The sequence below is a fragment of the Marmota flaviventris genome, chromosome 1 (genome assembly GCF_047511675.1).
Source record: "Marmota flaviventris isolate mMarFla1 chromosome 1, mMarFla1.hap1, whole genome shotgun sequence".
NCBI lineage: Eukaryota > Metazoa > Chordata > Mammalia > Rodentia > Sciuridae > Marmota > Marmota flaviventris.
The window spans coordinates 203,084,852-203,225,725 of record NC_092498.1 but is presented as its reverse complement, the minus strand read 5'-3'; the positions used below and the strand labels follow the sequence as shown (position 1 = coordinate 203,225,725).

Genomic DNA, 140,874 nt, shown 5'->3' with positions numbered 1-140,874 from the left:
GGGGCACAGGCAGGAGCCCGGGAAGCGACACAAGACTAGCTGCCAGCACTGTTCTGCTGCTCTCTTCTTTTTCAGGTGGGGGTTACAGACCCCAGGAAGAGTCCCCAGTGACCCTGGCAGGCTCAGAGGCCCCAGCTTCTTCCAGACACCTGAAAATCCCAAAGATTCCACATCCTGCTGTAGCTACAGCCCCAGCAGGGGCTCCAGGATCTGGGGCTACTTCAGAGCCCACAGTGGGACCATTCTTGAAATCCAATGGGGATTCTAATCCATTTCCAGATGTGCTTCCTTCAGGTAGCTTCTGGTTCCAGGGTTCATCAGGCCTGCCTGGGAGTTGAAAGGGAACACAGCCAAAGGCTCCTGTCCTGTCCCAGTTGTGCTGATCCCTTACTCCTAAATTGTGTTTCTTTAGTTCACCCAATGATTCTTCGTGAAACTGAACAAAAGATACTTTCCCAGAAGATTTGTATAAAAAGGTATGAGGACTATTTTGGAGTACCTAAATACACAGTCCGAGAAGGCATGATCTGTGGCTATCATGATGTGCAACGACGTAGTCCTTGCTGGGTCAGTATGTGGCCCCTTTCTGCCTATGTGTTGAGTGTCCACTGAAAAGTTTCTTATTCTTAGGAGAAAGTTATTCACTCCTAGTTGAGCTAAGGAGGTGCACAGGGAGTGACCCCCTAGATTCTCTTAGCTGGTATGGCCTGTTCCTTCAAAAGGGAGCAGCCCTGGCTGTCTGGGGCACTGCTAGGGTGCTGAAGGTGGGCTGGGTGATGTTCACATTGTGTTTCACTAGTTGAGCTCTCCTGTACAGCACTCACCCCACCAGTGTGAGCGCTAGTCCAAATGATCCCAGTTAACCCACATCACGACCCAGCAACACAGACACAGTGCCTACTATCCATATGGGGAAGGGGAGATCCAAGGACATCAATTCAAGGATGTCCAGGCCCATGTTCTTTCCTCTCCACCAAGCTTTGTCCCTGAGGAGGAGGAATTTGGGCCTAGTCTTATCAGATGCATATTTGCATGTTTTGGAAAGAATTTCATTGTTGGAATGAACAAAGAAGAAGTTCCAAGAACCCTGAATATTTTGATTATCACCTGTGCAGAGAGAGGGCCAAAGTCTTTACCTCTACTGGATGATTTTTCCCTGCTGTGAACCCATGTACCCAACCCCATCTATCCATCAGCTCTGCTACCTTCAAAACTCTGAAACATTCCAAGAGTAACTTAGCCTGGCTTTTCCCAAACCTACTCCACTGTCCCCACTACCAGTCACTTCTGTGAGAGGCCCAGAGTCTTCATGTAGGGAGAGGGCTCAGCATGTACAGTGTCCCAGAGGTCTGGGGGCAGATCTTCAGTTGAAGGATGATTTAAACATGTAGAGCAATGGGGTAGCAGATGTGGCCAGAGAGGTGAGTGGGTGGGGTGGGGAGGTAGAGTGAGTCTGGGTGCAGGGCCAAGTTCTAGTCAAAGGCAGGACTGGGAGGGAGCCTGGGTGAGTGTGATCAGATTTTCCTTTTAAGTCAGTGACTTTCTTGGTTGTGTGGTGCCTAGACTGCAGTCTAAGAGCAGTTTTCATCATCTAGGGATCACCATTGGATCCCAAGCAGGGTATGGGGCAACAAGGAGCCATAGGACATGTGTTTGAGGTGGAATGGTGAAGATCATAGGGCACTGGTGTTGAGGGAGGGGCTGAGGAAGACCCTGGGTTTCTCTGGAGGTGACTGGTGGTGGGGTTAGTGGAGCAGGTTTGGGAAAGTACATGCCGAGTTTCACTTGAAGATCAGGGTCTGGATATTTCCCAGTCTGGAAGGTAGTGGAGCTGATGAACAGAGGGAGTTGGACAGGTGAGTTTGATCAGGGAAAAATGGGGGGGGGGGGGTAAGAGATGAGAATTTTGGTACTTTTTATGCAGAGGTGATCCTCAAAATATTTAAGGTTCCTTTAAGGACTGACTGATAGGCATTTATATTGGCCAGAAGCTGTAGTGGGCTCTGCCTCCTGTCTTCTCTGTCAAGGGTTCTCCTGTAGCTGCAAGCTCATGGGTGGTTTTGGCAAGGGTCATGAGGAAGGGGTCAGCAGCAGTGGAAGAGTAGGGCACCCAAAGTGAGTCAGTTTACTGCAGGTGTAATAGGCCCTGCTGGCTTTGTGTCCCGTGTCCTCTTCCCTGGTCACCAGGAAAGAGTAGCACTTCTCAGAGGATGTTCAACTTCCCACACCAACCTCCTTCTGTCAAATCTCATATTCCCCTGAGAATATGAGAACCTGAGCCTGGCAGTGCCTTTGGGGATCCTGGGGAAGGAAGCCCTGTGCATGTCTTTCTCCCCAGAACCTCGGGTGGTGTGCTGCCTGGTCGGATGAGGACCCTCTTCTATCCCTGCAGTTTGTTTGTTTTTCTTTCTCCAGGGAGATTCTGGGGGCCCTCTTGCCTGTGAAGTTAACAACACATGGATCCAGATAGGTGTCGTGAGCTGGGGCTACATGTGCGGTTGTGATCTCCTACCTGCTATTTACACAGAGGTTATCTATTTTAAGAAGTGGTTGAACCTCACTGTAAATCAGGCTTCTCATATATATCACATGGGAGTCTATATGCTACTCATATGTCTTCTGCTACCTGAGGCCATCCTGGTGACCATGTGATCCCTCGGGCCCACTCCCCTTCTTTTTGTGGGTCTCCCACTAGGCCTCTCCTCCAACCTCTCTTTCCTTCTCAATGTCCTTTCTTCAAACTCTGGTTGGGATCCTTCACCCTTGGGTTGCCCCACAGTGGAGACTGGCAGGAAGACTGTGGCCTGCAAATTGTCCCAGCCTGGTGCTGTGCTCACCTGCCTTGGCACCTCTGTGCCTGGGCTGTGTTCTGTGTGACGGAAAGAAAGGTGAACGGATTCCAGATAGAGAGCCAGCAGGCCTGCCACGGGGAGCATGATGACTCAGGGACACCTGGGAGAACATCTGCCAAAGGAGAGACATCATCACTGTGAAACTAACACCAGGCTTGGCCCTGGTTTCAGGGTCTTCCTGAGACTGTGTCACACCAGCCTGTGGGATAAAAGTCAGAAGGAATGAAGGAGGTGCTGCCAGGTCCCTACAGAAGGGTGAGGCCTGAGACTGCACATCTGGCTCAACTGTCTGAGGCTGGTGTAGGTTGCCCTGTACCCCAGTGAAGATCTGTGAGTGGGCCTCATTGTACACCCCTGTCTGCATCCTGTCCTCTGTACCCTAGTGGCCTCATCGGGGACCCCCCAAGTTGTGTTGAGACAGTTTTGAATTTGGTGATTTCAGATGTGAACTGAATAAATGTTTGGCATGTGCTATGTGTATTCTGAAGCTCTATTCACTTGAGGTGTTTGATTATCTATCGCCTCTGTGGAAAACTGGGTCACCATTTAGGTAAATATGAAATTCTTGGTTTCCATTAAATTCTGAAAGAGCCAGTGAGGAGGATTTTGTCTTCCCCCATTGAAATCTTATGGAAGGTGACAGCCAGGGTGGTCTGTGGTCCTGATTCTGACATCATCATCTATTATGGTTTGTATCTGAATTATCCCCCAAAGACTTGAAGACTCAGATGAGGAGGGCTTTGTCCCCATGCAACAATATATAGAAGGGGAGCTTTTGGGAAATGATTGGATCATCAGAGATCTGACAACATCAATGTATTGATAACTTGAAGGCGTTATCGGGAACTGGAGGAGTTGGGAGCTTGTTGGGGGAAGGAGTTCACTAGGGTTGTGCCCTTGGGAGCTATTTCTTATCCCTGGCCCCTTTCTCTCTGTCTCCTTTGTGGCTGCCACGAGCTGAGCAGCTTTCCTTCCTCTGTGTTGTTCTGTCTCATCACAGGCCCAAAGCAATGGAGTCAGCTGACCATGGACTGAAACCTCTAAAACCATCAGCCAAAATAAATCTTTCTTCCTCTAAGCTGTTCTCATCAAGTATTTTAATCCTAGCAGTAAAACTGATTAAAATATCATTTCTTTAGGCTGGAGTTTCATCATTGAAATTAGCAGATCTTTAGTCAGGAGTAGGGTAGCATGAGGGACAGAGGCTGGCATGTGGCACACTCACACACCCTGGGACCTCTCCTTTCTGCCTGTCCCAGGGGTACCCTACAGAGACAGGATGGCCTTTGGGCTGGGCCTTACATGTAGAGGACCCACAGGAAGGAGGCTAGGAAGGAGGGGCTCACTGTGTGTGTACACTTGCCTGTGAGTGTGAGTGTGAGAGTGTATGTGTGTGTGTGTCTGTGTGTGTGTGTGTGTCTGTGTGAGAGAGAGAGAGAGAGAGAGAGAGAGAGAGAAGAGCAAGAGCATGCACAGGCTCTTCTCAATTGCCAGGCTACTGTCCCAGTGAGCTTTGTGGCTGGCTGCTGATCATTCTCCAGCCTTTGCCTCCTCCCACCCTTTGTCCATTGCTAGAGCCCCCACTTACCAGAGGGTGTCAATGGGCAGCTTACAAGGGCCCCACCTGCTACCTTAGGCAGGCTGGAACTGGAAAAGTCTGTCTGCAAATGCCACCTGGTTACATCTCTACCCAGTAAGTCTTAGGTCATGGTCAGAGGTATTTGGGTCTATTCTTTGTTGTTCCCTGTGCTGGGGATGCCAGTATGGCTTCTTGTTCCCTCCTTTCTTTCTCTTCCTTGGTTAAGACTCAATATAAGGATTGCCTTTTGCACTGGGCTGTGTAACGAAGCTTGCTTTCTTCTGGGCTCCCCAGACTTTGAAAGGCCCCTGTTCCTTTCTCTGTCTCCACCACCAAATATCCAACATTTCAAGGTCGGGGGCCTCTGGCTAGTCATGCTCTACTTTCCATCCTGTAGCTCCAGGCCTAGAACAGATTGTGTGTTCAAGAATTATTTGGTGGATGGATGAATGAATGGATACAAGAATATTTACATAGCTTCTTTTTTCTTTATTTTTTTTCAGTTTTAATGTTTTTATTAGTGCATTAGAGTTATACATAACATATGGGTTCATTTTGACACAATCATACATGCATGGAAGATAATTTGCTCCATTTTCATCCCTATTATTTCTGTTTCCCTCACCACCATTCTCCGCCCCTGGTCTCCTTCCTGTATTGTACTGGAATTCCTTCTATTCACTTATTGTTTTTTAGAAATTGGTGCTTTATAGGTATACTTAAATGTGGAATTCACTGTGGTATATTCATACGTGTTTGTAGCATACTTTGGTCAATTTCACTCTCCATTTCCTGCCTTTTACCATCCCTCTTCCTTCCCCCTGTATCCTCTTCCTCTACTCCATTTAGCTCCCTTTGATGTTCATGATTCCTTCCCCTCCATCTCCACCCCCTTAGTTTGTTCTAGCTTCTGCATATGATAGAAAATATTCAACCCTTGGCAATATTTTTGGGTGCATTATAGTTGGAAATATTGATAGAATTATCACATATTTGTTCATGCACATAATATAACAATGTAATTTTTGCCAATATCACTCTTTTAAAAATTTATAATAAAAAGAAATTTCTTTATTTTTACTTATTTATTTTTTGGTCAATATCACTCTTTAGCATTCCCCTCCTCCCCGCTGCCTCCCACTCCTTGGTCCTTTTTCTCTGTTGATCTTCCCTTGATTTTTAGGAAATCCACCTCCACCATTGTTTTCCTTTCTTCTCTCTAGGCTCCACATATGAGAGAAAACTTTTGATCCTAAACTTTTTGAGTTTGACTTATTTCATATAACATGATTGTTGCTATTTCCATCCATTTTCCTGCAAATGACATAATTTCATTCTTTATGGCTGAGTAAAATTCCATGTGTATATATACCATATTTTATTTATCCACTCATCTATTGATGGACACCTAGGTTGGTCCCATAGTTTGTCTATTGTGAATTGTGCAGCTATAAACATAGGTATGCATGTGTCACTATAGAAAGATGATTTTATTTTTTCAGGGTAAATACTGAGAAATGTTGTACCTGGGTCATATAGAGGTTCCATGCCTAGTTTTTGAAGAGCCTCCATACTAATTTCCATAGCGGTTGTACTAATTTATAGTCTCACCAATAATGTAAAAGTATTCCTTTTTCTCTACATCCTCTCCAGCATTTATTATTATTTGTATTCTTGAAGGCTACCATTGTGACTGATGTGAGATGAAATCTCAGTGTAGTTTTGATTTGCATTTCCCTAATTGCTAATGATATTGAACATTTTTTCATGCATTTGTTGGCCTTTTGAATTTCTTTTTTTTTTTTTTGAGAAGTGTCTCTTTATTTTATTTGCCCATTATTAATTGGGTTACTTGATTTTTTGATGTAAAGATTTTTGAGCCCTTTATATATATTCTAGATATTAATCCTCTGTCAGAAGAGTAGCTAGCAAAGATTTTCTCCCATTCTAAACTTTTAAATTTAATGCTGACCCATTTATTAACTCTTTTTTTGAGAATTTTAATATTTATTTTTTAGTTTTCGGTGGACACAACATCTTTGTTTGTATTTGGTGCTGAGGATCGAACCCGGGCCACACACATGCCAGGCGAGCGCGCTACCGCTTGAGCCACATCCCCAGCCCCATTTATTAACTCTTGATATTATTTTCTGAGCTTTAGGGGTCCTTTTGAGAAAGTCATTGCCTGTGCCTAAAAGCTGGAGTGTTGACCCTACATTTTCTTCTAGGAGTTGCATACTTTCTGGTCCAATTCCAAGGTCATTGATCCACTTGGAGTTGATTTTTGTGCAGGGTGAGAGATAAGGGTCTAGTTTCATTCTTCTAAATATAAATGATCACTTGTCCCAGCTCCATTGGTTTAAAAGGCTGTTGTTTTCTCCAGTGTATGTGTTTGGCACCTTCATCAAGGATCAGATAACTGTATTTGTATGGGTTTGCCTCTGTGTCTTCTATTCTGTTCCTTTGGTCTATGTGTCCATTTTTATGCCAATACCAACCAGTTTTTGGTTATTATATCTCTGTAGTATAGTTTGAAGTCAGGTGTTGTGATGCCTCTTTTGGCTTAAAATTACATTGGCTATGCTGGGTCTTTTATTCTTCCAAATGAATTTTAGGATTATTTTTCTAGTTATGTAAAGAATATCATTGGTATTTCAATGGGGATTGCACTGTATTTATATATTGCAATATTTAACAATATTAATTCTGCTTATCCATGAATATGGAAGGTCTTTTCATCTTCTGAGATCTTCAATTTCTTAGTTCAATTTTTATAGTTTTCATTGTAGAAGTCTTTCACCTCCTTGATTAGATTTATTCCTAGGTATTTCAACCCTTAACTTTGTAAATCTGGTTTATTTCCCTTAGCTTCATGTTCTCTGGTTTCATCCATTTACCAGCAAATGCCACAACTTCATTTTAAAAATTTATGGCTGAGTAAACTCTATTGTGTATATATGCCACATTTTCTTTATCCATTCATTAGTTGATAGACACCTGCATTGGTTCCATAACAACTTGGATATTGTGAATTGCAGTGCTAAAAACATTGATGTGCCTGTATCACTATAGAATGATGATTTTAGTTATTTTGGATAAATACCAAGGAGTGGGATAGTTGGGTCATACAGTGGTTCCATTCCTAGACCTTTGAGGAATCTGTATACTGCTTTCCAAAGTGGTTGTATTAATTGAGGTTGACCAACAATATGTGAGTATACTATTTTTCTCACATCATCACCTGCATATATTATTTGTATTCTTGATTGCCATTCTAAATGGAGAGAGATGGAATCTCAATATAGTTTTAATTTTCATTTTTCTGAGCTAGAGATGTTGAACATATTTTTTGGCTATTTGCATTTCTTCTTTCGAGAAATTTTTGTTTAGTTCTTTGGCCCATTTCTTGATTGGGTCATTTGGGTTTTATGGGAGTTAGGTTTTTTTAATTCCTTATACATCGTTGGAATAGTAGCTGGCAAAGATTTTCTCCCATTCTGTAGGCTGTCTCTTTACAGTCTTACTTGTTTCCTTTGCTGTAAAGATTTTTGAGCCCTTTATATATTCTAAATATTAATACTCTGACAGAAGAGTAGCTAGCAAAGATTTTCTTTAAAAATTAAACTTTTAAATTTTATTCCATCCCACTTTATTTCTTGAGCTTTAGGCATTTTGTTAAGGAAGTTGGTATCTATGCCAATATGTTGGAGTGTTAACTCATGTTTTCTTCTAGCAGTAGGAAAGTTCTGGTCTATGTACTAGTTGTCTGATCCACTTTGAGGTGACTTTTGTTCAGGTTAAAAGACAAGGATCTAGTTTAATTCTTCTACATATTGGATACCCAGCTTTCCCAGCACCATTTGTTTAAAGACTGTCTTACCCCTGAGCTAACATATGTTTTACACCTTTGTCAAGTATCAGAGGACTGTATCTATGTGGGTTTTTCTCTGTCTTCTATTCTATTCTATCAGGATTCATGTCTGTTTTGATGCTAATACCATGCTATTTTTGGTATTATAACTCTGTAGGATAACTTTACACCACATATTGTGATGCCTCCTGCATCACTCAATATTGCTTTGGCTACTCTGGGTCTTTTATTCGTTCACATAAATTTTAGGACTGTATTTTCTAGTTCTGTGAAGAATGTCATTAGTATATTGATGGTGATTGCATTGAACCTGTATAAAGCTTTTGGTAATGCAGTCATTTTGGCAATATTGATTCTGCCTATCTAAGAACCTGGAAGTTCTTTCCATTTTCTAATGTCTTTAATTTCTTTCCTCAGTGATCTATAGTTTTCACTGTAGAGGTCTTTCACCTTCTCAGATTTATTCCCAAGTAGTTTGTTGAGGTTATTGTGCATGGGATAGTTTTCCTGATTTCTTTCTCAGCAGATTCATTATTAGAATATAGGAAAGCTATTGATTTTTGTCTGTTGGTCTTGTATCCTGCTACTTTGCTAAATTTATTAGTCTAAAAGTCTTCTGTAAAGTGATGGAGTTTTTTTGGGGTCATCTAGATATAGGATCATGTCATCAGCAAACAGAGATTATTTGACTTCTTCATTTTCTATTTGTATCACTTTAATCTCCTTCTCTTGCCTGATTGCTCTGGCTAGGGTTTCAAAAACTATATTGACTAAGAGTAGTAAGAGTGGATATCCTTGCCTTGTTTCAGTTTTAAAGAAAAAGCTTTTAATTTTTCTTTATTCAGTATAATTTTGGCTTTGGGTTTGTCAGAGACAGCCTTAATAATGTTGAGGTAAGTTCCTTTTTAAAAAAAATTTTTTTAGTTGTAGATGGACACAATACCTTTATTTTGTTGATTTATTTTTTTATGTGGTGTTGAGGATCGAACGTAGTGCCTTACACATGCTAGGTGAGTGTTCTATCTCTGAGCCACAATCCCAGCCCAGGTAAGTTCCTTTTATTTTATTTTATTTTATTTATACATGAATGAGTGCTAGATTTTGTCAAAGAATTTTTCTGCATCTATTGAGATAACCATGTGATTTTTTTGAAGAATTTAACCTTTATTTTATTTATTTGTTTTTTCTTTTTATGTGGTACTGAGGATGGAGCCCAGGGCCTCACCCATGCTAGGCAAGCACTTTACCACTGAGCTATGACCCCAGCCTGATCATGTGATTCTTGTCCATAATTTATTTATGTGATGAATTATATCTATTGATTTGCGTATGTTGAACCAACCTTGCATTCCTGATATAAAACCCAGTTGATAGTATACTATCTTCTTGATGTGGTCTTTAATGTGGTTTGCTAATATTTCATTAAGGATTTTTTGCTAACATTTCATTAAAGATTTTTACATCTATGTTCCTCAGGGATATTGGTCCATGGTTGTGATTCCTTGATGTATCTTTGTCTTATTTTGGTATCAGAATGATTCTGGCTTCATAGAATAAATTTGGGAGTGTTCCTTCCGTTTCTATTTCATGGGACAATTTGTGGATGATTGGCATTAAAAGTTTGGTAGAACTGGGCTGAGAATTTATCTGGCCTAGATTTTTTCTTTGTTGAAAGGTTTTAATTTCGGTTTAAATCGTCATAGTTTGGTATTGTTCTGTTAAGGTTTTCTGTATCCTCGTGGTTCCATATGGGCAGGTTATGTATGTCAGTCTAGAAATTTGTCAATATCTTCTAGGTTTTCCTATTTATTGGAATATAAATTTTCAAAATAGTTTCTGATGATTCTTTGGATTTCAGAAATGTTTGTGTTGATATCTTCTCTTTCATCTTGAATTTTGTTGATTTGGTTCTTTTCTCTTTCTTCTGGTTACTTTGGCTAAGGGGTTTTCAATCTTGTTTATCTTTTCAATGAGCCAATTTTTCATTTGCTGCATTGATCTTTCATACTATTTTTTCCTTATCCTAAATTTTATTAATTTCACCTCTGATATAAACTATTTCCCATCTTTTCCTGATTTTGGAATTAGTTTATTCTTTCTTTGCTAGGGCCTTGGAGTGTAACACTATATTATTTATTTCAGATTTTCCTATTTATTTTAATGTAGGTACTCAGTGCTATAAACTTCCCTCTTGGAATCATCTTCATACTGTCCCAAAGATTTTAATATGTTGTATATCTGTTCACATTTGTTCTTTTAATTTAATTTCTTCAGAATTTTTTAATTCCTCCTTGATATCTTCAATGACCCATTTCTCATTCAAAAGTATATTATTTAATCTCCAGGTGTGAAAATAATTCTGCTTTTTATCTTGTTATTGATTTCTAGTTTCATTCAATTCTGATCTGATAGGATTCAAGGAATTATGTCTATTTTTTGGTACTTGCTAAGACTTGCTTTGTGTCCTAAAAAGTGGTCTGTTTTAGAGAATGTTCCTTGTGCCACTGAGAACAAAGTGAATTCACTTGTTATGGATGAAATATTCTGTAGATGTCTGTTAGATCCATTTGACTAATAGCAGTTTTTAGTCTTTTAAAAAATATTTATTTTTTAGTTGTAGATGGACAAAATAACTTTATTTATTTTTATGTGGTGCTGAAGATTGAACTCAGAGCCTCGCGTGTGCTAGGGGAGCACTCTACCGCTGAGCCACAACCCCAGCCCCAGTTTTTAGTTTTGAGGTGGTTTCACTTAGTTTATGTCTGCATGACCTATGTATTGGTAAGAGAGATGTGTTGAAATCTTTGAGTATTTTTGTGTTGGGGTCATTTTAATTCTTTATATTGAGTAAGATTTGTTTCATGTAGTAAGTACACCATTGTTGGGTGCATAAATATTTATAATTAGTTTGAAGTGACTTTCTTTGTTTCTTCAGATTAATTTTGTCTTGGAATCTATTTTTCAGCTATGAGAGTAGCAACTCCTGCTTGCTTTTGGTCTCCATTTGCATGCCATACCTTTTCTCATCGTTTCACTTTCAGCCTGTGGCTATCTTTGTCTGTAAGGTGAATCACTTGTAAACATATAATTGTGTATTGTTGTTGGATCCATTCTGTAAACATATATCTTTTTTTTTTTTTAGATATTCTATTTTGGTTTGAGTTTTACTTTTTCAGCAAAAATGTTATCATTTTCTTCACAGGGTATAAAAGAAGGATTGTGTTTATTAAAGTTGTTTTATGAAAGATGAAAAAAATACTTTTGCATTATATTGTATACCTTAAAATAGGACTCTTATATTCAATGAAGTTCAAATAAATCGTTATTGGAGAACGTGTTTAAATCTGTGCATAAATAGTTCAAATTTCAGAAACACATTCAGACATCCAAATGCAGTAGTCAGTCAATATAATACAAAAACACTAGGCAGATAATGATATTTTCATTCAACAAAGATTTACTGACAATCTACTGTATCTGAGGTATTCTTCTACAATTGATATCTTTTGATTGAAGGGGTTAGACCATTTACATTCATTGTTAGTGTAGAGAGATTTTTTAAAATTTCCTGTAATTTTGATTTGTTTCTGATGCTTCATTCAGACTTCATTATCCTTCCATTGGCTATTCTAGTAAGAGTCATCAATACACTAGCTACGATTTTTATATTTAATTTCTTCTGTGTGAAATAACTCATTGAATAACATTGATAGTGCTGGTTTAGTAGTTATGATTCTTTTAGTTTCTGCTTATCATGGAAAGTTTTTATTTTCATATTCAATTTGGAAGGATAGTTTTTTTTTCTGTTGTTATTGTTACAACAACCCTGATTGGAACCTGTTGTCTTTAAGGGTTTGGTATATATTATTTCAAGCCCTCCTGGCTTTGGGGGTCTGGGGTTAGAAATCAGTAGAAATTCTAATTGCTTACCTCTAAATGTGACCTGTCATTTTTCTCTTATGGCTTTGGAATTCTATCCTTGTTCTGCATATTAGGCATTTTAATTATAATGGGTCTTCTAGAGGATCTTTTAAAAATATTGTCCACTTGGAGTTCTAAATATCTCTTGTGTTTGGATTTCTATCTTATTGCTGAAGTTTGGAATATATTCTGACATCATTTCATTGAATATCTTGTGTATTCCTTTAGTTTGTATTTGAGTGCCTTCATCTATGCCAATGATACTTATATTTGGTCTCTTAATGGTATCCTTGATTTCTTGAATACTCTGGCCATGATCACTAAACATCTTTTCCATATTACTGACTTCTTTTTCAAGATGATATAGTTTGTCTTCAAGGCCTGAGAATATCTCTTCAGAGTGGTCTAATCTATTGGTGATACTTTCAACTGAACTTTTAATTTGATTTATTGAATCACTTCAGGATTTGTTTGGTTTTACTTCATAATCTCCATCTCTTTATTGAATTGTTCTTTTACTTCTTATATAGTTCTAGTTCATTCCTTAGACCACCTTATATTTCCGTGAGCAGTTTATCTATCTTAATTAACTATTCTAAATTCTTTTACTGGCATTTCCTTCTCTTGATATCAGTGGGGTCAGTTGTGTTGTGAGCTATTTGGGGTGGCTCATTCCCTTGATTTTTCACATGGTTGGTATTTCTACCCATTTTCTGGGATAATTATTTCTTCTGCATTGACATAAGGGAATTTTAATGGGGCTGCATTTTCTTTACTTTGTGCTGGGTTGGGTAAATGTCTTTACAAGATGAAATAAAAACCTTCCATGATAACCACAAGTTAAAATAATTCACAATTAGAAAGCCTGCATTACAGAACATTCTCAGCAAAATATTCCATGAGGAGGAAAATGAAAAAAAAAAAAAAGAAAACCAGCAAAGGGAAGACCTACACTAAAGAAAAGGTCAATCAGAGGAGAAACTAATAGTAAAGAAGTTGGGGTATGAGGGCATAAGGAAGTTTGAAATATTCAAAAGGTGAGGAGAGGGAATGGGGTTGTAGCTCAGTGTTAGAGAGCTTGCCTAGCACTTTCGAGGCACTAGGTTCGATCCTTAGCACCACATAAAAATAAATAAAGGTATTATTTACAACTAAAAACTATTAAAAATAAAAAAGGTGAGAGGAGATAAAGTGAAAGCAAGATCCTGCATGAAGGTCCTCCAGAGGAGGAAGTGAAGAAGTAGAAAAGAGAGAGAGAGATTAGGGGCATAGGTGAGGATAAGAGTAATTAAACATCTCAGCTACATCAACCCTCATCAAACAACAAAACAAAAAAATTAAAAATAAACAGTCTCCCCCAAAAACATGTGTATATATTTGTACATGAGCCAATCATCAAATATAGCAATTATTTTTAATTAAAGAACTAAAACATATTAACCCAAATATGAATATTCAAGTGTCCGACTCTGAATGTAATTACCCACCTGATGAGTTTCCCCTGATCCTTTTCAGCTGGTCATTTGTGTTACCACAAAAAAGAAATTGGTTGCACTCTCCTATCTCCAGGGTATTCACACCCACCTGGCCAGTTTCCCCTATCGATTTATGCACACCACAGGGCTTGGAGGGAGAGCAGATTACACCCCCCTCTGCTTCCTTTAATGAATCCACCTGATCCACTTTTTTTTTTTTTTAACAACTGTTTGGTGATCCTGATTTGCCAGATGCACTTTAGGTCACACAGTAAGCACCGACTGAGACCAAGTGAAAATATTTGCTAAGGTTCCTCTAGGAACAAGATTTAGCATAAAATCTCTTTGAGCTGAATCTCCACCTCAGGTCTTTGCTTAGAAGCTGAGGAACACGGAGCATATTTTGTGTGCCAAATTTGTCCATGTTCTCTTTGTGTTGCCCCTTTCGGGTGGCACAGCACCCTTTTGTCTGCCAGGTTCCATTGCATTTCCTTATATTCTGCATTCATTATACCAGAGTCTCTGGGCTTCTCCAAATTTCTGATGGATAAATAATGGTTGAAAATGGGTTTGTTTAGACACCTACCTTGTTATGAAGCCATATTCCTGTTGTTCAAATTCCTAACAGCAGAGCAAGTGGGAGGTGACTCTTTCCCCTACTCTGCCATTTTGTGATCCCTGCTTACCTCCCTCTGCCACCCTACTCCTTTCTCTCTGCCCTCTCACCTCATTGCTCTGACCCCCTTTTCCTATCAACGTTACTTCACTGGAGGGGGAAAAGCACAAGTATGTAGGCAAGTGTAACATCCCCTGCCACAGAATAAAGTCCCTGACTCTGGAAAGTTTATGTCTCCATGTGGGGTACACTGTGTCTGCAAATATAAGGGGTTTCTTGATGTAGGGGACAGGAATTTTGTATAAGCATATTTGTTACCAAGAAAAAGACAGGCATGGTCCTTGGATGAACAGAATGCCAAGTGTGAAGTTATCATTTGTCAGGAGCTGCCCTGGATGCAGAAGCCTTGAAGTCCTGATACACTGGGTTCTGACCAATTATTGCCTTCAGTCTGGCATGGCAGAGCCAGGTCCTGGTAACTTGGGTGTTACCCGCTCAGACAATGAAGAGTGGCTCCAGGTGTAGGTGTCACCCGTGGGGGTTGAGTTACACTCACCTGTTCCTTTGTAACCCTGACCCCTTACCTCATCTGAATGGCTTCTCCCCAATAAAAGGGTTCAGCGTGTGCTCCTCACTCTTTCTTGCCTATCTTGCCCGCCTTGTGGGAGCTGCCCCTGAGGAGCAGTTACTGAACCCAAAGAAAAGGTACTTTCTGTGCTGTGTCTTTATTTATTCCCCAGATTCACTTAGAGTGACCCTGATTGGTTCAGTTGTGTTTTGCAATGACAATCATTAACATTTTTACTCTTTCCTACAAAAATGTGGATTACTCTATAATTAAGCAATGACGTTGGGTCACACATAACATGTAAATCACAGGTGGGAATAGAGGTGGTCATTACAAGAACACTGAGTTAAGGGGATGGATGCCTGGGTGCAACTTCCCTGTGAAAGAGAGAAATTGGGAAGAACTGAATTGGGAGGATGAGAACATTCCTGGTCTCCCTCTGTGTGTGTATCTCTGTCCTCTGTATTGTGCATTTGAGCAATGGGGGTGTCTTCACAGAGGAACCCGTGATACAAGGCTAGTCAGTGAGAACATTTTGAGCAGAGGCTCAGAGTAACCCAAGGCCTGTGTTGCTGCTGGCAGCAACGGATCAGTATTCGCTCATCCAGTGTCATGATGGCTTTGTAGAACTTCACTCCTGTGAGTAGCAGGATTCAACAGTACTTCTCACAGTATCATAGGTTGGTTAGGCCATTCTGCCTGTCTAGTCTGAGCTCATTCCTAAGGCTACATCCATGAGGCAGCTTTATTAGAGTCCAGGATATCCCAGATGGCCTTCCAACATGAGGGGTTACCTGGTATATGGGTAGGGGTGCCTCAGTTTTCTTCCAAAGACCTTTTATCTTTCCCTAGGCTGAGCAGGTGCCCTCAGGTCAGTGTCCAGGTAGGGGAAAGCAGAAGCTACCAGGATGTTTAGCACCTGAGTTCAGGAGGTGCCCAGCTTCCCTTCTATCACATTCTGTTGTCCAAAGCAAGTCACAAGGCCAGCTCAGATTCATTGAGGGTGGGGAAGAGAATTCCATTTGTAGGTGGGCAGAGATGTAAAAGATTGCAGCTGTGTTTTTAATCAAACAATAATGATTTACACGCTGAGATTCACTCCCATGTGAAGGATGTTGCAGGGTTGCGGGGCCAGTGAGCCGAGCCTGGCCTGGCCTTGGGACCCAGGGGTCTGCGCACGCGGTCCGCGCATGGGAATGAGTGCGACACCGCGCGGGGGCACAACAGAGGGCTGACAGGTCCATGGCGTTCCTGAGCAACCGCAGTAGCGGCAACGCCTTCTCCGGCCTCCTGTTTTGGCTTCAGCTCCTGGGGCCTCTGCTCAGTGAGGCCTCAGTGGGTGCGGCCAGGCCGTGATGTCCCGGTGGGTGCGGGTGGTGGTTGGGTGATGGGGGACTGGCCAGCACTGTCTTGCTGCTCTCTTCTTCCTCAGGTAGGGGTTACAGACCCCAGGAAGAGTCCCCAGTGACCCTGGCAGGCTCAGAGGCCCCAGCTCCTCCCAGACACCTGAAACTCCCAAAGAGTCCACATCCTGCTGTAGCTCCAGCCCCAGCAGGGACTCCAAGATCTGGGGCTACTTCAGAGCCCACAGTGTCACCATTCTTACAATCCAATGGGGATTCTAATCCATTTCCAGTTGTGCTTCCTTCAGGTAGCTTCTGGTGCCAGGGTTATACAGGCCTGCCTGGGAGTTGAAAGGGAACACAACCAGACTAGGGAGGATGGAGCCAGATCTTGTCTTGAAAATGGGAGTGGGGGCTGGGATATAGCTCAGTTAATAGAGTACTTGCCTCGCATGCACAAGGCCCTGGGTTCAATCCCCAGCACCACCACCAGGAAAAAAAAAAAAAAAAAAAAAAGAAAATGGGAGGGAGAGGACATCCACCTGTCACACAAGGCAACACCTAGGCAACCTGTGTGTCGTGGTCATGGGGTTGGGGGACAATGGCTTCACTTCTAGTACCTTCTTTCCTGAATCATCCAGTATGTGGGCAAAGAAGTATGAGGATATTTGGTGGAAGTGAAGCCCCACGGAGGAAGTGGCCCTGGCAGGTGAGCCTGCAGTCCTATAATAGACATGTATGTGGAGGTTCCCTCATCACCAACCGGTTAGTGCTCACTGCTGCCCACTGTGTCTTTGGTAGGTGAGTATTTGGGTCTTTGGGTTTTGGCCCCTGATCAGGCTGTGTCCTGTCCCCATCTCTGAGGTTTCCTCCTCATCAGAAAATGAGGATGACAGCCTCAGGGTTTTTATTTAATCTGGGATGAGACCTGATCATTTGATTTTTTCTCAAACATTGGTAACTTTTACTTCAAAGTTTGTATAGTAAATAAACAGATACATCTGGGCTGTCAAACAATATACAACAAAGAGTGTACATCTTACTTAGCAACAACACTGTAAGATATCAATGTATTCTCTTTAACTTTTACCTGTTGTAATCCATTACAGGGTTTCCAAAACTTCTGCACCTTGTGCTTTTCATATCAAATTTTTAATTAAAGATCTTAGCTATTTTCCAAATGAATATATTTTTTGGGGTTTTCCCGGTTATCAATGAAATTTCTTTTTATATCTATAATTAAAAATGACACTCTGTGGGACTGTACAAATTTAGGTCAAAATAAAAATATATATATTTCGTGGCTTCATAAAACATCATTTACTGAATCTTTAAGGAAATTAGAAGTAACAGTGATATATGTAAAAGAAATGATTTAATGACTATAAGCAAGACAAAGCAGAACTGTGGTTCTTTTGCAGACTGAGGACAATGAAATGTTTAGCTATAATTTTCCATACAAACATGAAACAATATTCACATAGAATAAACACTCTCAGAAATAAGTGATGGGTGATAAACAAACACCAAGTTCCACCAAAAAAAAAAAAATAACAACAACAACAACAACAAAAATCAACTGAAAAGTATTGGGGTTGTTCATGTTTTTAGTTTAACATGTTTGCTCTACTTAAAAAATATCTGTAGAAGCTCATAATAAATTGCTCCTATTTCCAGACATTACAGAGAAGACATATTCCATTGTTAACTGTTGGTAAAGCAATATTTCAGTTTGAAATTATTTTTATGATACATATTAAAATAACTTTAGATGAAATGCCTTCTAATAGCAATTAGCTGGTTTATTTAAAATTTTGTTTTAGAATTAGTGATAAATATGAACTTTTAATTTTTTTTTATCAATTTTCCAGGTGATACTGGCCTGGGGAACCACTCTTGGAGAATCTCTGGCCACAGTGGTTGGGTGTGGGAGGGGATAAGGTTTGTAGAGAGGGAGTGGTTGACAGCTTGCCGAGGGAGTTGGGTTCAGGCTGGGAACTACCTGGAATGTGTAGATGGGGAGTGTAGACCCTCTGGATCTCTGTGAAGACAATGTCCTCTCCCCACAGACAAAGGGAATACACGGTGATGCTGGGACACAATAATTTGTTTGAGTTTGATGACAACGCAGTTGTGATTCCAGTTAAAGACATTGTTCTTCATCAATATTATAATGTTCGACTACTGACTAATGACATTGCCATTGCTCTGTTGGATGTTCCTGTGAATTATTCCTCGTACATCCAGCCTATATGCCTGCCTGAGAGGCCTTTCACAGTGAATGCTGAGACATTGTGTTGGGTGACCGGATGGGGCCGCATGGAAATGAATGGTGAGCCTTTCACCAGGATGCAGAGCCTGGTGGTTTGGGGTTGGTATGCAAGCTCCAGGGAGGGTTAGGGAAGTGATTCTCTATGGGTGGATTAGGGAGGAGGGTGAAGAATAGACAGACAGTGAATACTTTACAACTGTTTTAGGAATTTTGATTGGTATGTCAAGACCTGGGGGCATGGGTGACAGGTATGGTGGGTTCTTTCCAGGGTACGTTTGAGTTTAGAGTCAAGAGCTCCCTAGGCAATTTGAGCAGTTTTTAAAGGACTTTACCTAGTGGGTTGAGCTTCTTGTTCCCAGGGAGATAGGCCAAGCCAGAGCAACCCCATCAATGAGGGTACAGGATATCCTATCTTTAGGATGAGACTGGACTTGTTATCTTTCTGAACTGCTTGTCTGAGAGTCTTAGATCCTGCCCTAGAAGGTAAAGTAGTGGTACAGGACACCTGTCACCATTACCACTGATACTCAGAGTGATGGAGCCATGGTTGTCATTTCTCAGGCTGATAAAGCCTTGCCTCTCTATTTCCTTGACTCATCTTTGCTTTTCTATCTCAGTTTGGCCTCTTCCCTCTTCCTCTCAGTGCTCAAACTGGGCCCAAGTTCCCTACTGTGTCCAAGGGCACATTATTTCTGCTCTTTTTTTTGAAGGGTAACTGATGAGCACCCAGAGTGTATACCAAAGGCTCCTGTCCTATCCCAGTCATGCTGATCCACTTGCTCCTATATTGTGTTTCTTTAGCGCGGCCAAAAAAGCTTCGTGGAGCTGAACAAAAGATTCTTTCCCAGAAGATTTGTAATGAGAAGTATCAGAGATATTTCAGAACATCAGTCACCATGGTGCGACAAGGCATGATCTGTGGCTATTATGACGTGCAGCGTAGTCCTTGCTGGGTCAGTATGTGGCCCCTTTCTGCCTGTTTTTGAGTGTCCCTTGAAAGATAAGGAGGTGCACAGGGAGTGACTCCCTAGATTCCCTTAGCTGGTATGGCCTGTTCCTTCAAAAGGGAGCAGCCCTGACTGTCTGGGGCACTGCTAGGGTGCTGAAGGTAGGCTGGGTGATGTTCACATTGTGTTTCACTAGTTGAGCTCTCCTATGCAGCACTAACCCTGCCAGTGTGAGCCTAGTCCAAATGATCCCAGTTAACCCACATCACGACCCAGCAATACAGACTCAGTGCCTACTATCCACATAGGGAAGGGGAGATCCAAGGACATCAATTCAAGGTTGTCCTGAGAGTACCTCTATGATTCCCAGGCCCATGTTCTTCCCTCTCCACCAAACTTTGTTCCTGAGGAGAGGGCTTTTGGGCCTAGTCTTATCAGATGCATATTTGCATGTATTGGAAAGAGCTTTATTGTTGGAATGAATAAAGAAGCAGTTCCAAGAACCCTGAATAATTTCATTATCACCTGTGCAGAGAGAGAGCCAAAGTCTTTACCTTTTCTGGATGACTTCTCCCTGCTGTGAACCCATGTATCCAACCCCATCCATCCAGCTCTGCTATCTTCAAGACTCTGAAACATCCCAAACTGCCCCTTCAAGTAAAAGTTCACATGTCTTTTCCCAAACCTACTCCACTGTCCCCACTATCAGTCACTTCTGTGAGAGGCCCAGAGTCTTCATGTAGGGAGAGGGCTCAGCATGTACAGTGTCCCAGAGGTCTGGGGGCAGATCTTCAGTTGAAGGATGATTTAAACATGTAGAGCAATGGGGTAGCAGATGTGGCCAGAGAGGTGAGTGGGTGGGGTGGGGAGGTAGAGTGAGCCTGGGTGCAGGGCCAAGTTCTAGTCTGGCTCAGGCAGGACTGGGAGGGTGCCTGGGTGAGTGTGATCAGATTTTCCTTTTAAGTCAATGACTTTCTTGGTTATATGGTGCCTAGACTGAAATCTAAGAGCAGTTTTCATCATGTAGGGATCACCATTGGATTCTAAGCAGGGCATGGGGAAGCAAGGAACCATAGAACATGTGTTTGAGGTGGAATGGTGAAGATCATAGGGCACTGGTGTTGAGGGAGGGGCTGAGGAAGACCCTGGGTTTCTCCTGGAGGTGACTGGTGGTGGGGTTAGTGGAGCAGGTTTGGGAAAGTACATGCCGAATTTCACTTGAAAAGCAGGGTCTGGATATTTCCCAGTCTGGAAGGTAGTGGAGCTGATGAACAGAGGGGGTTGGACAGGTGAGTTTGATCAGGGAAAAATGGGGGGGGGGGTAAGAGATGAGAATTTTGGTTCTTTTTATGCAGAGGTGATCCTCAAAATATTTAAGGTTCCTTTAAGGACTGACTGATAGGCAACGATATTGGCCAGAAACTGTAGTGGGCTCTGCCTGCTGTCTTCTCCGTCAGGGGTTCTCCTGTAGCTGCAAGCTCATGGGTGGTTTTGGCAAGGGTCATGAGGAAGGGGTCAGCAGCAGTGGAAGAGTAGGGGCACCCAAAGTGAGTCAGTTTACTGCAGGTGTAGTAGGCCCTGCTGGCTTTGTGTCTCGTGTCCTCTTCCCTGGTCATCAGGAAAGAGTAGCACTTCTCAGAGGATGTTCAACTTCCCACATCAACCTCCTTCTGTCAGATCTCATATTCCCCTGAGAATATGAGAACCTGAGCCTGGCAGTGCCTTTGGGGATCCTGGGGAAGGAAGCCCAGTGCATGTCTGTCTCCTCAGAACCTCAGGTGGCGTGCTGCCTGGTCGGATGAGGACCCTCTTCTATCCCTGCAGTTTGTTTGTTTTTCTTTCTCCAGGGAGATTCTGGGGGCCCTCTTGCCTGTGAAGTTAACAACACGTGGATCCAGATAGGTGTCGTGAGCTGGGGTTACAAATGCGGTGTCCTTCCTTCTGTTTATACAGAGATCATCCAGTTTAAGAAGTGGATCAATGATATTTTAAATCAGGCTTCTGGTATATATTCCATGGGAGTCTGTATGCTGCTCATATGTCTTCTGCTTTCCGGAGCAATCCTGGTGACCATATGATCACCCGGGCCCACTCCCCTCCTATTTGTGGGGTCTCCCACTAGGCCTCTCCTCTAACCTCCCTTTCCTTCTCAATGTCCTTTCTTCAAATCTGGCGAGACTCTTTGACCCTCGAGAGACCCACAGTTTAACATGCCTGGGCCATGCTCTCCCTGTTGGAAAGGAAGGCTCGAATGCCTGCAGTCCTGTCATGGGTAGCATGATGACTTGGGACACTTTGGAGAATATGTGCCAAAGGATAGAAGTCATCACGGTGAAACCCTGGTTTCAGGGTCTTCTTGAGACTGTGTCTCACCAGAGATGTCAGGAGGAAGAGAGACGGTTGGGGGGGATAGGGAGATGCTCCTAAGTAGCAGAGCACAAAGAGCACTTGTATGTATTTGCTAATTAACTTACAAAAAAGCTGTTTTTAAATCAGGACCTACGTGACAGGGGTCCGTGCCCCTCCAAAGAAGGAAAAATGCCTGATTGATATTTTGATTGGACTAAAGCCTGTATAAATACCTTGTGGACACGAATGTCTTATCCAGGATTGGGCAGGGGGCTAACTTCCTTAAAACTACATATCTATATAAACCCCTAGACAATAGTCACCCTTTGTTATCCCTCTTTGGGATTCCTCTCTCTTTGGGAACTCTACTTTTTCTTTTCTATTACTCTAATAAAGCCTGTTACTTTACTCTCACCCTGTGTCTGTGGGTTTTATTCTTCGAATTCATGAGACAAAGAACCCAATCCCACGTTCCTTGCTACGCCAGCTAGAGCGGTCATTGTCAGATGGCATGCAAGAGGTGTTGCCTGGTCCCTGAAGAGGGTCAGGCCTGGGACTTCCACATCTGGCTCAATTGCCTGTGGCTGGCCGGCTCCGGTGTGGATCCATCTATGACTGAGTAGCCTGTGGAACTGGCCTTTCGTTGGGTATCCTAATACAGCACTCCTTCCTCTGTGCCCTAGTGGCTGCATTAGGGGCATCCTGAATTGTGTTGAGACAGTTTTGAGTGTGGAGATTTTAAATGTGAACTGAATAAATGTTTGGATAGTGTCCTGTGTGTTCTGAAGCTCCGCTCACTTGGGTTGTTTGGTTATATATAACCTCCTCTGTGGAGAGCTGTGCCCCCATGTAGCTAAGGAAGTTCTTTTTCTTAACCATAGAAGATGTAAGGCAGTACCTGCTCTGAGGTGCATCTTATGGGTGATTTTGCTGAGCAGATCCTGGTCCCTTATGTCATTTCCAGCATCTCTGCAGTAACCTCTAGAATTGAGTCACACGGATTCTGCTAGGGGCAGGTGATCAGGAGAGAATGGAACAGGGAGCCCGAGTGAAGTCGGAGCATAACAAATATTCCTCCTTTTTCCGTTCTTCCCCTTGCTGCTCATCCGAGTTTGTTTCCAGAAAAATTATTTCCCACATGAAGTAGGGTGAGAGATTCAAAACATTGTACCCAGGTTTGGTGACCTCATATAAGGTCTGGTGTCTCCCATTTTCTCTGTTGATCTGCTGACCAGCTTTGTCCTGATCTTCTGCCTTTTGTCCTTCCAGGGGTCCATGTCTCACCCCCAGATTTCAATGGGCAGTCTGTGGCAGTTCCAATTGTTGCCAGAGGAAGGATGGGACTGGGAGATCAGGCCTAAACATCAAACACTGTCTCTTAATGATTATAGTACCAATTCCCAACAAACCACTGGATATTCGTGGGTTAGCAAAATAAATTTAACTTCTTTTTACCAGAACAATCCAGTTTTCTTGGTCAGCAGGTAGCTTTTCTCCATTGTATGGTCCCACTCTGAGTGTTATGGTTCATTTTTTATCTGTGTGATTTTTTTTTTTTTACTTTAAGTTGATTTATTTCAGGTATTTTGTCATAGGAACAGAGAAGACTGAAAATTGACTAATACTGCTATACTACAGAAAACCACAGATGGAATTAATTTACAAACAACAGGAATTTACTTTTCATAGTTCTGGAGGCTGGGCAGTTCAGGATCAAGTTACAAGCAGGTTTGGTATCTAGTAAAGGCTCTTTTCTTATAGATGACATATCTAGACGTCCTTACATGCCAAATAGGATTGGGGCAAAGGGGGACCAACTGCTGTATCTTTGCCTGGTAGAAGAACAGATTAACAAACACACTCAACCCTCCACCCCCAAAATAACTTTGTGGGGAGAATCTAAGCTATTTCACCAATTTTTGTATCTGCTTCCAACTTAAGACCAATCAGAGAAAGTGAAATATCTTTAAGGAATCACGCAAGATGCACCACTTCTAGTTAGCCTGCCTACAGCTTCCATGCTTACAACCTCTAACCAGGGCACATTTGAAGACTCTTTTTTTTCCCCTGCAATATAGCCTTCCTGCTCTTCTGTTTTCAACTCTCTGCCAAAATGCAAGGGATCTAGATGACTCCTTTCCTACAGCAAGATTAGAATAAATAGTCTTTGCTCTCACCCCCACCCCCCATTGAGTATTGAACCCACAGGTGCTCTACCACTTAGCCACACCCCCAAGGTGTTTTTTTTATTTTGGGACAGGGTCTATGTTGATGAGGCTAGCCTCAAACTTGCAATCCTCCTGCCTCAGCCTCACAAGTCTCTGTGATTATAGAGGTGTGCCATTATGCCCAGTTGCTTTTCTTATCTAGTTGGTCAACATTTATTCATAGATCCTTCAATATAGAATTGACGAAGACTCCCTCCTTGACCAAACTTTAATCAGTTTCCTCTGAGCCCTCCTCTAGTTTTAGCAAAGAATCCTGCTGAGCCTGTTTAGCAAGAATTCTCTACTCTTCATATCTAAGCAAGTTTCTTTTGGTAATTTCCCATCTACTGACTCCTTAGCGCTGCCTCTTGGCTAAAAATTTTTCAGCAGATCATTCTGTATTTGGTATTGAACTTGGTTCCAAGCTGAAGTCTTTCTTCCCTAATGCAATGTATGGAATAAATCCAATTGTGTATGTTTTCAGTACTGGCAATTGTATGCAAGTGTGCTCTTACCACTGAGCTACATCCTCAGTCCTTTATATTTTTTTATTTTGAGACAGGGTTGTTGAGGCTGTTCTCTCCTGCCTTGGGCTCCCTGTGTGCCACTCTGTCTGGCTCAAACTGATATTTTTGAACACTACTTGAAAGCATAAAATCTTGGAGTTGGTTTCTGTGGGGTTCTGGGATTTTTTCTAATTAAAAAATAGAAATACTGGCTAAGCATAGTGGCATGAGCCTACAATCCCAGCAGCTCAGAAGGCTGAGGCAGCCTCAGCAACTTAGTGAGTCCCTAAGCAACTGAGTGAGACCCTGTCTCAAAATAAAAATATAAAAAGTGGCTGGTGATGTGACTTGGTGGTTAAGTGCCCCTCGTTCAATCCCTGGTATCTTAGCTAAGGAATACAAGATAGAAAGGAGAACCATTGATAATTGAAAAATACTGTAACAAAAGTAAAAAAAATCCAATGAAGAGTCCCAAGTTCAGAATAGCTCAAAAGGAAAAACTATCAGTAAACAGTAAGATGGAGAAGAGAAATTGTATAATCTAAAAGCTGAAAAATAGATTGGAGGAGAATAATGCACAGAATCTTGAGGACCTATGAAAGAATGTAAAAAGGTCTAACGTTCATGTTACCAAAGTGTGAAAGAAAGAAAGAGGATAACACTGAATCAATAGCCAAACAAATAAATGAACAATTTGGCAAGAAACAGAAACGTACAGGTTTGAGATGTTGGACAAACACAAACGGAATTTAAAAAAACTTAAAGAATTTTATGACAAGATACATGGCAATCCAACTTTTAAAAATTAAAGAAACTACCTACAAAGAAGGATAACAAATTACCTACAGGGTGAACTAATTCAGATGACGGTGGAGTTCTCATCGGAAAACACGGAGACAGAATTAAGTGGCACAGTGTTTCAAGTACCGAAGAAACAAGGGTCAAGCCACGTTCCTCCACAGCGACAAGCAGCTTGTAGCAATTAAACGGAAATCAGAAGAGTCTCAGATTGAGGAAACCCAAGGGAACTTGTCACCTACAATTCTACCATAAAAGAATACCATAAACTCAGGAGCTCTCTAAACAGAAAAGAAAGAATAAAAGGAAATTTGAGACATCAGAAAGAAAGGGGGGAATAATCAAAATAACATTTCCTTCTCTTGAGTTCTCTAAATTACGTTTGGTGGTTTAAGAAAACTCATACACTGTTTGACATGGTTCTACATTGATGTAAAGGAAGTGTTTAAAATAATGACTTTACAAACAGAGAAGTATAAAGAGATATAAAAGGCAAATAAGTTTTCTGTAGCTCACTTGAACTGGTAAAATAATGACACTGATGTACTACTGTCTCTATATATATTGGCAGAAACCTAAACATCTATATAAAGCAATCTTATCAAAAACACTATGGATTCAGCAATGTGTAATTATCTGTGTGGATTTTAACTCCGAAGGCTTGTTAAAATATTGATTTCTGTTTCCTCTCTGCATGTTTTCAATTTTGTAGGTAGAGCCCACACCTGAGAATGTACATTTGGAACATGTTCTCAGGTGGCAAGCGCTGTGGCTCTAGAGACCTTTGAGAATCAATGCTCTGGGGTAACAAGAGTGAGAAAAGGCAACTTTCTCTTGGTTGTTGATATGGAAGTAGCATATATCACCTCACCTGTGTGGAAACACTTAGGTGCCAGGCTGGGTTATGGGGAAAGAACAGTCTTGGTGGTCATCTCCCAATCCCTGCCATGTCTAGCAGACCAAAAGACATCATATTTCTGCAAAAAGCCCTATTATAAGGTCTGGCAAAACCACCACCTCTTTCAGTGACACTGATCTTATTGGTGGTGTGTAAAGGAGGAAAAATGCCTTTCTTTTCTCAGGTTTCTCCCAGGACTCCTTGATTTAGGACCACCTTATGTATCACTTTCTTAAAAGGATGGTCCCTAATTCCCTAGTCATACTATTTTTTCTCCCATCTTGTACTTTTAACATCTTTCCAGATGCTCACATCAATAGTGATTGTGGAACTCTCTAGTGTAGGCAGAGGTGCCAAGGATCTGGTCGGGGCCTTCAGCAGACAGGTTCTGTGGGCACTGTCATACCCTCAGAGCCACTTGGGATGCTTGCATGGGCCCGGCCACCCTGGGATCCGAGGTTGTCTTTGGAGCCGTTGGCTGCGCGCGTGCGGAAGCGCCACCACAAGTCAGAGACGCATCACAGCACGCGCCAGAGACGCTGTCCTGAGCCAGCCCGCCCGAGCCAACCCCGCAGGCGTTAGGTGGCCCCGGGACTCATGGCCGCCGGTCGAGGATCCTTGAGGTCCCGGTTCCTGAGTTGCCACCTGCTGCTGCTGCTTCTGCTACCGCCAAACTCAGGTAAGGCAACGCCTTCTGGGCCATCCTCCGCCCCTCCGCCCCTCTCGCCCCTGTCCTGCCAGGGTGGCTGTCTATTCTGGCATCTGGGACTCTCTGTCCCCATACCACCCCAGTGGCCACTTCTGCTCTATTAGCCCTCCCAGGATCTCTGCAGGGGCTCCCAGTGACCTGAAACCCCTGTCCTCTCTGGCCTCCTCCCTGGGTCCGCACCTGCCCTCCAGCCTCCCGGGACCGCCAGTGCGGAGCACCCCTGTCTTGTGACTCCTCCGCATCCTGCCGCTTCCGCGCCCCCCCCCCCCCCGTCCCGCCCCGCCCCTGCCAGCCTGGACTCTGTGACTAATGTCCTGACCTCCCTGGCGCCCTCTCCCCAGCACCTTTGGAGCCTCACACTCTCCTCCTGCTCCCCATCCTCTGCTCTTCCCCAGTAGCTAGTCCAACTGAAGACCCCACCGATTCTGCTGGTTTGGCTCAGGCATGTTCCTGAACAGCTCAAAGGAGTATTCTAAAATTCACTTTCTTCCCAGATCTCGTGTTCCAACCCAGTGTGCCTTACCAGCAGCTGCTTCATTTTCTCAGAAAAGAGACCGTCAGGTTCCCTCTTTGCCTTGGGCTCCCTCCATCCGCCTCCTGTCGCCCATCCTCCTCTCCCCTTCTCTTTGCTGTGTTTCTTCCTCCATCCCCAGCCCCTCTGGCTGTTAGGCTTCATGCTTCCATCCCACCTAATCCTTAGCCCATTGCTTTGTCTTTATTGACCTGACCTTTTTACTGCTCCCTTCATTTTCTTTATTTTGGCTTCCTGATTCTCCTCTACCTCAGGACTAACCCTCTACCTCCTCAGCCTCTGCCCCAGGCCCCCTCCAGCTCTGCTCACCCCTGACATAGGGGTATCCCCTAAGGCTCTCTCTAGTTCCCTGCTCCTCCCCTGTTTACTGCTCACTGGGTGAACTAACTCACCCTGGGCTCTAAGCTGACATTTTATGTGATAATGCTTTCTAAAACAATGTGCCACTTGCTGAAGTCTCCACTCAAATGACCTAGAAACATCTCGACTCTTGGGGTTCAAAGCAGCCTCACCTTACAAACTAGCTTCTCTTACTCTATAGTCCCAAATCTCCCATCCAGCTCTCCATGTCTGGTCTCACACCAACTTCCTCGTCCAGAGCTGCTCCTCTCTTGTCTGGTTCTGCAGTATCTCCAGTGGGATCTCAGAGCTTTCAGTCCTTTACCTTCCTGGCTATGTTACGAGCCTGGCACTGCCACACCTTTATTGGCGTCCCAGAGGGTCTTAACCAGCTTCTTGGCCAGGTGCTCAAGGACCTCTGTGGTTGGCTCCTGTGCTCCTTTCCTGGTATCATCTGTCTCTAGCTATCACAGGTCTTGTTTTCATCCTCTGGCGTCTGCAGCATACACCACAATGTTTCTTCTGCCAGGAATGTCATCTCTTTTTCATTTCTGCTGTGCCTTGTCATCTTTAAGACCAGCCCCAGTAACCCCTCCTCTCAGAAGTCTCTTTTGTCCACCGCCTCTTCAGGGGCTCACCTGACACCTGGGGTCTGTCACTCTGATCTCACATGAGTGATTGTGTACTTAGGTCTGCCTCCTGTGCTGGGCATTGTGTTCCTGGAGGGCCGGCTCTATGTGACACATGGGTTCCCCACCGTCTACCTCCAAGCTAGGCTCATACAGGAGATGAGGGAATATTTGGAGAATACATGAGTGAACTAATTAATGAAAACATGCACATCTTGGCTGTCATCATGCCACCAGCTTTTGCTTCATCTCTGGCCATCTTTTCTCCTTCAGGTTTCACAGATGACAGAACTACACCAGGTGAGTTCAGTGGGCCCCTGCCATAGGAAAAGCTTCAGGTCTTTGGGGGATGTGTTCGGAAGGGCATCACATTGATAGCATTTCTGGGTTGGTAGGAACCAGGAATATTCTAGCAGGGCTACTTTTCAAAGAACAACCTGAGACTACCAGGATATATGGACTTAAAAATCCAGGGGAAAAATCTACAGGGACTCCATGGGAATGCAGACTTTCTTTGAATTCAGACCAGGCTGCATCCTCTCTGGGGACATGTCCAGGAGGCTATACTTTTCCATGTGTTTTGGGGTTCTAAACTGTGCAGTTGCAGCTGGAGCCTCCTGGGCCCTGGGGCCCTGGGGCATTGTCTGCAGAGCCTGGCTCTTGGGTTTCCTATCTTTTTCCTTATATATCAGGGGCAAAGGCTTGGGTTTCTCCTGTCCTTTGGATTCACGAACCTCTATTGTCTCAGGTCTTGCCAGGCTCTACTCTGATTCATTATTGGTTGCTTGGTTGATTGATTAAATTGCTCTGCCCATTCGCCACTCCTATTCCCTTTCTCCCCACCTTCTCCAACTTTTTTCTGATATGTTCCATGTGCTCTTTGTGTGTTCTTATAACAATACATATCGCTGTCATGTGTATTTTTTGTTTATTATTCGTTTATTTTTATGTGGTATCGGGGATCGAATCCAGTGCCTCAGGCATTCTAGGCAAGTGCTCCACCCCTGAGCTACAACCCCGGCCCCATGTTTCCTCCTGTTTTCATTTAAAAATGTCTTCATTTGGAAATAAGCAATGTATTGCCCCAGACCTACCACTCTTTTTTAAAAATATATTTTTAGTTGTAATAGACACAATAATTTTATTTTATTTACTTTTTTTCATGTGGTGCTGAGGATCAAACCCAGTACCTCACACCTGCTAGGCAAGCACTCTACCATTGAGCCACAACCCCAGCCCTCAAACTTGATTTTGATGTAATCAAGTTAGTTTTATGTTTTATGGTTTGTGGAGTGTGTGTGTGTGTGTGTGTGGCGGGGGGGTAACCAGGGATTGAACCCAGGGGTGCTTTACCATGAAGCTACATCCCTACTTCTTTTTATTTTATTTTTATTTTGAAACGGAATATTGCTAAATTGCCCAGGCTGGCTTTGAACTTGCAATCCTCTTGCTCAGCCTCCCAGTTAGCAGGGAGACAGGTGTGCACCAGTAGCCCAGCATGGTTTGTATTTTTGGGCTTTAAGGACTCTTTCCCACCCATGGCACACAGTCTGTTAATTTCACAGTTTTACCTTTAGGTCTTCAAGCACTATTAATGAGGAATCTTTTCTTAGTTCATTCATAGTAAGCTAGTTTTCACACCACCTACTCAGTGGTTCTTTATGCATTGATTATGGTGACCTGTTCATTTACATCAAGTTCCTGAGTTGGTCCACCTGTCTGTCCATGTGTCAGCACTATACCATTCCTGTTATTTTGGCTTTCATGTGGGTCTTAATATCTGCCAGCACAGAGGCCCTTCTTTACTGGGATTTTTCAATGATCGAACTCTTTCCAGACCTTTGTTTTTCTATGTCAATTTTAGAACAAGTTTATCAAGTGTCTTAACAATTCTAACTTGGAAAATGAATTATAGATTAATTCTGGGAAAATTATATCTAAAATACTTAGTCATTCTCTTTCACAGAAAGGACCGTCTCTCCATTTATGTTGATTATTTTCTGTGTCCTTTATTAGAGTTTTTAATTTATCACTGCACAAGTCTTATGTGGTATTAGGTTAATTTCTATGTACTTGTAATTTTTTTGCTACTGAAAATGTATTTTGAGTATATTTTCTTGGTGGTGGTGCTGGCGTAAAGAAATAGCAGTGAATGTGTAACTGATGTGATTCTGCAATCTGTGTATGGGGTGAAGGTGGGAGTTCATAACCCACTTGAATCAAAGTGTGGAATATGATATGTCAAGAAATTTGTAATGTTTTGAACAACCAACAATAAAAAATTAAAAAAATAAAAATAAAAAAAAGAAATAGCAGTGATTTTAAAAGTAAATGATTTCATGCAAGGTATTATGTACATACAATAAAATGCACAAAGTGTGACTGGATCTAGGAATTATCACCATGAACACACCTGTGACCTCAACCAGCCAAGTTAAAAGGTAGAACAGGACATCCCCTTTAGGCTCTCAAAAATTACTTCCTCTGCCCCTTCTCACAGAGTCTCCTTATCCTGGCTTCTGATAATGTAGATTTTTTTTTTTTTTTTGGTCTGTTCTTCAACAGTATACGATGTTGATGTTTCCTATAGGTATTTGACATATCAAAAGTTACAGATTTCCTTTGTTTTTCTTTTTTTTTCAAGTCATAAGTACACATTGAATGTTTAAACACCCCCCCTTTTTTTTTGTCTCTTGAGAAAAGCACAAAATCTCTCTCCCTCCAGATCATTAGAATTGTTCATGTGGAGAAAGCATTGGAACTCTTCCAAGGGTGGGACCACCCTTGCACTCCTGGGACAATCCCTATGTGATCAAGGAGTGTTGTTTTTCAAAATATGATGTTGGCTAATATTTTATTTAGAATTCCTGCATCTGTGTTCGTTCAAACATTCATTCACACAGTCGTACATCTTGGCTGATTAAACTAGTGTGTGAACTGTGAGTGGGGACCTCCGTGGGCTCCAGGCTGCTTGGTGTAAAGACTGCAGCAAACATTGTAGATTTTCAGGATATGCATTTCTCTGCTTAGGATTCCTTCTCTGCTTCTCCCTTGTTTTGAAGTCCTGCGCTGGTTGCTCTCATGAATCTCAGTATGTCTCTCCTGCTGTGAACTCTCTATGTCCCTTTCTTGATGCTTGTATCTGTCATTGTCACTTTGTCTAGCTTACTGCCTTTGGGCAGGCCACTTGCCTCTCACCCTCAATCTCCCTCTCTGAAATGGGAAGAAGCCCCTGACTTTACAGCATTATGCAAATTGGCCTTGGAGAGCTTCTTGGTTCTGGTCATTCTTATCCTCCTCTATGTGGTCACTGTGTCTCTCTGATATGCTAGTTTCTGAACTTTGTGGTGAGCCCTGGTGGACACAGGATTCGGACCAGCCCCGCCATTGGCCCTGGGAGGTGAGCCTCCGGATAGACAGTGAGCATGTGTGTGGAGGGTCCCTCATTGACTCCAAATGGGTGGTGACTGCCGCCCATTGCATCAAAGGGTGAGTGTTGTCTATGGGTCCAGGGCCTGGAGATTCAGAGCTACAATGGACCCAGCCCAGTTTCCTTATTTCTTTGTGGAAGGAGACGGGTGGGGAAGAGTGGGAAGTGGTGGCCAGCACAGGAATGTGTCATACTCAGGATCTGAGAGGCAGCCAGGGACTGACTGGGGCAGGAATCTCAAGCAACAAAGATTGTATTCTTAGCTGGGAAGTAGGAAAACCCAGAACCCCCCTCCCACGGGAATACATTTGTGTGCATCTATACCCACAAACCTGCAGCATGCCACAGAGAACAGGCCATCTTCAGTCAACTTGAATAAAGAAGGACGAGACAGGCAGATCCCTCTCTCTCTGAGACCTCCAGGGTAGATTAGGCAAGGTGGAGTGAGCACAGCAAATCAGACAGGACTTCTGATAAGGGAGAGGGTCCTTGGAAGAGGTAGGGGCATACTTGTCTGGGAAACTGATATCTGCCAGGCGGGGCTCTGTATCTCCTGCAGCTCCAAAAACTACACAGTGGTACTTGGTACTTCCAAGCTGAACCCAATGAGATACGAAAAGGTCATCTGGATCCCTGTGAGGGACATCATTATGCACCCCAAGTTCTGGGGTCGAACATTTGTCGTGGGTGATATCGCCCTTCTCCAACTCCTCACTCCTGTCACCTTCAGCAAGTATGTTCAGCCCATCTGTCTCCCAGAACCCAACTTTAACCTGAAGATTGGCACACAGTGCTGGGTGACTGGCTGGGGCCAGGTCAAACAGCGCTTTTTAGGTGAGCGGGATGGAGTGGGGTGGGGGCATGAGGTCAAAGTGACTGTCACCTCTGGTCCTTAGTTCTTTAAATGGGTTAGGACCATGTCTCCCGTGGTGACCATTGTCATGGTTTCCACGGCCACTTCATTCTGGTTACACTCTCTAGACTGGGTGTAATCATCTGCCTCTTACAGAAACTCAGGGTCAGGGGTTCATAAGTTCACTCCCTCCCTCGTTCACTCACTTGGCACACTTTGGGCATCTGACACACACCCAGCCCCTGCCATTGAAAATGCATGCCCTGCCCGGAAGGGAGTCACAGCAGTATGTGGTGTGCATGGTGTGTGGCGATGGAATCGGGGAGAGCAGGCTGACAAAAACCTGGGGAGATCTGGGCTGAGCTCTGGGCAGAGGGACTGCTTGAGACGTCTGAAGGAGGAGCAAGTGTTAGTCAGGGGACAGAGGGAATAGCCGGTACAAACCTATCAGCCTGGAGAGAAATGGCACATGGTTGGGGTCTCAACTGATAAGGGGCCACCCTGGAACTTGATGAGTACTGGCTTGATTCAGCAGCTAAAGCTCCCCAGAGAAGAGGATCCCTAACCAAAGTCTGAGAAGGTAAGGGGTCTACATTTAGGGTAGACACTGCAAGGGGAAGGACCGAGTGAAGTAGGGGATGGAAATGTGACAGGGCATGGCTTGACTGAGCCTCAAGATTGGAGGTGACAACATCCTGGGCAGAGGTCAAGGTTGAGTGATGTGAAGGGTTGTTGCTCACCCAACTGAGCTCCTCCACAGCCAACTCCACGCTGACCTCAGAGCTGCAGGAGGCCGAGGTGTTCATCATGGACAACAAGAGATGTAACAAGATTTATCGCAAGCTTTCCGTTATCCCCCGAATTACCCGCCTTGTCCAGGGAGATCTGGTCTGTGCCACCAACTATGGAGATAACTTGTGCTCTGTGAGTTTGGGAGGTGCAGATTCTGGCAGCTCTCCTGCTAGTAACTCCTGGGTGGGGGCCAGTTCCCTGGGGCAGGGCTTGCTTAGCTCCCTCTCAGTTACTAACAGGATCTATTCTCACCTTCCTTCACCTGGAACTTTGACATTGGCTGCTATTATGAGTTGGGTCTCTAACTGAGGAGCCCAAGGAGGCCCCAATTAGCAAGAACGGCTCTCAAATAGAACTCAGAGGGCAGGTACTCGGGGTCTCCTGGGGCTCAGGAGCCTCCTTCACTCCTCTCTTCTCTACAGGGAGATTCTGGGGGACCATTGGCTTGCGAAGTCGATGGCCGATGGGTCCTGGCTGGGGTGTTGTCCTGGGAGAAGGCCTGCACCCAAACACGGAATCCAGGAGTGTTCGCTCGCATCACCAAATATAGCCAATGGATCAAGAAGCAACTGAGCCATGGAACTCTGACTGGTCCTTGCAGCTCCTCCTGGCTCCTATTCCTGTCCTGGCTGCTGTGGCCTCTGATGGGCCCCTGACTTCACCCCTTCCTCTGTCTGCTTTGCCTCTGCTGGATGGCAACAGATGGGGGGTTGGACCAAGGTCACATGTCCATATTCAAGGGTAGGGAAAGAGTGGCCCCTGGGAAACTGGGTCCTGCTTTGGCATCCCAGCAGGGAGGGGTGTGGTGAATGACTAAGCCCTGGGTGAGAAAAAGGGGGAGTATGATCCAGAGGGTTCTGGAATCTGGGACAAAGATAGTAGGGTTTAAATTTAATGCAAAGTGAGCTGGTTCTTTTTTCTGTTCTCTGGAGCATCCCTGGGGGTTGGGAGTAGGTGGGAGGTCAGGGCCTCCTGGAATTAATTCTGCCAGGGAGCTCCCAAATGGGAAGCTCTCTCTCTCCAGTGTTGGAGCATAGGAAAAGGACCTGGACCTGCAGCCTCCGTTCTTTCATCTGTACAGTGGGTATATTACTGTAAGGGAGGAGTCAAAACATGCCTTATAGGCTGACAGTAGGAATGATCCACAGAGAGTACACTGAACATAGCTTCCTGTTTTCTTTAAACTAATTGTAAAAGTATTATATGTTCATCATAGAAAGCTAGTAAATACAGTGAAGCCCAGAGAAAGGAAACCTTCCCCAGTCCCACCACACAGAGTTACACACTCTTCTCGTTTTGATGTATTTCCTTCTATGTTCTTTTCTTATTAAAAAAAAAACATTTCAAGCAATATATAAATACATTCTTGTTGTGATTTATTTTTAAAATTCAGAGATTGTATATAAAGATTCCTCTTTTCTCATCTGGTCCCCACTGGTTCTGTTTTCTGTCCCCAGAAGTAATCATAGTAATCATAGAATTTCTTTTTCTATATGGTGTGAGGCAGGGACCTAACTCTGTTTCTAACCCAAGAACTGATTTTGTTGTCACCATTTTTTTTTTTTTTGTATAGTCCATCCTTTTCCTGCTGATTTGAATTTCCACACTTATAATGAAATCCCAATATATTTATGCATTCATTTTTGAACTCTTATTATTTTCCCACTGACCTTTATGCCCCTGGACTAATACTGTACTGTTTCCATCACTTTGTTATATTTTCTTAAATTGTAGCAACAATTCTCCTCTTTTAAATAAAATATTACCTATTTTTCCCATATAAACTCTAGAATCAGCTTGCCAACATCCATTAAAAATATTAATGGCTGGGAAAACTGATTATATGTGGAAGAATGAAAATAGACCCTTATCTCTCACCCTACACACAAAAAAATCCAACTCAAAATGGATCAAAGACCTAGAAATTAGGTCAGAAACTATGCAATTCCTAGAAGAAAATGTAGGGTCAATATTCCAGCATGTAGGCACAGGCAACAACTCTCTCAGTAGAACCCGTAAACCTCAGGAAACAATGCCAAGAGTTAATAAATGGGATGGCATCAAATTAAAAACTTCTCCACAGCAATGTTAACAGTTGGGAAGAAAGAACCTACAGAATGGGAGAAAATCTTCACTAGCTATTCTTCTGATAGAATATTAATATCTAGATGAAATAAAGAACTCAAAAAACTTTACATGAAAAAATCAACCCAATTAATAAATGGACAAATGAATTAGATACTTCTCAAAGGAAGAAATACAAAAGGTCAACAAAAATATGAAAAAGTGTTTGACATCATTCAAATTAGGCAAATGCAAATCAAAACTACACTGAGATTTCATTTCATCTCTCACTAGTCAGAATGGCAGTCACCACGAATTCGAATAATAAATGCTAGAGAGGATGTGGAGAAAAAGGTACACTTTTACATTGTAGGTGGGATTATATAAATTAGCACAATCTCTATGGAAATCAGTATGAAGTCTCCTCAAAAGAGTAGGCATTGAACTACCCTATGACACAGCTAAACCACTCCTCAGTATTTATCCTAAAGAATTCAAGTCATCGTACTACAGTGACACATGCATATCCATGTTTATAGTGGCACAATTCAGAATACCCTATAAAACTATGAAACCAGACTAGGTGTTCATGGACAGATAAATGGATAAAGAAAATGTGGTACATATACACAATGAAGTTTTATTTAATCATAAAGAAAAATGAAATTAAGTCATTTGCAAGCACTAAAGACCATTACAACAAGCAAAATAAATGAAACTGAGAAGGTCAAGGTTCATGTTTTCTCTCATATGTACATACTTAGGAAAAAGGAAAAGAAAGATAGGGAGATGTCATGAAAATCAAAGGGACCAAGGTGTGGGAGGTGGGGAATATAGCAGAGGAAGTGCTGGGGGATAATACTGGCCAAGTTATATCACTGTAGCATGTGCATGCATGAATATGTAACAACAAATCCCATCAATATGTACAATCATAATGTGCCAATTTTAAAAAGGTGGAGAAAAATGAAATTGCAGAACACTTCTCAAAAATATGCTATTGGTATTTGTTTGGAATTAAATATACATAGTATTTTGGGGAGAACTCTCATTTCTACAGAGATATATGTATCATTTCTAACCAGAGATATATTTCTCCATTAGTTCAGCTCTTCTTTATCTTTTCAGCAGTTTTATAGTTTTATTCATGGATGTCTGGGTAAGTATTAAGTTTACTTCTAAGTACATTGCAAATTTTGGTTGTATTGTAAATGATATCTCTTCTCATTACCTTTTGCACAATTCTACATGTCAGGTATTATAAAGCTATTGATGGATTTTTAGAGATAGTGATCTTGATTTCTGGTTGACTTGCAGAACTGTTTTGTTTATTTATCTTTTTGCAGTGCTGGTGGGCAAGCAATGGTCTCACGCATGATAACTCTGCATGTGTCTACCGCTGAGTTATATCCCCAATCCTTAAAACTATCTTTTCTTTATATATATATATATATTTTTAAATTTATTTTTTTAGTTGTAGTTGGACACAATATCTTTAATTATTTTTATGTGGTGCTGAGGATCGAACCTGGGGCCTTGCAGGTGCTAGGCGAGTGCTCTACCACTGAGCCACAAACCCAGCCCCTAAAACTATCTTTTCAATTCAGTAGTTTTTTTAGTTGGTATCTCTCTATCCAGGTGACCAGCACCCCAACAAAGAAGGTTTCTGCCCAGGAGATGTGAGCTGCCTGGGAAAATAAAAAATCTGAAATAAACAGGAAGAAATAAAGGCAGAGGTAGAAATTAGATTTAAAACAGAGCGCCAGTCCTGGTAGGAGCTGCAAGTGAACAACTGAAAAAGGCTCCAATTATTTAAGGGGGAGCACATCAAAGGCAGGGGTAAGGTTTCAGTGGAAGGAGTCCTGTTTCGGTGCTTGCTTCTCGGTGTGGTCTTATAGTAGACAGGTTGATTGGCATTTTGGCAAGCCACACCCATCTCCAGGAGCTATTAGAACTTGAGCAGTGAGCTTGGTAGGACGCCACAGGAACCAGGCTTTCTCAAGGCAGCTGTTTCCTATTGGGAGCTCCTGATACCAAGCTTTCCTACCTAATGGCTCCAACCTTGCTCGGTTTACCCACAGCTTGCAGATGGCTCCCAGCAGTTCTCTTCACTTATTTGGGAGTAATCAAATCACCTCAAATGGTAACAGGTTCCATTTGTCCTTTCTGAAAATCAAACTATTCATTTCTTTTTTGTAATGTTATTGCCTGAAATTCCAGCACAATACAAAATAGTAGTGATAATAGTGGGAGTACATAGGATGGCCTTTACTTCATTTGTTCGTCCAGCCCCCAGATATTTATTCAAGAATCTTCTTTGTGCCAGAGACTATCTTGGGTCCTGCTGATGCAACAGTGGACTACTAACTTGATTTTATGGTTCTTATTTATTCACATACTGAATTACACTACTAGGTCAATGGTAATCCTAGGTAAATTTGAATGCCTAAAATCCTAGGCATACAATTTGTTGCCATTTTGCTTAGAATCTTTTTTTTTTTTTGTGGTGCTGAGGATTGAACCCAGGGCCTTGTGCATGCGAGGCAAGCACTCCACCAACTGAACTATATCTCCAGCCCCCTGACAAATTGCATAGGTGACCAATCTTTGACTTTGACTATTTTAAATTTTCTTTTATTTTTATTGCTTTAGTCTGGTTTCCCACCTCTTGGCCCAACTCGTCTTTAGATTAATTATGTCCAGAAAATTTGCATGACATTAAAAAAAAATGAGCTATTTTCCCCAACATTATAGTAGAATACAAAGAAAGTTTTTTAAAAAAATCCCGGGAAACCAACCATTACCAGAAATTATAGACCTTATCTTCTGACATATGTCCTTGTAACATCATTCTTTTCTGATGCAACCAGTTTTGCACAAAAAGAGGGGAGTTGGTTTGCATTTCAAAGAGCTCGCTCTGTGAGCAGGATTGTAGGAAAGAAGGTCAATGAGGACACTTTGGAGGCCTACCAGGGCTTAAGTAGGAAGCTACTGAGAGTAATGGTCAGAGAGTTGCAGGATAATTCTAAAGGAAAAGGAAGAGGCGAGCAAGGTCTTGAGCTTGGGCCCCAGTAGAGAGCTCTTTCCCAGGTATTGTCAAGGCCAAGGCTGGGCAGGAGGGTCATACTGAGAGCTGAGTTAGGGCTCTGTCTGGGCTCAGTGCTGGGCATCAGCAGTACCATTCCAGGAAGGTTCCTGACAGCAACATCACCTCATGGCCCTGGTAGGGCCTTGCTGTGACCATCCAGTCTCCTTCTCAGAGTCTCGCTGCTACTGCAGCTGGATAAGCCCAACCTTGGGGCAGAAACCCATGTTCTGCTGTCCTGAATAAACCATGAATTCTAGAATCCTCACACAATGGAGATGCCCCGCCTTCCTTGTCCCCACTTTCCATCAAAAGAAACAGTAAGGGCCAAACATCGGCTTGCCATGGCATGTGGGCCAGGGAATCTCCGGGGTTATATCAGACCTGCATTGTTCTCTGGCCGACTTGAGAATCTGCCCTTTGTGGAAGGTAGGACTTCAGGGTGTGGATGGAGGCCGAAGGGGTCTGTCTGCCTGGGCACCTACGTCAGTTGTCCTCGTGCCTGGAGGGCCTCGCTAGGTTTATATCCTGAGGTGTACATCCTCAGCAGACTGAGAGGATGGGTGTGGGCTATGACCTCATGGGGACCTGCCATATGATATGATGTTGGGCCAGTTCCTACTTTTAGGGTGACCATGAGCACATGAGGGAACAAAAATGGAGGAAGAGATTAATACCCATGGAACAGATGAGCTTGTTTGGGAGGACCAGGACCTGTGACAATGGCAGTGTGCCAAGGGAGTGTCCACTCACTCTAGATCGGCACTGGTGAGATGGCTCATAAGGCAGTACCCGTGTCCTGGGGACACCATTCCACAGAAGGGAACCCAGGCCCAGAGAGAGACCTTTGTGGCTTGAGAGTGGCGGAGCCAGGATTCAATACCAGGATTCAGGTGACACCGGAATTCAAAAGATTCTTTGGAAGTGAAAAGTTTGACCACAAGTGACAGAAGATCTCTGGGCTCTTATCCTAAGAGACTACCACTTTAGTCTGCTGGCTGACTTTATGGAGATGGAGGTGACAAGGCCAATACATACCCTCTGTTGACCAGTGTGAGTGTGAGAAATGACATAGTCCTGCTTAAAAGTGACCTTGCTCTTTCTGACTCTGGGCCTCCAAGGAGAGGTGGAGGACAAGGTTTGCAATGGGATCTGTTTGAGTAACTGGCAGTTTTGTGCCTGGGACCAACTTGATTTGTGACATCTTATACTCCCAAGTATAATCCATCATGGCTCCATCAGATTTGTCTTCTGTCCTTGGTGCTGGCATCCATCTCCAGGCCAGATCCTGCAAATTCTGAATAAGGATTTGGGGATGGAGGTTGAGGTCAGCTCAGTCCTGGACAGGAGTTCTAAGGAGGGGGTGTTCGTTGAGACCTAGGAGCCTACTGAGGGCAGGGAGCATTGGGGAAAAGGCCAGCCCTGCTACCTAGAGCTGTCACTTGTGTAAGTGGTGAAGTTCTTCCTGCAGAACTCTGGCTCTCTGGGGCCTTAACTTTATGAGAAAGAAACCGGCAAGCTTCTGGAAGCCCTCACCTTCCTCCCAATGTGAAACAGTTTTGATTGGGGCAGGCTGTAATTGGAGACAAAATAGGTATAGTCATAAACCACCATAGTGTAGGAAAAGGACCAGAAACATGGCTTCTCCTGTGGGAGACAGAAAATAGGACAGCCAGTGGAAAGGGACATGGACAAGAATGGAGCATTAAGCAGGTAAGATAAGACAGTACTCTGTGGATTGGTCTTGAGGGCTCATAGAGTGCCTGTAGATTCCTATGGAAGGTTAAGGGTAAAAGCATCTAGCCGTGGAAGTCTGTGGCAAGGGAACTGTCTATGTACCTTAGTGACAAGAGCCTGGTACACACCATATGAAGGAGTCCAAACATCAATGGCCTATGTATTAATTAGCTTTGAGTTACTGCAGGCAAATACCTGAGATGACCTACTTATGAAGTGAAGAGGTTGAATTGGCTTGCAGTTTTGGAAGTTCAAAATCCAAGATCTGTCAGGGTGGGATGGGAAGAATTGCTTTGTTCTCTGGCAAAGGTGACAGATGATGTTCAAGGAGCTGGTGTCCCAGTAATGAGTGCTCACATCTCAAGCCAAGAAGCAGAGAAAGAGAGAAGAGAGTCAGGTGGGGGTCTCTCAGTCTCCTTTGAGGACACGCCCCAATGACCAAAGGACCTCCCACAAGGCCCCACCTCTTAAAGACCCACAGTACCTCCCATCATGGCACTGCGAGGACCAAATCTTTACATATTGAGAGGACACTCAAATTACACCAAAGCATAGCAGTTTGTGACCCCCCCCCCCCCCCCCCGAGGGATTTCAGTGGGGCAGGGCCAGTAGATGTTTCCACTAACATGCACAGGTCACTTTTGTTATTAGCCTAGTCTGTTTATTATTGTCCCTTCCAACACCTGGGACTCCTCCAGGTGAGGCCAACCAAGCTTCGGCAGAGGCTGCTGGATCCTGTGCTTCTGTTCAGCTCTGCATACCATGCGGCCAGGGAAACAGACTTTCTGTAGCCACGCGACAGTTTGTGGTATGCAGTGTGTCCCACCCTGCCTCTATAAGACATCCGTGATGGCGTGTAACATTTCGTTGACCAATCCAGACTTGACAGCAGCCTATAATAAGAAACCTTTTCATTTTTCTGTAATCTGGGTCTCCAACCCTTCTCCCTTTCTTACCCTTTATAAAGTTCAGTTATTTAAAATCAGTCTAGGGGGACGGGAATAGGAAAGACAGTAGAATGAATGAATTAATGAATCGGACATAACTTTCCTGTGTTCCTATATGAATACATGGCCAGTGTAACTCCACATCAGGATGGGAAGTTATGCTCCACGTATGTACGATATGTCAAAATACACTCTACTGTCACGTATACCTAAAAAAAAAAAAAAAACAAATAAAAACATTAGCCCCGGCAGGTCCTGTTTAAAACCTCAATCTTATTTCTAGTTCAGTGCAGTCTCTTCTCCCCCTCCCCTGCCCTTGGGGCCAGTGAGAAGCAAGAAGGGAATGGGCCAGTGCTGCTGGCATGGCCCGTTAATTCCAGGGAGATAACCAGACCAGGCAGTGAGGGGATGGAGAAGAGACAAACAGACACATAAATAGAGAAAAAGCTGGGGATTGGTGGTTCAGCCAACCTATGAAGGGAGTAAGACCAACCACAAGCAAGCTCAGCATGTTTATTATATAAGTTTTATTATTTAAAGGATTATTGTGGAAAAGTTTCTTCAAGGCAAATAGAGCCAAGGTCATGAGTATGAACAGCTTATGATTATCAGCTTGAGCCCATATCTTTCTAGCCTCCCTTCCCCCGCCCTGAATAGCTGGTGTCTGAAACTCAAGGTTAAGAACTGAATAGCTCTGTGGCTGGCACAGAGCCTCCTACTGAACAATAGAAACTGGGCTATCTCTATTGGCACCTTTGCCCTGAGAGTTCTCTAGAGGGAATTCACCTCTGTCACAGGACAGTTTCAAAACCCTTGGTTCAGAGTCTCTGTTCACTCTCTTACATGGTCCCAAGGACCATGCCTCTAGGTTGTAGTCCAGGTCAAGGTGAGCTGGAGTTTTACAATACAACATTAACTATCCATTTCTTTTTGGCCACAACTGACAGGCAACCCTGCTCACTGCTACCCCACCACCTACCCCCTGGTTGACAGCATACCCCTCTGATGACTCTTTCTCCCCTTAAGTCCCCCAGTCATCTGTTCATATGAAATGTGGACATGTATGAGTCCTGGGGTGATGGCTCATAAGAAGCCCTGAAAGCGTTGTCTAGTTCCCACTGTTCGGGGGTTTTCTTTATAATGTGGAGCATTTTGGTCTTTGGTTGAGGTGATGGGAAAGGTCCCTCCCTACATGTGCATGTGGCGGTAGCTGTTCTTTTTCCCAGTCTGCTGTATCCAGGGGTGTGAGGGTTGCCCTTCGCTGCCCCCTCTCCACCTCTTTCTTTAGGGGCCTGGTTCCAGACTTGCGGTCAAACCAACATTTCCTGCAGGGTGGAGAAAGGAAGGCTGGTGGAGGTGGGCAAGTGGCCATGGCAAGTGAGCATCCTGTTCCTGGGAGTGTACATCTGCAGTGGCTCCCTCATCCACCAACAGTGGGTCCTCACAGCTGCACACTGCCTGCAGAGGTCAGTCGCAGGGGGTCTGGCTGGGTGGCCTTGTGCTTAGCCCCAGTCTCGCTGACCTTGCATGGCCTTGCTGCAGCCATCTGCCTCCTACCTCGGCCCTGCAGATCTAAGGACCCCACAAAGTACTCTGTGAAGGTAGGAGTCCAGCAACGCCCAGATGCCACCACCCAGTTACTGGTCTCTCGCATTGTGATCCATGAAAATTACAGCAATGTTATGTCCCAGGACATTGCCCTCATGAAGCTCAAAGATGCTGTCAACTGGTCCCCCCTTGTCCAGCCCGTCTGCCTCCCTTCTGTCCATTTCAAGCTGATCATCGGCTCCATGTGCTGGACCATTGGGTGGGGACGCCTAAAGGATGAAGGTGAGTGCAGGTGAGAGAAGTCCCAAGACACCTGTCCCTGCAGAGCACAACCCCATCAAAGGCTCATTTGTTCATTTCTTTATTCACTCAGTTACCTTCTGCTAACATTTCCTGAGCACCTACTATGCCACATAGTGTCACTGACTCCTCGAAACATAGACATACACAGTATTCTAGTGCAAAAAAGACAAGGCCTGCATGAACCTCAGTCGAAATCCAATATAATGTCCTGACCCTGCAGCATGGCAGGAAGTTAATTATTGGCTGTGAATGGGGTTCTGTGTCTACAGGTCTCCAGATCCCTGATTTCAGGAGGTCTTGAGGCCTTGAGGAGGCCTTTTTAGTCATAGGTGCTCTGATTACCTTGAGGCACCCAAAATTCCCAGAGATCTGACCCCTGTTGGTGCTATCTGAAGTTGAATGTCTGGGAGCCTTCATGGGGTTCTGCCTTTCAGGAGCGTCTCACCTGAGCGTCTCACCTTATCAGGTGGCTACAGAGCAGAGGTCACCCTCACAGAAGCTGAATAGGAAGTCCGTGCCTGGTTGTCATTCCAAGCCCCTAGAGAATCTTTTTGCTTAATTTTCTTTTTTCCTTCTTCCTTCCCCCCCCCTTAATCAGTTATACATGACAGCAGAATGCTCTGCAATTCATTGTACACAAATGGAGCACAATTTTTGACTTTTCTGGTTGTACTCAAAGTAGAGTGACACCATTTGTGCAATCATACATGTACCTACAATAATCAGGCTCTAAGCGGAGGCCTTTGTAAATTGCCAACCCAGGAAATGGCCTGCTTCTTAGTAGTGAATATGGACAACTCTGAGCTGGAAATATTCCAAAAAGCTGAGGCGATGACAAGGCAAGATCTCTCTCTCTCTCTTCTCAGTGGCCCAAAAGTCCCCCTATAGTCTTCAGGAGGTGGCTGTCAGGATCATACACAATAATTTCTGCAATCAACGGTACCAGTTCCTCCTTTCCAAGGACCAGAAGCAGTTCATCGGGGATGACATGCTGTGTGCCAGCTCAGAATTGGGCTCAGACACTTGCCAGGTGTGGAATGTGTGGATGGGGCAGGGAGGAGGTTTTCTGGGGTCAAGCCTTCCTCACCACCTGGCCCTGGGAGACTCGATAGGAACCTCCTTCCACTGAGCCTCAGTTTCCCATCCATAAATTGGGGTGCCCTGACCACAATGATGACAATAATGGTAGTACTTCTCAGGTCATTTTAATGCTTCTGAACATTAGCCACATGCATCTTGCCTCTTGCATGGAAGGTCATAGGTTGTATTAACTTTCATCTTAATTCTGATTGCCAAATTATTTTCCAAAGCGGTTCTTTGAAAAGAATATGATACATAATCTTTCAGCAGTGTTTGAGTCACATTGCTCCATATCTTTGCCAGCTTTGGGTATCGTCAGACTGTAAAGTGTTTTCCATTATGATAGATGAGAAATGGTTCCCCAATTGTGCATGTCTGCAATTTCCAGTGTGGTTGTACATTTTTCTGTGTATTCACTCTTCATGATTCCTCTTCTAATAATTGCTTACCCATATACTTTGTACATGTTTCTTCTTGTCTTTTTAGCTTTATATTCTGGATGCTAATTCTACGTATAGCAAATACCTTTGCCTAGCTTTCCATTTGGCTTTTCACTTTTAATGCTGTCCTTTGCTGAGAAGCCATTTAGATTCTATTATAGTCAACTATTTCATATTTTCCTTTCTGGCTTATGTTTTTTGTGTCTTATTTAAGAAATCCTGGGCTGGGGATGTGGCTCAAGTGGTAGCGCGCTCGCCTGGCTTGCGTGCGGCCTGGGTTCGATCCTCAGCACCACATACAAACAAAGATGTTGTGTCCGCCAAGAACTGAAAAATAAATATTAAAAAATTCTCTCTCTCTCTCTTAAAAAAAAAAAAAAAAAGAAATCCTTCCTTTTCCCTAGTTCCATTCTATCTTTTGTTCCAAAAAGTTTGGAAATTTCAGTTTCCACAGTTTGAATGCATGTGGCATTATTTGTGAATGGTGGAAGGTAGGGAACTATTTTCATTTATTTCCTCACATGGACCTCCAATTATCCAAGTGGCGGTCACTAAAACAAAACAAAACAAAACCAAAAAACATTTCCTGCATTGACTGTAAGCTCTCTCATCAATCTTTTATAGATCCAGGGGCTAACTTTGTGAGTTAATCTAGATAATTTACTTTTGGCCTTTCTTTATTCCTTTCTAATGCAAGTATCAGAGGCTATAAATTTACCTCTAAATACCTCTTTAGCTTTGTGCTATGAATCTTGATATGTAGCCTTTTTTGATTTCCACAAATTCCTAGTAGTCATAAAATTATTTCTATAGTAGTATCAGTTAGGTGGAACATACCAAAACTTCTTGGCTTATATTTTTTAATGTTCATTTCATTATTTTCCATTTCTATTAATTTGTCTGCTTTTCTTGGGTGTGATTTGGTTGTCTTTTTATACCGTCTTGAACAAAAAAGTTGAATTGTTCTTGTTCTGTGTTTGATGTAATTATGATTGTGAAATTACCCTTGATTTGAACTTTGAATGTATCTCTTAATTTTTGTACTGTTGTCATTCCATCATCTCCACTTTTATTTTAAAATTTGTTTTGTGATTTGGAAAGAAATGCATACATTTTATTTCTAAAAAAAGAAACACATAAATGTAAATTAGACTCTCCTATAATCAAGCTACCTAGTATTTAACTTAAAATTAACTTTAATTAATAAACTTAAATAAAATTAACTTAAGATTATTTAGTTTATATCCCTAATAATACTCTCTGTGTACAAATATCCTAAATAAGTTTTTTTTCTAGTTTTGACTTTTTTTTTTAGTTGTAGTTGGACACAATACCTTTATTTTATTTATTTATTTTTATGTGGTGCTGAGGATTGAACTCTACCACTGAGCCACAACCCCAGCCCCTGGATTTGACTTTTAACAAAACCTAAGTATATAGTTTTTATTCCCCAACTTTTAAATTTTCACTTGCAATATATCTTGGATTTCTTTCCATGTCCATATATTTAAATATATTCTTGTCTCCTTAATTACTGAATAGTATTTCTCTTATATGGCTACATCATATGGGTGGGGGGGTGGGAGGGTTGGACTTGGGTTATGATAGGTCTTTCTCCTGATGCTTTAACCTTGGCGGGTTCAGAAGACAAGGTTAGCAGGACTGGATGGGAGGAGGGGAGCTGAAGGTGGGGAAAGGAGAGCACAGTGTTTACTTCTCCCTCCCTCTGGCCAAAGCCCTAGATAGCAGTTTTACTTTACATCCAGTCCAACATTGTGATTATTACATGGAAATGGAAGTTCTGATTTCTGAATTGAGATGTTTATGTGATGATATAATCATAGCTCTTAGGATCACATTAATCAAAATGAGCAAACATTTCTGTTTTTACCCACCTGGGATCAGGGAAAAAAACTCTCCTTCTAAATAAAATTTAAAGGGACAAAGGGAGTTCAAATAAAATGATCACTTTGTCCAACACACTGCTGCAGTCTGACTGGGCACAAAATCACGAGCCACTCAAACAGGAACAAACTTTATTTCCAAAACTCCTGCGAATGCCATGCACGCAGCCTTCTTCCGGGACACACTACACCAACAGGAAATCCCTCCTCAGGAATTCCCTCCTACCGCACTTCCCCAACCAATGGGAACTCTCCGGGAGTCCCGGGAGAGCTCCAAAGTAGCAGGCCCATGGCGGACAGCAGGGGTCTAATCTCCAATTAAATGCACATCTTAACATAATCATTATCATCTCAATGGCTTGCTGGCGTCACCTTTCAACCAAAAATGCCATGCGTCATTCCTACTTGGCTATGGCTTTCAGCAACATACCATTTCACTTTTACCTGACTTTTCCCCCTGTTCTCATGTTGAACTCCTTTTATTTCTATTGGGTTATATAAACTCTGGATATTATATTCTATAGTAATTAATAGCAAAAGAGCCATTTTTTTTCAACTTAATTTCAAATGCTTCATAAACATTTATATTTATGTGAATATGTATATGTACATATGAATAGACACTATAAAACAAATATTGGTAAAATATTGACAATTAGTGAACCAGAGGAGAAAGAGTGTATTTGTGACTTTTCTGTAAGTCTCAAATTATTTCAAAATTAAAAGCTACCAAAAAACTCTGGGCACTGGAAGTTTCAACCTTTGTAAAATGCTCTACAATGTTTTACTCTTTTTGTTCAATGTGGGTTTTCCCCCATGGAATTATATAAATTTTTATTTTTACTTATCATTTTTTTCCTTTGATGAGTTTTTTTTTCTGTGCTCAGAAATACCTTTTGTAATCATTTTTTTCATTATGTTCTAATTTATCTCTTTAAATACTTTAATTTTTATTTATCTGGAAGATTGAGAGAAGGAATCTAGCTTTATTTTTCTCCAAATGGATAGCCAGTTTATATAAATATATTTCATTGAACATTAGTGTTTTTAGGTAATAATTTAGAAATGCTCCCTTTATTATATTCTAAATTCACATCTCATTTTGGTCATTTCTTTCCCTTATAGCCTCATCCATATTCCACCACCAATTTTTTAAAAATACTGTAGCTTTATAATTATTTTTGTTTGCGGTATGGCAGAGATTCCCTCATTATTCTTCATTTAAAGAATTTACCTGGGGTTGGGTGCCCTGTTGCATGTCTGTAATTCCAGTGGCTCAGGAGGCTGAGGCAGGAGAATCACGAGTTCAAAGCCAGTCTCAGCAACTTAGGCTCTAAGTGACTCAATGAGACCCTGTCTCTAAATAAAATACAAAAAAATCCTGAGAATGTGGCTCAGTGGTTAAGTTACCCTGCTTTCAATCCCTGATAAACAAACAAACAAACAAAAAGAACTTACCTGGATATTCATTCTAATTAAACAATCTTAGAATAACATAAAAAAGAAAATCACTTGGAAACTTTTTGTGGAAATTAATAGATCAATTGAGGGCAAACTATCTTTTTATTTTACTTTTTTTCTATATGTCCCCAAAGCAAGAATTTATAGCTTTTTTCATATCCTTATTGCAAACTGCTTCTTAAGTTTATTTCTAGTTATTATGTATTATGTCCTTATTGTGAGCAATATGTTTTTTCATTGCATTTTTATATTAATTTTTTTGTGTATTTACTTGGTAATGAACAACCTTCCTGGATCTAGTTGATTTTCATTAATTTTGTAGGCCCAGAGACATATCTGCAAATAATGCTGAATTTACCTCCTTTTTTCAATATGTGTGCCTCTTCATTCTTTTTCTTGCCTAATTGCAATGTCCAGAACTCTATTCCAGAACCTTTGTTGTCTTCCATGAGTCATTGTCATTTAATTTTTAGTAGGTTGCTTGCATTTATAAAAGTGGGTGCTATTTTTTTTTCCAAAATACCTGAGGACTGTCCTTTAATCTATTTATCAGGAAGATTGTTTTATGGTTTTGTCCCCATCTTGAATTTTGGGTTGATTTTTTCCCCCTTTGATCCACTTCTTTAGTGGTTTAGAAGTTACATATGTATATTTCGTTCTGCTACTGGTCACCTACTGTGGTTTAGATATAGTCTGTGTTCCCCCAAGGTCCATCCTGTTGGCGGGGGGCGACTTGGTTCACAGAGTGGAGCTATTGGGAGATAGTGAAAACTTTGAGAGGTGAGACTAATGGCAGGATCTTAGGTCACTGGACACATTCTCTTGGAAGTTAATTCTCATGCAACCCCTTGAGTCCTTTGAAGAGATTGTTAAAAGAGGAACAAACCAGCCCTGGTTCTGTTTCTGCTTCCTGACTTAAGAGGTAATCACTGGCCTGACATACACTTCCACCATTACCATCTGCCATTGGCTATGGCCCTCATCAGAACTAAGTCAATGCAGGCACGATGATTTTGAGTCTCTAGAACTGTGAGCTTAAAAAAAAAAAAAAAAAAGGCACATTTTCTTCATGTGTAATCTGTGTCAAGTATTTCATTGTGGCAACAAAAAGCTGATTAATTCGTCATCTTATATTTTGACACATAAACGCACCTTCAAAAGTGAATTAACATCAGTGTCCATAGCTGGTTCTTAGTGAAGCCAGAACCATCCTGCCATTTCCATCTACTAGACCCTGGCTCCCACACCTCCTTGTTAAAAACACTCTGGAGCCCCACTGGCTGAACTCTAATCACATTTGAGTTTTCAATGGACCCTCTAGAGCTTTCCTGGCCTGCAATTTAGTCGTGATTTCACGTTTCTATGGTTTTTACTTTTTTCATTGCTTTGGGTACCTCTCCCCCAAACCTCCTGGAATCACAGCTTTGCTTTTGCTCATCACTGACCTTCACGGAAGTGTTCTCACACCTTACCAAAAAGCATTTCATGGTCTAATTTGACATATAATCTGTTGAGGAGAGGGCGGTTCCTTTCTGTTGTGCTGTGGTGCTTATTTCAGGAGTAAATGTTCTGCTCTATCAACACATTTTCTGCAGCCTTCAAGATGACTGTTTGCTCTAACCCCAGGTTCTGGGCACATTCATCATGCCCACTGACCTTGTGTTCCAAGATGGCCCCTTCTTGGTCATGATGTACTTTTGTTTCATTCATCTGCTGAATTTAGATTCATAATGTCATTTTTAGAACGTATTTTAAGAATTAAACTTTTTGGCTTTGAAGTCCTTATTATCCTGGACATATTATCCTCTAGTCCTCTAATACTGTTCTTTATGTGGAAACATTTTTTTTTTACAAGTGAAAAAAAAAAATGCCTCTTGGAATAAAGGCTTTTTTTTTTCTTTTTTGGTACTGGGTATTAAACTCAGGGGTGCTAAATCACTGAGCTATATACCCAGCACTTTTTATTTTGAGACAGGGTTTCAGTAAGTTGCTTAGGACCTTGCTAAGTTGCTGAGTTTGGCCTCAAACTTGCAATCCTCCTGCCTCAGCCTCCTGGGTTGCTGGGATTACAGGCTTATGCCACCTCTCCTGGCTGGAATAAAACTTATATGCTAATATGTGCTATAAAAATAGAGTTTTAATATTTGACAAAATGCATAAATAAACAAATGCATAAACATATTCTTGTTACATTAAGGCAATATTTAAAATATTCCCAGAAGTCTCAGTGAAACAACAGCATAGGTTTTCAGCTTTAACTTAGCTAATATTGCACTTGGTAAGACCATTTAAGGTTTCTGACATCCTAAAAAGCCTAATAGCTACTATATCCAATAGACACTGTGTGCTGGACCCTGAGATAATGTCAGGCCCAGGAAAAGTACTGGCCTCAGTAAACAAGCAGCCCCGAGTAGCACAGTCTATCAGTCCATGCCAAATGATCTACAGAACCTTTTTTTTCCCTTCTCCAGTGAGGCTGGCTCTTCTTTAAGGTGGATAAAGGAAATAATTATTCCTTTTTTTTTTTTTTGAGTTAAAGTATCAGGGCTATGTAAGCTTCACTTGAAAAATATTTGCCCATGTTCAGGAGCATTTGAAATGAAATAAATTGGATATCTCCTTGGATATTGGATAGAAGTTGATTGGGAAACTGCATAGACCCAGCAACTCAGGAGGCTGAGGCAGGAGGATCTCAAGTTCAAGGCCAACCTGGACACCAACTTATCGACCATGCAATGAAAAGGAATAGGGGTATAACTCAGGGGTAGAACATTTGCCCAGCATATGCAAGGCCCTGGGTTCTAGGACTAGCACTGCAATAATTAAACAAAAAAACAAACACATAGACATGTTTTCCTTTGAGGAGTCATTCTTGGGTAATATGTTGTTTTGTTAAACGTATTTTAGGGGAGGGAGGAGAAGAGGGAAGAGGAGGGGGAATGGGGACTGAAATCAAATTCCAGTCAAAAGGAACCTAAATACTCTGTATAAAGATAATGTTCTAATTTAAAAAATGCATTTTAGACAAGAGCTAAACTTTGTTCACTTTAGGCCCATGGCTTTGCAATATGTAGTGTTCTTGTGTTTCAACATTCTAATTATAGATTTTAATTGTTTGTAATTTAATACTTTTGAAACTTATTTTTCTCTGGTGGGGTTGTTCATATTTTGTTAACTGAGTTCTGGTTTTATTTTGCTATGGTAGGAGGTTGTTCACATACAATGTCCACCCATCTGTCTGTCTCTCTACTATTCTCTCTGGGTTTCACTCTTTCTCTGGGCCCCTAGCGTCCAGGGGGTCATACAGTCAGGCAAGGACCCCCCATACTGTAATTGGAGGCTTGATGATTACAGGCTTGATTTTCTCCTTCAGCTTCCTCTCAAAAGGCTCTCTACTCAGATATATTCAATACACATCCTTGAAGACGTCTGCATTTTTTAACAATACTGTTGCTCAATATCATTTGCACAAATGATATTGTGCTACATATCACCTCTTCTAATTTCTTGAGGAATCTCAATTTGTTAGGATATTCACATTGAAAATGGTTTTATTCTTTGAAATCATCATAGTCCCCCCTCAACATGCCCAGTGACAGTCAAATCTTCCTTCCTCATCCAATCATCATTTTGAGCAGAGTTCATAGTTTTTAGTTACTCTCAGCTACTAAATACCTGTCCTATTAAAAGTCCTGATTGATTTAAGAAATGATTTCTTCTTTGTGTACCCCCATCTCCTTCCTCTGATGTGAACCCTGCCTCACCCAGAGGCCAGGGAAATGTATCTCCTGGTAGTGAGGGCCCTGTCTCTCCTGTAGCTCTCTTCCCTACTTGACATTTTTACCAGTTCCTTAGATTCGCTAGATATCGACCTCTGGTTGTCAGAAAGCAAATACCCCATCTTAATCCATCATCTATCTTCCATGATATTTGGTGTCTTTCACCAAAGATAGCCTTCATTTATATATATAGTGTCTTTCCTGCACCCAATTATATATATATATATATATATATATATATATATATATATATATATATATATATATATAAAATTCACCTCAAGATAAGGCCCCATATGGTTTTTCTTTGTTTTTTGGTACTAGGGATTGAAGCCAGGGGAGCTTTACCACTGAGCCACATTGCCAGCTCTTTTATTTTCTATTTTGAGACAGGATCTTGCCAAGTTGCTGAGGGCCTGGCTAAGATACCAAGTCTAGCCTCCAATTTTCTATCTTCCTGCCTCAGTCTCCTGAGTCCCTGGGAGTACAGGCCTGCACCACCATGCTTGGCCCCATGCTTCAGCTTCATCGATTTCATTTTTCACATTTAGAGTTTTAATTCCTCCAGAGCATGTTTTGGAGGATCCAACTTCATTTTCCTTCTCTATCTGGTGAGCCAATTTCTCTGCCATCTACGGCAGAGTCCTTCTTTCCAGTAGACGTGATACCTTCTGTAACACACGTCAAGTCCCCTCAGGCCTGCGCATCAGGTTGTGGGCTCTCCATTGCCCCATGGGTATATTTTTATGTTTACACAACAATCCTACCCAGTTTCTATAATGAGAAACTTTGAAAAAAATCTGTCTGAGGCTGGGGTTGTGGCTCAGTGGTTGAGCACTTGCCTTGCATGTGTGGGGCACTGGGTTCCATCCTCAGCACCACATTTAAATAAATAAATAAATAAATCTTGTCCTTTATGGACTACTATCCTTCAATATCATTTTAGAATCAGACTGTCAAGTTCCTAAAAAAATTCCTGCTCTTATTTCAATTGAAATTGCTTAATTTTTAGGGATTAACGTAAGAATTGACATATCATTTTTAATTGTTGTTACTCTGTATAGAATATAAACAAAAGAATATTTCTAAAATATGTGTGGAGAAGAAAGAATAAAACCACCACCATCTATTCACCAACCACATTGCCTAAGAAACAGCAGCTTAGAGACGTGTGCAGCTTCTGTGTGGCGGTTCCTGGGTCTCAACTGGAAGGGTCCCACTGCCTGGGCTTTTCTGCTTGCTGGTGAGGGCTCTCCGGGCCTCAGCTTCTTTGTGTGCTAGGCAGTATTTGGAGGAGCCAGGAACTTCTGTAGGCTGTTATTTGAGGGGTGGCTTGAAAAGTAGTTTCCTCCCGACAGAATCTGTTTGTTTCTGCCAGGTGCCTGAGAGTATGACCAGCCCAGAACGACTTTTAGTGACATCCCCTCTCAGCTAGGTTTTTTGAATCATTCAGACGGTGTGAACCCGAGTTCCACATTCACCTGAGAAGCAGTTTCCAGTTCATGCTTCCTCTGAAGCTGTAATCCTTTGTAGAGGTGTAGCTTTTTGCAAGAGCTCTCCTCCTATGTACCCCTCCTGGCTCTCTTTTATGCCTTTCTTGCATCCAAGAAACTGAAGTGCAGCTCACTGGGTTTGGGGCAAAAGCCATCTTCTGGGCTCTACTGACCCCTCTGGGTTCCAGCTCCCACGTAGGTTTTGGGCTCTGAAGAGTCTTCACTTTCTTGTCAGCTCATTCATGTATCAAACTAGCCAGCAGGAGAGGAGAGAGCCCTGTGCTCTGTGAGGTAGCAGGGGCCCTTCAAACCCTGCTGGCCTCACATGCATAAAATAATCATTTAAAAAAAATCTCACTGTTTTAGTGATATCCAGCAAGAAAGTCCATTAGGGTATCTTGTCCTCTATATTACAAGAAATCAATTCTGAGTTGACATTTTTTTACATTCAGTTGTCTCATCTGTGAAGAGTGGCATATCTGTGCACTAATGCAGGTCTTCTGTTATATTCTCAGGCAGATCTTTATTATTTTTTCCTTAAGTGTTTTATGCAGTCTTCTTTAGATTAAGTCCAGTAAATCTTGGTATGCATTACATTAAAAAAAAAAAAAAGAGCTTTTTTTTTTTTTTCAACATTATAGTAGAATGTAAAGAAAGTTTAAAAAAATCTTAGGAAACCCACCATTACCAGAAATTACAGGCCTTATCTTTTGACATACATCCTTGTAACATTATCCTTAGCTGTGCACCCATTTTTGCACAAAAGAGGGGAGCAGGTTTGCATTTCAGAGAGCTCATTCTGTGAGCTGGATTGTAGGAAAGAAGGTCAATGAGGACACTTTGGAGGCCCACCAGAGCTTAAGGGGAAACTCCTGGGGGTTATGATCAGAGAGTTAGCAGGATAAAGCTAAAGGATTATGGAGAGGCCAGTGCTGAGCTCATGTGTCCTAGAGCAGGTTCATAGCCAAGTTGCATCCTGGGGGACAGCACAAGCCTATGCCAGTTCATGCTCAGGGGGCCTCCTGCTACCATCTCAGGCCTCTTTTTCTTTCCTCTGCAGGAGAACTCTGGCAGCTCCCTTGTTTGCAAATTGAACAACACCTGGATCCAGATGGGGATAGTGAGCTGGAGCTATCGATGTGGTGGGCGCCATCGCTACCCTGGCATCTACACCAGCACCCCACACTTTACCCGCTGGATCAATAAGCAGGTTGTTGGCCTGAGGTTCGCCAGCACCATCAGAGATGGTGCAACCATCCTGAGCTTTCCCTTCCTCGCTGGCTGTATCCTGCTGGTCTCCTTGGGCTCCCTGTGGCTCCTGTGAGTGGTGTTTCTAGGATAAAGACTCCTGCGGCTGCTCTCCCTCCTCTCTACTCTGCCCTGGGGAAGAAGTGGAGACCAAAAGTTGAATAAGACATCATCATTGAGTGACTTTGGGGGAGAACCCTAGACCTACTATTCCTTTAAAGCTGTTCAATGAAGATGCTCTTGAACTTGGAGCCACTGAGTTTGCCTCTTCTTGCCTTTGACCAGAGTCCTCTAGAACCCGCCTCACCAGTAGCAGGCCTGGTTGTCCTCTATCAAACTGTGCCTTTCCTGAAAGCCTCGTCCCGTGTCTGTCTTATGCTGGCTGAGTGACTTTGGCATGACGGTTCCCCTCTTTTGGCTGAAGTTTTCTCCTCTGCCACATAGGGGCCGGAACCACTGCTTAGTCACCCCAGTACCCCTCCATCCTGAGGCCCTCCCCTGGGTCAATAAGAAGAATTTTCTCTTAGGCCTTCCTATGAAGGCTGGCTTCTTCCCCAGAAAAAGTGGCCAGATCACAGACCTGTGCTTGTGGACAGTGCTCTGGAACCCACCGGCCTCTCCCACTCCTTATGTCCCCCTACAGGTCTGCACAACCTGACCAGGTCCTCCCTCCCTGGCAGGAGTGGGTGATGACAGAAGAGTGCGTGGTAGGATGAATGTGTTAAGTGATTGTGTGAGTTTCTGAGCTGCTTCAGTAACCTCCATCAGACTCCAGATAGCAGGAAACTGGCTCAAACTAGCCAGCAGGAGAGGAGAGAGCCCTGTGCCCTGTGAGGTAGCAGGGGCCCTTCAAACCCTGCTGGCCTCACATGCAGAACAGCCAGCCACCTTTCCCCTCAGGGAACCAGAGGGCATTCGCTGTCTTTTCAGACTGAAGTGTCACCAGTGTGGGATCCGAGGAGGTCTCCCGAAGGGAAAAGGGGACCTCACTCAGCCCTGACAGGTTCTTGACTTATAGCATAGAAAGGAATTTCAGGACATGTGAATAGAGGCATAGGCCTGGGGAGTGAAGGTGGGTGTTCATGGGGCTTTTAGATTTAAAACTACTGTCCCTCTTTCCTTCCCTTTCTACTTGTCCTTAGGTCTTCTATCCTACCTCAGGAACAATGCCCGGGCTGCTCAGGTGCCTCCCATGTCTGCAGGCCCTGACACACGTAGAAAGTCCTGGCTTGATTAAGCTTTTACCTTGACTTCTATTAGTCTCCAGTTTCCCAATAGCTTTGAACCAAAGCTTCTCCTCGGATCCCCAGCATTACTTAAAGGTATTACCCATCTGCATCACTGAACCACCAAACCTTTACCAGATTCCAACAAAGTGACCGCGCTCCCACTGTGGTCTAATGGCCAAAGTCACTCCTCTGTGGAAGGACTCTTTACTTGGGTCACTTTCCTCTACAGGTGAATCTGAAAAGTAGGAGTCTTGCTGAGAAGGTAAGAGTTGCTAAAAATGATGCACTTTAAAAATCACTATTTAAACCATACGGATCTGCTTAATCGTGCTGCCCTAGGGCAAAGGCCCCCTGCAATTAATTACCAGGCAGGAGGGAAAGTAGGCTTTTGGAGCTCCTGGACGCCACCCCCCCAGGGATGTGCGTTCTATCTCAATGGACACCAAGAAGTCAGGTGGAGCGACTCTAGCCTAGCGCTGCAAGGAAGGCAGGCGAGGGTCTGAGGAGGGCGGAGGTGAAAACTGGGAGCCAGGGCAGGGATCCCTGGGGTGCGTCGCGGCGCCGGGGTGGTGTCTGCCGAGCCGACTGGGGGCGCCATCGGAAGAGGAGCCCGTGGAGCGTCGCTGCCATCCGGGATGCAGCCCTGGTGGTGGACGGCGGCGGGCTGGCAGGAACCCCAGGACCTCCGCGCGCTGCTCCTGCTCCTGCTGCTTCAGCTGCTGTCGCCGCAACTGGCGGGTGAGGGGACCTCGGTCTCCCCTGGCTCGCCAGCCGCCGGCTGCCCCGCCTCCTCTCACCCGCTGTCTCCCCGCAGGCTGCTCACGTGCAGAGGAGCCGCCAGGGGCGCCGTTCTCCAGTGCCTTGAGCGACCCGGGCACCCCCAGCACCTCCAGCACCCCCAACCCCACGAACGGGTCTCAACTTCCACCGCAGAGCACGACGGCTTCCAGCACCCAACCCCAGGTGCTGCCGCCGAGTGAGTACTGTGCGCTCCCGCTGGTCAACTTTGGCCCACGGGGCTGAAGGGACAGGGGAGGAGTGGAGCAGAACGACCTCCACCGCAAGTATTTGTTGAGAAAGTTCTGTGGCCAAACCTTTGGTCCTGTCCTCGCAGGTCTCCCTGCTGGTGCTGTGGGGCAAGGCACCCAGGCCCCATGCCACCAGCTGGCTGTGGGGCAGGTGCCCACCCTTGCTCCAAGTCCTGTCCCAGCCTGACCCTGACTTGGGCTCCCAGCCTGGACCTCAGTGGCCTGCAAGCACAGCTTGGGTGGGGGAACTGTGTGGGCCTTCCCGTGGAGTCCCAGGACACATGTGTAGATGTTCCCCTGAGCAGTGGTCTTTAGCTGAGAACAATGTGTGAAATATTTAAACTGGGGCTAAGAGCATTCACTTCAACCACCTCAGAAAATCTCCCAAAAGAGACCATGCAGTATTCTGTACAGTGCATGCCCACAGTCACTTTCCTGTGTTATCCTTTAGGAATGCTGCTCAGGACTAGGGGGGTGGAACTCAGTGGAGCAGCCTTGACTAGCATGTGCAAAGCCCTGGGTTCCATCCCCAGTGCTGCAAATAAATCATAAATAAATAAAAATGCTGGTCGTGGCCCATTTACCTTGATTTCACAATCCACTCATCTATGTGGAGTGGGACTCCTGGGATGCTGGATATGTTCATTTCAATTTAAAACAAAACAACTTTTCCAAAGTATAAGCTGCAGCAATTGGCTCTCCCACCTGCAGTCGGGGAGCATTCTAGGGAAATCATCCTGAGGGACACTCAACGCTACAGATATCTGATTTTTGCCAGGCGCATGTGCAGAGAGCAGAACCTCATTGTGCCTTCAGTCTGCGTTTCCTTGGGCATCAAGAGGCTGAGCAGCTCCTGTGCTCCTGTACCCCTGGGCTTTGCTCCTCAGGCTGTGCCTCTTCATGCACACTGCCTGTTTTTCTGTTGGATTACTCACCTTTCTTTGGATGCATCACAGCAGGGGGTCCCCAGAGAAGGGAAGAGAGTTCATCTTGGCCAAAGTAGAGGAAGGGTGAAGGTGGAGACAGAAACACAAACAAGTTTTGAAGGATTTGCCTGGGGCTGAGGGGTACAACAGGCTGGTTGGCTGGGGTGCTCTAAGGCCTGGCTATGGGAACAGGAAGAAGGTTAACTGGGCAGTACTGAGGCTGGAGACCCAGTCCATCATGGACAGCATTTATTCTATGGTGAGAAATGAAAAGGAGAACTGTGGGCCAGAGCCTGGGGAGGTAGTGGGGAGGGCAGGTGCATGGGCTGGGGCTGGGAAGTCTATTCCTCATCAGGCTCTCTCTTTCTCCTCAGTCTGTGGCTTCTCCTATGAACAGGACCCCACCCTCAGGGACCCAGAGGCCATGACTCGGCGGTGGCCATGGATGGTCAGTGTGAGGGCCAATGGTATACATGTCTGTTCGGGCACCCTCATTGCCTCCCGATGGGTCCTGGCCGTGGCCCACTGCCTGACTCAGTGAGTTGGGGCCCAGGCGGGTGGGCATCACCCCAGCACTGGAGTGCTGGGGACCTGGTCATCTGCCTGGTCGGTTTGTTAGTGGGGACAGTGTTCTTTGTGGAACCCACAGTTCCAGCCTCACCCTCACTCACCCTGGTTCCAATCAAGTGAGGGTTGAGTCCTGCAGAATCTTTTCTAGGGGCCAGTCTTTGGAGTGTCCCCTCACCTGGGCCCTTATTCCTGTACAGTCATTCCTCAGGGAATAGAGGCTCAGGGGCCATTTTTCTGGCTTCCTACCTCTCCTCCATGGGAAGAAGGTCCTAGGTCTTTCACCCCCACAATTTGCTCCCACTTGTTCGATCCTCCCTTCCATCGACCAGTGGACACTCCTCTGAGCCAGGCCCTGGCCTAGGCACTGGAGGCAGAGAGGGGATGAATCATTCCTCCCAGTTAGTGGGAAGACAGGCAAGGGGATAGATACTCACAGGGGAGTGTGGCTGGTATGGAGACGAAAGAGTGGGTATGTTGGGGTCCTGGGACCAGGAGAGCAGCCTGGGGGTACCATCTGGGCTGTGAAGACTGACCAGTGGACACCCGTGCTCCAGGTCTCAGGGCCATCATAGGGACTCCAAGAGGTGTGCCAGAGAAGGCAGCCTGGAGCCAAGCCAAGCCAGTTACACAGGGTCTGTGTCACCTGCCAGGCTGCAGTATAGGTATTGGAAAGAGTTCAGAGTCTGGAAGCAGAGAAAACGGGGTCCACATCCCAGCTCTAACACTTCTAGGCTGGGCAGCCTTGATCAAATCACTGGGCTTCTCTGGGCCTGTTTTCTCTTCCACAAAATGCTCCCAGTACCCTCCTCATATCTGTTGTGAGAAGTGGTCTCAGGGGGCTCAAAGCAAGTGTGCATCCTGCCTGGATTTGCTCAGAAGGCAAGAGTGGCAGGGCTAGAGGCTGGGGCTGGTACCTGGAGCTGATGGCAGGCTCCCTTCATGGTTCCTATAGGCATGATAACTATACAGTGATGGTGGGGAGTCCGTGGATTGACCAGATTACGCCCAGTAGCTCTAACATCCTGGTGCTCCAGGTCATTGTGCACAGAAGGTTCCGGTCCAAGCGGTACTGGTCCTGGATTGGCCAAGCTAACAACATCGGCCTCCTCAAGCTTCAGAAGAAGCTCAAGTACAACAAGTATGTCAGGCCCGTCTGCCTGCCTGGCCTGGACTATGCGCTGGAGGAAAGTTCCCTCTGCACTGTGACGGGCTGGGGCTCTCCCCAGGTTAATGGTGAGTCAGCTCCCTAGACCATGGTGGGGTGTGAGAGGACCTGGGTACAGACCACAGATGAACATTTCTGGGGCACCTTCTCAAAGGAGCCCACTGCCCCAGGGACTTTCCTTTGGGTTCTCATTTCTGATGTGTCCTTCCCCTTTGAGAGTCTAGGCAGTGAATTTATCACTGCCACTTGGGCCTCAATGGATGCGGTTTTCCTTTGAACCCTCAGGCCTAGTTCTTTTCTATTTCAGAAAGTAAACAGAACTTTCTTAATGGACTTGGGTTGGACTCTGCAGGGATCAAGGCCAGATTGGGGGATCAGCCTGTTCCAGGGTCTCTGGGTCTGGCTACTCTTGGGAAATGCTAGCTAGAGGGGCAGCTGGGCTGTGCCCAGGGAAATCTCAGTGCCTACTGTGTGCCAAACAGAAAAGTCTAGGGGGAAGGGATGGGAAGGAGCCAAGAGAGGATGGAGACAGAGCTGGTTGTAGTGGGCAGCAGCAAAGCAACCCAGCCTGAAAGTGGCCTGTCCCACAGGCTCGGGGCCCCAGTTCCAGACAATTCAGGAGAAGGAAGTTGTCATTCTGAACAGCAAGGAGTGCGATGCCTTCTACCACAGCTTCTCCAGAATCCCCTCTCTGGTTCAAATCATCAACTCCCAGATGATTTGTGTCAAGGATGGCAGCAGAGAGAATTTCTGCTATGTGAGCACCTCTGCCCCTTGCTCAACCTCCCCAGGGGCACTGGCAGGAGGCTTGGGGTGGGGGGCAGGACCTGAGGGGCACAGAGAAGAGAGAGGAGGGGAAGGGTGAGCAGGGAGAAGGGAAGGGGTATGAGAAGATGGTAGGGGGGGAGGGAGATGGAGGACAGGTGGAGGATGGAGATGGAGGACCTGGTCGAGTGGGGATGGAGATGAGAGAAGGGGGTGGGGAGTGGGGAGGTGGATAGCAGGTGTTTAAGAGGTGAGGGATGAAAACCTTTGAGGAGGGTTCCTCAGTCTGGAACACTTCTCAGCTGTGTTGCACTGGGGGTGCTGAGGAGAGGACCTGGTATGCGGGACCCTGAGCTGGGTCCTGTCTCCCTCAATCATTGCCTGGCCTCCCTGACCCTTTTTTACTTCCCCCCTTCTACTCCTCCCTGCAGGAGACAACTGGCGAACCCTTGGTCTGCTCTTTGGAGGGCACGTGGTACCTGGTGGGAATGACGAGCTGGGGCCCGGGCTGCAATAAGAGCGAGGCCCCACCCATCTTCCTGAAAGTCTCCGCCTACCAGGCCTGGATCTGGGACAGCCTCATGGGGAAGTCCCTGGCCCTGCCCACCCCATCCAGAGCCCTGCTGCTGGTTCTGCCACTGCCCCTCAGCCTCCTTGCCACTCTGTGACACTCCGTGGCTCCCCTGGGTGCACCCCCCCTCACCCAGCCCCCTTCCTCCCCTCCATGTCCAGAATGTACTGGACAGGTGCAGCTGTCAGTCCCCAAGGTGGAGTAGAGACAGGTGCTCTATTAAACACGTTTCCATATCTCATCTTCCCTGGCCTCTGAGGGCCTTATCTTGTGCCTGCTCTAGTGGGACACAGGTGGGCTAGATGGTATGGGGTTGAAGACTCTGGGAAATTGGTACTGACAAGTGCAGAGCCCACAGGAATCTGCCTTCCAAGGTTTGAGGGTGGCCTCTGAAGAAAGTGGGCAGGAGCAGTGATATTGGGGTTAAACAATGGAAAGCCTAAAAATGCATTGCCCAGGCTAAAACTGGGCTTCAGGAACCCCCTCTAGTGTGAGGGTGCATCTCTGCCTGGGTGGAGGTGAAGGTGTTCATCCTGTGATACAGCAGTGGGAGTCAGGCTCTGCTTGGCTTTGGCTGTTTTCTGGCCAAACACACCCTTACATTGTTCTAAAGACCCATGGTGCATTGACCCTCCAGCCCTGTCCCCTGCCTTGAGATAGAGGCCAGTGCCCATGGGATCAGATGTTATCCCCTTCAGCATGCCATGCCTTTTTATAAAAGATTGGCAGAAGGCCCAGGTCAGAGGTAGGGCTAATGCACAACCCCCAGGCTTCACCAGACTTTGAGTGATGCCTGCCTCTGGATTTCCATTGCCTTGCCATACAGGGGCAGCCTGGCCCATATGAGGAGAATGACCATTGCTAGCCCTATGTATGAAAAGCCCATAGGCTGAGCCCTGAAGGCAGAGGCTAGCTAAATGTAGCCATCTGGTGGCAGAGTGCTTAGCTTCCCGGGAGCCTTCTGCCATCTCTGTCCCCTCACTGCTCCTGAGACCCCATGCACCTTACTTATATTGGCCTGGATTGCTCTCCTCCTTGTAGGATGATGACCTGGTCCAGGCCAGGAGCGTGGACCTGTGACTCTCCAGCATAAGCTCAGACCATCAGAGGCCTATTGAAAGCCCTGGGGGTGTAGTGGAGCAACACTGGGGCATCCTTGTCAACCCAGCACCTGGTGAAGCAAACACCTCCCCTCGCCAGTCCCAAGGGGGTGGGCTTGGGTGGCTGCAGCTTCCCCCTTGGCCTCTGGGCCATCTTTATCTCACCTTGATTCAGTCTGGGAGAAGGGTTAGGGAGGAACTTCAGCCTGGCCTGAGCCATCTATTATTTCCACCCTCTGCACAGGTGCCCCAGGGAAGGGGCCTCCTGAGGGGCCATCGAAGGAGGCAGTGTGCCATGCCTGCACCTGAGAAGGCGCTTAGCTTTATTTACAGATTGTTGCTGTCTGCTTTTTCAGAAGGCTGCCCAGCTCCAAAACCTCCTCGGGTATCTCCTTAGTCTCCAGGCTCAGCTCTGAGAGCCTCAGTCTGATGTTTGCTGCCATCTATGCCTCCTCTTCCCAAGGAGTTAGTCCTCAGGTGGTGTTTGGGTCCTTGTGTTCTGGTCAGAGATGTTTCCTCTAGTGGGGTGAGGTCAAAGAAGAGGCTGGGTGCTGCTCTACTCAGCAGGTGGAAGACTGGTTGTAACCCTCTTGTGATTGCCTGGGGCCCCAAAACCTCCTACCATGGATAGGCAAAGAAGAGGTCCCACAATAGCTTAGTGTCCACTTTGTCTTCTCCCATGTTCCCTGGTTCCCTAGGCTGAGGCCCCAGCTTTCTTCCCTGCTCTCTGGCCCATTGGCCTCAGTCTCCTGCACCTCTGTCCCACCCTGCAGTCCCCAGCCTGGAGGGGGCTGAACCCCTGGGATTCACGGAGCCTCTTAATAGCCTCATTTCCATCACGTGGAAAACCAGTGGATCCCATGGTCCTGAGCTTGGTATCTGCTGGGCTGGGGTGGTTCTGCTTCCGGGCCACCTAAGTCCCCCAGGTCAGAACCCTACCGGGCTTGGGGCAGTTTGCTTGCCCGGAGGCTGCTGCCTGGCTCTGCACCTCCCCCAGTAGTGCCACCCCCTGTCCTCAGTCAGCCACTCCCCAACCCATTCAGTTCAGCTATCCCCTCCTGGAAATATACCTCATGTCCCTTTACTTCTTCATAGCCACAGCTACCCCTGGCAGAAAGGGTGGGACAAAGGCCAATCTAGGTAAAGAGAACAGTGAGGCCACTCTGCATCTGCAGGACAGTAGCCCACTGAGAGTGCCCGTGTGGATGGGGAAAAAGGAGGGGACTGCAGGATGGGAGACCCCACACCTGTGTAGTCTCGTCCCTGCTCCTGTTGGGCCATGAGAATGTGGCCATGACCTCGGCTTCCCCATCTGATTACAGACTCTGTGGTCCATGTATGAGCTCCGCGTTTTAAGATGCATGGGTCCTGACTTGGGCATGCGCTCCAGGGCCTGCCAGGATACCCTCCTCATTTCTCTCCTTTCTTCTTCTTGGCCTCTTTCTTCTCATCCTCCTCGACCTTGATGGCCACTGTGTCCACACTGTCCTTCTTCTTCTTTTTCTTCTCCTCTGTAGGTGGGAACAGGTGGGGTGGCAGTGGGTGGCCAGGCCCGGGGCGCCTTTGAGAAGAAGGGCCCAGGGCCTCCTTCCCCCCACCCTGTCCTTCCTTCTTCCTTTGGAACCTCTCCTGTTGTGGAATGGTCTCTTTGTTTTAGTCATCTCAATCTGAACAATTTCTGTGCTCTGGGAGAGGGCAGGTCCCCCTCCCTGAGCCTAATGTGGGTGGAGGGAAGTCAGGGTGACTCCAGGCAGGAGCACTGAGGAGATAGGGTAGCAACTGGGCCTGGGCTGGGGCCTACTCACCTCCAGGGATTTCTGTGAGCTCATTGAGGGGTGGCACGGTCTCCAGCTTGTCTGTGTACATCTTGGCTGCCTTTCGCTGCAGGTACCTGGCTTCAATCTCCTTCCGGGTCCGTGGTACGCGGCAATTGAAGACACAGCACAAGGTGATAACTGTAGGGAGGAGAGAACAGGCCTGGTGGGGGCGGAGCCTCAGACATCCAAGGAGGGGTACCCAGACTTTGGCCAGCCTCCATCTACCTTTGCGTGTCTTAACCCAGGAGACTCCAGCAGGAGGCTCAGCGTCATGATAAAAGCCCAGTGGAGCCCAGGGTTCCCAGGTGGCCTCCCGAGCAGAGCAGACTTCATGCAGTTACATGAGGCCCACGCTTAGAAATGCCCATGCTTGGCTTAATGCTCTATCGGCAAATTCTTAACTTTTGAACAAGGAGCTTTTGGGTACTTCATTTTGTACTGATCCCATAAATTACGTAGTTGGTCTGTTCTGAGGGTCTTTCTGGCTAGACAGAGTACTGAAGAGAAGTCAGGGCTACATGGAGACTCAAGCCATGGCCCATCCTGCCTCTGCATCCCAGGCCTTGAGGCTGCCTCCTGTGCCTACTAGGTTTTCCTCCCCAGGCTTCTGAGAGCGGAGCCAGAATTCCCTCAGACACTGAGGACATGGCTGCATCCTCCTCAGCCACGCTGAGGAGAAGTGGGGCCCCTGCTGGCTGGAAAGGGAACTGGTAAGAGGGCCCAGACCCTGCCCAGGGCGTTCACCTTAGACCAAGTTAATCCAGGAGTGGTTTTCCGGCTGAGGGCAGCTGCACCCACGCTAGTTGGGTCAGGGCATGGAGCTGGCCTGTCTAGTGATGGGCAGGGCAGGCGAGGGCTGCCAGGACCTAGCTGGACTGAGTTTATTTTTGTAAGGCCCCCACAGTCTGACCACCTTGGCCCCAGCCCCAGGGGAGGGGATGGAAATGGTTCCTATTATAAATCAGTTGACCAGACAGAACTTCCTGGCAGACTCCTGGGGGTGTGTGTGTGGGGGGGTGGGGGCGGGGATAGAAGGGCCCAGGCAGGACAAGCCAGGCCCATTTTGGAGAAATGGATCAGACCTATGTAACCTGGGCTGGAAAACCTTCTGGGGTCATCTTGTGCAACCAAGGCAGTGTCCCTTCAGCCAACTATTATGGTCTCGCTGGTATCATCCAGCCTCACAGAATGAGAGAGGAAAAAAAACAAAATGGATGAACAAATGGGATGGTCCTAAAGTCTGTTTCTGGGGACAGGACTGGGCTCCTGAATGAATGGATTGGGGGCTCAATAATATCCAGGCATACACTGGAGGTGAAGAACTGTGGCATGAGGGCCTCCGCAGTGGGTCTCCATGGGTAGACCTGAGCAGACAGCAGAACTTTTTTACCCAAAGAGCTACTCAAAGAGCCATGCTCTTGTCTTCTCCAGACCCCTTTGGGCATGCTCTGTTGGTTCCCCATCTTAACTCTACTGGCTTGGGCTACCTTTCCTAGCTACCCCACCAGGCACCCCTCAGGACCAACCCCACTCTGGCTCCATGGAGGCTGGTTCCAGGCTCTGGGAGCCGGGGCTTCAGAGGGAACTTGGCAGCCAGTTGCTGGCAGACAAGTGGACCTCACACCCTGCTCTTCTCTCCAGGCCTGCCCCACCCAGCTTGGTCTGGTGCTTCTCTTAAAAGAAGAGGAGAAACAAAGTAGTTTGGGTTGAGTTCCAGGGCCCAGGCAGGGATTTGGGATACAATTTCAGGGGCTAGGGAGAACCTTCTCTCCCTCTGGGGTTCTAGAGGTCATGCTCCATTAACAGCTGCCTGGGCCTAAGGAGACTAGAAAGCAGGGAAGATATTTCCTCCCCACTCACGAGAGCTGTACAGCAGAGGGTAACATGTGCTGATCTTCTGCTCAGGGGCCTTCGGGACTCTCCCTCACCCTTTCTAGGACCTGGGCTTGGGGGAGGGGATATCTGTGTGGTTGATGTCCTAGTGCCTCTTTGAGTGTGATGTTGCACAACTTTCTTTCCACCAGGCTCCACACTTCCCTTATCCTGCCCTCTGGGGCATCCCAGAGCGGCTCCCTCCACCTGCATCTACTGCTCCTGGGCCTCCTCAAGGCAGATGCCTCTTTGTGCTAAGTTTGGTCTCCCTCTCTGGATACCTGGGCTCAGGCTGCAGGCACACCTGTTGGTCTATGGGGTCTCTACTAAGCTGCCTGACTGATCCTCAGCCCAGCTGGGAGCAACATGCAGCCACTTACTCAGATCAGGGAGGAGAGAATATTTGCTCTCTGGAGGGTAATTTTGGTGCCAGGAGAAGCAGATGCAAATCAGATGTCATGCCTTCCTTGGAGCCCCTCACATCTGGATGGGCTCTCCATGGTCTCCTGCCCTCCAGAGACCTCCTTTGGGGAAAGCTCTGACTAGAACTTAAATGCAGCTTTAGCCTCTTCACCCAGGGTGCACTCAGTAGATGTCCCATAGGGGTTATCTGAGACCCGGCATGGGTCCATACTTCCACAAGCCTCTGCTCATACCATCTCCTCTGCATGGAATGCCTTTCCAGCTGTTCCACCTGGCAAATGCCCACCAGGCCTCCCTCTGGTCTGCAGCTCAGAGGACCCTCCTCTATGAGTCTGCAGGGGGAGTGGGCTTCCTCTCCCTTTACTGTTTGCAAATACCCGCTACCCCATGCATTGGCTCTGTGGGAACCTCTGTCAGATTCTGCTTTGTGCCTGGCACACTCTCCCACCTGGCCTGCATTTCATGCAATTTGCTGCCCACCCTCCCAAGTTCCAGACCCTCATTCCAGGAGGAGGACTGAAGGGAGCATGCCAAGCCTCTCTGGCTGTGACTTTGCATCAAGAAGTGCCCAGACCCTAGGAGAGGAAAGGGCCTCCTGCTTTGACTAGAGATGGGCGGGTGTGAGTCATTCCGGGAAATGGTATTTGACCAGGCAGGATTTGAAGTTTGGGATCCACATCTGCTAGGCGTCTGGGGAACCTCTGGTGGAGGTTGGCCTTGCTGGGGCCCCTGGGTGTGGGCCCTTTAAGCTGGCCAAACTGCAGGAAAAGCATCAGGAGGCCAGCCATAGGGGAAAATGACACGTCCTCGATTCACTGGAGCTCCCTATAATTATTGTAATTGCTGTGTGGCTGCCTCCCTGGGTCCAGCAGAAATCTTTGGGTCACCACTGGCCCGTCAGCCCTCCATGGGGACTTTGTGTGGATCGGGAGGTGCCAGAAACCACAGCGGGCCTCCTGTGGGTGCCTGGCTTGCTTGCACTGCCCGGAATTGCTGCTCTGAGCCTGAGGGGTGGTGCTGGAGGGGCTGGGGTGCTGGGGCAGGGGAAGCTGTGCTCCTACTGTGGTGTGGTAGAGAGGGCAGGGAGCAGTTACTCACTGATGCACAGTACGAAGAGTGAAAAGATGCCCACCACGTGCCACAGGCGCATGTCCCAGAACACCACCGTCTCCTTGGTCAGTGGGGGTGGTTTGGGTTTGGGGGGTGCCGTGCTAGGCTGCGGGTCAGGAGAGAGAGGAGTGAGCCAGGCAGAAGTCATAGACTGTATGGGGCCAAGAGAGGCCCAGGTGTCAGCCATGCATATCAGAAGCCCCTAAAATCAGGTGTCTTAGATATTCACCATCAATACCTTAGACCGTGGGAAATTCCATACTTAGAACAACAAAACAGAGTCCCAGGCTATGGTGCCTGGGTCTTGGAGTGGGAGGGTGGTTGATGCTTGGGGAAACCAAGGCCTAAAGGAATAAATGCAGCCAGCCTGTCCTTGCCAGGTTCAAGGCCTCTTCAGGCACCTCCTACTATCCAGTTGGAGGCCTCCCACAGGCAGCTGGGGTCTCAGGACCAAGGCCAGAGCCTAGACCAGGCCTGTATTTCACTTTGAATTGGCTTCCTTCTCCTGTCTTCCCAGTGGAGCTGAATCAGGGCTCTACTGCTCTGCCACCTCACCAGGATCCCCACTAGGTGTCCCCATACAGTTGCCTGTGCTACTGGGAGTCACTAACCAGAAGGCTCACCAAAGAGGACTAGATATGTAAATTGTCTGTAATGCAGTAGTGACACCTGGAGGCCAAAAGATGTAAGCACAGCTTAGCAGAATACAGCCAGTCACCTCCCATCTTCTCAGTGTGACAGCACCCTGCACGGAGGGTCTGGGGACATGACTGCCCTACGGTCTAGGGGACACTACCCTATCCTAGGTTTCTAGAGGACACAGTCTTATCCCAGAGTACAGGTGGACATGATCCTTTTCCAGGTGTCTAAGGAACGTGACCCTACCCTGGGTATCTTGAGGGTACATGATCTTGTCCTGGGTATCTAGGGGACATGGCCCTGCCCTAGGTGACTTAAAGGGACGTGACCTTGTCCTGTGTGTCTAGGAGATATGGCCCTCACCTGGGTGTCTTGAGGGTACATGACCTTGTCCTGGGTGTCTAGGGGACATGGCTCTCTCTTGGGTGTCTTAAAGGGCTATGACTTTGTCCTTGATATCTAGAAGACATGGCCCTGCCCTGGGTGTCTTGAGGGGTATGATATTGTTCTGTATGTCTAGGGGGACATGGCCCTGCCCTGAACGTCTTGAGGGATGTGACCTTATCCTTTGTGTCTAGGGTACATGGATCTGTCCTGGGTGTCTTGAGGAATATGAATTTGTCCAGTGTGTTTAGAGGATATGACCCTGCCCTGGGTGTCTTGAGGGATGTGATGTTCTCCTGGATGTCTAGAGAACATAACCTTGCTCTGGGTGTCTTGAGGGGACATGACTTTGTCCAGTGTGTCTAATGATGACCCTGCTCTAGGCATCTTGAAGGGATAGGACTCTGTCCTGGGTGACCAGGGGACACAGCCCTGCCCTGTGCAATCTGAGCAAAACCTGTCCCGACTAGAAAGGGATATATATGACCATATCTCTGCCAACAGTTTGGCTGAGGAGCAAGAGTAAGGATCATGGCTTAGAGGGAGAGAGGACTCTGGGGCATCTGTGTGATATATTGTCCCCTGATTAACCCAATAAAGACAGACTTGAGGACTCCCTTTGGGCTCTCTGGGAAGGAAAGACAATCTATCACTCAACCACCCATCGACTCTTCCCCCAACCCCAACCACAAATGTGGATTGGGCACCTACCATTAGCCAAGCACTCCCTCACCTAATGAACACCACCCTTTGGCATGGGTGGGAGCCACTTGGAGAGGATCAGCAGGCTGTGATCCTCTGGTAACCCAGAGGTTGTGGGCCTGAGATTGTACCTGATCCCTGTTTTTTTTTTTTTTTGCCCTTGCCAGGTTGAACTGAGGTGGGGGCTGTCTTTCCTCTGGCCCTCAGTTTCTCTACCTGTAATTGGTGTGGGGTAGTTCCAGAAGTCTCTGGGGGAACTCTCTCTACCTAACCTGATGGTAAAGATAACAAGAAGATGCCACTCCTCCACATCATCCCCTGGATGTAGGTATGAGGTCAGACAAATGCTTGAATTGGAGACCGTGTGTGGCTGGAGCACATGTGGGTATGGTCAGGCTCATCTCTGTGGCATTAGGGTCAGGGTCTTGGCAATGGCAGTGTTCCCAATATCTAAGGTCTGATGTGTTGACTTGGCTGAGCTGTATGACTGGAGGACCCAGAAGAACAGAGTCAAGTTCCCAGATTCTGAGTCAAGGCAGCGAAGAGCTCAACTCCCACATATCCTCACCCCAGCCTTGATGTGGGTGGATCTGGGCTTACACTCTCTGCACTGGGGTCTTGGGCAGAGGGTAGCAGGTAATAGCCAGGCATCGCCACATGGCAAGCCCTACTGAGGGTCTGAATTGAAGCCTGAAGGCCCTGCCTCCCTCAGAACCTCCCAGCCTGATGAGGTGATGCCTGCAGGAATGGGGTGGGTGGTGACATAGACTTCAGCCCTGCACATCTCTCAAGTGCTTCCCTGGAGGGATAGGCTAGGCTTTGCTTGGGTTGTAGGCAGATGGATTCCAAATGCAATTTCCTTTGATGAGCGGGAAGAAGAGTTCCTAGAGGTGGGGGAGAAGAGTCCTTGTTTCAGAACTGACTTGATCCCTGCCCCAGCCTTCTGCCTGCACCCTGGCCAGCTCAATTTCGATACTGGGGCTTTAGGGTAGCTGATAAGGGGCCATGGTGTGCTTAATGGGGCTCAAGCCAGCCTGGCTCCTCTTACAGAGACACTGGAGCTGACATCCGACTCTAGCAGGCTTCTTGGTCATACCTCCTAATCAGCAGCAGGTACGGCTGCTCTGGGTGATATCTCTGTCCCCATGCCCCCCCCCCCCATCATCCAGTTCAGGTCGGGTCCTTTCAGATCCCTATCCTGTCCTTCCTGTCCCATCCTGTCCCCTAACACCTCCCTCAGGTCCTTCCCCGGGGGGCCTCTCTCACCCTCCGGTGTTTGGTCTTTCTGTCCCCTCCAGGCTGCCCTGTGCACACAGGCTCCATCCCTAGCTCCTCCCTGGCTGTGAGTTAGCTCTCCCTAATCTTGGGTCTTCTCTATCTGGCCTCAAGCTCCAGAATTCTAGGTCTGCTTTGCCATCTCCCTTTCTGGCTCCCCTTCCAAGCTCTGCAGGAATGGGGTACAGAGGAGACCAGAGAGGCTGCAGACTCCAGCCAGACTCCTAAACCAACCACCCCCAGCCATCCCCTTTCCTCTTCCTGGGCTATCTCAGCAAGTGCTCTCAGCTCTCCCATAATGTGCCCCCTTCTAATTTATTTCCAAACCAGAATTCATCATGACCTGCTCTCCCTCAGAAACCTTCTGTAGCTCCCCATTATCACCAGGACCCAGTCTGATCCCCAAGTTCCTAGGCACTACCTGCCCCTTCCCTCCTGAGCTTAGTGTTGTACATGGCTGCTCACAGAGGGTCTCCTCATCCTGCTGCCACCACCCTCCAGCTTGGAATGCCTTCATCTCCTTCCCAAGCCTATGCCTCCCCCAAGAGTCCCTGGAGGATTTCTAAAGCAGAGGCTGTTTCCTTTAGAATACCCTAAATTCAGGGTCTGAATCGCCCCACCAAACTAGAGGTCAAGGAAACCTAGGGCCAGGTGCATGCACCCCCACACCAGGGGTTCACAGATGGGAAGATAGGGCTGTGTTCCCTGTGACACTGGACAGGGCTGTGTCCCCAGCTGGATTAGGAATCCCTCAGATTAGGGTGAGACTCCCTTATCAGACTGACGTTCAGGAAATCAGAGGCCAGTGACCTCCCGTCAGACCAGGGCCCCCGAGTGAGGGCTGAGTCTCCCTCAAAGTCTGGCAGCCATCGGGGTGGGGTTGTCCACCCATTAGGCCAGGTCTCCTAGGGCAAGAGAGATGGATAAAATCACCACCCCGCACCCCATCCCTGCACGGTGACGGCCCCCCGTGCCCTCCGCGATGCTGTGCCTCACCTCCACCAGCTGCCCGGCGACCCCCGAGAGGCAAAAGCCCAGCGCGGCGCCGCCCATCGCCCAGAGGGGCCCCGCGCCTCGCCGCCGCCGCCCCGCCATCTCCTCCCGCCGCGCGTGCTCCGCTGCAGATCCGGGAGCGAGTGGCAGCGCGGAGATGCCCGGTGACCGCCCCCCGGACAGCCGGCGCTTGGGGACCTTGGCGGCGAGCTCTGGCCACCCCGGGCATCATTTATTCATCGTTGGCGTCAGGTTCCTGGGCGGCAGCCCGCACCGTCATTGTGAAGGGGAGGGGAGAGGAGTGGGGGGGAGAGACCAGACTCCAGACCCCACAACCCGACCCTGAAGTGGGGGTGTAGGGGAAGGGGAGAGGGAGGAGAACAGGCTGGGAGCCCATCCTTAGTCAACAGGTGTTCCGGCCCTTTCCCATTTGGCCTCAGTTTCTCCATCTGGTCAGGGGGAGGGACAGGAATCTGCTGATCTACTAGGCCCTTCCCATTCTGACGTTCTTGATTTGAAAAAAAAAACATACTGGACTTGGGTTAGGGGGGGCAAAGCGGGCATGTTGCCATGGTGACAGGCACTCAGGGATGTCCTGGGCTTTCTGGGCTGGCTTCCTGCCCAGAGGCAGCTCTGGTCACCCTGGACACCAGAGCTGGAGGAGAGAATGGAGAGCAGGGGATGGCATGGTCAGAGCCACCAGCTGCTGGTGCAGTGGAAGGTTCTGGAAGGAATCAGTACCTTATATCCCACAGATTAGGGTGGGCTACCCCTGGAAGGGCTGGAGGGCCATTGTCTAACCATGGTTGACTTACAGCTTCTGCTCCAGCTAGATCCTTGACTCTGACTTTAAACCTTGACCCTGACCCCCCACTGAAGTTAGCCCACACTGCACTCTGGTTCTGATCCCACACTGGGCCCTGACAACTCAGTGGTAGAGGGAGGTTCTGAGGAGCTGTGGAGTCCTGGGGGAGAGGAGTAGGGAGTCCTGGATTGGGGAGACTCCTCCTCACCCTTCCTCCTTTTTCTTTCCATTACTATTTATCTCCTGCCTACTTGGTTCTAGGAGAAGCAGCTCAGGTCTCTTATCATCAAGGACACCAGTGCAGACCTGCCTAGGCCAGGGGAGAGAGGGGGCTGGTTCCCCTCAGCAAGGCCTGCCCTCACAACTGGGGACTATGTGCACCCAGAGTCTCTTGGGGCTTCACTCTAGGAGTGCCATAGATGGAGGATGCTAGTGTTAGAGTTATTGCTGTCACTTATATGGTGTACCATATAAAAAACCAAACAATTCCTGGTTCAACCAATGCTTGGATGTTTTGGTTGTTTCCAATTCTCCAACACAAGTTTCAACAGGGAGCAGAGGGTCAACAGCAGACAACTGTATATCAGGACTTGTAGATGAAAGGACAAGCAGGAAAATGGACAGCTGGCCCAGGGGACCTATTGAGGAGACCCTTAACAACGGGTGAAAAGTCTGGGGGACAGAGTGGGCTGGGCTACTCCACCCAAATCAGGCAAACCCTGGCCAAAACAAACAGGAATTCCTCTGAAGCCCAAATTACTGGTGACAGCTCTCTGGCCCCCACTTCTTCAGGCCATCAGCCACAGGCCAGGCTAGGGAAAGTCAGCCAAGGAGGTCACCCTTGGGGCATGGGTTCAGAGAGGCTGAATTGGGTCAGGACTAAGTGAGCCTGTCTGTGGCACTGGGCAAACCATTACTCTTCTCTGCCTCTGTTTCCTCATCTGTGAAATATGGAGGACAAGACCCATCGCAGGACTCATGTGAGGATGACATGAACTCCTGAATCCACTCTCCTTGGTGGGACACACAGCTCTCTGCAGTTTACAGGGTTCCCATTTGCATTTGCGGTTCAGGGAGAGGTGTTAACAATTTTCTCTGTCCATCAGGAAGTAGGGCAAGCCAGTAAAGAAATCTGAACAGGAATACAATCATGTGTGATCCTGCTGTTCCCAGAGATGTCACTGTTCCTTGTAGATTCCACTTCTCTGCAGGGTCTGGAACCTGTGTTATCACAGTGTGTTATCTCATAAGCCTTTGTTCCAAAGCTTTTGGGAGGGGGCAGGGGTTGTACTGGGAATTGAACCCAGTAACACTCGATCATTAAGTCACATCCTCAGCTCTTTTTTTAAATTTCTTTAAAAAAATTTTTTTTAATTGTAAATGGATCTTTTTATTATTATTATTTATATGTGGTGCTGAGGATCAAATCCAGGCAAGTGCTCTACCACTGAGCCACAACTCCAGCCCCATTCTTTCTTTTTTAAATTTTGAGACAGGACCTTGCAAAATTACTTGAGTCTGTCTGGCTTTGAACTTGTGATCTTCCTGCCTCAACTTCCTGCATCACTGGGATTACAGGCATGCGCTACTGTGCGTGGCTGTATTTGAAGCTTTTTACCCAACACAAGCACCCCGGATTGCTTGTCCCAGCGTATGCGCATGCACACAGAATCAAATATAATATTATCACATAGGCTTCAAAGTCAAACTGACTTCTGAAAGCCTTGTTATGGTTTTAAGCTTTAATAACCTCAGACATAAAGCTATGAATTTATAAGAAACCATTTGAAAGTTTAATTATTTAAATTTCCTTTTTCTTTTTGCCCCAAGAAGGCAAAAGTTGTCAAAAAAAATTGTAAAAGTTATTCAGAGTTCACAAAATCTAATTAACATAATGAAAATTTAAATAATTCCAAATTACGTTTCTTGCAAATTCATGGCTTTATTCTTCACAATTTCTGAAGGTATTAACTTTAAAACTGCACCAAGATTTCTGGGAAAGATTACACAGCTGTGAACTCTCAGTGAAGCTTAACCTGGAACAAGGCCTCTGCTCTTAGCCCTCTGAGCGTCAACCCTTATATATAACATAGGTATAATTACAGCACCTTGGCACCTGCATATCATAAGCCTTTGGAGGATGCTAGTGTTATGATTATTGCTATCACTTATATGGTGTACCATATAAAAACCAAACAATTCCTGGTTTAACCAATGCTTGGATATTTTGGTTGTTTCCAATTCTCCAATATTAAATATGTTGAATAAACTTCCTAAAGTTTAAAGCTAAAGTCTTTGAGGGATTTTCAGCATTTGATGTGATTATTAGTGTCCTCTGTTTTCTTATGAAGAATTAAGCCCAGAGAGGAGCTGGGCCCTGTCTGAGTTCAACAGGAGATTGGGCCTTCATCTCAGTCTTCTGCCTCTAACACAAAGCTCTGCCTACTTCCCTGGGCTGTTCTGTTCTGTTCTTTTTTTTTTTTTTTTGTTCTTTTTTAAAAATGCCCCAGAACCCAACCCCTGGTTGAGTCCATCAAGTCTAGGGAGGGGAAGCTCTGGATCCCAGATTCCCCAGCCTGGTTCCCAGAAGACAGTGTCCCCTCCCTAGAACACAGTGTCCCCTCCATACATGGTGATATGAATATTGGCCTGCATGATATGCCAGGCCTTCCTGTACTATTTTTAGCTCATGTGGGTTTCCTGCAGTGACCCATTCCAGCCTCCAGGGCCTCTGATTTGGAAGCTCTGGGCAAGGCAGTGGGTAGTGACCAGGGAACCCAAGTAAATAGTTCTCTCCTGGAGCCTGAAACCCCTGGGATGGAGGTTGATTTCTAGGGAAGATGTGGGTAGTCACAGAGGCATGCTGGGATCCAGGGCATCATGGACTCAGCCTGGGATAGGGGTTGGAGATGGATGGCCTAGGCCTGTGACATAGGGGCTGGGGCCTGCTGAGAGGTGGCTGCCTCTGTACTTGTTGGCCCAGGGCCTGGCCCAGAATAGCTCTGAGGCTGAACTGGGCCAGGTCTGGATCAAACCTGCATGCTCATGAGCTTATGCTTGTGTGTCAAGAACCTAACATACAGGAGAGTGCCTGCATAGTGCACATAGCTCTGCCTGTTTTGGGGTGTTAGTCTCTGTGTCTCCAGAATCATAGGCACCACTGATACATGCATGTGTGTCCTCTAAAGCAGTCAGTTTCAGTCTGTGTCATTGTAGATGAACACATGATTTGTACACGTGTGCCCATAAATGGAGCTGCCACTATAGAATTGGGCAGCACAGCAGTTTGCCAGTGGATTTAGCAGTGGATGGGTCCACATGGCACCACATCCCCTGACTGTGGAATTGTGTGTGTGTGAACATCTGTGAGGGGATAGGCAGAGGCACTGTGTTGAAAGGGGCCACAGGCAGGTAGACCCAGTGGAGCCTGTCTTGGGGCTCACAGGCCTTGTCTGTGAGCCTTGTGAGGCCTTGTCTGGCCCCAAGCCAAGGATGAACTTGGAGAGACTGGTTAAGTCTTGCCCCTCTTGGCAGATGATAACAGGGGGTTTGCAATGCCTGTGAGATTGCCCAGGAAGTTGATGAAGACTGGTCTCCAGTCCAGGGCTCAGCCTTCCAATCTCTCTATGTGGCTGAACAGGAAGTCTACACTCTGGGGAGGAAGCTGAGAGAGCTCTTCTACTGGAGACCAGGAAGCAATGCCCTCCCTCAATACATGTATAGGCAAGGAAACTGAGGCCCAGAGAGGGGAGGGGCTGACCCAGAGACACCTGGCACAAGACCAGATAGGTCCTGCTCAGGGCCCTGCCCCATCCACCCCTTTTTCACAGATCATCAGGTCACTCACTCCTCATGAGATTATGGCCACTCTCTAGTCCTTGCCCTCTCCTACAAGCCCCAGAGACCCCTGCCTGCCTGCACCCATGTCCTAGGGGACTTGTAGACCCACTAAAAATCTTACTCATCTAGAATCTGACATGTCTTCTGGCAGAGTCCCACATAACCCTGTAACAGAGTAGCCCATGGCCATACAGCAAGAAGAAAGTAATGCAAGTTTTCCCACACCAAGCCTCTTTCCAGAACACTCCTGTCTCCCACATGGGGGCCCACAGATAAGGCTTTGGAGGCCTGTTTAGAACTTGAAGCCTCAGTTTATTTCCACCTGCTGGGCTGCGGTTCCACCTGGCCATGCTGTAGACTCAGGGAGACCCTGGGGCAGGCCCCTGCCAACCACTGGCAACACCCTGAGGCACACCTGACTAATTCCCTGAGATAGGTGAGCAGCCTAGGCAGGGCCTCCTTGTTTGGGGAGGGCTCTTGAGGATGAGGACCCAGGACAGCAATATGGGAGCAGAGGGTAGGGTCCCTGGAAGCTTGTGGGTCACCCAAGGCAGGGATCCCTCCAAGCCTGAGAGTATTATAGCTTGGCAGAACTTTAGGTCTCATCTAGAAACAACCCAAGGAAGCCAGGGTAGCTGGGGTTGGCAGGCTCCATGCCCCAAATTACCTCCAGTAGGGTCTCTCTTCAGCCTGGCTGGATAGGAGATCCTGCCACTTACTGTCTCAGACTTGAGTAGGGGGCTGGTGAGTCATCCTTTCTGCCCTCCCACAGCCCACCTGTAGACTCTAGGCCTCTTTGCTGTGTTCTTGGCCCTCCAAAAGGGCAGAGGTAGCTCAACAAGGCTGGTCAGCCCGTGGAGCTCAACCACTGAAGACAGAGGGGAACCAGGCAGCAGATTTCTGTTACAGGTTTGAACCACAGCCCTCCTCCTCCAGGAAGATCTGTCGTGACTAGTCTTCCCTCACATTTTTCAAGGTCATAGGCCTTGGCTTCAAAAACTGCGGGCTAGCTCACCGCTGTACGGGAAGTGGGGGCAGGGGACCTTCCCCAAGGTCGCCCAGACAGGAGTAGTGGCTGGAGGACGCCTAGCTCAGTGGCTCGCTTGAATCCTCTCTAGGCTCAAAGTTTCACGAATCCACCCAGTGCTCCGCTTGGGGCGACCTTGGGGACTCAGAGCGGGTCAACAGTGTCACTGGGCTGTAAACCGGGCTGCAGAGAGCCAGAATCCGTGGGCGAGGAAACCGTAACCGCCTCCGGAACTCTGCCGGCCGTCCTCGGAGTCTTTGGAGGAGGCCAGGAGAGGCGGGCCAGGGTGGGGACGTGGGGTGCGAGAGGGGCGGGCGCAAGGCCAGAGCGGGGCGCCACCTCCGTCGGCGCCGCCTGACGCCTTCCGAGCCCAGCAGTCGCCGAAGACCAGGCGAGAGACCCCTGGCGCAGGTAGTTGGGACACCGGCCCCGCCTCCCCGCAAGCCCCACCCCGAGCCCCTCCCCTGGAGGGGCGGGGCCGGCTGCGGCGTGCGGGCTGCGAGGAGCTGCGCCGGTTCTCCTGAGGCGCCCGCCCCGCCAGGTAAGGGCGCGGGTCTGGGGGCGGGGTCCGCTTCCGAGCCTCTGCTTGTCGGGGTGGGTGCCCTCGAATCCCCTGGCCGCTAGGTCGCGGTCCCTGCGCGACTCTGACTCCTGCTGCGTTCACACCCGGGCAGTCCATCCAAGTTTGTCTGAAGATCCCCCCAATTTCCGCCCCAGCGAGGTTTCTGGAGATGTAATACCTGCCTCGTGGCCACCCGGCTCCGGATTAGGGACAGGGCGGGGACAGCCCCACGGGGCCGAGCACAGCACAAGCACAGTGTCCAGGGCCCTGGCCAGGACTGTTTTGCAGGAGGCTGCCAGAAGGAGGTGATACTGGCTGGCCCTGGGCTGAAGGGCCTAACAGAGAAGCTGAGATGGTGGTGTTGCCCGCCTGGGAACCGTGTGGACAAATGCACGACGGCTGGAACAGAATCGTGAAACTCCAGTGACCTGAGTGTGCCCGGACAGGCAGAGGAAGGAGAGCTGGACTGCAGAGCCAAGAGACTTCCAGAGCAAGAAGCTTGGAGCACCGAGGGCGGAGGACAGGTGCTGCTGGGAGAGGAGGGGGTGGAGATTGTGAGTGGCAGGTGTGACAGTTCCCTGCACTTCCCTTGGGCAGTCGCTTTCAGTACTGGGGTTGCTGGTTGATTAAGGGGCCTCCAGGCCAACCCAGGAAAAGGCCTGCACAGCAGGCAGAACAGCCTGCCTGTCCAGACCAGGAAATACCAGAGTGAGTGCCATGACAGGGTGCGGCTAAGGGGCCTGAGGAGCCAGACCTGGGAGAAGGCAGGGCAGCCCCAGGGACCCTGCTTGGAAGCAGGTTGGTGTGGACAGAGGCCAGGAATGCGGAGAGCCAGCGAGCCACAGGGGCAGTAGTTGATTCACCTGTGCATGCCAGGACTGGCCAGTTTTGTCCTGACCCCACCCCATCAAGTCTCCTGGGGACAAAACACCAGGCTGGGCCTGCCAGGAACTCACTGTGTGCCTTGGGTGAGTCACCCAGCCTCTCTGAGCCACTTAGCTTAGGTGAGCTTGGTGGGGTAGGGAATCAGAGGCCTGGGTCTGAGCCTTGTAAGTGCTCTACAGGGTATCTCTGGACCCTCCCATCTTTCTTGGGCCTCAGTTTTCCCATCTATAAATCCTGCATAGCCTGCAGCTGAAGAACCTTTGAACTGGAGGGAGGGAGAAGGTGAGGAGGTCATGCTCTTGAGCAGAAAGGTGTGGAATGGGTGGTAGGGCTAGGGCTGGGGAGGGGAACACTCCTGTTTCACCCCCCTCAAGTTAAGTTTTAGCCCCTCCTCCCCTGCGGATGCACACACTCATGCACATTCATGCCTGGCCTCACCCTTACCCTCACATCCTTATCATAACTTCCAGGATGAATCTCAAAACTCCCTGGCCTGAGAGTAGGGCCTCTCCCCTAGGAGCCACCACACCAGGCTCCCAGCCCCCAATGCAGCCCTCCTCCACCCACCACCTCATGACCGTGCTTAACTTCTGCCCTTTCCTCTGCTGTATGACTCGCTTTCCCAGAGTTAGAGATCCATTTGTGGCCATGGGCCTAGAAGGGTGTCCAGAGTTAGTGGCTATCAATTTGAGTCTATAGTGATTTTTGGCTACTTTGGGGAGTGAGGAGCTGAGGACAGGCTCCCCACACTCAGTGAAACTTTGCTCCACACTTTGTAATTTTGAGGGGTGACTAGTTTGGACTGGGTAGAGAAGCCTCTCCTGGGGGAGCAACTGAGGTCTGTGTCTTGCATCAGAGTAGTTCAAGGCCAGGGGGATAGACTATCCATTCCATTTTTTTTCTGGGAACATGGATGAGGGTCATGTGGGCCCAGGACACATTTGCCAATCCTGAAATCCCTGACTGGGCTCTCCTGGTCTGCCTGGAGCCCCCTATGTCACTGGGACTGGGGCTGCCACAGAGACCAGCAGAAGTGGCTGCAGCTGGCTTCCTCTTCCTGCCTCTCCCTCCCGAAGCCTCACCCTCCCAAAGCAGCAGCAGCAGGAAAGGTGGGGCAGGAATGCCTGGGCCAGGCCCTGGGCCAGAGTTCTGAAGCACCCACACAACTCTGCTCCAGAGCCAAATCTGCCGGAGTCCTAGGCTCTACCAGGGCCTGTGACACCCCATGGCATCCTTGGGGTTGGTTGGGGAAGGTAAGACCCCTTCCCATTTGCCCTTTTGGGTCTGCCCATCATTGACTGCTTGGATGATGTCTCTTACCCCAGGTCTGCCAATTCCAAAGCCTCAAAGGGTCAGGACCAGGGAGAGAGGCAGTCTGAGGCCTTGGGCCAAAAGGCCCTCTCCCTTTCTACCCTGAGGTACTGGACCAGGTTGTTTGGGCAGATGAACTTCTTTGCTGGGTGAGGGCATCAATGTTTGGTGGGGGAAGGCTTAGAGGCCACAGTGTGGCTGTGGGGATTGGTTAAGGCCAGGACCTCCCACTGCCTCTCCCTCCAGCCAAGACACTGCATTCACAGGTGACCCCTGCTTGCTTGGAGGCCCTCCCTCCATGCAGGGAGCCTTAAGGCTGAAGCCTACCTATTTGTCTACTCCAGCAGCTCCCACCTCTTGAGTGGGACCTACCCAGGAGGCTCAACCTGTTTGGGGGGGGGGCAAAGAGGGTCTGGGCTCTTCTCCATGCTGACCTTTCTCATTGCTGAGCACCATCTCTGCAACTATCACCAAGTTCATCTCCCAAAGTGTGACTTTGGTCCTACCACTACATTGTTCTGAGTTCTCTGTGGCTCTCTGCAGTTTACAGAGGTAAAGTGAGGTTCCTCTGTTGGTCAGTTAGGGTGCTGCTTGATGGGCCACCTTCAGAAGCTGGATTGCACTCTCATGTTCTTCAATCTATGTGTTGTGTTCTATCTTCTTCATTTCTTACCCATCTGCCATGGCTCCCCTGTTCTATCAGACCTTTCCTGGCTTATGCAACACTGTTGGGTGACAGGGAGCCCAGAGCCATGGCCTTTGACAACATGTCCCTGTTTTTAGAGATGGCAGCATCCCTCAGTAGAAAGGTGGCTAGGTCAGAGCACCACTACATAGTACCCTGGGCACTTGGGATCCATGGCTGGTGTCTGAGCAGGGAAATGAGCTTGAAGAGGACGTGCCCTTTTGGGTAGAAAGGGATGCTTCCTTGGGCAGCTGAGCCCTCTCTCCCACTCCTTCCATCCCCCTAAGCTTGCCCAGTCCGAGAATAGGGCAGACATCAGTGGCCAGTTCAGAAAGCCCTTGAGATGACCTGTGCTCCTGGCAGTCCTGCTAATCCTGTCTGGCTCTTATCTGTGCTCTACCTAGGAGACCCTGAAACCAGCACCCTGGTCATGTGCGGCCCTGAGGAGGCGGCCCTGCTGCGGCTGGAGGAGGTCTTCTCAGCCACTCTTGCCCGCATCAACAACCTTATTCTCCAGCCTCTGCTCTCCACCGGTGAGTCTAGGCACTCTGTGGGAAGGGCAAGGGACATAGGATGGCCCCAGGGACAAGAGGTCAACCTTGTTGCACCCTCTGAACCAACCGTAGTTTTCTCAGTATGAAATGGAGTAGTGACTCTTGGTATCTTTTGAAAGAACTGGAGTCCTTGCTCCTAATTCCTACAGGAGTCCTAAGAGGCCAGACCATGACCCTGGGTTGAAGCCGACATCTTTCTGTGCATAGAGATCAAATTCCTTTTCTCCCAGGGCATAGGCCTGGAGATGACCCTCTGCCCCGGTTTTCATCTTGTTCCCACCCAAGGGTGCCTGCCCTGATGAGAAGGCAGATGCCTATTTGTTGTTGTTTATGGACCTTTATTTATTTATATGTGGTGCTGAGAATTGAACTCAGTGCCTCACACATGCCAGGAAAGTGCACTACCACTGAGCCCCAGCCCCAGCTCCCAGATGCCTGGGTTTTACTTCCATCTTGAGTCTTACTTGCTAAGTGACCTTGGGCAGGTACCTTCCTCTTGGGGCTCTCTTTGTGAAATGGCCCAGGAGTGACTGCTGACCCTATAGACTCCACATTATGGATGTGAGAAGTCCTGGGGAATTCAGAGACTCAGGGAGAATTAGCATATTCAGTTTCCTGGATTCTCAGGGTTATCTTGATTAGTGAGGAGATAGACACATCCACTCCTTGAGGGTGCTCTGGGCTGCTCCAGCCTGCCCTTCCCCTGATGAGCTCTAGAGGGCACTAATCCTGTCCCAGGACCCCAGACATGCAGGACTCTTCTACAGCACAGGGCTCTGTCCACTGCTCACAGAGTGACTGTGCTCCCTCCCCAGACCCAGAGTCTTCAGATCCCCAGGACAGAGAATGCCTGCGGCTCCTTCAACAGCTGCACAAGAGCTCCCAGCAACTGGGGGAGGTGACTGAGGAGAGTCTGTACTCCCTGTGGGAGAGGCAGCGCCACCCGCGCTCCTTTGGCTTGGAGTCCCTGCTGCTGCTGCGCAGTGCTGACCTCGTCATGCAGGTCCACATGGAGTAAGACCACCAAGACGGCCTTGGTGTCAGAGTACCCCCTGGCATTAAGGCTCACCTGGGGTGGGGCTCACCTGGGCTTGGATGTTTGCCTGATGGTGACAGGCTTGGACACTCGAGAAATGAGCCCTGGGGCCTCACTGGGAACAAAACTGTGAGTCAGCTGTCTTGTGGGTGAGGACTGGAGGTCACCCGTGCCCAGAGCCAGACCCTAAAGGCATAGCTACTCCAAGGGTGGCATTTGTGGACCCCACAGGGTGGTGGCTTGGGTTTGGAGGTGGGGGCTGAGCTTTCAGGGTGTGCCCCTGTGCTGTCTGCAGGTACATCGAGTCCTACACGAGCTGTTTGGTGGTACAGGCCTTCCACAAGGTGGCAAAGAGCAAGAGGTGAGCACAGGGCTGCTACTGCAGAGGACCCTGGGGTGGGTGGGGTGTCCCCATTGCCATAGCAGCAGGTAGCACAGCCCACCCCTCATCCTGAAGGACTCCTGCTCTGACAAACGTACCCAATGTACAATGGGAGAGAGAGAGAGGGGGCTGGTGAGGCCAGGAGCAGAATCCAGACACCCACTTTTGAGGGTAGCTCTGGGGCAGGAAAGGAGGGTGTTCCTACTCAGAGTGGATGATTGTAATCGGGATCCCTTCCCAAGCTGAGCTGCTACTACTAAACCCAGGAGAGGCACCTCAGGCACCGTGTTGGTCTGATAGAGTAGAGGTTTGGAGTCTGGGGCTGGCCCTGGTGTCTGGGGGAGTAGTCCTGGCAGGGAGGTGATGGAGGTGGGTGTGGGAATGGAGGGTTGGGTGAAGGTGGTGTGTGACTCTCTCTGCACACAGTGTGTACTGGCGTGGACGACAGAAGGTACTACGGCAGATCCTGACAGGCATGGGCTGTGAGGGCTCCTTGGGCACCACACTGGCCCAGGCCCTCCGCCAGCCCCTTACCCAGCACGTGCAGCAGTACGTGCTCTTCCTGCTGAGCCTCAGGGACACCATCGGGGAGGTGGGTATCAGGGGATACTGTGGGGAAGCTGAGGGAGGGGAGAAGCAGGGCCCAGGCTCAGGGGACCCCGATGACACTCAGGGACCTGAGTTTAAGAAAGACCCAGGCAAGCCTAGGGTTTGGAGGGAACTTAGCCCTGCCCTGGGGAAGGGGTTTGAGGACATGGCTCTGCTGTAGGGATTTTTAATGGGTCACAAGCCAGCCCTGGGGTGTCTGAGGCATGTGACCCTGCCCTGGGGGAACCAGAGAGAATTGTGGGCTGGTATGAGGACACATGGCCCTAGGGCCACTCTGGTCCTGACTCCTCTGGAAGCACCTTCATACCCTCTCCCCAGTAGAAAACTGAATTGTCAGAGAGAAAAGGACAGTCCTTGGCCTGGGTTCAGGTCTCTGACCAGCCTCGGTCAGGACGGGGCCAGTATGACCATCACAGGTGGAGGACAGTTCCAACAAGCCTCCTATACCCTCATTGTCTGCTCTGTCCCACTGCAGCGTCACCCTGCCCAGGAGCTGGTGATGCATGCAGTCACCGTCTTCGGGAACCTGCAATCTTTCATGGGTCAGGCATTGGACCAGGCTGTGGCCACACAGGCTCTCTGGCACACCCTGAGTAGCCAGCTGAGGGTGAGTTTGGGGCCTGAGGGGTGGCAGCGAAGGGGTTTCTGCATTGGACATAGGGACAGGGCCGCTGGGTGGCTTGAGCTGCTTGCTGCATGCTCCTTGCCTATTTCCCAATCTAGAAGCTGGGTTGGTGGGGGAACAAAGTGCTATAAACCATCTTCATCCATCTGCTAAGCAGCTCCTGGGCTGGCCCTGCCTGGCTCTGGGGAAAGGTGGTCAGCAGAATGGACTCTCTCCAGTGTGTCACCAATCACACCTCTGTGCCCCTGCCACTATGTCATGGGCTGCCTCTGCTAGAAGGAGAGACCCTGTGCCCTGAGGGAGTGGCAGACGGGGGCCCAGTATAGAGCATTATAATAGGGGACAAGAGCTACTGCAGGGAGTCAGGGCTTGAGGGTAGAGTGACCCGTGGCCCAGGGGTGGGGTGTGGGAGAGGACACAGTGAAGCTTCAGGAGAGAGGCCCTGCTGCGCTGCTGGGAGAGCCCAGGAATGACCACGATCGCAGAGCTCCAGCACTGGTCACTGAACCCAGGGTCACTCCAGTCCACTACGGGAGGCCTCTGGAAGGAGTCTGGGCAGCAGCAGCAGGGCAGGGGTGCTTCATCCTTGCTCCTCCTTCCTCGCCTCTCCAGGATGTGCTCTGCACCCCTACCCACCGACTCCTGCAAGACAGCCAGGACGTCCCTGTGGTGGTCACCCCTCTGCGGGCTGAGCGTGTGCTGCTCTTCGATGATGCCCTCGTCCTGTTGCAGGTTGGGGTGGGGCTGACCCCAGTGGGGTGCTGGAGTCTGGTTGAAAAAGGAGTGGGAAAGGGACAAGCAGCTGAGACTGAGGGCATGGACTTGGGAAGGGGGGAGAGACAGAAAGGCCAAGGGCTGAGGAGGGGCGCTTGGCCAGAGCCATCGCTGATGGAGGGGCTCACAGGAACGCTGCCAAGGTGCGTCCGGCTTCAGCCGCCCCCCTGATGCCTTGGTTGAAGCTTTCACTTTGGCTTCCCCGTAGGGAAAGTGGGCATTGTTGAGAGTAAGTGTCTACTTAGTTCCCTTCATACTCAAGAGAAGATCCCCAGGGGAAAGACTGGGTGAGGAGGCTCCCAGGGAAGAACCCCGCAGAAGCAGCTCTGGGGCTCTCGACATTGCAAAAGTCAGGAGGGAGCTAGACCTGGGTTTTGGTAATTGTTACATGGCAGTAACCTTGACCCAACTCATATTGCCTTTGTGATATCCATGGCACTGTCCCCTTTGTCCTCAGAATGTCAGCATGGAGCTCCCCTTGCAGACAGGGAAGCCGAGGCCTGGGAGGGATGCTACTTGCCCAACCCCAGCTCTGTCTCCTGAAGCCTGGTTTCGGACTTAGTTTGTGTATGCGTTGCCCCTGACTTCTGTGTGCCAGAGATGTTGCCCCTAACTGAGCCAGCCCTTTCCTCCCCTGAGCCTTTGCATATGTCATTCATTGTTGCTGCTGGACCTTCTCTTTTCCTTGGCATGTGTCTGCAAACTCCTTTTAGCCCTCATCCCTGGACTCCTGCTCCTCCTCTTTCTGGCCATGGAGCCGTGAGTGGCCTTCCTAGACCAACTGGGAGGTCACAGGTCAGACTCTTCCCAAAGGAAGGGACTTTCTGTCTAATTCAGAGCAAGAAGGCCTTCAGGGTAGAAGGAACAGCATGAGCAAAGTTCAAGAGTGAGGAGAGTTTGGGGCCAACTAAGGGCCATGTGTTGGTGGTGTGGTATGATGCTGGGTTTGAAGAGGGTGAGGGCTAGGGCTAGGGCCACAAGAACCTGGAGTGGTCTCTGGGAACTTCCACGTTAGGCTCAGCCGTGGGTCTCCAACTCCCAGGCAGGAGAACTCAGAGACCCTTCCAGCAGGGGCTGACAAGGTCCAGGCTGTATTTACAGACCACTCTGATAGCCACAGGGGAGAGGGAGGCTGGTCCTGGGTATCTGGCCAGGCCCTGAGGCAGGAAAATAAATGGAGGAGCTACCCTGAGAAGAGGAACAGACTGCACAGAGAGAGATTCAGTGCTGGGCATGCTGCACCAAGCAGCCTGGAGCCACCCAGGTATTCATGCATAGGGCAACCTGAGCAGAGGGCAGGTGAGCACCTGTCCATCTTCTTCCAGGGCCACAACGTCCATACCTTTGATCTGAAGCTGCTGTGGGTGGATCCTGGGCAGGACAGGTGCGCACTCCCCTCTGCTGACACCCCTGATCTTCCTTCCCTCCACTCCCTGACATATGTCCACACCTTAGGACCTCCCCCATGTCCTCCTGGACGGAACTGGGGCCTATTCATCACCTCTCTCTGTCTAGGTACACGTTCCACCTCCTCACACCAGAAGAAGAGTTTTCCTTTTGTGCCAGGGACCCCCAGAGCCAGGTGAGTGGGGAGAGCTGTGACCTGGGGGCTGGGAAAGGGAGGACCCTTAGAACAGGGGCCCAAGGTGATCCCTACCCTTGTCTCTTCCAATCTCCTGGGCACCCCTGAGGGAGCAGACAGGGATCTTGGTCTGGGAGGGCTGCAGGCGACAGCGAGGAGCAGCAGGTGGAGGTGGGGGGTGCAGCCTGGAGCTGCCCCAGAAGCTGTCTTTAAGGGAACACCCGCAGCAGTGGCCTGTCCTTGCTTCCCTGTCCCCACCAGGTGGTCTGGCAGTGGAAGGTGACCCAGGCCGTGTGCCAGGCCCTACGTGGGAAGAAAGACTTCCCGGTGCTGGGGGCGGGCCTAGAGCCATCAGAGCCTCCTGTCTGCCGCTGCGGAGCCTACACCTTCCGTGCTGAGGGCCGGCTCTGCCAGGCGACCTACGAGGGCGAGTGGCGCTGGGGCAGGCCCCACGGCAAGTGAGTGACCGCACTCTGGGCTGGACCTGGCAGGGGCCTGAGGGCCAACGGGACCCTGGTGGACCTCGCAGCCTCCGGGCTGTGTGTCCATGAGTCTGTTCTCTTTGCCCCTCAGAGTTTCTCTTAAGTCCTCTTGAGTAGGTCCTGGCCTGCAGTAAGTCTGTGCCAAATAAAATCTCAATGGTGACATTGGAGAGCAAGGGCCTGCCGCCAGGGGCCTGGCCTGCAGGGGCTGCAGTTGCCACTGCTTCTTAGGAGGGTGGGCGAATAATTCTCCTGTCTACACAGCTCTGTCTGGTGGTGACCAAGAGGCCTGACCACCGTCTTGCTCCACAGGTCCTTTTGAGGACCCTCTGGGCAAGAGTTCTCACTCATTTTATAGGTGCAGAAACTGAGCCCTATGGTCCCTGGCTTTGCCACAGCTGGGGAGACTTTCCATCTGGGGTTGAAGAAGGGACCCAGAGAGGAGAAAAGACTCATAAAATTATTCTCTCAAGCATAGCCATAGTTTCTAATACACTACCTCCTTCCTGAAAGAGCTGAGGGGCTTATGAACAAAGAGACTCCCTACCAAAAAATACAAAAACACAATCAGTACTCTATCCAAAGAAGGGAGGAGGGGGGCCAACGCCCCACTGACTAATAATGTTTAGCTTGAAGTTGAAGTTTAGCTCAGAGCTTCCTGTTGGTCAGGGCAGAGGGAGCTAGATGTTTCCAGGAGTGTCGTGGGAGGTGCCCATGAGGCTGCTGGTGCCGTTGAACAGGAGTGGAGAGAGCGGAAGGGGTGTTCTGGGCGGTGGGGGTGGGGATTGGGGACTACTGACCATCCCCACTGATCCTCCCTCTCTGGTTTTGTCTGCACTTAGGCTGTACCCCCGCTCCATCTTCCTTCCAGCTACCTCCACAAGGTGGAGGGCATGGGGGGTGTCTTAAAGCAGAGACAATAGTGCTGGGAGGAGGTGGAGTCTAGGCGAAGGGAGATCCAGGGGCTGTGGGGAGGGTCGGCCTCTTACAGAGTCTCTGGCTGAGGCTGTTGAGGATGGATCTGGTGGGCCCCATGTCATGGACCTCCACTGTGTTCCAGGGGAACCCTGAAGTGGCCGGATGGACGGAATCACGTGGGGGATTTCTTCAAGGGCCTGGAGCAGGGGTAAGGCTGATGGAGACTGAGGCTGCAGTGTGTGTATGCGTAGGGAAGGGGCTTCAGTCTCTGTGCCCAAACCTCCAACAGGAGTGTAGGGACCATATGGCCCAGGTCCTGTCATTGTACCAAGGGGAAGCCTTGGTACCAAGGCTCCTGACAGGGGCGTCTCAGCAGGGGCTCGCAGAGGAGTGATTCAGGGCCAGGCTTCCCAGGCTTCATGGTGGCATGACAGAGAGAGAGGTGTCCTGATGCCTTGGAAGAAGAGGGGGGCTGTTCTCCCTGTTATCTGAGGCGGTTCCTTGGGGACAGGGACCCCCTGAGTGGCATGGTGTGGCTGTGCCCGGAGGTGGCCCTTGGGGCTGACTCCCCTCCCCCCACACCCTCAGCTTTGGCATCCACCTGGTGCCCCAGGCCGCTGAGGACAAGTTTGACTGCTACAAGTGCCACTGGCAGGAGGGCAGCATGTGTGGCTACGGCATCTGTGAGTAAGTGGCCCCGGCTGGTGGGGGTAGGGTGGGCTTGTGGGAGGGCGAGTCCTGGGCCCATCTGTGAGGCAGGGCCAGCTGTTGGTGCTGCTCTCCAGGTACGGCACTGACGAGGTGTACAAGGGCTACTTCCAGGAGGGCCTGCGGCATGGATTTGGGGTGCTCGACAGTGCACCACAGGCGCCCCAGCCCTTCAAGTACACAGGCCACTGGGAGAAAGGCCAGAGGAGTGGCTATGGTGTCCAGGAGGACAGTGACAGGTGAGTGCTCACAGCCACCACCCAGGGTGAGGGGCAGAGAGGATCCTCACAGGCCAAATGGTCTCAGGCTCCCTGTGTGCTCCCCGCGTTCCTTCGGCATCCGCCACCTCTGCCACATTCCCTTGGCTGCTGCTGAGGCTCAGGCCGAGGGAGACTGACCATCCCGACTGCAGGGCCCGCCAGTTCTGGCGTCCTCTCTGTTAGAGAGGAACCTCTAACCTGGTCCCATTGAGGAACTGAAAGTCTTCCAGGCTCTCTGGGTGGGACAGAGCTGCAGGTCCTTGGCCTGGCCTTGAGACCACACCTAACCTTCTGATCTGACCCCTGCTAGGCCTCCCATGCACCCCCAGCCTCTCGGGACCACTGACCGTCCCCACAGATCTTTTGTGCGCTCCTCCCTCCCTGATTTTGTCTGCACATAGGCTGCACCCCCACTCCATCTTCCTTCCTGCCACCTCCACCAAGAAGTCCCCTAGGATGCCCTCCCCAGGCAGGCTTCCTCCCCCCCTTCACCCTCTGTTCCTCTTGGGGGTTCTGACCTCGCCTGCCCCTAAGTCGGAGTTGAGTAGATTCCGATATGTCACTGCTCCTAAACTGTCCCCCCACCCCGCCCTCTGCTGGCCCAGCACACAGAGGTACTCAGTAAGATTCTGATCCAACTTTGGCCATACCCTCTCTTCCCCCAGGGGTGAGCGCTACATTGGCATGTGGCGGGCTGACCAGCGCCATGGCCCAGGGGTTGTGGTCACTCAGGCGGGTGTCTGCTACCAGGGCACCTTCCAAGCAGACAAGATGGTGGTGAGTGGGGTGACCTGCTTGTGTCCCGAGCTCCTGGTAGCCTCAGTAACCTACATCTGCAGGCTCCTCACTGGACTCCTAGCTCCAGGCTACCTGCCCCGCTGCTTTGTAGGATCCTCAAGGGAACCCTGCATGTTGATGTCATTATCCTAGCATAGGAATGAGGCTAGAGCAGTCAGAGGACCTGCCCATGTCACATCCTACTGAGCAGCAGAGCTGAGGCTCGAACCCAAGTCCCTAGAGCTTGGTCTCTCAGCTTTCCCCTCTGCCTTGCCTGAACTCGACAGGTGTTTGGTGTGTGGTAGGCTGTGGCCTATGGCTGTCCTTGTTATTGTGACTTCTTTGTTTATGTTCCACTTTGTTCTGAAATGTGTTAAGGAAAGCCTGCAGATAAAAAGAAGAAAAGGCAAGAATAGGTACAAAAAATAGATTTACAACCAAGTTGAACACAGACTGTCCTGTTTGGCTCTGAGCTTCCTGACCGCTGCTGTGGCAGGGAAGCAGGGACGTGCTGCTCTTCCTGAGCTCCCAGGGGCTTCCTGCAGAGGGGGTGAGCAGCCAGGTCTGTTAAGGGGAACCCCAGGATGAAGTCCATGGGGCTGGTGCACAACCGGCCAAGGGTCAGTATCCCACTTAGGCACAGTCCTGGGAGAGGGTGACAGGGCTTAGAGCCCCTCTCTCCTGGTGTCAATGTCCATCTTTACCATCCCTCCCCCTCCCCCTCCCCGTGTCCCCACCCATCTTACTCACCCTCCCTGTTCCCCATGCCCTCCTTCCAAGGGCCCAGGCATCCTCCTCTCTGAAGACGACTCCCTGTATGAGGGCACCTTCACCAGGGACCTGACGCTCGTGGGCAAGGTGAGGGCCCCTGGGACCTTGCTCCACACCCTGCCAAGGCCCTGAGTGGCATCTCCTACCTCTGTCCTAGAGCCCAGAGCTGAGAGTTCAGGCAAAGGGTGGAGCAGGAATGGAGGGCCCTTCCTTTGCCTCCACGGGGGCGGGGGGTGGGAGTAGGGGTGGGGGTGGGGTGCAGTGACCCTGCCATGGAGTCACAATTTGATTCTGGAGCAACCTAAGAGGGGACTGGAGAACTTGCCTCATGTCCAGAGGATGCTGGTGGTCTCTGCCTGTGTCCCCTCAATGACCCCTAGTTCAGAACACCTGGCTTCTACCATCACCAGTGCCCTGGGCTGCACACCCTGGAGACACTGTCCTTTGTATGTTCCTGCCCAGGCTGCCTCAGCAGAAGGCAGCGGTGCCCTGCTGGGGCCGTGGAAGTGTAGGCCCTTTAGGACAAGGACAGGAGGGCACCCCTGGGTGTATAATGGGTGGACATCGGGGTGCTCTGTGGGACAGCCCCATGCAGCCAGGAGTTGGCCCTCCCCAGACCCTCAGTGCCGGTCCTCCCTATTCTCCTCTGTGAGTCCCTTCTCCGCCTTTCACCCCTTCCTGCTTTGAGAGGGGGATGCAGCTGTTGGTAGGGGCTCCTGAGAGCATTCAAGCCCTCAGGGAAGGAGCAGATTGAATGGGTGCTGGGAAGGCCCCCTCAGTCTGCAGCCTGTCTGACCCAGATGGACAGGCGTGAGGCCTGTCATCATGGGGTAGAAGCTGGGCATACAGACATCCCTGCCTCCCTCTCCTGGCTCCCAGGGCAAGGTGACCTTCCCCAACGGCTTCACCCTGGAGGGCTCATTTAGCAGCGGGTCAGGGAAAGGACTGTATACACAGGGAGTGCTGGACACGGCTGCCCTCCCACCAGACCCAAGCAATATCTGCAAGAGGTAAGAGCCTGGCCCGCCTGGCCCCGGCCCACTAGGGCCTGTCTATATGTGTCTGTTTTCACCCCCAAGGTTCAGGTCTCAGTAGATGAGCTTAATCCTCCAGAGAGCCGAAGGCAAACAACCCTCCAGTCAGAAACTCTTGGAATCAAGAGCTGTGTGGAGATAACTCCATACACCATAAAACAGGAGAAAAATGTTAATTGTAGAATTCGCTTTGATCCTGATCTTTTTTTCTAAAAAGAGTACAGTTTACAAACCAAACTCAATAAAAAAGAAAGAAAGGAAAAATGATGAGTTGCTCTTAAAAGACAGGGATAGACAGATAGGTACTACAACAGTTAGTTGAGCTCTAGCCTGGCTCAGAGTTCCCCCGCAGCCAAGGTGAAGAAGGAGATTTGCTACATGGATTAATTGTCACTGTCAAGCGATATTTTTGGAGGGGAAGAGACTTTTTTTTTCCCCTATACAGACAGAGTTCTTCCTTAGAAAACTGAATTGCCAAGTCTGCTGAGAAACACTTGGGCATGTGCGAGAATCGGTGTGGATGGAGGTTTTAATGAGCCGTGGTCCCAAGCAGCAGTGAGATGTAGAGAGGGGTACAGCTGACTCGTGGACTCACCATCCCTGCATGCTGCCTCTCTGACAGCAGGAGCTGGGGTAGACAGCAACCCCTAGGGGCATGCCCCAGCTGGTGGGGTACAGGCAGGGGATAATCTGTGTAATACCAGAGGACAGGACTCCGTTAGTCACAGTCCATTAGATGCACACACAGCCAGGCCTCAGACTGTTGGCCAAAGCAGGATCAACTGCAGGAAGGAACAGGCTGCAGAGGAAGACAGAGCAGGGGTCATGGCAGGGGAATCCTGGGCTTTGAGCACTGGTCTATCCTGGGTCAACACCCCCTTTCTGAGCTTGGCCTTAATCCTGGTCTCCATCCTCCCGGGATTCTGAATCCTGTCACTTCTCCATGGCAGAGTCCATTCTCTTGTCCTTCTGTCTGTCTGTCTGTCTGTCTCTCGGAGCAGCACCAGAGGTTGGCACTGCCCCTCTCAGGGCCTGGACAGGGTCCTGCCCACTTCAGCTCCACCTCTCCCCTGTCTCGCCACATCACAGGCAGCTGGGTCTGGGAGCCTTCCCCGTGGAGAGCCGCTGGCAGGGAGTCTACAGCCCCTTCTGGCACTTTGTGCTTGCCGACTGCCCTGGAGACCTGCAGGAGGCCCTGCTGGGCTTCCATATGCAGAGCCCGAGGGAGCTGCGCAAGTCCCAGGAGTACCTGTGCTGTGAGAGGTGAGGCCCGCGGTGCCCGCGTGCGCGTGCCCATGGGGCAGAGGGCCGGGGAAGGCTCCCTGGGGGCTGGGTGTGGGTGAGGGACGCTGTGCATGGTGCTGCCCAGGAGCCACCCCAAGGACAGTGCGGGCAATGTGGAAGACATCCTAGAGGAGTTACTGCAGCACCGGGAGCCCAAGGCCCTGCAGCAGTACCTCAGGAAGGTGAGGGCCCTGGGATGGGCGGCCCACGGGGAGGCCTTGCTCTCACTGGGTCCTGCTGGGGAAGGTTTCCATTTCTCATGGCAGGGTACCGACCAGAGGGGACAGGCCTGTGGGCCCTTTGTCCTCAGAGGGCCACAGCTTTCTGTCTGTGAAATGGGAGCAGCTGGGCCTGTGGCACTGCTGCTCAGGGTGTTGAGTGCCCGCTATCTCTGCACTGGCCTAGGCTCTGAGCAATTCGCTGCACCCCCTGGGAAAGCTGCTCCGGACCCTGATGCTGACCTTCCAGGCCACCTACGCGGGTGTTGGGGCCAACAAACACCTGCAGTTTCTGGCCCAGGAGGAGGTGAAGCAGCATGCCCGGGAACTCTGGGCTGCCTACAGGTAGGTGAGCTCCGTGGCACACGGGGCCAGCCACTGCCTCCCCTGTAGCCCCGGGCCTGCTCGTCCCTGCAGTAGCTCTTCCTGATACCCTGATAGCAATGGTGCCTTTACCTCAGGTCTGATCCAGCGAAGAGCCAAGGGATTAGAGATGACAAGGGTCCCACTGCAACCCTCAGCTAGAGTCCAAGCCCCACGTGGCCCTGGGTAGCTCCAACCCCACTGCAGGCCCAGCCAGATCCGGAAACTCGGCACCATCTCTGGTCGCAGGCTAAGCTGCGGCCCCATCAAACATTTCGCAAAGAGGCCTTGGATGCTGCAGTTCCTCTGTTACTGGGGCGCAGGACTCTGGCGACATCCTCTAATTGCAGCCTGATGACTGCCGGGCTTTGAGAGGGTGACACTGCAGGCTCAGTGTCCCTGGTTCTGGGATATAGAGCCACCTGCTTTCACCTTGGTGGCTGAGGGGGTGGAGCTTCGGTTCTGTGGCGGTGGCAGCCATGCCGTGCCCTCTCGTTGGTTTGCAGGGGTCTGCTGCAGGTTGCCTTACAGCGCAAGGGCCAGGCCCTAGAGGACGAAGACGAAGAGACAAGGTGACCAGCCCTGGCCACTGCTCCTGGGGCCTCCCTCGGGGGATAGGGGGAAATGTTGGGCATCCATGCTATTGACCAAGCAAGCATTGTGTAGTGATTCTTTGTGAATCACAGTGGAATGTGGGAAAAGAAGTGAGGGAAGGAGGATCTCACAGATTCAAATGAGTCGACTGAGAAAATCTTGGGGAGATTTTCTAGGGAATGGCGAGGCTAGAGGCAGGGGCAGCATGGTGGGGTGAGGAGCTCAAGCACTGATATTCCCACCTGCCAGGCCTCAACCTCCCACTGACCCAACCTGTTCTGGTTTCTCCCAGGGACCTCCAGGTGCATGGATTGATGCTGCCGCTCGTGCTGCCCAGCTTCTACTCAGAGCTCTTCACGCTCTACTTACTTCTTCACGAGAGGGAGGACGGTCTCTACAGCCAGGGCATAACCCACCTGAGCCTGTTTCCCGACACCAAGCTGCTGGAGTTCCTCGATGTGCAGAAGTAAGCCTCCCTATGCCACCTTAGCCAGTGCTCTAGTGAAACAGACCATACATACTCGACTCACACGGTCCTCAACCAAAAGCAGGGCTAGGTTAATTGGCTCACATACTACAGAGTTCTAAGGTTATGCATTCAGGTGTGGCTGGATCTAGGTGCTCAAAGAGAAGCCCCCTTTTCTTTCTCTGTTTTTTCTCTGACTCTCCTTCGTGGTGACAAACATGGCAGTAGCCTCTTGAGGGTTATACCCTCCCAGCTCAGTCTCCTCACTGTCCACATAGGCATTTCCTTCCCAACAGCTCCAGCAGAGCACTTGGAGTCCCTCACTGGCTTAGCTTGGGTCTTGAGCCCACCATGAAAAGCAGGTATCAATGACCAGGCCCGCATCAATAGCCACCATGAAGGCTGGGCAAGGTTGAGTGCTCTGGACACTTGGAGAGTAGGGGAGGGGAAGTCCCTGGTAGCAGGTCAGACAGGTATTTGCCATACCTGGGGACCTCCCTTCTACCCTATCCTTGTCCTTTTTCCTTAGCACCTCTCTAAAACATTGACACCATGAATAATTAACCCGTAGTCCCCACTGGGGTGCTTGGCCACGGTCCCTCCTCCTACACATGGTCTCCTTTGTCACACAGCAAGGGCTTCTGCCTCCAGGAATCCTGCTGTCCTCCCCTGGCCTTGAGTTCCACACATGTGCCTAGGGACATTTTTTTTTTTTTTTTGGTACAGGGGATTGAACTCAGGGGCACTCTACCATGAGCCTCATCCCCGGCCCACTTTTGTATTTTTTATTTAGAGACAGGGTCTCACTGAATTGCTTAGGGCCTCATTTTTGCTGAGGCTAGCTTTGCCCATCCCCCTGTTTCAGCCTGCTCTTGGGGACCGGTTCCCTTCTCCCAGGCTATCCTCAGCCTTCCTGGGTGACAGCAGCCTTGCCCCCTGAGCTCAGCCCCTGCCCCTCATCCTGGCAAAGCCTCCTGTCACGCCTTTTTTTTTTTTGCAATTTCAGGCACCTGTGGCCCCTCAAGGACCTCAAGCTGACGACCAATCAGGTGAGAGGGTGGGCCCATCGCCTGCCTCAGGATGGCTGTGGGCTGTGGGAGGTGGAGAAAGATGAGAGAGGACATGCCAGGCTTCCTGCCTCATTCCACCTCCCGCGATGACCAGGCTCCAACACAGGCTCTGCCCCTTTTCTACTGTGTGACCCTCAGCCAGATGCTTGAACCCTGAGTCTCAATTTGCTCCCATGTAAAGGGAGCCACTTCCAGGCCCATCTCACAGGGTGGGTGTAGGGTGAAGGCACGTGAGACATTTGTTCCCAAAGCGTGTTCCTGACCAGCAGCAGCAGAACCATCTGGAACCAGATTCTTGGACCACCCCACATTTGTTGAGTCAGAAACTGAGGGAGTCACCCAGGAACCTGTGTTGCAACAGGCCGTTGGGTTTGGGAACCACTGACATGGACCTTTGGGGTTGGGGGGCATCTAGTGACTACCGGCTACCCACCTCGATCCTCCCAACCCCCTGGAGCTGTTACCGCATTTGATAGTTGCATAAGTGAGGCCCACATGGAGTTGTGACTTACCCTGGGTCACTCAGCCCTCTGGATGGGGCTATGCTAAAGTCAGTGATGGGGAAGGGACTTGGGGCAGCCTGAGCCCTGGGAATGAGGGCATGTCAGCAGGGACTTCAGCCTCATTTTAGTCTATTCCCCACACAGAGGTACTCTCTGGTCAGGGACAAGTGCTTCCTGTCTGCCACCGAGTGCCTGCAGAAGATCATGTGAGTCCCTGCCCTGAGGAGGTGGGCAGGGGACCTGGGAGTGTTGGGGGTCCCCAGCTGGGGCCGAACCCAGGGATCTTGACCTGGAGCCAGCCACCTTGCCGCAGGACCACAGTGGACCCTCGGGAGAAGCTGGAGGTACTAGAGAAGACATATGGGGAAATCGAGACCACGGTGACGCGGGTGCTCGGCCAGGAGCACAAGCTGCCCATGGATGACCTGCTGCCCTTGCTCGTCTACGTAGTGTCACGGGCCCGGTGAGTCCCAGCCAAGCCAGGTTCATGGTTGGGGTGGGGGTACAGGTGCAGCAGCCCCCTTGCACCCTGCCCGGATGGTCTGAAGTCTGTGGACATCACGGTTACTGATGCAGGCTTCTTGGTAGAGACAGAGGCCCAGAAAGGGGAGGGTCCTGTGGGCATCAGAGATAGTGGGGACCACATCTGAGGTGTCCAGCCCTCTAGGCCAAGGCCCCGTCCTTGCTCAGCTGTGCAGTGCCTCTCCATGATGCCGCCGTCTTCTCTCCCTCACTGTCTTGGGGTGGGTGTTCTCCAGAATTCAGCACCTGGGAGCCGAGATCCACCTGATCCGGGACATGATGAACCCTGTCCACATAGGAGGCCTGTATGACTTCCTGCTCACAGCCTTGGAGGTGAGGGACAGGACTATAGGCTGAGGTAGAAAAGTGCTGGCCACAGGGACAGACCTCTTCCCTGCCCCAGACCCCCTCAAGGGGATGAGCTCAGATTTGCAGCTCATGTGTTGTACTTCTGTGGAAAGGGTCCTCGCAGGTTCTGTCCTTGTTAATAAGGGACCAAGACCTCCAGGCCACATCCCCAAGCCCGGTGGGAGAGGAAAGGTCCCATTTTCCTTGAAGAATATGACTGAGGGCTGAGTAGGAGCCACTTAGTCTGGACCTGGGAGGTGGGTGCCCTGGGCTTTGGGCCCCAGAGCCTGTGCACGTGGCTAGGAGCAGGCAGGCTGGGGGCCCAGCCTCTCCTCTCTCTCCCCAGTCCTGCTACGAGCACATCCAGAAGGAAGACATGAGGCTGCGGCACCTGCCTGGCCACTGGGACTCCAGGGAGCTCCGGTAGCCCCGTCTTTCCGGGACAACATCAGCACTGAGAAGGCCACGCAGACTCCCCGCAGGAGCAGGCAGCGCCATCTGCTCCCCATCACCCAGGGCCAAGGGCAGGACGGGCCCTCGGAGGCAGCTCTTGGAGGAGATGGGCATTTTGTTTTTCAAGGAGAGATGCTGCTGCTGTCCTCCCAGGGTGAGGTGAGGGGCGACAAGTGAGGCCCCAGAGCGCATGGGTTTCCATTGGTCACTAGGCCAGCCTCCAATGACCCCCTTAATCAGCAGCAGCTCCTAGTCTGGGGTGAGGAGTTGCTGGCTTTTCAGACTGAGTCTTGCTTCGGAGTTGCTGAGCCTCTCTGGGCCTCACGCTGCTGCCTGTCAAATGTGGGGGAAGGGTAGATGGCCCATAAAGGTCCTTCCAGCCACTCGCTGAATTCTGGAGTCCTTCCTGAAGCCAGCCGTTAGTTTGTGGAGCTGTTCGAAGGCTGTTTATTGGGTTTTTACTCCTCTAAGTATTCTTCTGGTGACCTGCCTCTTTCCCAGCTCTTCCCAGGGCTAGCTGGCCTCCCAGGGTGGGTGGCAGAAACGCTGTAGCTCCTCGCCAGCCTGCTAGGTGGGCTCTGGCAGGTGCTTGCCCTTCTGAGTGTGCAGTGGAGAGGGTGGACTTGGAGTCCCTGAACTGCCCTTGCTTGTCTGTGATGTAAATGGCGGTAAAGGATGGTCCTGTCGGCAGACCCCAAGTGGCCCCTGAGTTACATGCCTGAGGCCTCTGTTGGTATGTCTGGAAGGAACAATGGGGGGACCTGAGCCCAATCTGTGCCCTGGCTGACAAGCACCTGGAGCCAGGACTCTCTGGAGATGGGGAGCTTAGGTTTTACTTAGTTTCTCATGTGGAACCCCCAAGTGCAGGAGCTGGACCTTGGGGCAGCCTCATCCCTTCCTGGCCTCAGTTTCTCTTCCATCAAGGGGCTTGGGCCAGGTGACCTGCAGGCTTTCCTGCTGCCCTAACAGTTGAGTGACAGTGGGCAGTGTGACGGTGCTCTGAAGTGGCCAGAAGGGGTGAAGCATGGCCAGAGGGTGAGCAGGGCCTGATGCTGAGCCCTGGGTCATAACCAGGGTTGGTCTCTGATCCTGACTCCAGGTGTGCCTCCCACTGACCTCAGCCTGCGAGGGAAGGGCTGGAAGCCACCGAGAAAGCCACTTACCCCTGAGGGCAAGGCTGAGCCCCAGGGCCCCAGGGCAGGGGAACCCAAGGAACCTCAGAGATAGGGCAGGGCAGCGGTTGGGGAGACCCAGCTGGCCCTCTCACTGCTGCCTCCAGAGGAGCAAGAGAGGCTTTCTCTGGCTGGTTCCACTGAATGCACCAGCCTGAACAAAGGGCCTGGAGTTCTGGTTCTGCTGGGAACCTGTGGTGTCCCCAAGAAAGTCCCCAGGAAGACACCTACCCCTGGGGACTCGTGACTCAACCGGTACTTCAGTCGTCTTCAACTCTTACTAGCTTGTTCCTGCCCTTTGACAAGTAAGAACTTCCTGACCCCATGCCTCAAAGGCAGCCACAAATTCCCACAGAGACCTCAAAAACCTTCTGGCCTCCTTTGGGATCCGTGAGCCCTTGCTGCAGTGTTCAGAGGTAACAAGACCCTGCTGCCCATCCTCCCTCTGGCCTCACCCACAGCCAACTGAACAGAAGCCTCTTGACATGGCCTTGCAGGCCATATTAAAAGGGTCCTGGAAAGTTCCAAGGGCCACCAAGGGTATAGCAGATCCTTACAGCAAAACCCATAGGGCAGCAGGGGCCTTTGCATTAGAGAGTAGGGAGATTGACGGCAAGGGGAGTGCTTCGTTACAGAAGCCAGATGACCACCTGCATGTGTGCCTCGGGAGCTGCTGCAGAGGGGTCACCTACAGGCAGGTCAGTCACACCTCAGTGATGGCCTCTTCCAGCTGGATTCTTCTGCAGGTGATGACTATGTACCATCCTAGAATGTCTCCCACTCTCTGATGACTGGGCCATGTCAACAGAACCGTCTCAGGAGTTGTCACGTACATATCGTGATCAACATCCATGACTGCCCAGCCCAGCAGGTGTGGAGGTGAGAGAAGCAGCGGGCCAGCCCTCCCAGCTTTTGTCCTACCTTGTCACAGCAGGCTCCAGCAGCCTGGTTCCCCAGAGGAAGGCGGGGAGGGGAGAGAGAACTTACGGTGTGGTCTCTCACAGCTGCCGCCTGCCCTCAGTCCACCTCCCTGCCTCAAAATTAAACATTTTATTCCAGTGGTACTTTTCTGGGGGAATGATCACAATTAGAGTCCACTTATTTCTTCAGGTTTTAAAAGGTCCATTTCATCTTTTAATGGTACCTGCTGCCTGTGAGTGACAGAGGAGGTGAAATGTACCACAGAGGCCCAGGTAGCTGCTCCTGCTGGTACTGTGGCTGGGAGGGTACCCCGGCCGGCCTGCTGTGTTCAGGGAGTTGACTCAGCTCCACAGGTGCACAGAGCCCACATCCACTCTGCAAAAGGAACTTCTGTGAGATTCCTAGAAAACGCATGTACCGTGGTCCCCACACAGTGGCACTCCTGGGAGGCCAGGAAGGATTTATAAAATCTTCTTGCCAGCAGTGGGCAGGCCCAATGTGTTGGACTATGCATCCTGGAGTCCCTTTGTCACATGACTATGGAGCTTGCCCTCAGGCATGTTTGCTGGGCTTCCTGGGCCTCACTGGATGGAATCACTGGGCTTTGCAGAATTGATCAGCTTACGGTTCCACTGATGTTTTATTCCCAAAGGGTCCTTTTCCATGGACATCCATATATGCCACGGGTAGAGGGCATGGACCTGTGTAACCTGCTGCCATAAGGTGTGTCCTTACAGGGGGTTGGAGCTAGAACATCCAGTTGTTCTACTGTTAGGTGGCCACTGGCTACCAGTAGGCAAAAATGTAACATGGTACATTGCTGCGGTTCTGGTCAGTTAGTTGCTCGGCTACCTTGTCGCGGGGGGTAGAGACGCAGAATCAACACACAGACTCCAGGAGCTGGTGAGAGAACTCAGGTCTTTGTCCAGTAGCTCAGTTTATTTTTGGAATGCATACAATTGTTATAGGGTTCGAGTGGGGCGTGCCCATCAATCATACACAAGCAAGATAGTATCCATAAGCCAATCATCTTATACCTAACGTAACCGCACTATGAGGATGCTCTAAATATTGCTGTCATCAGGAAGGGTCTTGGTCCCTAGGGGAGGGGGTTTCTAAGTTAGAAGTTCCATGCCTGAAGCTCCTGGCTATCAGTTTCCTAGCCCGACAGCTTGGCAACGCTTACCACAAGTGCTAAGGATGTGGTTTCGCTAACGGCTCACTAGAGCAGAGCAACCCATCCTGCAGGCGTTCCTAACAGGCCTGAATGAGTGTAGATTCTTCAAGCACTCCGAGCTGCTCATAGCTGCTAGCTGTAAACCGAAAGTTATTCCAACAGTATATCACAGTCTGCCCCTCTGCTCATGGAGCAGAGATTTTTCTTCATACATAGTATTAAACAGATTTTGGGAGGGGGAGGTGGTACTGGGGATTGAATTCAGGGGCACTCGACCACTGAGCCACACCCCCATCCCTAGTTTGTATTTTATTTAGAGACAAGGTCTCACTGAGTTGCTTACAGTCTCACTGTTGCTGAGGCTGGCTTTGAACTTGAAATCCTCCTGCCTCAGCCTCCCGAGCTGCTGGAATTACAGGCGTACCACTGCACTAGGCTTAAACAGGTTTTTATTTATTTATTTATTTTTCCTGTGATTGTCCAGTGGGGCCTTTAACTTAGCTGATCCATAAGGAGTCTAGGGTAGAAAGCGTGAAAACAGATCCCAGAGTCTCTGGAGGATCTGCTCCCGCCTCACCCCCAGTACATAGGAAGCAAGGATTTTCCATTGGAAATTCTCCTGTGAGGTGCTTCTGAATCCTTGTCATTCTCTGTTCCTGCCCTCCCTCATTTGGCCTCATATCACTGGGAGTGAGGTCCTTGAGAGGAAGAGATGTCACTCCTGGCCTCAGGAGGATCATCAGTAGTGGTCTTAGTTGCTTGAGTCCCATTCTGGCCTGGAACTGAAACCCTCCCTCTGGTGCCAGGCAAGCGCCATGCTGTGGAGTCCCTCTGCCCTGAAGGCCCTTGCTGTTTGATTCATCACATTTCATTGGTTGGTGGCTCAATGAGGAAAGAGACAGATGCTAGAAGGAGCAGGGGAGGTGCAGATCTCTCCCTGTCCTCCTGGAGCTCCCAGGCTTGTGAGAAGCAGGAAATTGAGTTAGGAAATAGTGTCAGTAAGGACAAAACACACACACAATGACAGGATGCAGGACCAGGAAGGTGCAGTAGGCTGTAGCCAGAGAAGCCTCTTGTGGGAGCAATGTGGAGGCTGGAAACCCACAGGATGAGAATGTTCTGGTCTGGGCAGAGTCGGGGCCAGGTGAAGGACACGGTGTAGAGGCCATGAGGTAGGAGAGGCTGCAGGGACTCCAGGAACATTGAAACAGGTGGAACGAGTGGCCAGAGGACAGAGGCAGGGGTCATGCGGAGCAGACCGAGAGGTTCTTGATCCCAAGGATCCATGTGGAATCAGTTTTTTGCAAAGGTGAAATGAAAGAAATCCCCTTGTGGAGAGCAATATCAAGCAAATGAATGATTTCTGATCAATAAAAGTAACTCAGCAATGAATATTTGTCATTTCTGATTAGAGGCAGGCATGCAGGTCATTGATATATTTAGGCTGGGCTGGAGACCAAACCCAGGGTCTCTCTCTCTCACACACACACACAACTCTTTTTGGACTACTTGGGATTGAACAAAGGAGCATTGTGCCACCAAGATATATCCCAGCCCTATTTTTAATTTTACTTTTAAATTTTGAGACAGGATCTTGCTGAGTTCCTACGCTGGCCTCAAATTTGCAATCCTTCTGCCTCAGCCTCCCCACTAACTGGGATTATAGGTGTGCACCACCACACCCAGCTATGCAGAGCACTTTTTAATGAAATGTTGAGTACAGTTAAGTACTCTGACCTATGAGTCAGATCTCAGGGTGCGGTCAATTCAGCAAGCACTAGCCATTGTGCACAGGCTGTGGGCAGGCACTTCACTAAGGTTTAGGCACATAAAAATGCAGTGGTCCAGGGCTGGGGATGTGGCTCAAGCGGTAGCTCGCTCGCCTGGCATGCGTGTGGCCCGGGTTCGATCCTCAGCACCACATACAAACAAAGATGTTGTGTCCGCCGAAAACTAAAAAATAAATATTAAAAGACAATTCAAAAAAGAAAAAAAATGCAGTGGTCCTTAACTCCTTTGGTTCAACCATGGATGTAGTCTCACTATGCACCTCCTTCTTTTGTTCAGTTTCTCCTTCCTTCTTCCTACAAATGATTCCTGGGCTGTTCCCTGTTGTAGGTGTGATCAGTCCACACAGCTCAATCACAGAGTGACTTTCCAGCATCACAGTTAAAGGCTCACCGTTTGGCTTCAAAGAAAAGGCACCATTAGCAATTTACTTCTGTTTCCCAACCTCATTTCCGCCATTTATCAAGCCTCATAATTTGTGATCCTGCCATATGAATTTTCTGGATATCACCCAAATTCTCAATGCTCATTTGCTCCTTGATGCTTTCACCTGTATTCTTTCTTCTGATTGTAATGTTGGTTTGTGGTCAAGTTCAGAGCAGGAAATAGAGGGCACACTTGAAGGAGGATGAAGCAGATTTCACCAGAGGGCCACTTTCCTAATATGTACATTGTGTTTAGAGAAACTGATAAGGAGCTAAATCACCCTGGGGATGTAATAGTGGGAGAGTCCAGCCTTGCTGAGCACTTTGGTAGAAGCAAGTGTGGCCAGGAGGGTCTAAGAGGAGCCCCTGCAGAGGCCATAAGCTCTGGTGGATAAGCAGGTGGTTCTGACTCTTGGAGATGCCACAGCTCCTGCACTTGAAGAAGCTGCGCCCACTTGGGAGCCAGAGATTGACAGAGCCTAGTTACAGACAGGGCTATAAAAGAAGCTCTCAGCTCATCCCTCAGCTCCTTTGGGAATTGCCCTAGGACCAGCTGACGCTGTCAAGTTTATGTCCTTTGATGAATCCTCCCACATCCCTCTCCTGGAGCCTTTTGCTCCAGAGTGAAAGGATGTCCTTTACTCACGTTCACTTTCTTCATGAAATCTCGTTGCCATTCCAGTGCCATTGAGCTAGCAGGGAAGGTGGAACCATGTCTTCTAAGAGTCAAATCCTGGCAGTGCCACTCAACAGGCATTTGATACAAGATGCACTGTTTAGACAAACGATGATAAGTTATTCTGAATTAATTTTTGTGGGCTACAAGGTGATTCACTGGCATCTTTTGTATTCTTGGCATATCAACTTTTGATTAGACTTTGTAAAAATAGGCTTGATTTTTTTAGGATGGTTTTAGGCTCACAACAAAATTGAATAGGAAGTACAGAGTTCCCATATCACCCTGCCCCTACACATGCACAATCCTCCCCACTGTTGGCATCCAGCTCCAGGGTGGTACATTTGTTAAAATTGATGAACTTATATTAACGTGCCATTATTATTGCTCCTGGTCTTATACATTCTGGAGTTTTGACAAATGTATAGTAACATATAGCCATCATTAAAAGCATCATACCAAAATATTTTCACTGCTCTAAAAATCTTCTTGCTTAAGATGGTGTGGTATAGTCAGGTATGGAGGTGCACAATAATCCATAATTATCCAATAAGCTATAATCCAGCAACTCAGGATGCAAGAGGAATTGCAGATTCAAAGCCAGTATCAGCAACTTAGTGAAACTCTGTCTCAAAATAAAAAATAAAAAGGAGCTGGGGATATATAGTGGTTGAACCCCCTGGGTTCAATCCCCAATACCAAAAAAAAAAAAAAAAAAAAAAAAAAGATGGTGAGATGGTTGGTGTGGCTAAAGATGGATATACAGACCAATGGAACAGAACAGAAAGCTCACAAATAAACCCCTGCATAAACTGCCAAATGATTTTTGGCAGGGATGCTAAGAATACAATGGGGAAAGGACAGTCTCTTTAACAAATAGTGTCAGGAAACCTGGATCTCCACCTGCAAAAGAATGCAGTTGGACCCTTACTATTATATGTGATTAACTCAAGATGGAGTGAAAATATAAAGGCAAGACCTGAGGCTGTAAAACTCCTAGAAGAAAATGGCTTCAGATTTAGCAGAGATTTCTTAAGTGGGACACCAAAAGCACAGGCAACAAGAGCAAAAACAGGCAAATGAGTCTACTGTACATCAAACTTAAAAACGTCTGTACAGGGCTGAGGCTGTGGCTCAGTGGTAGAGTGCTCGCCTAGCATGCCTGAGGCACTGGGTTTGATTCTCAGCACCACATATATCAAATAAAGATATTGTGTCCACTTAAAACTAAAAAATAAATATTAAAAAAAATTTAAAAAACACGTCTGTACATCAAACAAATAATCAACAAGCCAAATGAAAAAAAAAAATAACAATAACTTATCAGCCAGGAATCTGTATCTGCCCAAACTGCTCTTGCAAAAGGATAAAGGAGAAATTAAGACATTTCTAAAGAAACAAAAGCTGAAAGAACTTGTCCTAGTAGACCTGCCCTAGAAGAAATACTGAAGAGTCTTTCAGGTGGGCAAATGTAGGGAGAGATAATGCTTCCAAAGATGGAAGAAGTTGGTTCCTGCTGAGTTACACTGATGCTCTGTAGAGGGATATTGAGAAAATGGGTGCTCTTAGCTAGAAGTTAAAGGCTAAGTGTCTTAGTTAGGCGGCATTTTTAGTAGCTAGCAGAGAGGCCTTATCTCCTGCAGGGAAACACCAGGTGAGCCAAGCAGGTGAGCTGATTCTAATAGAATCCATGGAAGTCCATATGTGTTTGATTGCTCAACCAAAGCCAGGACAATGAAGAAAAAGAGAAGACACACATTATTAATATCAGGAATGGGACTGGGGCTGTGGTTCAGTGATAGAGTCTTGCCTCGCCTGGGTGAGGCACTGGGTTCGATCCTCAGCACCACATAAAAATAAATAAATATATATATATTTAAATTTTAAAAATCAGGAATGGAAGAATGGACATCTCATGTATGAGTGAACATTAAGATCCTGTACCTACAAATTTGATAGTCTGGATGAAATGGGCCAATTTCTTGAAAGACACAACCTAACAAAACTCACAACAAGAATTTTGGATTTTATTTTATTTTTTTAAACATTTTTTTAGTTGTAGTTGGACACAATATCTTTATTTATTTTTATGTGGTGCTGAGGATCAAACCCAGTGCCTCACACATGTTAGGCAGGTCCTCTGCCAATGAGCTAGCCCTAGCCCAATTTTGATTTTAAATGTGTCTGATCAAGAGAGTTCACCCATGAATGGATACGAATTGAATGAGAAAGAATTAATTGATTTGGAGGCATTCTCTTGAAATATGAGATTTAATATCTTGGAAAAGATCCCAAGAGAAGATCAAACTCATGACTAATGTGTTTTGGAAGCCTGTAGAAACAATCACTAATTTTCATATCCAGACCCCATTGACTGAAAAGGCAGGTGAGTCCCTAGAAGGAAGGGTCCTGTGTAATGCCACAGGTCTATACTGTCATGACTGTCCCAGTTCTTCTCAAAGTGACATGTGACCATTTTCTTTGGAGTCCATAAACTGGGGAAAGGGCTATTTGACACAAGATATCAGTTGATCTTAATACTTCACATCCAAAATATTGTTGTAGTCTTTCTGTTAGAGTAGAGACTTGTGAGATCCAGGTAATAAATGAAGTTCTGGCTTTAGTAAATGAAGTCCAGTTTACAATGGATCTGTTGGGACTGGAGACCCAGCCAAAGCTCATTTCTACAGTTACTGAGTGTATCGTTGCAATTGGTTGACTTCATTGTTGGAGTAATGATTACACCAGGTTCTTGGTGTGTGGAATAAGAGCCTGTTATGGTTTGGATATGAGGTGTCTTCTAAAAGCTCACATGTGAGACGATGCAGGAAGGTTCAGAGAGAAATGATTCAGAAGGTTCAGAGAGTCTTAACCTGATCAGTGAATGACTCCCTGATAGGATTAACTGGGTGGTAACTAGAGGCAGGTGGGGTGTGGCTGGAGGAAGTGCTTAGTGGCTATGGGGCGTGGCTACGGGTATATATTTTGTATCTGGTGCTGGAATCTCTCTCTGCTTTCTGATGTGAGCTGCATCCCTCTGCCCACACTCTCCCAACATGATGTTCAGCCTCACCTTGAGCTCCGAGGAATGGAGCCCGCCCTTCTATGGACTAAGACCTCTGAAACCATGAAATAAACTTTTCCTCCCTTACAGTTGTGCTGGTCAGATCCTTTAGTCACAGCAGCGAAAAAGCTGACTAAAACAGAGCCCCTAGTGGAAAAGGCTGAATGGAAACCTCCGAAACTGAAAACTCACACACACACACACACACATTATTGCATCTTGAGGGTGATGGTGATTAGTGCCATCATTAAAGACCTGAGGCTTGCTGGATGGTATCATAGCTCCATTTAACTCACCAGACTGGATCCTGCAGAAACTGAGTGGATCCTGAAAACTTACACTACTACAAACTCAATCAAATGGTAGCATGATCACAGCTGCACGCCAGATGTGATATCATAGCTGCCGCAGTCTGGCTGGGCACAAATCACCGAGCCTCCACAAAGCACTTGTATCTTCAAACAGGAAACTTTATTGCCTGAACTCCAACAGCACTCCACGCACACTCCCCCGGAACTCTCCCGAGCGCCACCCACGCGGCTCCTCTCCGGCACACCACCAACTGGAACTCCCTCCACTGGGCTGCGCCCGCATTCACTCTCAGAACCCCGCGAGAACTCAACGGGAACTCCAAAGTAGCGGGCACCCGAGACAGCAAGAGCCGCCCTATTACTGGTGTAAAGGTCTAATATATAATTGAATCAATCCAGCATCATCTTAATGGCTTGCCTCTCAACCATTACTTCTGGCAAAATGCCAGGGGCCATTCCGACTCGGCTGTGGCTCTCAGAGCATAGCTAGAGAAGATTCATAAGGCCTCATGCACAATGGCATGTGGCATTAATCTGGTGAATTTGTTCTTTTCCATTCCAATTAGGAAAAAGGGTCCAACAGTTTGCATGCCCATAGACTAGCCAATGATATTCACTTATGGTTTTGTCTCACAGCTATGTTAACTCTCTGCCTTCTGTCATGATATGGTACAAAAAAAACCTAGACTGTCTGGGTATCTGGCTGATCATCACATTAAATTCCTTACATGGATGACATCATCCATGAGCCCAGTGGTGCTGAACCACTGAGCTACATCCTAGCACTTTTTGTTTTTTATTTAGGGATAGGGTCTGGCTAAGTTGCTGAGGCTGGCCTTAAACTCGTGATCCTCCTGCCCAGCCTCCTGAGTCGCTGGGATTACAGGTGTGTGCCACCATGCCCAGTCTCCAAGTTTGTTTGCTGTGTTCAGATTGAAAATAAACGCAATGTTTATCACAGCTGGTCTGGGTTTAATGAGGGGTCTTTTAATCTCAGCATGTCAAAGCATTCTAAGTTGCTTTATTAAAATTGCTAAGATTGATTTTTAGATTGTAGATTGTGGAATGGCTGAAATATTGGCAAGAAGTTGGTGGCAGGTATGTAAAAAGCAAGCTAAAGCCAGTGGGAAAGTCACGAATTAGAATTACTGATAGGGCTGAGGATGTAGCTCAGTGGAAGAGCACTTGCCTAGAAAGTACCAGGCCCTGGATTCAATCTCCAGCACCACAAAATAAAATTAAAACTTAAAAATAAATAAATAAATTGGTGATTTCATTATTCAATGAGAAAGGCTAGAAAACCCTGGACAAAGAAGACATTTAAATGGCCACTCAAATCAAAGGGGTTTTGTTTTACAGAAAAACTTCAGCCAATTCTTCTGCCATGTAAGATGTCCCCAGTGGTTTTGAGAGATGCATATTCTTGTTACTATAACAAAGATGACAGTGAGGAGAGTAATGACCACAAAAACAGAAGGCTAGTGCTTCAGCACAAGCTCACCAAGCGTCGGGGACTGAACTTAGCAGTTTATGGAAATTGTCTCACTGAATTGAATCCTCACGACACCCTAACACGGCGCCCTAATATTATCCTTGTGTGAACAAGAGTCCACTTAGAAGAACTGAGTTTATTTAACTTGTGGTCAAGGAGCTAAGATTTCAAAATCAAGTTCCTTTTTTCCAGGATGATTCTCATAGCCTTTTGGCAACTCATATCATTCTACTGTGAAAGTAGAAAACTAGTTTATTGAATAAAACAGACTCATTTATGTAAAACTGAAACGACCTCTATTTTCCCCCAGCTCCTTTAAGGGCCCTCTGTGTAACAATGCTTTCCTTGCTTTGGAATAAATATTGGACAAGTGACAGATTTTTATTCATGTTCATGTAATAAAAATCCTTCTGTTTATTTTCAGATACCATAAAAAGTCAGTTCTGCTTAATCCCCTCCAAATGTTTGAAGCTGACAAAGTTTAAGAGCTCTGCACTAGAAGCTGTCCATCAGAACAGGGAATGAGACAGGCTAGTCTATTTTCATCCCCATTACACAACACTGATTTTTTTTTTTTGGAACTGAGGATTGAACCCAGGGGCACTTAACCACTGAGCCACATCCCCAGTCCTTTTTTTGAATCTTATTTAGAGATAGGATCTCACTGAGTTGCTTAGTGTCTTGCTAAATTGCTGAGACTGGCTTTGAACTCGTGATCCTCCTGCTTCAGCCTCCCAAGCAGCTGAGATGACAGGTGTGCACCACCATGCCACCTTTTAACAATGATTGAATCTGAAATGACATAATAAAAATGTGATGGAGAAAAAATATTACTCTTGCAGATATTAAGGCAAAAATGAGAAAAATGATTAGAATTAATGGCAGCATTCAGTTAACTATTCACTAATAAATAACTGCCTACTGATGCTGGTACACTACCTATATATCTGAAATGTCTTCATTTTAAGCTTATCAAAGTATGCAAGAAATACGGGACAGAAATTTCTATTTTTTTTCTGATAGATATAAAAGAAGTCTCAACACTTGGAAATACAATCCACTATGTTGGATGCAAAGACTCCATGAGGTCACTAAGTCTGGTGAACCTAAAACCAACCATAACACATAAAGACTTTCCAATCAGATTTTTTCTGGGAACTTTTTTTCAACATGGAATTAAATTAAATCAAAAGTAAACAGGAGAACAAATGTGCTAAAATAGCTGGGTAATTATTGTAAATGTGCACTTATCTTTAAGGAAGGACTTATCTTTATCTGGGCAAATGCCTGAATTACAAAAAGTAATAAGAGAATAAAATGGCATTTACCAGTGCTAAAAAGAGAGATATATTGTTGAAATGAGGTACAAAGTCTAGGAAACAATTCAAGAATAGGATAAACATCATGCACGGTCGTGTGTGGGATTTCTAGGCAATAAGGAAATGTTTCAGACAAGAGTTGACACTAGCCAGGCACAGTAGTGCATACCTGTAATCCTAGTGACTCGGGAGGCTGAGGAAGGAGGGTTGCAAGTTCAAGGCCAGCCTGGGCAGCTTAGTGAGATGCTGTCTCAAAATAATAAAGGAAAAGGGCTGGGGATGTAGCTCAGTGGTAGAATGTTCTTGGGCTCAATCCCCAGTAACAGTCCCTCTCCCCAAAAAAATTTTAAAAAGAGAAAGTGGTATGAAATCTGCCCCTGGTTTTAGTAGAAGTGGTCAATGACACCACTTTAACTCTGGTGCAGCCTCTGCTCTCTGGCCAGCATGGTCATAGGTGACAGGATCCCCCTGAACTTCGTCCTTTTAGGCCAAGATGGAGCCTGTGCAATTTTAGTACACCCTGCCAAGCCTGGCCAAGAGGAAAAGTCATCCAGATACTTAATCCAGATGGCTTTCTGAAGCTGACGCTGATAGTGGATGGGGTTTGTTGGTAGTCAGAGCAGTGACCCTGATCAAGGACCCAGGAGAACATAGCTACAGGCAGGTTGGCTTGATCCTTCTGCTTGAGATCCTGCTCATAGTTGACTTACCAGTCAAACTAAATGAATGTGATCCCGGCCTGCCAGCCAGATACATCTGAGTGGCCTCAGGGGAAATTCACCAGAAGCCAAGACAGTGCAGAAACAAGGGGTGGATGCTGTTGGGAGACATTTTCTTGGGTCTCCAGCATTTCTGTGCCTCCTGTGAGCAGAGACACTGACTACCTATGTTCCAGACTATGTTTCCAAGGATGTTGGCATGAGAGGAACAACCTCAAAAGAGATAGAATCTCAGTTCCTAGAAAGGGCAGGTTTACTTACAGACTTGGAAGACGGTACACCCTACCTTCTCTTTCTTCTACACCTGACTGGCCCCTGACAGAGACAACCACGATCAAGAGTGAACCCTTCTAGGCTGGGGATGTCGCTCAGCGGTAGAGTGCTTGCTTATCTGGCATGCGTGAGGCCCTGAGTTCGATCCCCAGCACCACACACACACACACACACACACACACACACACACGTGAATTCTTCTAAACCTGGTGCAGCTCTTTCCAGAAAGTTCTCTATCTGTCCTCTCTGTGGCTCGCCTTTCCTCAGTTTCCTCTCTGCCTTCTTTGTAGCCAACTGTCTTCCTGCTTTACGTTCCCTGTGGCCTCAGGAGCTGTCCTCAAAATAGCTTCTGGGTCCAGGGAAGGTTTGAATGGAGCCAACTGTGAAGATGGGGCATGGACCAGCCATCATCCCAGCCACCCCAGGGCATAAGTTATATTTGTCGGGGGAAACTACAGACAGAGATGTGGCAGTGCGTCTGCAGCTCAAGGCACAGCAGGATGGGCAGTCTTGTTTAGGGTTCCAGAAGCACCCGGCCCTGTAACGCCCTTCATTCAGGCTGTTATGATATGGTGGGAGTTTCCTCTTGGGATGTGGCCTTGTAAAAGGACCTCTAAAACTCAGCCACTGCCCCGCCCCCGTTTCATGTTGACTAATTCAGAAAGCTAAACTGGCTCTCTGCTCAGGGAGGAGGAAACATGCCTAGAGCCGTGTGGCTCTGTCTCCTTGGCCTGCTTTGAATGGAGTTCCTGGGAACTGCTCAGGAAGCAGTGGGCGTGTGCTGTAGGCAAGCCCTCTCTCTATTCATCTGCCCAACAGAGAAGTTTTGTGTTCTAGCACGTGAGTGTTGTTCCAGTCCCTAGGGCTGGACCGGATGCCAAGGCGGCCAATGTTTCTCGCTCCCACATTCATCCTCTGAGCCCCTGAGATGCAACCTTCCTGGCCCTTGCAGCCCTGTCCTAAGTTGTCGGCCCTTTCCCTCGGCCTCACCATGTAGCTGAAGCCCTGATTTCATGGCCAGTGCATCGTACAAGATCTCCCGAAGCTAACTGCTACCCCCACTAGGTGCTTTATCTGATGAGACAAAAGGAAGCAGTGTCGGTTCCTCTCCAGAGCAGCCAGGTTTCCTGGGGCAACAGCTGGGACCACTCAGATCCCCAAGAGGACACCAAGTCAATGAGACAGGATGGACTGAGAGCTGGGCTTCCAGGCCTCATTCATCCGCTGAGGCTCTTTTTAGACTTGAACAAGCCAATCCTCTGTTATGTACCTGCGAAATTCCTAGAAAAGACTAGAACTGAAGGTTTAAAGTCATGCATGCACCTAGATGGATGTGAAAATTTAACTTGAGGTTATCAGTCCCAAAGAGTGATTTCACTGTTCTAGTGTTTATGTACGATACAAAAACACCGAAAATGACTGAGCATGGTGATGCCCACTTGTAATTCCAGGTACTCAGGAGGCTGAGGCAGGAGGATCACAAGTTCAAGGCCAGCCTCAGCAAGTTAGTGAGGCCCTGTCTCAAAAGAAAAATACAAAAGGGTGGGGAATATGGCTCAGTGGTCGAATACGACTGGTTTCAATCCACAATGCCACACACACAAAAAGGGAATTGAAATAAAATAAAAACATCTAAAACATTTGTTACCAAATATACCAACAAATAAAAGTATTTTCAATGCAGATTCTGCCTGGAAGCAGAATAGAGCCTGCTTGAATATTTCAAAAGCTAGCTGCCTTTTACACTAATGAATTGTCTCACCTGTCAGCACATCCATAATAAAACCTTCCCCCCTGGAAATGGGCTTTTTAATCCAAAGCCTCTCCTCCCCACTCCCCATGCCCTTGGCCATGCGTTCATCTTTCTCTCTGAGGCTGACCTGGTGGAGTCATGTACTTTGCTCTGGAAACCAGAAGGGTTCTGCCAAGTGTCCTCCCACCTAGAAGATCAGACAGGCGCTGACACATCCATTTCCATAATATCTAAACAGTGTCCTGTGGGAGTATAGTTCTAGAATGTTCATGCAATGACCTGGGAACAGAACTCCTTCTCCATAATGCTCTCCATTTAAAAAGCACCACTTCCATGAGGTCTCCTGAGTGGCCCTTCCTAGTCCCCAGTTCTTACACCTCTTCTGAGTAAGCTACCTAACTCCTGGGGGCAGAGGAAGTGACCTTCCAGAAGATAGCAGACACTGAGTTATAAACAGTATTTATACTAAGGATGATGAATTTAATTGTGTTTGAATCACTGTCACCCTTGAACCAGGGCACAGAGGTTTAGATTGTAAACCTTATAATGTTGAGAAGGCGTTGTTGACATTTTGAAACTGGCAGAAGTATTTGTGAGAGGTTCAGGAGAGAGAGAGAAGAGTTTGGGGTGACTAGGTTTTCACCTGAGTAACTAGATGAGTGTACTTTTTTTTATTGAGATAATGAGATTAGGGGTTGGAAGAAGTTGGGGCTGGGTATAGAAACTTCTAGTAAAGCATTTTTAGAGGGGAAAAAAAAACCACTCTGATCTTGATAAAGTGTAGGATCAGCTTTCAAAGTGTCCTTATTTGCATTCCCTTTGTTTAACTCCAAAAATTTGTCATTCTTAGAAGCTTAGCAATCTATTCAATTATTTTCAATCCCATTTACACCATCTAGGTACACCACCTTCTACAAATAATCCAGTGTAAGTGAGAAATAGAAAGTGAGAGGCGGGACATGAGGGAGATGAGTAGGGAGCCAGGATTCTTTGATTTGAAAAAGGGCTTATACTTGCTAACATTTTACTGTGCCCCATTCTTTGTTCAGTTGAGACCTAATGACATCTCCTATAGCATGGATATAGACCTTCAGAATGAGCAACTAGCAATTCTGTGACTCTTCAGCTCAAAATTTACAGAAATTAATATGTTCTCAGTGTATAAACATGTATCTTGCATGTAGATTTTTTTTTTTTTTTTTGGTACTGGGGGTTGAACCCATGTACTTTTAACCACTGAGCCACATCCCCAGCCCTTTGTTATTATTTTGTTTAGAGACAGAGTCTCGCTGAGTTGCTTAGGGCCTCACTAAGTTGCTGAGGCTGGCTTTCAACTCACAATCCTCCTGTCTCAGCCTTCCGAGCTGCTGGGACTATAGGTGTGGGCCACCTCACCCAGCACATGTAGATTTTTTTATATTTAATGAGAAAACACTACTGCTGAGCACAAATCTTTTGAAACAAGGACTTATGGGTGGTATCATGATTTGATGGGAACTGGCTTTGTAGTTAGAATTGACTTTGAATCCCGGCTCTTTCACTAATTCATTCTGTGGTTATCTTACAAAACTTTTTAAAGCATCGTTATACTCACCTACTAAAAAAATGTGTAATGATAACAATGCTTGCGTATGTGTTTCGGTGAGGATTAAGTTGGAATTTCTATGTGAAGCAAACCAGAGGAGCTCCTGGTAGCATTAGTCACATTGCCCCTGTGTTCATAAAGCCTGAGGGACCATGCACAACTGGCAATATCCAGAAGTGCCCACCATGCCTCTCTCTGTCCCCTTCCCTTGGGTAGAGATTGTTTCCCAGACCCAGCTGCCATTGGCACTGATGCTTCTAGACCTGAGAGATGGCTAGGGAGTGACAGTCCAGAAGCTGTGTGGTACGCCCTCTATTGGGATGGCTACACATTCGTTTGTCTGAGCTGATAGAGAGCTCACCACTGCAAACACATGCATTTAATTAAAGCCGTGGATGAAATGCATACACTGGGGACACCAAGACACTGAATTGTATTAAAACGATCCTGATAGTATTGAGAGACAATTTTTTTGAAAACAAATTCATACAAAGATCAATGTATTTTCAAACCTTATTTATGACTATTGAAATTATCTTTATTTCTGCAGAGAGGTGCGATTTCTCTTTGCATCGAAAGAGAACAAGAGAAAGGATTACCTGAAACAGTTGTTTCCTAGGCGGGATGGTGGAGTGAAACTCCTGTGCCATTTCTATTTATTATTCATTTATTTATTTTTGGTGTGTGAGGCAAGCACTCTACCAACTGAGCTATCTCCCCAGCCCCTGGACCATGTTTATACTCTGACCATGAAGGTTGGGAACCCCTTCTGGGATGCTAAGAAGTTGAAATAGGTGGGGCTTTTTAAAAAATTAGAAGATAATTATGTAAAAGTTAAGAATGCTGCCTGAAGCCTTGATTATAAATAAGCTCATCTTCAGAGCCACTTGGAATAAAAACTTGCCCCCGACACGGAGAAGACTGACTCGGCAAATGAGGCGCATGCGCATTGGGAGAGGATTGGCAGGGAACCCCCTCGCAGGGATCCAACCGCAAGGCAAAGGGACTTGGGGATTTGAGTTGACTTCCAGCAGCGTGACCTCAGTGCTTTGTGTCCTCTGTGGTCAGTGGAGCAGGAAGCTCTCAGCCAACATTTGCCCGCCTTTCAGTCTCGTCTGGATTGTTCCGTAGCCTTAGCTTTGTTTCCAGCCTCTGCTTCCATTCTTCTCTAAGCCTGAAAATAGAAACAAAACACACACAGCCCGGCATTCATCTCCACGGCTGTTGATGGGGGTTGCTGCTTTCCCTGTACCCCCTGCAATGGTGTGTGTGGTTGGGAGTTCAAAGGGCATGCAGAGGACCTGCAGAGTGATTTATTTATTTAGGCCCTCGGGTTTGAACCTAGAGGCACTTTACCACTGAACTACCTCCCCAGTCCTTTTTATCTTTTGAGACAGGATCTTGCTAAGTCGTTTAGGGCCTTACTGAGTTGCTGAGACTGGCCTTGAACTTGCCATCCTCCTGCCTCAGCCTCCCGAGTTGCTGGGATGACAGGTGTGCGCCACCGCCATGAACTCAGACCTGAAGATTTAATTAAATATGTGCTTGGATACATCTAGTACACAAGTGAAAGTGAACGGACTTTCTGTTCCCAGGATTTTAATCTAGATCCTCTGAAATTTTCCTTTGAAAATACAACCTACAGGAGCAAGAAGCTCTGTCCATCTAGAATTCTTGGCACAGCAAAGCTATTCTTCAAAAACAGACTGAGAGCCCGGTGTGGTGGCACACACCTGTAATCCCAGCGACTTGGGAGGCTGAGGAAGGAGGATCAAAAGTTTAAGGCCAAGTCCTGGCAACTGAGTGAGGCCATACCACTGAAGACAACTTCGGCAGTAGACTGTCTACATGCCACGGTGGTCATGCAGTGAAGTCCTTTGGACAGAAGGAAAGGAAGGTCCTTCAAACAGAAGGAAAATGCCACCAAACAGAAATCTGGGGCTACACAGTGGAACGATGAGCACCTGAAAAGCAGCTCCCTGGGACAGGCCAATGACCCTTTCCTTACTGTTTAAATCTCTTGAAAAGCTCATTGACTGTTGAGAAAAAACTGTTAGTGATGTAATGTGGGGCTTATAATATTTATGAAGGCAAAACTGTACTTTGTACAATAGCCCAAAGACCAGGAGGGGAGAAATGGGAATTTTCCAGAGTAAGGTTTTATATACTACCTGGGGCCCGATGAAGTATCTCCTGAAGGTAGACATGATAAGGGAAAGGTAGATACTGTAAATGCTAAAGCAACCACCAAAATAACAAATAGCTATAACTAAAAAGCTTAACAGATTAGCTGGGTGTGGTGGCACACCTCTGTTGTACAGCCCTTGGGAGGCTGAGGTCAGAGGACCACTTGAACCAGGTATCCACCATGCGGCCAGCGCACTGGTTTCATTAATGAGGTTCTTGGCATAAAAGTTAGCTAGCGAGATCGAAATAAAACACACAGACTCAGTTACCTTTTTCTATGACCAGGTCCGAGACAGCTCCCCTCTCTGGTTCTTACCTCGAACCGCCCGGTAGGGCAGCAAGGATTACTCAGGGCTAGCAGGAGAGAGAGAGAGCGAGCACACCAGGGAGTAGCCTTTTATTGGGGAACAAGAAATTCAGGGGAGAATTCCATCCAATGAAGGTTGAGGGGGGCCGCACTCCAAGCTCAGGGTCAGTGATTGGCCCCCGAGGTCAGTGGTCAGTCACACCCCCACTGGGACGGGTTCTCTCATCAGGAGAGGACCGGGAAAGCTCCGACACAGCCAGAACGCCTCAGACCCAAACCAGGAGTTGCCCAGTCACATGTGAGAATGGCTCTCCACACAGGTATTTAAAACCAGCTTGGCAGCATAGTGAGACCCTGTGTGTGTGTGTGGGGGGGGGGCGTTGCGAAAATAAAATCACAAAAAGTATCCAGTTAATTCAAAAGAAGGCCTAAAGAGAGAGAGATGAGATAAAGAACAGATGAGAGAAATAAAATAGAAGATAAATAGCAAGATGGTAGATTTAAACCAAATCACTCCAATTAATGTTAATGGTGTAAGCAATCCAATTAAAATGTAAAGATTGCCAAATTGGATATAAAAAAAGTCATATCCAAATCTGTGTTGCCTACAAGAAACCCACTTTAAATGTTCAACTTCTCTAGTAATTAGAGAAATGCAAACCAAAACTACCCTAAGATTTCATCTTACTCCAGTCAGAATGACAATTATCAAGGAATACAAGCAATAATAATGTTGGCAAGGATGTGGAGAAAAAGGTACACTCATACATTGCTGGTGGTACTGCAAATTGGTGCAACCACTATGGAAAGCACTATGGAGATTCCCCAGAAAATTTGGAATGGAACCACCATTTGACCCAGCTATCCCACTCCTCTGTCTTTACCCAAAGGACTTAAAATCAGCATACTATAGTGACACCGCCACAACAATGTTCATAGCAGCTCAGTTCACAATAGCTAAACTGTGAAACCAACCTAGATGCCCTTCAACAGATGAATGGATAAAAAAACCGTGGTACATATACACAATGGAATATTACTCAGCATTAAAAGAGAATAGAATTATGGCATTTATAGGTAAATGGATGGACTTGGAGAATATCATGCTAAATGAAGTTAGCCAATCCCAAAAAACCAAAGGCCGAATGTTCTCTCTGATAAGTGGATGCAGATCCATAGGGGATGGAGGGTGTGAATGGAGGAACTTTGATTGGGCAAAGGGGAGAGAGGGAAGGGGAGGGGACATGGGGGCAGGAACGATGGTGGAATGAGATGAACATCATTACCCTAGGTAATGTACCCTAGGTACATATGTGACTGCACATGTGGTGCGACTCTACATCATGTACAACTGGAGAAATGAAAAGTTGTGCTCCATTTGTGTACAACAAATTGAAATGCATTCTGCTATCATGTAGAACTAATTAGAACAAATAAAAATAAAATAAAAATGAATCATACTTGAAAAAAAAAGACATCCACTTTAAAGACTGGTAAGTTTTAAGATAAAGGATGGAAAAATATCATGTCAACCCTAATGCAAGAAATCTGTAGTGGTTATATTAATATCAGACAGAGTAGATTTTAAGCAAAGAATAATACTAGAGAGAAGTTTGTTTCCTAATAAAGGGGTTAATTTGCCAAGAGAACATAAATGTCCTCAACTTTTATGTACCCTGTCATGAGTCGTCCATGGGCTGTGTGTGGATTGTGTTGCACATAGTAGCCTCTGGAGGGGACAGGCCTGGCACTGCGAACTCCCTGTCAAGGGATTGATGGCATGATGTAGGTATGCCTCCCCCTCCAGCTCTACCTAAGATCCCGCACAGCACCTGAGATGGGTGTGACTCACCAAGATGTCAATCAATCTGCTGCCCACCAGACATTATGAAGCAAGACTCCACCCTTAAAACCATATCACCCTCTGATGCTCCCCGCTATAAAATAAAGGGATTCTGGGCTCACACTCTTTATTTCCAGTGTTCTTTCCAGTATGGAAGCTGACCCCTAAGGCCACAGAGCCATCCCTCCCTCCATCTGAAAAACTATGTCTGTGTTGCATGATTTTTCTCCACTTTCTTAGTTTAATGTTGCAGCCAACTCTTTTAAACCCAGTCGTCTTATCTGCGTTGGTCATAGGCGAGAGTGCCCAATAACAGGGATTCAAAATAAATGAAGCAAAATGTGACAGAACTTCAAGAATAGGCCCATCCACAATTATAGTCAGAGATTTGAATATTCATGTTTCAACAGTCAATAAAAAAATAGCAAAGAACCCAATAAGGATACAGAACATTCAAACACTGTTATCAACCAACTTGACATGATTGACATTTATAGAACAGAACCCAATAGCAGCAGAACAGACATTTTCTCTTCAAATGGACGTGGAATATTTATGAGTATAAAATATTCTGGGCCATATAACAAGTCTTAATAAAGTTAAAATAATTCAATTCATACAATGTATGTTCTTTGACCACAATAATTAAGTTAGAATCAGTAAGAGAAAGCTATCTGGAAAATCCCCTAATATTTGAAAATAAAGAACACAACTCTAAATAGCCTACCATTCAAAGAAATGATCAAAAATTGAAATTTTAGTAAATCAAATAATGACAAAAATATGAAATAGGGAGAAATTTGACAAAAGATGTATAAGATCTTTATTCTGAAAACTGTAAACCAATTACAGTAGACCAGAATAAAGGGAAAAATATATCATGTTCATCTCTCAAAAACTATATATTATTAAAACATCAATTTTTCTCAAGTTGATCTATAGGTTCAACTCCATCCAAATTAAACCTAGCAGACTTATTTAAATAATAGAAATTGACAGGCTGCTTCTAAAATTAATATGGATGTGCAAAGAACCTAGAATAGCAAAAACAACTTTAAAAAGAAAAAGTGTTAAGATTTATATTACCTGACTATTATTGTAAATTCAAATAATTAACACAATGGTCACACAAATGATCAAAAATAGACCCATATGTACTTGAGTAATTGATTTTCAACAAATGAGCAAGGAAAATGCAGTGGAGAAAGGATAATTTTTTCAATGAATGATGTTGGAACCACTGGATATCCATATGCAAAAAGTGAACTTCAATCCACACCTCATGTTATATTAAAAAGTCAAGGGGCTGGATGTAGCTCAGGGGTAGAGTGCTTGCAAGGCCTGGATTTGAGCTCCAGCAATGGGGAAAAAATCAAAATGAATTATTAACCCAAATGTAAGACTTAACAACCTTAAAAATTCTAGAAATACAACATAGAAGATAATCTTTGTGACCTTAAGATAGGAAAAGACTTCTTAGATACAACCCCCGAAACAAAATCCATTAAAGAAAAAAAATGTTTTGGATAAACCAGACTTGATAAAAATTGGGAGCTTCTTTGTAGAAGAATAAACCCAAAGAAAATAGAAAAGATAAAATAATAAACATAAGAGAAGAAATTTTGAAATAGTTCTCATCTTGTTAGGGAGATACGGATATTGAAGGAAAAAATAAGAATAAAAAATAGAGAAAGAAGAAAATGAAATTAAATACTCTTAAGATGGTAAAAACACATCATTTAAAATAAATATAAAAGGACTAAATCTGGCAATTAATGTCTAAAAATGTCCAATTGGAAAAACTCAAATGCAAGTACATGCTGTTTAAAACAGGTAGAGCTGGTGGCGCAAGTCGGTCATCCCAGCGACTCAGAAGGGATAAATTTGACTAGGATGGCAAGTTCGAGGCCAGCCTCAGCAACTTAGGAAGGCCCTAAGCAACTTAGCAAAACCCTGACAAAAGAAAGAGAGAGAGAGAGAAAGAGAGAGAAATTAAAAGAGATGGGGATGTTGTTCAGGGGTTAAATGCCCCTGGGTTCAAGTTCTGGTACCAAAAAAAAATATGTAAGGAAAATATTCATAAAAATAAAGTAAATGTGATAATATTAATAGTTGGTAAAAAAGCTTTTGAACAAAAGAACATTGTCAGAGATAAAGAGACTCATTGCCTAATGAAAAGGTTTGCTTCAGCAAAAAGATATTACCATTCTAAACCTCATATACCTCATAATATAGCTTTAAAATATATGAAGAAGAAATGGATGGAACTTGGATTGTACAGAGGTAGTGAGGAGGAAGGGAAATGGTACTCTTTTTCCCCCAAGATAACATTTTTAAACTATCCTTTATTACACAATATTTCAAGCACATAAAGAAGTAGAGGCTAGCAATAGTGAATTCCTTTGTATCCACCCCCACTCCCAGCTTTAATAGCTCATGGATGATCTTATTTCCCATATCTTCCTTACCCTGCATTTTAAACACAAACCCAGACATCATTTAATTTCATCTGGAAATAACTCAGCAAGAAATACTCATCTGCACATGCGCGCGTGTACACACACACACACACACATGCTGTAAATAATTTGGTATGGTAACTATATTCAGTAGTTTGTCCTTACAAGAACTCTTTAAAAAGGAAACTACCTTGCCATCATCACTCTTGCAAAATTAATCAGAAGTACTTGATTTCATAAAGTATCAAGTCAGTTGAAACCCTTGATTATATTATAATTTTATTTTTATTTATTTTTTGGTACTTGGGATTGAACTCAGGGGCACTCAACCACTGAGCCACATCCCCAGCCCTATTTTGTATTTTATTTAGAGACAGTGTCTCACTGAGTTGCTCAGTGCCTCCCATTGCTGAAGCTGGCTTTGAACTTCTGATCTTCCTGCCTCAGCCTCCCCAGCCGTTGAGATTATAGGCATGTGCCACTGAGCCCAGCTTCTTACAATTTTTAACAGTTTGGTTGGTTCCATCAAGATCCAAATAAAGAACATATATTCCTGGTTGTTGCTCTATCTGTTAAGTTTCTTTTAATATGTTGGTTCTCCCTCATCCTTCTTCCCCTTCCCTGCCAATTTTTCTGAAATCAAATTGTTCTTTAGAGCTTGCAGAGGCTGGATCTTGTTGACTGTATACCTGTGGTGATCAGAACCACTCATCTCCTGCATATCCTGTCAGTTGGTGGTAGAACTAGAGGCTTGGTTAGATACAGGTTCTCCTCCTCCTCCTTCTTTTTGGCAAGACTAGTTCATGGGTGATATGATGGACAACCATCTTATTTTATCTCTATTTTGATGTTAGCAGACTTTGATCATGGTTTATATGTGATTTATGTTCACTAGATGTTCCCAAGTGCTAATCATTTATTTCTCAGTCCTTTCTCATTTATGCTCTGGAGCCTGGAGCCTGGAGCCATGGAGGTAGGACCTCTGGCAGGAGCTGTGTTACAGAAAGGATGAAGTCACCTCCAGGAAACAGGACCCAGAGCAGGAAGGACATTGGGAGGAAATGGGTGGAATTTCCCTCCTGTCCTCTCACCTCCTGTTGACAGAACCTAGCCAGAGGACACAGGACAAAGGGATCAAGGATCACCTAGGAGGAGTGGTCAGCTGAGGGAAAACTGATGGGGGTGGTAGCCTAGTTTCCAGTCCTACAGGGAAGGTCAAGATTGGGGTAAAGAGTCCTGGGCACAGAGTAAGCAGCAAAGACCCATAAGAGAGATGATTTTGTAGTTCTCTTGAATCCAATCAATCACATAATTCCTGAGCATATACTATATGTTCAGCATTGCAGCAGAGACTTTGGGGAATACAGAGAAAATTATCAAAATGACTGTTTTTCTGTTCCACTTATGTAGCAAATTCCTTCACTGCCTCAGGTCATTTTCACATGCCACGTCTTCAGCCTAGGATGCTCTTCTCCATTCCTCTCTCTTTGCCCAGTTCTCCTTAGCTTGAAAGATGTCAGGTGGTGGGTACATTGCTAGGTACCTGTAGAGCCAGATTTCGGAGTACAGGCTGGCAATTCCAGCAAGCCTACACATCTGCGTGCCAGCTCTACAAGCAGCTGTACCCTAAGGATGACAGAACCAGTTCCTTTCTGGAACTGCAGAAAGGAACACTCAGATTCTGCATTGGTGGCATCTGTGTTGACTCCCAGACCAGTTCCAAAATGGGGACTGTTCGTGTGCTACACCTGTGCATGTGAGTAGCTGGAATGCTTCATCTACTAAGGAAGGAAGCTCCAGGGCACACTCCTTTACCCCACAGTAATAAAAGAAAGTAACTCCTCAGCGTTCCTCCACTACTAGTGTCTGTTTCTCTATGAAAAACAGTGAGGAGCCGGGCGCGGTGGTGCACGCCTGTAATCCCAGCAGCTCGGGAGGCTGAGGCAGGAGGAGTGGGAGTTCCAAGCCAGCCTCAGCAATGACGAGGCCCTAAGCAACTCAGTGAGACTCTGTCTCTAAATAAAATACAAAATAGGGCTGGGGATGTGGCTCAGTGGTTGAGTGCCCCTGAGTTCAATCCCCAGTACCAAAAAAAAGCAAGGAAACAGGGACACAGGGAGATCTGGTAGAGACCTTGGGGGTGACCCAGGCAGCCTGCTGCAGAGGGTCTTGCTCTTAACCCCTGTTCTGCGCCTGCTCTCGCCCTCAGTCGCTCTTTTCACTTTCGTTGTGATTTTCTCCTCCAAGGATGTCATCTTTTCACGTCCTGCTGCTGCTAGATTTGACCCTGGATTAAGCGGGAGCGCAGTGGAGAGAGGAGAACTAACACCCCTGAGCCCTGACCTAGACCAGCCCCATGCTCTGTCCCTTATGAACCTTTTCATAGTGGAGCCTCCCAAAGCCTAATGATCTGGGACTATCTTGCCATTTTGAGAAGGGACAACATAGAGCGGAGGTGGAACTGGGACCCCTGTGGAGCCAAGCTACAGGATTCAAATTGGAAGAGTGGAGGATAAATAGGTTAGTTTTCTGTCACATACAATTACCTTACAGTTATTTCTTACATGCATAGAGAGATGCTGCATTATTATTATTATTATTATTATTATTATTATTATTATTATTATTATTTTGGTACCAGGGATTGAACCCAGGGGTGCTTAACCACTGGGCCACCCTCAGACCTGTTTTGTAATTTATTTAGAGTCAGAGTCTCACTGAGTGTCAGAGACTAGAAGGAAATTCTCCTTCAAAGATTAGCCTGACACCCCCCTGGGAGACATCCTGCCTGGGAGGCATCCTGCAGCCACCTATCTCCCTGGAACATCCTGCGGTTATCAGGATCATCAGACATCTTGCACCTGGCAGTTTTACCACCCATATCCAGCAATTATTGATTAGAGAGCTTCCCCATCCCCAGCATATAAATACCCCTGTGTGAACAATAAAAGTTTGCAGCTTGATCAGACACCTGTCTTGCTGTCACCTTTCGTGTCTCTTGTCCCTTCATTCCTCCCCATCTAGGTTCGCTGCCCACGTTGATGTGTCCTGCCGGACGGGACATTTGGCCCCCGGACAGGACATTTGGCCCCCACACGTTGATGTGTCCTGCTGGACGGGACAACTGAGTTGCTAGGTGCTTCGCTAAGTTGCTGAGGCTGGCTTTGAACTCAGGATCCTTCTGCCTCAGCCTCCTGAGTCGCTGGGATTATAGGCGTGTGCCATGGTGCCCGGCTGCTGCATTATTTTTAATGCTGTAACAAACTGCCAATTTTGTTCACCCCAAGTTTGTGCCTGGCTGGGAGCCTTTGGTTTCTGCATTGTCCTCTGGCCAGTCTCACTTCATTTGAGGGCACACTCAAGCTGTAGGACTCATTGAAGCCTCACTGAGTGGCCTGGCCTGGGGGAAAGATGACAGAGATGAAGGAATGATTGACACCAACTCAGTTTCTCCAAGAGTCTGGGGGTGAGATGCCCTGACCTGCACTAGAGCAGATAGGATGGTGTCAGGGGTTAAGGCTGAGCAGGTGTCTCGGAGGAGAAAGCGGATTCCTCTGGAGGGCTGGGGCTGGAGAGCAACAGTGAGGTTAACACGTGAATTCGTGCATGTTCCCAGCCTAGCAACTGTGCAGCCAAGGGCCTGGCCACATGGACAGCACAAGGTCCCACCACCTATACTACCAGAAAGCAAGAGCCTCAGCAAATACAGTTGGTGGAGCTGTTTCCCTTTGAGGAGACAGAGAACCCGGTCCCCCTCTGCAGCCTGGGACATAACATGCCTGAGGGCAGTGAGCCTGCAGATTCACGGTGATCTGCCCTTGTCTGCATGTCACAGGGGACCCCTAGCCCCTGCCAGCCGTATTCTAGGAACTGCACCCTCCAGTGTCACCACTCGGATAACACTGGAATCAGGCTCCGTTTCCTTTGTGGGACTGTTTTTCATAGACACATGTGTCATCTCAGCTCCCACAGTGTAATAGCGACAAAGGAGAGAGTTTCTTTAATTTTCAGTATCAAAGGACCACATGTATGGAAAACGTAAATAATTACATTCTCTGGAATGCCCATCTGGCATTCTGGAGAAATCGATTTTTGCTTTTACAAACTAATATGGTGATAATGAGGAGTCAACGAAGAGTTGAGGATTGTCACCCGGGTGGTCCCTTGCAGATGCTGCAGATGTTGATAGTAGGGCAGTTGTGTGTTGGGGGCAGCAAGGGCTACATGGAAACCCTTTGTATTTTTTGCTTAATTTGGCTGAGAGTGTAAAATTGATCTAAAAAGAAAGCCTATTTTAAGAAAGACAAATTAATTTTTAAAAAATAGACAAACAGTCAGGTGTGGTGGCATTCGCCTGTAATCCCAGCCGATCGGGAGGCTGAGGCAGGAGGATCAGGAGTTCAAAGCCAATCTCAGCAACTTAGTGAGGCCCTAGGCAACTCAGTGAGACTCTGTCTCTAAATAAAATACAAAAAAAAAAAAAAAAAATAGGGCTGGGGATGTGGCTGAGTGGTTAAGCACCCCTGGATTCACTCCCTTGTACCAAAAAGAAAAAAGACAACCAGGCCACCTACTTTCTCAGTGCGCTCCTTCCCAGACGATATTCCTCCGACTCCCTGTAGTAGGTCTGTTTGCCAATCTCTCTTTCCCAAAAGCGCTTGAGATCGTGGCAGGTGTTCCCGCAGAAGACCTCCCGGCGGCGGGCGTACTGATTGTTCATCCCCTGGAAAAGAAAAGAGCAGCCAAACCCTGTAAAACAGGAGCCCTCGGCTCTCCTGGGTACAGAGTCCGTGATAATTCAGACCCACGATTTCCACCAGGGAGACCCTGGCCAGCCACAGGACCTCTGTGAGGGGCATGACAAGGCTCGGCTCACCACTCCCTGTTCTTGTTGTCAGGATACCTGAGACATCGATGCAAGTGGAAGGTGGCCCATACCTGAACAGGTGGGCCAGGAACGGTCATTGGCAAACCCCCTGTCCTTCCTTCCTCCTTCAGGAAGAATCATTCCTCAGCTGTTTACTGGCAGGTGTGTGTACCACTAATTTGTGCACCTTGGACCCCCTCAGCCATGGCAGCATTCTGGTGAGATGGGTGGGACCTTCCTCACGATGGGGGACATTTGAGGAATTACAGAAACTGCTTGTGGTGTCCCAGTGAGAACTGGCAAGGGCATGAAAGTATATACATTTGAAAGTTTTCAAGCCCTTTATTACAGGGACCCCAATGTCTAACACACCCAGAGCAAGCTGCTTTGAGCTGCACCTGCATGCACACATGTGTGACCATTTGTACACGTGCTAGTGCTTGCATGTGGAATTATATATGTCAAATGATCAAAATGCTCTCTATTCGACATGAAGAAACTTTGCCCAAGTACCAGGACTCAGTGAGTTCAGCAGACAGATCAAAAACCAGGGACTGAAGCCAGGCATGGTGGTGCATGCATGTAATACCAATGATTCAAGGGGCGGAGGCAGGAAGGTTGCAAGTTCAAGGTCGGCTTTGGCATCTTGGCAAGCCTGGTCTCAAAAGTAAATAAATAGATAAATAAATAAATAAGATAAAAGACCTGGGAATGCAGCTCAGTGGTGAAGCATGGTTTTCTGAGTGACCAGGACAGTGGAACAGGGGAGGAGAAGAGATGGGTTTGAAGCCAGATGGCTTCTCCAGTCCTGTGTCCCCACTGACCTTGTACCTTGTACTCATTACAAAAATTCTTTGGGCACCAAATTACTCATCTTTAAAATTTCTCTCAAATTCATATTTGATCACAAATGTGAAAAGTTTGCAATTTGTAAAATTCTGAATAAATAGAGGGATTGACTATCCCTCATCCAAAATGTTTGGAACCAGAAGTGTTTTGGATTTGGGATTTTTTTTTTGGGGGGGGGGGATTTGGGAATCTTTACAAATACATAATAGAATATTTGGGGGACTAAGACCCGAGTCAAAATGTGATGTTCATTTATGTTTCATATATACCTTATACACATAGCTTGAAGGTAATTTTATATAATATTTTAAATAAATTTGTGCATGAAACAAAATTTCAAGGTATGGAATCTTCCACTTGTGGTATCCTGGAAGCGCTCAAAAAGGTTTGGATTTTGGAGCATTTTGGATCTGGGATTTTAAATCAGGGTTGCTCAACCTATGATTAAAGAACTTGGTCTTGGCCCTTTGATTATCTCAGACCATTGTCTGGCTTAGGGACATCACCAGCCGAAGTGAATTGAAAACACTGACACCGCAAATTAGCATGAATTTTCCCTATTCATCCATAATAGTGAGTGTTCATCTTCTTGGGTACGTGACCAAGAATCATTTATCTCTATCCCTGGCCTGTTGGTCACCACTTAGTAATCCTTAGATGACAGGGCAGAAATCTAGGTTTAACAATCCTGCCACGGGTCCATGCCCAGAAAGAGCATTTGGTAAGAGCTTTTATCCCTGTGTCCTTTACAAGGTGAGCCCTGCTATGCCAGGACATTGGGATGTGTCCCATGTGTAGAAGAAGGAAGAAGTGTGTCTTTCCAAGGAATAGCAGGGTTCTCCCTGGGCTGAAGGTTGACATCCCTCTCTACCTCCCTCTACTAGGTCACGTTACCACCTAACCAGTTGTTTTGCTAGAAAATTCTGGTGACACGATGGTGAAAATAAGTGAGATCTTCTCCAAGAAAACGCACATTTCATTTTTAGACAAACACCTTGTCTTCCTTTCTCCCCTCCCCCATGGTCCTCATTATGAGCAGAACTGTAGCAGCTGCTGTTATCAATTTTATAGCTTCCAGGAAACAAAAGTAATGTCAACTTTAGAAAATCACTTTTGGAAAATCATAAAAAAAGAAGGCAGAAAGAAAACACTAAAGATATCTAGAGCCCCTCTCCTCCGCATCCTCAAGGGCTGACTCTGGGAGTAGGCAGGGTCTCCCCTCCAGTGACTTCAGGTATAATGGAGAACGAAGTGGATACAGACTTGTCACAGGCACTGGAACTTCGTGGGACAGCTGCTGGGGCCGGGGAGCATGAGGAAAGTCCCTGACTTGGTCTGAGAGGTTTCAGGACTTTTTAGGGGAAGGACAAGTGGACCGAGGGAGTAGAGTAACCAGGAGCCGGAATGGCCTGGGCGAGGCCTGAGGGACCTGCTGGGCCAGACACAGAAGCAGACATGGGCTCATTTAGGGTAGGGATGGGGGAAGAGACTGACCGCAGAGCGGCCTGGGGCACTTCTTAAGGTGATGGACATGTCCTGGATCTTGTTTGTAATGATGATTACATACATGTCTGCCTTCTCTAAAAATTCTCAGACTGTGCACTTAAAAAGAGGGAGTTTTATTACCCTTAAACTATGCCTCCATAAAGGTAGAAAAAAAAATTCTTCTGTCTTTGGACTAGAGATTCATCCAAGATCCCCGACTCTATCTAACGTCCTGGGAGATTCTGTCAGCATCTCCTCATGAGGGTTCAGCCCGTTCATTCCTCCACAGGGAACGTGTGTTTCTGTGAGAACGGTCTCTAGGATGGGGACCACTGCTCCACCTTGCAGAAGTGATGAGGAGACTGTCATTGGAAAGCCCTTTGGAAACGGGGGATTATCCTAGATAAATAGTTCTAACCCCTTGGACCTCTTTAGCCAAGAACACCATCTACCAGACGGCAGCTATATCAGGAGAATCAGCGTTAACCTCAATGACAATTATGAACTTCGTGTCCCAAAATCAATTAATGATTACACAGTCACATTAATTCAACTCAACAAAACTTGTTGGACTTTGACCGTCTGTGAGGCATCTATGACGCATGAGGGTCCCACTAAAGTTTAGTGATCCAAACAAGACAAAGGAACGTTTGTCCCTCTGGAGGCCCAGTGCTGTGCCAGCAGTTTAATTTCTCAAGTCTCAGGTTACATAGAGCATTAAAGTCAAATTAAGGAATTGGATATTTTTTTTAAAGAGTTTTGGCTTACACTGATCATTCTCAGACTTTTTGGCCAGAGTGGCTCCTTTGAGACCAGCAAAAGGTGCATAGCTGCCAACGTGCTTCGTGCATAGACAGCACCTCATGAAAGCAACTATTTTGTGATTATTTTCCCCAATTTTTATTTATTTATTTTTTTGGTACTGGGGATTGAACCCAGGGGCGCTTAACCATTGAGTCGCATCCTCAGCCCTTTTTTTATTTTTTATTTTGAGACAGGGTCTCGTTAGTTGCTTAGGACCTCATTAAGTTGCTGAGGCTGGCCTTGAACTCAGGATCCTCCTGCATCAGCCTCCTGAGTCACTGGGATTACAGGCTTGTGCCTGACTATTTTTCAGGATTTTAAAAAAAGTTTAAAAGTTTAATCACTTTTTGAATTTTTCTTTATGATCATAACTTAAGTTGAAGGGAAGAGTTCCATTTCTGGGTTAGGTGTAAGGAAAACACACCGCAGCTCCCAAGTCTGCACAGAGCACATGCTGCAGCCCTGTGAGGGCACTAATAGGGACAGTAGGAGGTGGACTGGGGAAGAGGATCAGAGTCTTAATCACTATTGAGTGATGCTGAGCTTTCCATTTTTTTTCTCTGTTATCCCTAGCTGAGTCTCAAGGCAACCTGGTACCCTGATCAATAAACAGGCTAATGAACTAAACAGACAATTCTCAAAATGGCCAACAAATACATGAAAATATTGTCAATGTCCTTAGCACTCAGGGGAACACGAATCAAAACAATCAAAACTACCCTGAAGCCTGGGCGTGGTAGCCCACGCCTATAATCCCAGCGGCTGGGGAGACTGAGGCAGGAGGATCTGAAGTTCAAAGCCAGCTTCAGCAATAGTAAGGCGCTAAGCAACTCAGTGAGACCCTGTCTCTAATAAAATACAAAATTGGGCTGGGGATGTGGCTCAGTGGTCGAGTGCCCCTGAGTTCAATCCCTGGTACCCCTCCAAAAAAACAAACAACAACAACAAAAAAACTACACTGAAATTTCATCTCACTCCAGTGGATGATGAAATTTGATGATAGCATCAAGAATATAAATAGTAAGGGCCTAGCCCAGTGGAACATGACTGTAATCTCAATGGCTCCGAAGGCTGAGGCAAGAGGATCATGAGTTCAAAGCCAGCCTCAGCAAAAGTGAGGTGCTAAGCAACTCAGTGAGACCCTGTCTCTAAATAAAATACAAAATAGGGCTGGGATGTGGCTCAGTGGTTGAATGCCCCTGAATTCAATCCCTGGTGCAAAAAAAAAAAAAAAAAAAAAAAAAAGAATATAAATAGTAAGGGATGGGGTTGTAGTGCAGTGGTAGAGCACTTGCCTACCATGGATGAAGCACTGGGTTTGATTCTCAGCACCGCATATAAATAAATAAAATAAAGGTCCCTTTAATGACTAAAAAATATTTTCAAAAATAAATAGTAAGTGCTGATGAGAATATGGAGGAAAGGCACACTTATGCATTGTTGGTGGGATTTTAAATTAGAACACTCTGGAAATCACTATGGAGGTTCCTCAAAATATTGGGAATGGAACCACCTTATGACCCAGCTATTCCACTCCTTGGTTTTAATAGTCAGACATGAATACCCAAGTTTACAGCAGCACAATTCACAATAGCCAAACTACAAAACCAGCCTAATTGTCTGTCAACATAGATAAAGAAAATATGGAATATATACACATGGAATTTTATTCAGCCATAAAGAAGAATGAAATGATGTTATCTGCCGGAAAATGGAAGGAACTTAAGATCATTATGTTAAGCAAAATAAGCCAAACTGAGAAGGTCAAGGGTCGTGTGTTTTCTCTATGTGGAAGCTATCAATAAAAAATAAATAAAATGGGGAGGGGTCACATGCAAATAGAAGGGAGAGCAGTAGAGGAAGGGGAACAGGGGTGGGGAGAGGGAGGAAGGAAGGGAAAGGGAAGATAATTTGGAATTAAATTAACCAAATTATATCATGTGCATGTATGAATATGGAACAATTGAGCTATTCTGTCTAACTGTAATGCACCAATAAAAATTTTAAAAATAAGATATTTTTTAAAAAGACTCAAGGAAACCCGAACCCAGAAATGGAACGTGGGCAAAGAGAGCTTCAAGCAGCTGTCTGGTTCTGGGGAGAGTAGATTTTTAATGCTTAGAGAATGGGGGAAATCATTTGTTGCAACAGTGAAAAAAAACGAATACGAGTCAGATCCGCAGACCAAAGCCTGAGGGCAGAAACACTTGCTCTCCGCTAGGGGGCGCTGCGTCCTAAGAGAGGACAGCGAACCTCCCCACTCTCCTCACCTTAGAAGCTTCAAGGGTCCCAAGTGAGTGTGGCGGCCACAGCAAGCACACGCTGGAACTGGGTCACCAGAGTCCCAGCCAAAGGACTGAAAAAGGGGCGTGCAGAAAATTGGAAAGGAGAAGGATTGAGGGGTGTAGGAACTTATGTTTGAAGAAATAATAGTCAAAACTTCCCAAATTTGGCAAAAAAACCAAAAATCATTGATCTGTAGAGTCAACAAGTTGAGCCAATTCCAAATAGAATCAGTAGAAAGAAAATCCATATCCAGACATATCATAGTCAAACTCCTGAAAATTGAGGGAAAAAAACGCCCGAGCATTGAAAATAGCTCAACCTTCAAAATGCATGAATAAAAATGAATGGAACTGGAAGGAGAAATACAAATACACAGTTACTGTTGGAGACTTCTTTTCTCCTCTCTTGATAATCAAAAGAGCTATTAGAGAGAACATAGTCAAGGGGAAATCACAGATTAAAAAAAACAAAACAAAACAAAAAAAACTGAACAGCTGGGCATTGTGGCGCTTTAATCCCAGCTGCTTGGGAGGCTGAGGCAGGAAGATCATGAGTTCAAAGCCAGCCTCAGCAACTTAGTGAATCCCTAAGCAACTCAGGGAGACCCTGTATCTACATAAAACATGAAAAAAAGGGGGAGGGGGGCTGGGGATGTGGCTCAGTGGTAAAGTGCCTTGGGTTCAATTCCCCATACTGGAAAAAACAAAACCCAAAACCACCATTAACTACCTAGAGCCAAGTGTGATGTACAGAATGCTCACCCAATGAAAGCACAATTTGGATTCAAGTGCACACTGAACAAACCATACAAAACTTTCCTGGAGCTAGTGAGCTAATTTAGCAAGGGTGCAGGATATGAAATAAAGACACAAAAACTTAACATGTGGTAGCAAGGAGCATTCAGAAACTGACCTTTAAACACAGTATTGGGGCTGGGATGTGACTCAGTGGTGGAGTACTGGCATGCAGCCTGGGGCAGTGGAGATGAGGAAATCAACCATTCTGTATTCTGATTGAGCTTGTAGTTAAGCCCACAAACTGCATGTGTGTTAAAATCCACTGAAATGAGGACACACAGGCCATTTTTAAAAACTATGTGTTAATATAAAAACAAAAAAATTTAAAACGTAGAACAGAAAAAGCTTTTAGTCAAATGTATTTATTTTGACTTTTTACCAATTCAATGAGATTCAGTCACTGAAGTATCAAAGATGATTTACTGTCATCGAAAACTACCAAACCTTATTACTTACTGTCCCATGAACCAGCAGCAACAGGATCACCCAGGAGTAGGTAGGAGTGTGGAATTTACCAAGCTCAAAGTCTGAATAAAAATATGCATTTTGGGTTGGGATGTAGCTAGAGGGCTTGCCTGGATGCTCAAGGCAACACACACACACACACACACACACACATACACACACACAAAGCATTTCAGCCTGATCCCCAGATGATTCATGTGCGTGTTACAGTTTAGGAAGTTCAGCTTCAGAGTTATTAAGACCAAACCTGAAGTGCACCCTCCCATGCACTGGTCTTGGGAGAAGGCCGAGGAGTGGCTCCATGGGAGCATTTGGGAGGGGGTCCCTTCTCTGGTTTTGGCATCTCTCAGTCAAAATGTTCTGTTTTTGTTTACCATATCTTATCTTATCTGAGTCTCATGTGAATGCTGGTACTCACTTCTGGCTTTCTCGAAGTTTAAGTTGTTTTGAATGCATCATTTAATTGTGTAAATTAAATATGGAAAAGCCTTATTAAGATTTCTAAGTCATTCCCAAGAAGACACAAGGAAGGAGTTTCAAAGGGAAAGATGAATCCCAGCAGCTGAAAAAAGCCAGGTTTACAAGGAGTAGGTCCATTTCTCTTCCCTGTAGAAATGTAAAATGCACCTCATCCCAGGCACACTCAGGTTCCACAGCTTTACCTTTGAGATGAATCTGCTCTGTCTCCTCAGCTCCGGGGCTCACAGGGGTCCTGAAACCTCAGGGTCTCCACCTTTTATACCAGGCGTGGAGAGTTACAGGAACGCCTAAGCCGGTCAAGGTTACAGGCCCGAATTAGTAGCAGAATCACAGAGATCTCCTTCCAGGTGGAAAATAGTCCCCATCCCTGCTCCCACTGCCCACCCCAGGACAGGCAAGCCTCGGGTCTGGCAGGCTCTGCAGGGGCCATGACTTGGCCAGAGGCAGAGCTCAAGTTTAGAGCATGCTCAGGATTATGTGTGAGCAGGAATCCTTAGAGCAGCAGGCAAAGCTGCCCTCCAACTTTGGAGGCTAAGGAGCCCTGGTTGATGTGATAAGTCACACTTTGGGGTCACCTTGCAGGATGACTTAGAGAAGCGTGTTGTTCTTTGGAGCTGTTAATCCATGGATAGAGCTGGGTGGTGACAGACTAGTTTCCAGCAAAAGGCATCAAACCAAGAAGGGCTTCTCCGTCCAAAGTGCCCTTCACACCCTTTCAGTGAACATGCTGTATTCTTTAATTTTTTTTTTTTTTTTTAGTTATAGGTGAACACAATACCTTTATTTTATGTGGAGCTGAGGATTGAACCCAGTGCCTCACATGTGCTAGGCATGTGCTCCACCACTGGGCTACAATCCCAGCCCCCAAGCTGTATTCTTGAATGGAACATGTGGGGTAGTCTCTGCTCCTGAGAGTAGACATGGGTCAAGTTGTAATCAAACCCTTTTGCACTCTGATGGGCATTCTTATGACAGGTTCCAAGAGTCACAGAATCCATGCCAAGGGTGACACTGATATCACTGGAGGTGAAGAGTATCCCCATGGGATGGGGTATTGCTCAGTGGTAGAGTGAATGCTTAGCATGTTCAAGGCTCTAGGTTCTGTCCCCATTGTTCCCCCCAAATCCATTTTGACTTAATGTTTTTCTGCTAATAACATGTTATATACAAACAGAGAGAATATGATAAAATGGCAGTAAAACATTTCTATTGTAAGATCGTGAGGTTTTTGTTTTTTATTTTTTTCTTGTTGTTTTTTTAAAATTATTTTTAGATGTTGATGGACTTTTATTTTATTCATTTATTTATATGTGGTGCTCAAAATTACACATGCTAGGCAAGTGCTCCACCACTGAGCCACAACCTCAGCCCAAGATTTTAAATATTTATTTTCTCTTTTTAAAAATCCACAGCATACTGAGGATTTAATAGGCAGAAGATTATCTTGTAGGATTGGTGTTAGTGTTATTGTTAGACTGACACTAAACTCTGGGAAAGCTTTTTGATTGTGTGTGTGTGTGTGTGTGTGTGTGTGTGGTGCTGGGGATCAAACCCAAGGCTTTGTGCATTTGAGGCAACCACTCTACCAACTAAACTATATCCCCAGCCCTGGGAAGGCTTTTTGATTACATTAAGTTCACTGAAGCCTACATTCAATTTCATTGAATCCATGAGTAAGTCCTCCAAGAAATAGCTTATAAAGTCAAGTGTAACTTGCGACCCGTCTTGGGCTCACAAGTGATCTGGAAACTCCACCTGGCACACTAACACAGCATTTCATAGCCTTTCTCATTTTTTTTTTAACTTTAAAGAACAAGCATTTCTGATTTTCCCAGTTCCACTAAATTTTGAATGATCCACCTTCTGAATTTCCAGAATTTCGTTCTTTGTTTTTAATTTATTCAATGGATTTGACTCTTAATGAAGGTCTTCTCGGGGCTGGGGATGTGGCTCAAGCGGTAGCGTGCTCGCCTGGCATGCGTGCGGCCTGGGTTCGATCCTCAGCACCACATACAAACAAAGATGTTGTGTCCGCTGAGAACTAAAAAATAAATATTAAAAAACTCTCTCTCTCTCTTTTTTTTTTTTTTAAATGAAGGTCTTCTCAATGGGAATGAAGCTGAGCATCTTATTTAGAATGAAAATGGCCCTAAACCCATGTTATCTACAGACTTTCTCTAAGAAGATTAAGACTTCAGAGAATCTGAAGAGTGTGTGTGTGTGTGTGTTTGGAAGATAATGTTTCCTCAGAGGTTCTGGCTAAGATTTCCTTTTCTTAAGAAAATAAAAATGTGCAGGACATGGTGGCACATGCCTATAATCCCAGCTGCTCCAGAGGCTGAGGCAGGAGGATTGAAAGCTTAAAGCCAGCCTCAGCAACTTAGAAAGACTCTAGCTCAAAAAAAGAAAGAAAGAAGAAAGAAAACTGAGACACAGGAGTAAATACCTTACTTGAGATCTTGTTAATAGCAAGTGACAGCTGTGCTTGGTGGCACACACCTGTAATACCAACTACTTGAGACACTGAGGCAGGAGGATCAGAAATTCAGGCCAGCCTGAGCAATTTGATGAGATAATTGTCTCAAAATGAAAAATGAAAGCGTCTGGGAGTACAGATCAGTGGTAGAAGACTCTTGGAGTTTCGATCCCCAGTCTTGCAAAACAAGTTAATGAATAAACTGTAATAAGTGACAGATTGGTTTTGGAATCCAGTAGCCTAATTTCAAATCCTTAATCCAATGTGAGCTCCAGCCCCTTACAGGTGACCCCTTACTTAGAGGCCACACCCAGACTTTCCCATGTCTCTGCCCCGCTGTTTCCTATGATGAGCTACATAGAGAAGGAAGTTGAGACTACATGAAGAGTGTTGAGGGTTAGCAGATATAAAAAAAGAAGAGCAATCACACGCAGGTCAGATTCCCACAGGACTTCCCTGTGTTCCACAGGACAGTCACAGTAGTGGAGGGCGTAAGGACTCTTGAGTTGGGCTTGATTTTGTTTTGCTTTGTATGAACTTTGTGTTTTGGAATGATTAAAGGTTCACAGGAAGTTGAAAAGGAATGTACAGGGAAGTCCTGAGCACCCTTCACCCAGCCTCCCCAGCCTTAGCACTTTTCTCTAAGGAGAAAGGTATTAATAAGCCACCTCCTGGCACTGGGTGTGCCTGGGGAGTGGAAGTGGGCATTGTGTCTCCAGCTCCTGTGTGAGTCATGGGGACAGCGCAGAGCCTAGTTGATTTCTAGTCACACTTACTCCTGAGTCAACCCAATATGGTGGACAGCATTTTCTGGGCTGAGAGTTCCAATGACTAGCTTCTTGGACTCTGCCTGGCAAGACAGGGTTGTACAAAAGCTATGTGACTGAAGTGGTTTTGGGAACCAGGACAGAAGCAGGGGCCACAGCTCTTGAAGTCTTGGGAAATGCCCACTAGGCAGGGCATTTGGAAATGAAGCTGCTTTGCCCCTCGGTGTGGCTCCTGTCCCAGAGCACAGCCTGGTAAATGGAGAGGTTGCTTCTGTTATTACTGGTGTTTTCACAGCAACAATAAACCTTTCCTCCTTCTCCCTTCTAAGAAATAGGGGATTTATGCTGCCTTCGGTTTTTGACCATCGGTTGTCCCAAAAATAAATGAAGGAAAATTGCAGGGGTTGCCAAGGCCCAGCTGGATTTGGGAACATTTGCATTTGATACACTATGTGTTCCTGGCTCTCGGAGCTGGGCTTTTAGATGTGGTGGTGGGAAAGGCAGCGAGAAATAGCATGAGGAGAGGACTTATCTATGGAAGATAACAACTAGGTTTAAAAAAACCAGGAATCCTAACCATCAGGAGTTGATCTGGCTCCAGCAAAGTGGGAACCTGACCCAGCCAGCCGCTTCACAGAGAAGATGTTGTGAGGCAGGGAGTTGCTTTATTGAGTTTGGGGGGATGAGTGGAAGCTGAAGAAGTTATAAGCCCTGTCAGAGAGGGCCGGCAGGAGACCCACTTATATCCCAGTGTGTGGACATGGCAGAGCCCCGGGGAAGACTGTTGCTGGCCCTTGTGATGGAGCCCCCCGTGTTAATCAGTTTTGATGTCACTGTGACCAAAATATTTGGTGAGTGGCACCACCTGTAATCCCAGCAACTTGGGAGGCTAAGGCAAGAGGATCGCAAGTTCAAAGCCAGCCTCTGCAACTTAGTGAGGCCTTGAGCAATTCAGTGAGACCGTGTCTCTAATAAAATATAAAAAAAGGACTGGGGATGTGGCTCAGTGGTCAAGTGCCCCAGGGTTCAATCTCTAGTACCAAAAGAAAAAGAGCAACTTAGAGGAGAAAAAGTTTATTTTGAGCTCACTGTTCCAGAGGTCTTGGTCCATGGTCAGCGGACTCCATTGCTCTGGATTGGGGCAGAACATCGTGGTGGAGAAAAGTTGCCCAGCTCATGGCAGCCAGGAAGCAGAGAGAGAAAAGAGTCAGGGACAAGATATATAATCCCCAAGGGCAGGTTCCCTGACCTACCTCCTCCAGCCATGCCCCACCTGCCTACAGTCACCACCTAGTAATCCATTCAAATTATTAATCCATCCAATGGCCTAGTCCTCCAGTTAGGTTTACAACTCTCAGAATCTAATCATTTCACCTCTGAATATTGCTACATTGCCTATCATGAGCTCTTGTGGGGCGACACCTCTTATCGACACCATAACACCCCTCATTGGAGGAAGATGCTTTCTTTTACCACTGAGTTGCAAGGACTGCCCTCAGCTGTGCTTAGACCTTTAAAGGCAAGTTCAATGTCAATAACACAGAAATCGTGGGGTAGGGGGAGCCAACACATTTCTTCAGCTGATCCCAAACTCTTAATCATTTGGGCTTTGGGACACATGAAATATTCATATGGGTCACGTGACATTTCCAGACTTGACTTGACTGCTTTTCTGGGTTCACCAGGCCAGGAAGGATCTCCCCAGAGCTGGTAGACAGACCTTCCTATTTGCTAACAACAGTCTTCCCTCCTGATGCTCCACAGGGCAGGCTTCATTCCTGCCAGGACCACACCATGCTTTTACAAGGACACGTTCGTTATGCCCATACCTCATGGTCAGAAGGAATGTGGAAATAGTAAGAAAAGATGGAGTGTTTCAATTTAAGCCGAGGAGGCAGATTTTCTATTAGAGGGAAGAAGGAGAAGATGAAACTAGTACTTCTGGATGTTATATTGTGAAGCATTTTATGTTGTTTTGTGGTTCTTCACTGAAAGTCCTTGCATAAAATTATCTTCCCTGAAAAAAACTGAGGCTGAGAAAGACCGAGTAGCATGCCCACAATCCCGCAGCTGTCAGCGGCAGGGCTGGGACTCACATCTGCTTAATCTCAAAGCATGAAAGCGCTCTTAAAGCTGCTTTGTGTCTGGTTGAAATTGGCCCATATACTGGGCATATTAAATATAAGTGGTAAACATCCACAGAAAACATGCTTACCATGGCGTAATTCGAGCCGCGCTTGTCTAAAGCGAGTCTGTGAGTGGAGTCACCGTTTAACAGGGAGGAGGTAGGAACATCAAAGTTAAATCCTTGATACTTAAATAGAAAGCAACTATTAGCCAATGTAGTCAATTAAAGAACAGATGACCACATAATGTCCAGTTAGGATGGAGCTGTAAGGGTTTGCTCAATGGAGAGAGAGGCTTGGAGTCAGGCTGTGGGTTCTGGAAACCCGTTGACCCCTTGGGACCCCTGAGAGCTCCCTTAGCTGTGAATCTCATGGCAAGTGCTCAACCTCTGTCCTGAAGTGACTATGGACCGAGTGGAAAACAGGAAACCCTCATGAATGTACAGCCCAAGGAACCACATCACCAAGCACAGGCAGGGAGAAGGTGTACAGGGCCAAGGTCACAAAGGTGTGGGGACTCGTCTGCAAATATTCCAACCTATTTTCCCTGAGAAATGCTAGTCCTTGACAGTCATGACATCTTTTAGTTTAGTTTAGTTTTGTTTTAAATTGGCCACCATAAATAAAGAGGTCTCTGTATGGCTGGGCCAAATCCAAGGGAAGTCTAGGAGTTGTACCAGGAGCCTTCTGAGTGGCGGTATCCCTTACGCCACTGTCTCTGGTGACTATGACTTTGGACAAACCTGGGCCCCTTCACCAGGACCAAGGGAACTGTTAAACAGGAAGCAGTATCTTCCATCTCCTCTTGTGTTCGCTCAGCAAGTCCAGTCCCAGGCCTTCTGCTGACTCTCAGCTCCTTTCAATCACTAGCAAGATCAGGTCATGATTGTGATCCTGTTATGATAAAAACTGAATACAGCAGGGCGTGGTGGTGCACGCCTGTAATCCCAGCGGCTCAGGAGGCTGGGGCAGGAGGATCGTGATTTCAAAGCCGGCCTCGGCAACTTAGTGAGAGGGTTCAAGACTGTGGGTTCTTGGGCTGGGGATGTGGCTCAAGTGGTAGCGCGCTCGTCTGGCATGCGTGCGGCCCGGGTTCGATCCTCAGCACCACATACCAACAATGATGTTGTGTCTGCCGATAACTAAAAAAATAAATAAATATAAAAAATAAAAATAAAAATAAAAAATAAAACATTTAAAAAAAAAAAAAAAAAAAGACTGTGGGTTCTGAAAACCTAAGCAACTCAGCAAGACCCTGTCTGTAAATAAAATACAAAAAAAAAGGGGGGGGGGGCGCTGGGGATGTGGCTCAGTGGTTAAGACCCCCTGGGTTCCATCCCCAGTACCAAAAACAAAAACAACAACAAAAACTGAATACGGATTTTTTAGGACAGTTTTTAGTTGGCAAAGTGCTTTTCAGTTACATTATCTAATTTAATGAGTTATCAATGAGGATAAGGAAAAATGTTAAACGATACAACAAATATAATCAAAGACATAAGACAAGCAAGGGAAGCCCCCCAAACGATGGTGCCTGCTACAGACCCCACTGACACAGCGCCAGGACCTGGAGCGTCTGTAGGGAGCAGCCCCTGCACTCTGGCAGACGCCTCCCTCTGAGGCTGCTGGGGGCCTTAGTGGTCCAGAACACTGAAGTCCCTGTGGTGAGGGCATCTGTAGGGAGTTGGAGGTCCATCCCCCTGGTGATTTCTCTTCCAGGACCTTATTTAAAATTGGCCATAGCTAAGGACAAGAGTTGACAACTTGACAGGACCTGAGCCCGTGTCTCTTGGCCTGAGATTTACAAATCTGATCCGTATTCCATTACCTTCAGATCAGTGGTCCCTGCTGGGCTGTACAGGGGGACACCTTAGCAAGCCGTCCTGGATTACACCAGCATTGTCACCAGACAATGTTCCATGTCATTCTCTGAAGAAAAAGATCCTCTGGCAGTACTTCTGGGAAGATTATTTTGGGTGAGGGACTTTTTTGGGGTGTTTCCTGACGCTCCACATGAGGCTGTTGAGTCCAGTCACATCTGCCCAGGCACGCCTGTGGGTTCCAAGGGACGTGGCTTTGGAGGGCAGTGCTGCCACAGAGCAGCTCTCTGGCCAGCCCCGAGGCCAGCTCAAGGAGACAGGTTGGCTGAAGGGACAGTGGGATGGGGCTCTCCCCTTGCTGTCACCAAGGGTGGTAAGCAAATACTTGTACAGGTCCTGGTGTGACTGGTGCCTATGTATGACCCCAGCACCTGGCCAGGGCTGCTGCTGGACAATGGGTTTGAGGGCCTCCAGAGGCCCAGGCCTTCTCCTGTCGGTGGAGGGCTCTGATGGTGTTAAGTGCCAATCATGGTGTTGCCAGGGCACCTTCAGAGGGACTGGAAGAGTTCAGAGGCCCAGCTAAGACTAGTAAGACTGGGCAGTGTCAGAGCTTGGCCTTGGAAAGCCACCTATCATCCTAAAGTCTCCTTGGACACACTTGTGAAATGAGGGATTTAAAGGTCATCTCCAGTCCCCAGTATACACTGGTTTCATAAACTTAAGACCATGAGTAGGTTTTAAGAGATCCATGGACTCCTCTGAGCGTCACGTGTGCCTTTGTTTGTTTACTTATTTGTGCATTTCTTCCTGAAAAGAGAGTTGATAACTTCCTTAAGTCCTCAAAGGGCTCAGCAATAACAATACTTATAGACCATGCCCTGTGAAAGAAGAGTTATTCTTTTTTTTTTTTTTTTTTGCTGGACTGGGGCTTGCTAGTGCTAAGCAAGCGCTCTGCCCCTAAGCTGCACCTCAAGCTCTTTTTTATTTTGTTTTTTATTTTGAGACAGGATATCACTTAGTTACCCAGGCTGCCCTCCAACTTGCAATCCTTCTGCCTCAGCCTCTCATGTAGTTGGAATTACAAGTATGCACCACTGCACTGGGTGGGAAAGCATCATTCTTAGTCTTTAAATGAATTAACTTATATCTAGTCCTCACATCAGCCTTCAGAGGTGCAGAGAGGATAAGTAATTTGCCCAATGCCACATAGTGGGCATTTGGATGCTTTGGCCCAAGATCTTGATCACTACATTACATGTGGGTAAGGAATGACCTTTCCTAAAAGTGTGTGAAAACAAAATAAAATAAAACAAAACAAAAAAACCCCCCAAACCTCATTTCTACTGAGGCAATGCTATCAAGGTTAACAAGGTGTTTTAAGGTTGAATTTCTCTTCTAATTTAAATCGTTTTACGATTAAATCGTTAGGACTGATTTTTTTTTTTCATTAAGAATAAACTCTATGCTATGATGGTGCATATCTGTAATCCCAGCAGCTTGGGAGGCTGATACAGGAGGATCATGAGTTTAAAACCAGCCTCAGCAACTTAGTGAGGCCCTAAGCAATTCAGTGAGACCCTGTCTCTAAA

At 47.1% G+C, this 140,874-nt stretch overlaps 6 protein-coding genes across 10 annotated transcripts; 4 read left to right on the top strand and 2 right to left on the bottom strand.

Moving 5' to 3' along the window:
• The first annotated feature begins 26,799 nt into the window (after window positions 1–26,799).
• On the top strand, window positions 26,800–34,142 carry Prss45p (serine protease 45). Its single transcript, XM_027932213.2, has 6 exons — window positions 26,800–26,881; window positions 28,685–28,711; window positions 31,744–31,900; window positions 32,401–32,675; window positions 33,455–33,618; window positions 33,909–34,142. The coding sequence occupies exons 1-6, from the start codon at window positions 26,800–26,802 to the stop codon at window positions 34,140–34,142; spliced, it is 939 nt and encodes a 312-aa protein (XP_027788014.2).
• Window positions 34,143–38,979: 4,837 nt separating this feature from the next.
• On the top strand, window positions 38,980–54,651 carry LOC114090042 (putative serine protease 46). The gene is made up of 5 exons (XM_027932067.2): window positions 38,980–39,064; window positions 42,608–42,785; window positions 42,890–43,149; window positions 44,037–44,200; window positions 54,388–54,651. Exons 1-5 carry the CDS (start codon window positions 38,980–38,982, stop codon window positions 54,649–54,651), a joined length of 951 nt encoding a protein of 316 aa, XP_027787868.1.
• A 1,788-nt stretch (window positions 54,652–56,439) lies between these two features.
• Prss50 (serine protease 50) lies at window positions 56,440–60,926 on the top strand. The gene is made up of 6 exons (XM_027932211.2): window positions 56,440–56,542; window positions 56,619–56,780; window positions 58,133–58,295; window positions 59,281–59,561; window positions 60,084–60,250; window positions 60,690–60,926. Exons 1-6 carry the CDS (start codon window positions 56,440–56,442, stop codon window positions 60,924–60,926), a joined length of 1,113 nt encoding a protein of 370 aa, XP_027788012.1.
• A 2,413-nt stretch (window positions 60,927–63,339) lies between these two features.
• Tmie (transmembrane inner ear) lies at window positions 63,340–71,246 on the bottom strand. Its single transcript, XM_027932052.1, has 4 exons — window positions 71,148–71,246; window positions 67,140–67,257; window positions 63,735–63,884; window positions 63,340–63,440 (listed from the first exon to the last, which is right to left on the bottom strand). Exons 1-4 carry the CDS (start codon window positions 71,244–71,246, stop codon window positions 63,340–63,342), a joined length of 468 nt encoding a protein of 155 aa, XP_027787853.1.
• Window positions 71,247–77,169: 5,923 nt separating this feature from the next.
• Als2cl (ALS2 C-terminal like) lies at window positions 77,170–96,975 on the top strand. 5 transcript variants are annotated; one of them, XM_027932378.2, is made up of 27 exons: window positions 77,170–77,357; window positions 77,667–77,902; window positions 80,664–80,792; window positions 81,629–81,827; window positions 82,145–82,210; window positions 82,658–82,823; window positions 83,316–83,447; window positions 84,078–84,197; window positions 85,565–85,623; window positions 85,755–85,821; window positions 86,083–86,279; window positions 87,364–87,429; window positions 87,810–87,908; window positions 88,007–88,168; window positions 88,855–88,966; window positions 89,747–89,824; window positions 90,617–90,747; window positions 91,861–92,034; window positions 92,141–92,237; window positions 92,461–92,618; window positions 93,143–93,208; window positions 93,523–93,696; window positions 94,703–94,745; window positions 95,414–95,475; window positions 95,583–95,732; window positions 96,028–96,124; window positions 96,486–96,975. In XM_027932378.2, the coding sequence occupies exons 3-27, from the start codon at window positions 80,690–80,692 to the stop codon at window positions 96,564–96,566; spliced, it is 2,859 nt and encodes a 952-aa protein (XP_027788179.1). In that variant the 5' UTR covers window positions 77,170–77,357; window positions 77,667–77,902; window positions 80,664–80,689; the 3' UTR covers window positions 96,567–96,975. The 5 variants fall into 5 exon arrangements, with proteins under 5 accessions (XP_027788179.1, XP_027788177.1, XP_027788178.1 ...); XM_027932376.2 differs by having other exon boundaries at window positions 77,654–77,902; XM_027932377.2 differs by having other exon boundaries at window positions 77,642–77,902.
• A 17,375-nt stretch (window positions 96,976–114,350) lies between these two features.
• Window positions 114,351–124,789, bottom strand: Fam240a (family with sequence similarity 240 member A). Its single transcript, XM_027932073.1, has 2 exons — window positions 124,638–124,789; window positions 114,351–114,441 (listed from the first exon to the last, which is right to left on the bottom strand). Exons 1-2 carry the CDS (start codon window positions 124,781–124,783, stop codon window positions 114,351–114,353), a joined length of 237 nt encoding a protein of 78 aa, XP_027787874.1. The 5' UTR covers window positions 124,784–124,789.
• Window positions 124,790–140,874: the final 16,085 nt, after the last annotated feature.

Excerpts from the sequence above, each read along its gene's own strand:
- Prss45p (XM_027932213.2), top strand. The coding sequence starts at position 26,800 with ATGGCCGCCGGTCGAGGATCCTTGAGGTCCCGGTTCCTGAGTTGCCAC. Across the intron at positions 31,901-32,400 it reads GCCGCCCATTGCATCAAAGG|CTCCAAAAACTACACAGTGG; the intron begins GTGAGTGTTGTC and ends TATCTCCTGCAG. Across the intron at positions 32,676-33,454 it reads GGTCAAACAGCGCTTTTTAG|CCAACTCCACGCTGACCTCA; the intron begins GTGAGCGGGATG and ends GCTCCTCCACAG.
- Fam240a (XM_027932073.1), bottom strand. The coding sequence starts at position 124,783 with ATGAACAATCAGTACGCCCGCCGCCGGGAGGTCTTCTGCGGGAACACC. Across the intron at positions 114,442-124,637 it reads GGAAGGAGCGCACTGAGAAA|GCTTAGAGAAGAATGGAAGC; the intron begins GTAGGTGGCCTG and ends TTCTATTTTCAG.
- Tmie (XM_027932052.1), bottom strand. The coding sequence starts at position 71,246 with ATGGCGGGGCGGCGGCGGCGAGGCGCGGGGCCCCTCTGGGCGATGGGC. Across the intron at positions 67,258-71,147 it reads TCGCCGGGCAGCTGGTGGAG|CCTAGCACGGCACCCCCCAA; the intron begins GTGAGGCACAGC and ends CCTGACCCGCAG. Across the intron at positions 63,441-63,734 it reads GCTCACAGAAATCCCTGGAG|AGGAGAAGAAAAAGAAGAAG; the intron begins GTGAGTAGGCCC and ends TCCCACCTACAG.
- Als2cl (XM_071600471.1), top strand. The coding sequence starts at position 79,489 with ATGGCATCCTTGGGGTTGGTTGGGGAAG. Across the intron at positions 87,909-88,006 it reads TGTGGCTACGGCATCTGTGA|GTACGGCACTGACGAGGTGT; the intron begins GTAAGTGGCCCC and ends GCTGCTCTCCAG. Across the intron at positions 90,748-91,860 it reads CCAAGCAATATCTGCAAGAG|GCAGCTGGGTCTGGGAGCCT; the intron begins GTAAGAGCCTGG and ends GCCACATCACAG.
- Prss50 (XM_027932211.2), top strand. The coding sequence starts at position 56,440 with ATGCAGCCCTGGTGGTGGACGGCGGCGGGCTGGCAGGAACCCCAGGAC. Across the intron at positions 58,296-59,280 it reads GTGGCCCACTGCCTGACTCA|GCATGATAACTATACAGTGA; the intron begins GTGAGTTGGGGC and ends TGGTTCCTATAG. Across the intron at positions 59,562-60,083 it reads GGGCTCTCCCCAGGTTAATG|GCTCGGGGCCCCAGTTCCAG; the intron begins GTGAGTCAGCTC and ends CCTGTCCCACAG.
- LOC114090042 (XM_027932067.2), top strand. The coding sequence starts at position 38,980 with ATGGCATGTGGGCCAGGGAATCTCCGGGGTTATATCAGACCTGCATTG. Across the intron at positions 42,786-42,889 it reads GCTGCACACTGCCTGCAGAG|ATCTAAGGACCCCACAAAGT; the intron begins GTCAGTCGCAGG and ends TCGGCCCTGCAG. Across the intron at positions 43,150-44,036 it reads GGGACGCCTAAAGGATGAAG|TGGCCCAAAAGTCCCCCTAT; the intron begins GTGAGTGCAGGT and ends CTCTCTTCTCAG.